At 42.8% G+C, this 135,756-nt stretch overlaps 2 protein-coding genes across 4 annotated transcripts; both read right to left on the reverse strand.

Annotated features, from left to right (window-relative positions):
• Positions 1-12,998: 12,998 nt before the first annotated feature.
• On the reverse strand, positions 12,999-44,761 carry gen1 (GEN1 Holliday junction 5' flap endonuclease). The gene is made up of 14 exons (XM_033021558.1): positions 44,610-44,761; positions 43,917-44,096; positions 40,448-40,640; positions 36,525-36,701; positions 33,722-33,832; positions 32,957-33,030; positions 32,320-32,408; positions 30,010-30,160; positions 24,986-25,022; positions 24,813-24,893; positions 23,646-23,776; positions 22,868-22,929; positions 18,093-18,245; positions 12,999-14,656 (listed from the first exon to the last, which is right to left on the reverse strand). The coding sequence occupies exons 2-14, from the start codon at positions 44,075-44,077 to the stop codon at positions 13,125-13,127; spliced, it is 2,952 nt and encodes a 983-aa protein (XP_032877449.1). The 5' UTR covers positions 44,078-44,096; positions 44,610-44,761; the 3' UTR covers positions 12,999-13,124.
• Positions 44,762-53,235: 8,474 nt separating this feature from the next.
• smc6 (structural maintenance of chromosomes 6) lies at positions 53,236-121,333 on the reverse strand. 3 transcript variants are annotated; one of them, XM_033021560.1, is made up of 27 exons: positions 121,149-121,333; positions 118,881-119,058; positions 104,686-104,803; positions 102,860-102,965; positions 100,041-100,177; positions 98,568-98,629; positions 95,184-95,264; positions 94,212-94,313; positions 93,204-93,323; positions 91,876-91,974; positions 91,329-91,475; positions 90,597-90,685; positions 83,034-83,198; positions 80,423-80,601; positions 78,449-78,650; positions 77,780-77,894; positions 74,548-74,708; positions 73,109-73,244; positions 72,956-73,036; positions 72,600-72,770; positions 72,373-72,510; positions 68,063-68,208; positions 67,243-67,368; positions 61,796-61,901; positions 57,757-57,909; positions 54,290-54,387; positions 53,236-53,833 (listed from the first exon to the last, which is right to left on the reverse strand). In XM_033021560.1, exons 2-27 carry the CDS (start codon positions 119,040-119,042, stop codon positions 53,722-53,724), a joined length of 3,312 nt encoding a protein of 1,103 aa, XP_032877451.1. In that variant the 5' UTR covers positions 119,043-119,058; positions 121,149-121,333; the 3' UTR covers positions 53,236-53,721. The 3 variants fall into 3 exon arrangements, with proteins under 3 accessions (XP_032877451.1, XP_032877452.1, XP_032877453.1); XM_033021561.1 differs by having other exon boundaries at positions 118,881-119,061; positions 121,149-121,288; XM_033021562.1 differs by lacking the exon at positions 121,149-121,333 and having other exon boundaries at positions 104,686-104,820; positions 118,881-118,968.
• Between the last annotated feature and the right edge of the window lie 14,423 nt (positions 121,334-135,756).

Genomic DNA, 135,756 nt, shown 5'->3' on the forward strand with positions numbered 1-135,756 from the left:
GCATGCTTAATTTCAGTGACTGATGAACAAGGACACCCAGATCTCGTAGTACTTCCCCTTTTCCCAACTTGCCTTCCTGTTTTTGCCACCAAAGTCGATAACCTCACATTTATCCACATTAAACTGCATCTGCCCACTCACCCACCCTGTCCAAGTCACCCTGCATCCTCATAGCATCCTCCTCACAGTTCACAGTGCCACCCAGCTTTGTGTCTCCTGCAAAATTGCTAATGTTACTTTTAATCCCTTCATCTAAATCATTGATGTATATTGTAAATAGCTGTGGCCCAGCACCAAACCTTACGGTACCCCACTAGTCATTGCCTGCCATTTTTAAATTAGTTACCCTTGAACCCGAGAGAATCCTAGGAAAAACTTCCTTTGATAAATGCAACATCTACTCTAACTCTGGGAATCTCTGGGTCATGACCACTCATACTGGACGTGTAGTAGTTAGGATAAACATTGAGAACTACTGGACCATGCATTACGTTCCCACAGAGGCCCATCTTAAATGGTAGACAGAGCTCACCACTTCACAACTACCTTCTGTTACAACCATAAAGTTGTACAACTATACTATATTATACTACACTCTACATAGAAGCATAGAAACATAGAAAATAGGTGCAGGAGTAGGCCATTCGGCCCTTTGAACCAGCACCGCCATTCAATATGATTATGGTTGATCATCCAGAATCAGTACCCTGTTCCTGCTTTCCCCCTATATAGCTTTATTCCGTTAGACCTAAGAGCTATATCTAACTCTCTCTTGAATACATCCAGTGAATTGACCTACACTGCCTTCAAGGGCAGAGAATTCCACAGTTTCACAACTCTCTAGGTGAAAAAGTTTTTCCTCATCTCAGTCCCAAATGGCCTACCCCTTATTCTTAAACTGTGACCCCTGGGTCTGGACTCCCCCAACATCGGGAACATTTTTTCTAGAGTGTATTTATGGAGTGTCGTCGTCGATTCCAAGGAACTGCCGAAGGGGAAAAGACACTGGCATTGCAGCAGAGTGTCAGAGAAAACAATTGTTGTCTTTCCCAAAGAAATCAGGCTTCCTGAAAGCACTCAATTAATTACCAAGATGCAGTTTGATCAAACAATGAGAACATGCACTCGAACTCAGTCAGTAACCGAGAAAGAATCATCATAGTGGCAGATATGGATTTTTAGCAATAAATTCCGTGATCATTTTTCATGTCAGTAGGTTTAAAGTCAACACTTGATTTGAATTAGTTGTGCATTTGTGTAGTAAATTAGTTTTAAATGTCTAGATAAATGCTTCCGTGAGTGCGAAGCAGGTGTGACTGTGAATTTACAACTAGAGAGAGTTGAAAGAAACTACAGAAACTTAAAAGCAAATGAACTTCAAAAACAACTTAATTGACCCTAATGCTTTAATTATAGTCTCTTTGTGAAACAGTTTGATTTTCTTTTGGTGTTTTTAACTCGTACTCACTTTCAAATCGAAAATGTGAGATCATGAATGAGATTTCAAATAACTAAATCCAGTGAAATGGGTAAATAAATTAATGTGGTCCCTTCAAATAAATTTAGAAAAACATTTCTATAAGGGAGACAGTAAAATAAAAATATTCTAAGGGTCTACCAAAGGAAATGTTTATTACATTTAAGCTTCACAACCATTGGATATTCATGTATATTCATAAACGTTCTCCTTTTATAATTGCCTTGAAATCACAAAACAAATTGTATGAATTAATTACTGCATATTAAAAATGATAATTTTCATCTAAATAGTTGCTTAAATGGGTGGGGAGGGGAGGCGTGGGATGGGGATTCGGGGCGGTGAGAGAGGGCAAGCAGAAATGTCCTGCTTGCATCTGACAGAAGATGCCTGTAGTCCAGCCGCATTTTGAAAATCCATTACCTTGGCCACCCAAACACCTGTTTGTACGAATGGCATGTTCTTAAGTTAGGTGTTCGAAACCAGAGGAGGACCTGTATCTAAATTTTCTTTATTGCGTAATCGTCTAAGATTGTCTGCCTTTCCAATAAATTTGCAGCCATTACTCATCATGTTAACAAATAATTTGGCTTAATATGTGACAATTCTTGAGTAAGATACACAAAGGAATTACAGTATAATTTTGTCGATTCTACTATTAGAACCAGAAATAAAAATATGTGAGGAATAGCAGCAGAGTATACGACCGCGTGGCACAATGGCTGCCTCGCCAGCAGCTGTTAGTCCTTTCACCCTTTTTGTAATTTTCAGTGTGTCTAATTGTATGTTTTAAATGTTTCTTAGGATGTCTTATGTGGGGGATGGTGGGGTGGAATAGCTGTTTTTCAGTCACTTACCTGGACGAAGATGCGGCTTTTCTCCTTGTCGCATCTTCGCCCCCCCCCCCCTCGCTGTCTACCCACTGGATTGGCGCTGGTGTTACCCGGGTACGCTGGTGTTCACCTCTCCTCATAAATGTGTGGATTGGCTGGTTGATAGACTACTGAAAAATTGTCTTGGATTTCCAGATGGGTGGTAAAATCGGGGGAAGTTGATTGGAATGGGGTAAGAATAGTTTGCAGGGAAAATTAGTTGATGAATGCAATTCCTCAATGAGTCAGACTCAATGGACTAAAGTAGCCTGTTTTTATATCATAAAGAGATTGTGTTATATGTAGCTTAGTTCACGTTTGAGATATAGTATTGTAGTGGGGGGTATTTTATCAGGACAAATCATATGTACACTCACATAATAGTGTCCCGGGGAGCCGCGCTCACGGCGGGAGTGTCCCAGGGAGCCGCGCAGGCCCGATCCACCCGCCGAACAACCGCGTTGTCGATGACCAGAACGATGACCGAAGACCTGAACGCGCCCCGGTAGTCCCGACTCACCCCACAGGCCTCCCAGGGGAGTGCGGCAAAGCCTGGTGGTGAGGCCTGTCTGGGCCGAAGGAGTTTCAAAGATGGGAGCCACAGCGGCGGCAGCGGGAGACTTGATGGTGGCAGCAGATGCCTTGGCGGCAGCACGAGCTTCAGCGGAAACGTGGACCTCGGCAGCAATGGGTGCCTCGGTGGCGGTGGGGCTTCGCAGTGGGCCTCCCGGTCAATGAGCGTGAGGGTGGAGGAGAAGACCATGGGGACCCGGTATGGGTGGACCGCTGTGAGGGACGGTGGAAGAACAAAGGGGAGCCGGTGTGGGGGAGGGGAGGGTGCGCACTCTAGTTTAGAATCCTCTACCCAGGGGATAAGTCTGTGTTCGTTGGTTTGTTCATTTGTTCCGGTGAAGGCGATGTGCACACGGCAGCCAGACAACAGTCGCTTATCTTTTCTTTTCATTTTTCACTTTTAATTTCATGTTTTTGTGCACCTTGTGTTTTGTGACTGTCGGCAGACCAATTTCCCTCCTGGGATGAATAAAGTTTATCGTATCGTAAATAAAAGTGTAAATTATCGGCTTTGATTATTATTATTTTGGATGCATTTAGGTTTGCTGCTGTTACCTGGTTGGAGCTTGTTGAGGAAATGTCAGCAGTTCTGCATGCATAAAACATCTGCTGTGCAGGTGAGGTTAAGTCCATGTGATTGGAGATAGAATATTGAACATAGAACAATGCAGCATAGGATCAGGGACTTCAGTCCACAATGTCTGTGGCAAACATGATGCCAAGTTAAACTAATCTCCTCTGCCTGCATGTGATCCATATCCCTCCATGTCTATGTGCCCATCGATAAACCTCTTAGAAGCACAATTGTATCTGAACTCCTTGCTGTGAACTTGCCATAATTTTCCAGCACATATGCTGGGGAATCTGTCTGCTGAACTTGCATCAGGCTGGACATAGTGCGGAGAGGATAGGCTGTCAGAGGCAAAGTGTTGTTAAAGTACATTATTTTGAAAAATGGGCTGATTTAATTGTTTAAAAGCATCTTCAGGTACTTTTTTAATTTGTAGTAATCTTTAAAGTTACATTTGCTTCATTGATTTTGAAGAGTTTAGTTCAGTTTAGTTTAGAGATACAGCGTGGAAACAGGCCCTTCGGCCCACCTAGTCCTCACCGACCAGCGATCCCCACACATTAACAAGCACTAGGGACAATTTACTTATACAAAGTCAAGTAACCTACAAATCTGTACGTCTTTGGAGAGTGGGAGGAAACCGAAGGTCTCGGAGAAAATCCACACGGTCACGGGGAGAACGTACAAACTCTGTACAGACAAGCACCCATAGTCGGGATCGAACCCGGGTCTCTGGCCTTGCAAGCGATGTAAGGCAGCAACTCTAATGCTGCGCCATCATGCCGTACCATTTTGAACGTTTCTAAATGTTAGGAGTGGATTTGAAACCTTGCTCATTAGTGGTTGTGGAAAATCCTAGCCCCACCCCCTGGGCTTGCAATCATTTACTATCAGGATACTACTTTCTTGCAAGTCATCACCAGCAGGCTTACAAAGTTCAGATTGTGCTTCACATGAAGGGCAGCGATGCATGCAGGCAGCACATTCCAGTCGAGTATTTTTTTAAAGCCCAAGTGATTCAAACCCATGGTTCTGAGAGGTGCCCTGGTTTGCAGAAAGAAGGTTGGTCAGGTTGTTGTTTGTAGGAGCATGTTGCAGCTTGTCAGGGTGGTTGTTTGGCAGCAACTGCAATTTAAAGGGCTATGAAACATCAAGTATAATTGAATAGATGAGTCCTTAATTTTTGCTCATGTACTTATTGAGAATCACCACAGCTTTCTTATGACTCTGAATTCCAAAGTCTCACACCACTTGAGATAAAATACTCCTCCTCATTTCAGTCTTAAATGAGTACCATCTTAGTTTGAGATGGCACCCCTTGGATTGACTCTTCCATAACAGGACCGAAGCCTGTCACTGAATTCTTGATATGACATCACATAACAGAAACAGGCTCTTTGACCCAACTAGTCTATACTAACTAAAATGTGCAATGTAAACTAGTCCCATTTTGCTGTGTATGGCTTACCCTCTAAAACCCCTGTCTCACGGTGCGAGTCGACCCACGAGTGACCCCGAGTTTAAAACAAATTAAACTTGCGGTAATCACTTACAATTAACGTAGCGGGAACGTCGGAACTCGTGGACGCAACTTAGCGACTCGTGATGCTAACGGCAGGTACCCGGGAAACTTGTTAACTTTTGAAAAGCTTTAAACATGTTTAAAGATTTCCACGAGTCAAATTTACTCTTGAAGTTAAAATTTGAAACATTTAAACTCGTTGTAAGAACGTAGTAGCCCATGAGTTTACCGTAGTGATTCGTGAGTCTACCGTGGGCACTCTTTAACTCAGCGGGCAGGCAGCATCTCTGGAGAGAAGGAATGGGTGACGGGATGCGTTTCCAAAATTCTGCTGCGTCTTTGTGTTACTCCAGCACCGTGTGTTCACTTTTTGTCAACCAGCATCTGCCCTTTCTTGTGTATGACATTATTTGTATCTGTGGCAGTTGATTGTCGCTCCCTTCAATTTCACAGGGGGTCGGGACGGAGCTGGAGTTGTGAGGGAAAGGGGGGGGGGGGGGTAGGAGGAGGGAGGGGAGGGGAGTGGAGGTGAGGGGGGGGGGAGGGTAGTTGGGGTGACTTAGTACGGGAGACAAGTGTACTGACTGTGTGGGCAGACACTTTGGTAGTGATTGCCCATGGGGTTCACTGTCGAGGACGTCATAATGCAGGGAGCACAGTGGAGCGATTAACCCTGGAAAGGGGGGTGACTTCTCTCTGAGTTCGACCCAGGAAACTGAAGCAGGAATTTTCTTGAGGTTATTAATAACAGATAAATGGATGGGAAAGGTTTAGAGGGCTATGGGCCACATGCAGACAAACAGGGCTACCCCAAGATGCCAATTTGGACGGCACGGCCAAGCTGGGCCGAAGGACCTGTTTCCGTGTTGTACAGCACCATGACTAAGGCCCATCCAGTGGGATTGACATGTTTTGTATTTTTCCTTTCTAAAGATGCGGTGAATTTTGGTGACTATTGCACACTGCAGACCAGAAGCGCCTTCAATACCCAGAGAGAAGGGATGGGCGGGTTAGGTGAGCAGGAGAGTGGGGGCAAGGGCGGTACAGTTCCCAGTCTCAGCTCCTGTTCTACCGAGCGTGTGGACGTGGATGGGAGGCTTGGTTGGCGGCTGCCCATGGTGTGGCAGAGCCTGCGTGCCCACTGACTCCCACCCCCCCCCCCCCCCCCAGTCCGTGGCCACACTGGGAGAGAGCCCCCGAGCCCCTGCCCAGGGGCGACTGGCACTGACCTGCTGGCATCACCGAAGGTGAAGACGGTGCGAAACCCCCACGCCAGGTGCAATGGGCGGGGAGCTGGAGAGGGGAGGGAAGGGGTCACACACATGGCTGGGAAGCAGAGGGGTGGGGGTGGGGGTGGTGACAAACAGGGCCAACAATGAGATGGAGAAAGACAGAAACACCGACCTGCAAAGGAGACCTACAATAGTGCATGATCTCTCTCGCGTTATGGTGGGTGATTGTCGCCTGCCCGCTGTTCCTGACGCTAAAGACTTGGGATCGTTGCCCTTCATGTTGGCGTGGAGGGAGAAGGGGGTATTGTGCTGTTTGATCGCCCCCTGCTATCCCAGGGACAGGGAGACACAGCGGCTTTTGAGACTGGTGGACAATCACTTCCAAAGTGTCTGCCCACACAGTCAGTACACCTCTCCTACACTTGTCTCCCATACAAAGTCACCCCAACCCCTACCCCCCTCCTCTCCACACTCCCCTCCCCCCATCCCCCCCCCCCCCCCCCCATCTTTCCCTCCCAACTCCAGTCCCGTCCCGACCCCCTGGGAAACTGAAGGGAGCGACAATCAACTGCCACGGATACAAATGTCATACACAAGAATGGGCAGATGCTGGTTGACAAAAAGTGAACACAGTGCTGGAGTAACACAAAGACGCAGCAGAATTTTGGAAACGTCATCCCGTTACCCATTCCTTCTCTCCAGAGATGCTGCCTGTCCCGCTGAGTGACCACTGAGGGAATTCCCACGTATATGAAGCAGAGAGAAACGCTCTGGCACTGGACGGTGCGCATTTTCCCTTTGTAGGTCATATCAATAGATGCAGCCGCGCTGAATTCTATCTTTAACTCAAAGCTGCAGGATCGAGCTGTCTTCTTTAACACTGTTGCTTCGCTGCCACCGCCTCCTTGCTGCACAATGGCAACGAGTGCGGGGCCGAGATCCTGCCTAGTTTTTTTAAGTTCTGAAATTGAATAACTTTCAATACTGAATCAGAATATACTTACTGTATGAGATGTTGTCCAGCTCCTCTGTTTGATACTTAAAACAGGCCTTCATTCACGGTTGGCTCAAGAGTAACTCAGGAGAGGAACTTGGTAACTCGGGAGAGGAACTTGATACATCGCAGAAATGAGAAGTAAACGGCAAACTTAGACATACACGTGGGAACTCGTGAACATAAACTTTGAATCTCGTAAACAACCACGAGTGTGATTTTTTCTTTCACTCGGGATCACTCGTGGGTGGACTCGCACCGTGAGACAGGGCCATAAATCTTTCCTAATCATGTACCTGTCCCAAGTGTTTTTTAAATGCTGTAAATGTATTTTAGTCTTCCTGATTAGCACTGTGCTGGCTTTATACCAGAAAGTACCTTTGTGTTGCAGCCTTCTGTAGCTGTCCTTCATTTAAATAACCTGCAAACTACTTTACATTTAACCACATTTCATCCCATTTTCCAATTCACGTCCTATCAATATCACCGTAAACCTTTTTTTATGCTCCTCACAGCTTGATTTTCCACTTACGTTTGGACCATCTACAAATCTGTACCTTTGCTTCCTTCTGCTAAATATTGTAAACTGCACTAATCCTGCAGCACTAATCCCTGCAAAACAGGTTGCCTAATGATATTTACCTGCTAATTCCTACACACTATTTCTGCTAGCGTGCCAACCCTCTATCCATTCGTATTTTGAACATCACAAAGTTATCTTACAAAGTAACCAAGTGGGGCAGCTTCACAAATACTATATCTCCATCTATTCTGATGGATGTCTCCTCAAAGAACCTGAATTAAATTTACCAGGTACGATTCACTTTATGAAGCCACGCTGACTCTGCTTGACCAGTTTATGACTTTGCAAATGTTGTTATTGTCTGCTTAATAATTGATTTATACATTTTTCCAATAGTAAACTTTAGGTTGGACATCCTACTTTTGCACTTTCAACCTCCTGCCCGTTCTGAACAAGAATATTACATCAGCAGTCTTCCAGCTAAGATATTTTGCCATAATTCTATGTGGCCATATTTTTAGGATCAGAGTGCAAAAGAACAGGTCCTGCAACTTATCAGCCTTTACCTTATTAGTTTGCCTACTATTAATTCTCTAGTAATAATAGTGTTTAATTCTTTCCCAAATTTTTGGATACAAACAATAACTTCAACATCAGAAATATTGACTAGATGTGTTTAGCATGTCTTTCAAGGAATATTTACACTGAAACAAACTAAATGTGTGATTTTATTGGTTGTATGCCTGCATGAGGCACATCACTCAATGCATTTTAACAGCAGAGTGGTGCATCTTGGATGGGTTGTCTTGGGCCTTATCTGCACATTTACACACAGGACTAGCAGTGTCGCTGTTGTTTTGAATATTTCTACTAATTAAGGGTGCAAAAATAATTTAAGCATTTAATGTTTTTAGATGTGATTATTTGTGCTGGATTCTTTCTTTCCAAAGTGCTAGAAGGAAGTCAGGCATTATCTGTGAAGGTAAATGGACAGACAACGCTTTGGGTTCAGGCCCTTCTTCAGAGTAAGAATTCTGACCCAAAGCGTCCTCTATCCATTTCCCTCCACAGATGCTGTTTGATCCGCGGAGGGCCTCCAGCACTGTTTTCTGAGTTTAAAAAAAGCTTGTTTTAAAGCTCAAGAACTTTGGTATCTATTCCCAAAACAGATCTAGACTAATTGTATTTATGAGGCCAATATTGGTGTTGCTTGCTGTATCTCCATACTCAGATCTATACTATGCTGAAATATATACCTGGATTACCTTTGATACGTATTCAAGTAAAAGGTAAAAGCAAAATTGATAAGCAAAAGGTTTGTTGAGTCAACAATTTTTTCACACCTTTATTAACATTATATGTAGAACCTTCATAAAGCAATTATTTATGAGATTTCAGTGAAAATAATTCATTTCCTTTCAGTTCACTTTCCACCATTTTATAGTTCCGATGATTGCATTTTAAAGCATTAGAGAACTGAGAGAATTTTTATTTAACTTGTTACTTTAATTGATCATTTAATTGATGTTGTTTTCAAATAAGCATTACTTCACCAAATAAACACTAACATTTTTTCCATCTTTGTAGAACCTTTTTGAAGTACATAGAGCAATTTAAACCATGAAAGATCAAAGTAAGCTTTCCCCAGGGGTTCAGGAGATCTATCAGGTCACCAGCTTATCCAAGACCTTTCACAAATGAGTGTGAATGACACACATGAGTCTTTGCTGTCATTTAGTCATGCAAAATTGTGGGACACTTACATGCGATGCTCTTTTCTCAGTAGGTAACTCTGTAATTTGGCTATTAAATTAAGTAGTACAATCAATCCGTGTAACAGACAGACACAAGAAGGGGCAGAGCAAAGTGGGGTTTGGCCATGGGCAGGCAGATAAGGTTCATGGTCCTCGCACAGATGGTGGGCTGAAGGGAACTCTTCCTGTGCTATATTGTTTTATATTCTGAATCGATTTATTTAATTAGTCATCTCACTACCCAATGCCTCATCCAGCTGTTCCACTTTGCTGGTATATCTCAAAGAAAATATTGATTTTACTTTGGAGTCACGTGAGTGGCTACGTGAAGAACCCCGCCAGGACGCATGCGTGTCATATCGCTACACGCATTGCGAAACAGTCAGGCAGGGTGGAACGACGTTTACCCCGCAGCGGCAGTTTAAAAGCCGGAACCTGCAGGTAAGAGTTACTCTGCGGTCTTTTTGTGTTTTCCCATACTGATTTACAGGTGGGGAGCATGGACAAGTCGAAGAAAACAACGAGGGCTGCGACAAAGCTGGTGGGGGAGGACCGCGGAGTAGCGGGCAGCCAGCAGCGGCACAAGAATCACCTATAATGGGATCAGCTGTGCCCGATGTCATCTCCGCACCGGCCAGATCCACTCCGTGGCTGGGCGGTAAGGCGAAACAAAAAACCAACAAAGCCGTGGACTCAGATGAGTCCGACTTTGAGCAGCTGCGAGCGGCCAGCGACCGTGAGCGCTGGAGCCGGATGGAGCGGTGTGTGGAGCATTTGCTCCAACAGGCTCCGGGAGATGGAGTCTAGTCACTGTGGGCACTATGTAAAACCCACAGCAGCACCTCTTGTAGGGCTGCACAGTGCATCTCCCTCGTCAGAGGGGAGTACTGGGGGTCAGTTCTGGGCTGTTTGCAGAAGAGAAATCAATTTTGCAGGGGGTGCAGGAACGTGAAAATCTACTGGACATGGTGTCCAACTTCATACAGCCAGACCAGACTGGCCAAAATCTGGAACAAAAACTAGCTGCCAGTATAGATTATATGTCCTTTAACCAGCTACAGGAACAGGCTGTATTGGACACCACGGCAAGACACTTGGCACCGGGTAACTGTATATCCCTGAATGTTCCTGTTGTAAACAATTGCATATGGAAACATATCGGAGTAGGAGTTAGAGGCATGGATGTCAAACTCCAAAAGGTATTAAAGCTCCTAACAGCGGGGATAACAGCTTTCACCCTTACAGTAGATGAGAAGGACATGTCGCAGGACCAACAGGATGCACTGGCACTGCTTTGCAACACATAATATGAAATAAACAGCATGTCTTTCTCTCTGTCATGGTGGAGACCTTGACCACACCTCATACATTTCCCACACCTCTATTTTCAGCATTATTCCTCCCAGACAGAGATCTGTCATCTTTACCTTCCACTCTAATAACTCTGCATTCAATAGATTCGCAATCTCTACCATCTCTGACAAGGCTCCACCACCAAATTTACATCCATCTCTTCAGTATTTCAAAGGGATAATTCCTTTTTGGGTAGATAAAAATGCAGGAGAAACTCAGCGGGTGAGGCAGCATCTATGGAGCGAAGGAAATAGGCAACGTTTCGAGCCGAAACCCTTCTTCAGACTGATGTCGGAGGGAGGAGAACTTCTTCAAAGTAGGCATACCTTGAGGAGATTTTGCAGTGGAATAGACAAAATGTTTAAGAAGGAACTGCAGATGCTGGAAAATCGAAGGTAGACAAAAATGCTGGAGAAACTCAGTGGGCGAGGCTGCATCAATGGAGCGAAGGAATGGGTGACGTTTCGGGTCAAGACCTCTCCGCAGACTAGTTCTTTCTTAAACATTCCAATGCCACCAGAGCAGATTCACCAACTATCCCTTCATCTCTTTCCTACTGGCTTTACCTTGCACTGAACTTCATTCCCTTATCACGTATCTATACACCATAAATGGATCGGTTGTAATCATGTATTGTATTTCTGCTGACTGGTTAGCACGTAATAAAAAGCTTTTCACTGTACCTCAGTATACGTGACAATAAACTAAACTGATCTGCTGTCTTTCAAAATGAAGCAGCAATTCCAATATAGTGTGCTGCATTTGATGCGCACAATGGTAGATGGTCACTTCATGGAACACCTGCATTTAGTCCACAGCAGTGAACCTGAGCTTTTGGTAGCCTGTCACTTTAATTCCTACCCCACACCCAGACTGATCTTTCTGTAGGTGACCTGCATTATTACAACAAAACTCAATGCAAGCCTGAGAAACATGTTACTGCACAATGGCACAGCTGGTAGAGCTTCTGCCTCAATGTGAGATCCAGATTCAGTCCTGACTTCACGTGCTATGTGGAATTTGTGCGTTCTCCTTGTGTCTGTGCGGATTTCCTGGTTTCTTCCCTCATCCCAAAGGTGTATGGGTTTGAAGGTTAATTGACCTCTGTAAATAGCCCCCAGTGTGCAAGGAGTGGATAATGTGATAACATGGAACCTGTGTGAACGGATGATCGATGGCTGGCGTGTTCAGTGGGCTGAAGTGCCTGTTTCTAAACTAAATATATCATCAGTCTTCAAGATTCATTATTTAATGTTTCTGCCGTCACCATATCAGCCCATTTATCCTTTTCTTATTTGTATAGTCTGGCCAGCTGGGTGTGATCCACAACCATGCTATTAGAAATACATTACACAGGTAAAAGCACAATCTGATCCTAACTGCAATTCCCATTGCTACAACTCATATGGTCACACACAATCAGAGATATTCCCTTTGTCCCACCCATCCCTCTCCCACATCCTTTGCTACGGAAAACTTATCTTTTTTTAAAGTTTCTGAAATGCTATTATTCTTCCGCTGATGCATCCTAACCATTTCCAACATTTTCTTTTATTTGTTTTAAATAATCTAATTTGCATTATACTGATGTTCTCTATATATCAGATAGATTACAGCCTCACAACTGATTTATGGTTTCTTTTACTTCTATCTGCTCCGATTCATTTCATATTACTAGATTAAATACTAAATCTTCCCTTGGGCTTTCTACTTATTCCATAAACTCTGTACTCATGTCTCCATTATTTCCTCTTTGGACCAATTAACACCAGGGTGATTGGAATCCCCAGGATTATTATTCCTTTTTGTTAATGCACTTTCTAACTTGTCTGCATGCATCATCCTCCACATCTTTTCTTATCTGTAGACCAAACTAATTAATGTGATTGATCCTTTATTATCATTTATCTCAATACAAAATAATTTTATTTTTACCTTCAGAGAAACAGAATAATGAATGGGAAGAGGGGTTGAGAGGTTAAAATGTTCCCAATGCAAGTGAAATAGTTAAACTATACTAAAAAAGATTTATATTTAAAACTCACCTTTATAAATGAATTTAGAATGTGCTAGTAACAGAATAAGGTGGAAAGTGATAAGGAAAATTAATTAAGAATAATAAAAAAATTTAAATATACTCTTGGGAACATTTAAAATGACTGCCAGTTTTCAGTGCAGGAAATTCAACGTGAGCAAATAGAGGGTCAGACTGTACTCAAATTTCTGCAACTGAGTGAAATAATTCAACTGGAGTTAAAGCTTTAGTCTTTCAGAAAGTGGAAGGGGACTGTCACTTATTACTATAATGGAATCGTCATTATCACCAGGGTTTTTCTGATTTTCCACACTGCTCAAAGGCAATTTCAGCAGAATGCTGTCACTGCCACAAGTATTTTTCTGGGAGATGACACGGTTGCTCTTAACTTTGTTGTACTTGGGCATTGATTGTGTTTGGTCATTATTCCTTAAAACAGTAGCATTATCTACTTCACACCGACTATTGGTATTACAAATTCTATCAATGGTAGGCCTGCATTTATTCTGCTGAACATGAGGTTGATTGTGTTGTGCAGTGCAGAATGGGATTACTGTGTTCTCTCCAGCTCTTAAATGGATGCCTTGCTTTTGGTTCACATTTTTTGAAATCTCTGAATCACTATCTTCGCTAGATGAATATATGGTGTAATACACACCTTTTGGTGCAATTGTTGCTCTACATCCATTCGCTGTTTTCGTTCTGATCGGTTTGCATGATTTTTTTTCCTCCACTGCAGATGTGATGCACTCTGGATTTAAAATTTGGTACGAATACAATACTGGGTCACAAGTTCCAAAAACGTTTTCCCTTGAATCTTTTATCACCTTCTTTTTGGGTACAGTCCATGGTTTGGAATGATGACCTGCAATTTTCTTAGAAATGTATATTTCCTTTCCCTCTTGCTGAGCATGTCGAGTTTCTGAGAATGAATCCCTGGCGAGTTTCTCTTTATTGGAATTACTTGCGAGTTTGGCCTCAATAAGAGACTTAGAATCTGCTTCAGCAGATGGTATATCACTTTTAATGGAAGCAGAACCTGGCAAATTGTTGTTTTCACTTGAATTAGAGTTTGCCCGAGGCAGAGATAAAACCTGGCATGAATTCTTCAATAGAATTCTCTCTTTTAAAGGCAGGTGATTAAAATCCTGCAGCATGGGCGTATCCTCATAAAATAATTCCATATTTTTTCTAACACATTCTTGAGAAGGCACTACAGGATTTTTCTTCCAGGCATCATCCTCCATTGATTTGATGGAAGAGCTAATGGGAACACAATTCCCATTATTCACTAACTGAGCTTGTTCAGTTTGTATTACCGGAGAACGCCCTGAATGTGGTGTACTAAATGATTGACTCCAGTCTATATCACTTAAGTGCATCTCTGCAACCAATAAAGACGCTGATGGAGAAACAGTAGAGGGACTCATCCCATTTTCTGATGCTTTGAGAAATAACGACTCACTATCAAATTTTTCTTCTTCTGCACTGTGATGTTTTGCAGATTGTGAAATGTCAATTGTGGATTCCCTCCAGAAATCTTTGGGCAACACAGAATATTCAGTAGAAAAGCCAATAGAAGTAGTCAGATGTGTCCCGTTGGAAGGATTTGTTTGTTGATCTGCATTCTTTAGATCAAGTTGCCTTTTTGCATCCAAACTTTGATCAACAGGTTGTAAACTCATTGTCGACATTAGTTGAGTAATTTCATCAGGCACTGGTGTGGTCTTGTCTTTTTTCTTACTTTTACCTGAAGTAAAACACAAGAAAGGAGATCCATTTTAACAGTTAAAAACCTATGGTAATTTCCGTTTCAGGGATTGCGGCACTTTGCTCAATGAACTTTGAGATAGTCAAAAGTAGTTTAATTGATTGGAAAGAGACAAGGAGGTTTTTAAATTACGAGAATAATATGAGTCCAGACATACATCAGATGTCTTAAAAGCCATTAAAACACCATTTTAGAACATTGCCCCTGAAATTCATTCTATTAAAAGAAAATTGACATTTCAGGGAGAGTAGAACATGCTGATTATGCTAGATAACATTGTTGGAATTACTCAGTAGATAAGATGGTATCTGTGGAGAGAGAAACTGTTAATATTTCAGACTGTTGCGAGTGATCAAACATCATTAACCTGAAACATTACCTCTTCTCTCTCCTCAGATGCTATTTGACCTGCAATTTATAGAAACATAGAAAATAGGTGCAGGAGGATGCCATTCGGCCCTTCGAGCCAGCACCGCCATTCATTGTGATCATGGCTGATCGTCCCCCATCAATAATCCGTGCCTGCCTTCTTAGATACATAGAAAATAGGTGCAGGAGTAGGCCATTCGGCCCTTCGAGCCTGCACCGCCATTCAATCTGATCATGGCTGATCATCCAACACAGTATCCCGTACCTGCCTTCTCTCCATACCCCCTGATCCCATTAGCCACAAGGGCCACATCTAACTCCCTCTTAAATATAGCCAATAAACTGGCCTCAACTACCCTCTGTGGCAGAGAGTTCCAGAGATTCACCACTCTCTGTGTGAAAAATGTTTTTCTCATCTCGGTCTTAAAGGATTTCCCCCTTATCCTTAAGCTGTGACCCCTTGTCCTGGACTTCCCCAACATCGGGAACAATCTTCCTGCATCTAGCCTGTCCAACCCCTTAAGAATTTTGTAAGTTTCTATAAGATTCCCCCTCAATCTCCTAAATTCTAGCGAGTATAGGCCGAGTCTATCCAGTCTTTCTTCATATGAAAGTCCTGACATCCCAGGACTTCTCCCCATATCCCTTGACTCCACTAGCCCCTAGAGCTCCATCTAACTCTCTCTTAAATCCATCCAGTGATTTGGTCTCCACTGCCCTCTGTGGCAGGGAATTCCATAAATTCACAACTCTCTGGGAGAAATAGTTTTTTCTCACCTCAGTCGTAAATGACCTCCCCTTTATTCTAAGACTGTGGCCTCTGGTTCTGGACTCGCCCAACATAGAGAACATTTTTCCTGCATCTAGCTTGTCTAGTCCATTTATAATTTGATATGTTTCTATAAGATTCCCCCTCATCCTTCTAAACTCCAGTGAATACAAGCCTAGTCTTTTCAATCTTTCCTCATATGACAGTCCCGCCATCCCAGGGATCAATCTCGTGAACCTACGCTGCACTGCCTCAATCACAAGGATGTCCTTCCTCAAATTAGGAGACTAAAACTGTACACAATACTCCAGATGTGGTCTCACTAGAGCCCTATACAACTGCAGAAGAACCTCTCTACTCCTATACTGAAATCCTCTTGTTATGAAGGCCAACATTCCATTAGCTTTCTTCACTGCCTGCTGTACTTGCACGCCAACTTTCAGTGACCGGTGTACAAGGACGCTCAGGTCTCGCTGTACCTCCCCCTTACCTAACCTAACCCAGTTGAGATAATAATCTGCCCCCTTGTTTTTTCCGCCAAAGTGGATAACCTCACATTTATCTATATTATACTGCATCTGCCAGGCATCTGCCCACTCACTCAACCTGTCCAGGTCACCCTGCAACCTCTTAACATCCTCTTTATAGTTCACACTGCCACCCAGCTTTGTGTCATCCGCAAACTTGCGAATATTTTCAACAATTTCTGTTATCCCATAATGGGCAGCAGCTGTAGTTATTTAGATTTTTTTATGTTAATTCTACTGCAAGTCTCTTTAGCTATGTTATATCAAATAGGGGTGAATTTCTAAGCAGAGATGCTACATAGTGTTACCAATAATCGTTGTAAATTACTATTCTTGGTAATGAATCAATACTCCAAATTGCTCATTAATTAAAATTAAATTGTGTTTAAAAAAAAAAGGTATTTCTCCGCCCTCTGCTACAATTTGGATAGAGGTCTGGAATGCCACCCTTGCTAAACTAAGAACCCCATCTCTCTTGTAATTTTCCTTAATCAGTGCAAATATTATACTAACTACAACAGCAGTTGTTAACAAACCCCAAAACAATGACAGTGTCACTTCGCCCAACAACTCCGCTCAGTTCGCAATAACCAACCTGATCTACCGGTGGCTCAGCACCTCAACTCCCCCTCCCATTCCGAATCCGACCTCTCTGTCCTGGGCCTCTTCCATGGCCAGAGTGAGGCCCACCGTAAATTGGAGGAGCAGCATCTAATATTTTGCTTGGGTCGTTTACACCACAGCGGTATGAACATTGACTTCTCCAATTTCAGGTAGTCCCTGCTTTCTCCTCCCCTTCTCAGCTCAGATGGGTGGAACAAAGGGAATATCTCCCTCAGCCCACTGTCCCCCCCCTCTTCCCTTCTTCTCCCCCCCCCCCCCCTCACATCAGTCTGAAGAAGGGTCTCGACCCGAAACATTGCCTATTTCCTTCGCTCCATAGATGCTGCCTCACCCGCTGAGTTTCTCCAGCATTTTTGTCTACCACAACAATGACTTATTACTTTAGTTTCTGGAGAAGCCAGAGGCTGGCGAAGTGACTTGGAACATGAACAGCAGTCTGAAATTGGTTTCCTTCAACACTTGAAATTTAGTTTTTTCTTTCTCCCCAGATCCAAACCCTCATTCATTTGAAGTCTGGAACCACAGCAATAAATAAACACAATCATCTTCACTCTTTTCCTCTCCGCTATAAAGGGAAAAATAAAACATGAACCGTGAAACAGATTCTCAAATTGTTCATGCCATCATGTCCTAGTCAGTTAAAAAATAGCCACCTAACCGAACACAGTCGTTTAGCACTTAATCCACAGTCCTGCAGGTCATGGTTTTTCAAATATACATTTTAATTGTTGTTTAAGTGTAGTGAGCTTACCCTTTATAGCAGTAAGTTCCAGACACCTTTAACCTTTAACCTTTAACCAGTAAGTTCCAGACACCTTTAACCTTTAAATAAAAGCATTTTTTCTCATTTCCTCTAAATCTATGTTCCAGGCTTTTGATCCTACTGCTGTGGGAAATTAATCTGTCCTATTTACCCTATCTAGGTCATTCTCAATTCCCACCACTGCTACTGTCACCAAGCAATATTATTTTGTTGGGCTTACCATTTACGATTAGGATCTTCAAATGACATAACATTGGCAGATCTGGAAAGGTTAGGTGCACACATGTCAATGGCTTGCTCACATCAGTCTTACCCAATAATCCCTACACAGATCTTAACCATTCCTAATGGCAGGCAACTTACCTTTTTTATGCTTCTTCTCCTTCTCTTCAGCTTTCTCTCTGTGAAATTGAGCAGTAATATCTGTGTACGTTGCTTCAAACAAATGTTGCTCCTCTAGGGTTGTCACAGTACACTGAGAATCTTCAGGCTGTTCATCCGAGTAAACATAATTTTCTAGGAAAGTCATAAAATTTGTTTCCATAGGTGCTCAGCTCAGTCTTTTCTAGATGTTAAACAAATGCTAGAACTAATTTGTTTATTAAGAAATAGGTTTTCAGCATTATAATCTGCACCATAATTTGGCTGAGTGTCCTGCTATTTCCCCATTACATAATGCTTGGATCAAAGGCCCATCATTTATTTATTTTCCTCTGTACTCCACTATTTGAAATTTGTAATAGGAAAAAATCACATGTGGTTAAACTGCACATTGTTAGATTTTAATAAAGGCCATTTTTATACATTTTGGTTTCACCATGTAGAAATTACAGCAGAGTTTATACATAGTCCCCCTATTTCAGGGGACTATAATGTTTGGGACACAGCAATATCATAGAAATGAAAGTAGTCATGTTTAGTATTTTGTTGCACATCATTTTCATGCAGTGACTGCTTGAAGTCTGCGATTCAGACACCACCAGTTGCTGGGTGTCTTCTCTGGTGATGCTCTGCCAGGCCTGTATTGCTGCCATCTTTAGCTTATGCTTGTTTTGGGGGCTAGTCCCCTTCACCTTTCTCTTCAGCATATAAAGGGAATGCTCAATTGGCCTCAGATCGGGCAATTGGCCACTCAAGAATCAACCATTTTTTAGCTTTGAAAAACTCCTTTTTGCTTTAGCAGTATGTTTGGGATCATTGTCTTGCTGTAGAATGAACTGGCCAGCCAATGAGTTTTAAGGCATTTGTTTGAACTTGAGCTGATGGGATGTGTATACACTTCAGAATTCATTATGCTACTACCATCAGCAGTTGTATCATCAATGAAGATAAGTGAGCCAGTACCATCAGCAGCCAAACATGCCCAGGCCATAACACCCCCACCACCGTGTTTCACACATGAGGTGGTATGCTTTGGATCTTGGGCAGTTCCTTCTCTCCTCCATACTTTGCTCTTGCCATCACTCTGATATAAGTTAATCTTCATCTCATCTGTTCACAAGACCTTTTTCCAGAACTGTGGTTGCTCTTTTAAGTACTTCTTGGCAAACTGTAATCTGGCCATCCTATTTTTGCGGCTAACCAGTGGTTTGCATCTTGCAGTGTAGCCTCTGAATTAGTGTTCATGAAGTCTTCTGCAGACAGTGGTCATTGACAAATCCACGCCTGACTCCTGAAGAGTGTTTCTGATCTGTCGGACAGGTGTTTGGGGATTTTTTCGTTATTATAGAGAGAATTCTTCTGTCATCAGCTGTGGAGGTCTTCGTTTGCCTGCCAGTCCCTTTGTGATTAGTAAGCTCCCCAGTGCTCTCTTTCTTCTTAATTATGTTCCAAACAGTTGATTTTGGTGACCCTAAGGTTTGGTTGATGTCTTTAACAGTTTTATTTTTGTTTCTCGGTCACATAATGGCTTCTAGGACTCTCATTGGCACAACATTGGTCCTCGTGTTGATAAACAGCAATAAAAGATTCCAAAGGTGATGGAAAGACTAGGTGCTGAGAGCTCTCTTATACCTGCATTAAGGAGGCGTTTAAACACACCTGAGCCAATTACAAACACCTGTGAAGCCATGTGTCCCAAACATTATGGTGCCCTGAAATGGGGGGGGGGGGGGATATCAATAAATTGCTTCCTTGGCAGAATTACTCTATAGGTCCAAACTGAAACAAACATGTCAAACAGTCAAATACCACAAATATAAATAGATCAAATGGCAGACAATTCCAATTAAATCTATATGCCGTTGAGTTGACATGATCTGCCATTTTCCACCACCTCCAACGGGATCCCACTACTGGCCACATCTTCCCAACTCCACCCCTTTCCGCTTTCCCCAGAGACCATCCCTTCCGCAACTCCCTGGTCAACTTGTCCCTTCCCACCCAAACCAAAACCTCTCCAGGTACTTTCCCCTGCAACTGCAGGAGATGCAACACATTGTCCCTATACCTTCCCCCTCGACTCCGTCCAAGGACCCCGACAGTCTTTTCAGGTGAGGCAGAGGTTCACTTGCACCTCCTCCAGCCTCATTTACTGTATCCGCTGTTCAAGGTGTGGACTCCTGTATATCGGCGAGATCAAATGCAGGCTTGGCGATCGTTTGGCAGAACAACTCCGCTCAGTCCGCCCAAATCTACCTGATCTCCTGGTTGCTCAACACTTTAACTCCCCCTCCCATTCCCGCACTGACCTTTCTGTCCTGGGCCTCCTCCATTGTCACTGTGAGGCCCAGCGCAAATTGGAGGAACAGCACCTCATATTCCGCTTGGGTAGCTTACACTCCAGCGATATGAACATTGACTTCTCTAACTTCAAGTAGCCCTTGCTTTCACTCTCTCCATCCTTTCCCCCTTCCCAGTTCTACCAGTCTTACTGTCTCCGACTGCATTTTATCTTTGTCCCGACCCGAAACGTTACCCATTCCTTCTCTCCAGAGATGCTGCCTGACCCGCTGAGTTACTCCAGCATTTTGTGTCTACCTTTGAGTGGACATGAGTTTAGTTTATTTTCACGTGTACCGAGATACAAGAAAAGCAGTGAAGCCTATTGAAAACGAACTCTAACGGTGGAAGTAGATTTCATTTCTAAAAAAAATAAAATATTTTGCAATTTTTGAAACATCTCAATTACTGTTTCTTGAATGTATCTGAAATGGCCGATTTGATTTTGCTTGTCTTCAAACAGAAGCATACATGGCTTGCAACACAAATTTAACCAAGAGAATTTGCATGGAAACAAAGATCAATCCAATGAGCAGCATTGCACAATAAATGCTTGCAGCCATCTTTGGATATTTTAGAGTTATATGGGCTATGCTCTTATGTGGGCTACGTTCTTTTCTATCCATTTTTGTTACAGCAAGTCAAGCCTACGATTCCAGGCTGTCTTTACAATAAGCGAGTTCGGTATTTCAACTGCGCATGCCTAGGTCATAGGTCACTCGAGATAAACATTCTCGGCAGCTGAGCTGCTGCGTGTATACAGACCTGCGTTTCATCCGTAGTCAAGCTCGAACCCGGGTCTCCGGCGCTGCAAGCGCTGTTGAATTGCTACTGGAGTAAGCGACACTATTTCTCCCTTCTCCACTGGTCCATGCAGAAATCTCAGCAGTGACAATCTAATGTGCACAAACTGCGTGTGACAAAAATGTGCGTGAGAGGGCCAATTTCTCAGCATTAAGATCGGAGTTTGGGCGGAGGTGATGACATGCCAGATGGTGGGGACTATTCACAGGAAGAGAAAGGCCTTAGGGTACAAACCAGAACCAAGGGCCTGTTTCCGTGCTGTGTCCCAAAACCAAATTAATCTAACTATGTAAAGATAAGTCATCGGAGGACGCAGGGAGGGTGGACACGGGAATAGGTGGGGTTGAAGTGAGGAAAGAAAGTTGTCTGGGACTAAAAAGAACTAGGGGGCTTAGGTGTGAGGGGAAAGATTTAATAAGAACCTGATGTTCAACTTTTTTTCACACAGTGGGTGGTGGGGAAGTTACTAAGGCAGGTATAATGATAACATTTTGAAAGACATTTGGACATGTGCATGGATAAGAACCCTCGCTCTCTCTCTCTGTCCACCCTGCCTCCTATTCCCTATTGTTCCAACAGATGAATCCCCCTCAGTCTGGCTGTATGAGTTCCATTCTCACTCAGGCTGCCCTCCCGGGTTATACAGGGATATTATACAGGGGCGAACCACGCACCTATCTCCTGCATAACCGCAGGAGGCAGATTTGTGAGCGGAGTCTCACTACCGTCCCCGTCCCCCTCCTGAGTGTCCCATCCCTATCCGGTGGCGGCCGAAAATGTCCGGGGTGACCCTGGAGTGACGGAACACTGGCCCGGAGCAGTGGTGGCCCCAGGCTTACAGCCAGCACGGAGATGAAGCACTAACTGCAGCTCAGCTCTACTTCAACTCCCGAGGAACCCGTTCCCCAAGGGGCCGGGGACAGTCAGCTGCATCTCTCACCTTATCTAGTGGCTGTCGGTTAACCCCCTCGGTGCCGGCGAAAGCCGAACACCAGTCATCATCGGGAATACACACAAAATGCTGCAGTAACTCAGCGAGTCCGGCTACATCTCTGGAAAAAGGTCTGGACCCGAAACGTCACCTATTCCTTTTCTCCAAAGATGCTGCCTGTCCCGCTGAGTTACTCGAGCACGTTGAGTCTACCATCGGTGTAAACCAGCATCTGCAGTTCCTTCCTACACGATAATTAACGGGGTATTGATTACCCTACCAAATATTGATTAAACGAGAGAGAGAGAGAGTGAGAGAGAGAGAGGGAAAGGGAGAGGGAGAGAGAAAGGGAGGGGGAGGGGGAGGGGGAGAGAGTGTGTGTGTGTCCTCCAACGCTGCCGGGAGAGGTTCTGCGTAATTCCAGAGGATGGGTTTGTGAACTGAGATAGAAATAAGATCGAATTAATGTTCATAAAAGAGTGACGCCTGTCCTCTGTTGAGTTGACAGAATTAAAAAATTAATTGGTAGAATAGTTAACAATTTATACAGTTTAAACACCCAGCGCTTTGTTCGCTTTTTCTTTATCACGAATGACCTCTGACAAATCCCATGAATACCATGCGTTTTTCGGAATACCGAACTCGCTTATTCAAAGTTGTCAAAAAATTTTAAGTGATTTACCTGGTTTTACCCATAGGATTTCATAGAATGGAATCCCATTTCGAATTCTTGTTTTGATGATACTTAGAGAAAGAAAGAAAAGTATTAGAAATCCCAAAAGAAACAAATAATTTTAGAAGTGTCCGTTCTTCACTTCTCCCTCTCTCCCAGGTTGCTGGGCAAGAATGTGGTTCAGATATTTGTTGTATACCATTATTTCCACAACACCGCAAATACATACAAATGCTTGTGCGTCCACACACTATTTATATTCAAACATCAACATTAAGCAAGCTGCCTTCAGTTTCATTGATTATAAATAATTTAAAAATTTCAATTACAATTTTTAAAACATAAGTGCAAGTAGCAATAAATAATTTGGTCCAACGGCATGCTGAAATAAAATCTAAATGCAATCTTAAATTAAAATTAAGTATTGGAAATACTCAGAGTCAAGCAGCACCTGATGAGTGAGAAAGAGTTAACATTTCAGGTTTGATTACCTTTTAGAATTGGAATAAGTGAGAAATAATAATGTTAATGTTATAGGGGGAAAAGTAGGGAAGAGCAAAAGGAAAAATCTGCACTCGGTTACAGACAAGAGAGACAGGCGCGGAGACAGGAGACAGAGAGGAGAGAGAGACGATACAGAGAGTGGTAACAAGAAGAGACAGAGAGAGGAGAGACGAGACAGAGGCAAGACAGATGAAAGGCTATCAACATGAAATGTTAACTCTGCCTTTCTTACTATAAATCCCTTCAAACCAATTGAGTATTTTGATTTTCAATCAATACTTACCTCACAGGCTGTAAATGCCATGGATTCCTTTTACCCATTCTTTTCTCCATCATATCGTGATGTGAAAGTAATGGCAGGACTTTTTCACATGTGTAGTGCCTACGCCACTCCATTTTATTCAAAGCAAAATTCTAAAGATGTGAAAAAGAATCTATTAATGTTGTATGACTTTGAGATCTTAATTTTTATTAAATTTTATTCTCCTAGTCTCATGATAGTAACATTTTTTATTTCAGTTCAAAATATTTATCTGCCATGAAACTTGAACCCAGCCTAATTTTATTTGCTGTAAATCTGGTGGCATCAGCAGATTTATCAAGCAGAAAATCTTGCCTCCGTTTCCTTGAAGATGCATATGCCATAGATTCCTTATCCAGGTAAAGAGATTCAAAGATGTAATCACTTTCATGTTTATCCAAATATGAATCTTTTGAAAATGCGAAAAATGTTCTAAACTTGAGTAAACCCTCGTTATAACAGACCATGGGTGGGGGGGAAAGATTGGTGTCAATTATTGCCGATTGCCCGCTATAACCGAGTAAAGGATTATCATTGTATAAATGATAATATAAACACACTAGAGATTTACAATTATACCAAGCCAATTAGCCTACAAACCTGAACGACTTTGGAATGTGGGAGGAAATCAGAGATCCCAGAGAAAACCCACGCAGGTCACGGGGAGAATGTACAAACTCCATACAGACGAACATCCGTAGTCAGGATCAAACCCGGGTAAGGCACCACCGTGCCGCCCTCTGAAGAAGTTTGCACAAGGTACTAAAACTAAAGGGAGAAGAAAAACCTCACAAGCAGAAGGATGTTAGTGGATTTGATACCCCTGAACTATTTCAAAATTGGGTGAAAAATTTGGTATTCCATCAGTGTAATCATCAGCTCTATTTATTCTTGTTTGCAGTCATTTTAGATACGTCAAATTTAAGTACAAATCTGGTTGCTAGTCTGAAAAGGTGTTCATTGTAATGCACTACTGATCTTCTGTCAACATCAGATAATTCAATGAAAACTAAGGATCAAACGTGGCTGATTATCACATTTCTTAGTTCACATAACATCTGACGTTGAAAGTTCTGGCATTAAGTTTTCCAATTAGGTGTACTATAGTGAGATTTGGAGTGACCTTCCTTACAAAACTGTACTCCATACCTGAAGTAATAGTAGATTTGGGCGCCTCCATTGAGCTTTTTGAATTGGATGGTCCTTACTGATAAGAAATTCCCTGATCACCTGATACACAGAAAATAAGAGATTATTAAGTATGCCTTGCTACATATCTACCTCACAAGATGCTAACATGTTAAAATTAGTTTTGTTTTTACCTCTTTGAATGGGAAATGTTCACAAGCTTTTGCTTTTCTGAAAAACAGAGCATTTAGATTACAAAGAGCAAACTCTCATTTATATTTTTAAGAGACCACTTTCAAATCAATTATTAATTTTGTTGTTATGCAATCAAATGTGCCAGGAGCAAGTGAATGATCAGGTAATGTGGTCTTTGAGCCGGGTTTGCCATTTAATATAATCTACACCTCTACCACATTCTCGGCAGCTCAAGTCCCTTTTTAAATCTTTTCTCTTTACCTCTGCCCTCTGGTTTTACATTCTCTTACGTTGTGGCTATTCACTTTATCAATGCTCCTCATGATTTTATACTTCTATAATGACCCAGTCTTCTGCGCTGTTCAGGAAATAGTCCCAGCCTTCCTCAGAACTTAAACCGTCCAGGGCTGGTAACATCCTCAATCTGTTTTGCATTCTTTCCAGTTTAATGATATCCTTTCCACGATGGGCAACCAGAACTGCACACAATTTTCCTAATTTACCAATGTCTTGTACAGTTGAAACATGTCTATTCAATAAGGTCACAAAAGACTGCAGTTGCTGGAGGAACTCAGCTGGTTAGGCTGCATCTACGGAGGGAATGGACAGATGATGTTTCGAGCCCTGGGAGAGATGTGTGGAAGGGGATGGGGGGTGGGGAAAGAGGAAGATTAAATAAAAATGGGGGACTTGGAGATGGGAGAGGTGTGAGATGAGCGTACTATGGAGGATGGGATAGGAGCAGGATGTCTGGGGTGCGGAGAGAAATGTGTGATCCGGGGTGGAGGTGGAGTAGGAGCGGGAATGAAAGTGAGGTGAGGTGCGGATATTACTTGAAATGAGAGAATTCAATGGTCCTATTGCTGGGTTGTACGCTACCCAAGCAGAATATGAGGTGTTGTTGTATGCAACCTCTCCGGCAGTGGAGGTGGCCCAGGTCAGAAACATTGTTATTGATCTGAACAATGTGCACACACATTTCTCCCACCACCTATATCACTCTGTTCTTTTCCCCCTCCTCCTTATGCTCATCTCCCATTGCGTTCCCCATTTGCCATTTATCCCCCCTTTTTCCCTCTTGCCTGAACCCTCCACCCAGAATCCTCCCTCGGCTTCAGATTTCATTCCTCCTTTTCGCTCCTTATCTGACACCCTTTTGTCTCCTTTTCACCTTTAGCCTTTGTCACGACCTCCAACCATCTGCCAATCAATTTCCCACACCGGTATCACGTGCCAGACTTTGCCCCACCCCACTTCTCTTTTCCAGCTTTCGTCCACTACCCCATCAGTCTGAAGAGCAGTCCTGATCCGAAACGGTGGCTGTCCACCCTCGCCACAGATGCTGCCTCACCCACCAGCAGCTTGTTGTTTGCCCGTGTACTCAATACCTGAATGGGGAAGGCAAGTGAAAAAACACTTTCTTTACCACTCCATCTACCCCTGTTGCCACATTCACAGAATTATATACTTGCACCCCCTGACCCTTCTCATCTACAACACATCCCAGTGCCCTACTGCCCTGGGACACCACACATTTATCTGAATTAAACTCCATATGCCACTCGGAAGATAGACACAAAATGCTGGAGTAAGTCAGTTGGACAGTCAGCATCTCTGGAGAGAAGGAATGGGTAACATTTAAGGTCGAGACCCATCTTCAGACTGTCAGGGGAAAGGGAAATGAGAGATATAGATGGTGATGTAGGGAGATATAGAACAAATGAATGAATGACATGCAAAATAGTAATGATGATAAAGGAAACAGGCCATTATTAGCTGTTTCCTAGGTGAAAACGAGAAGCTAGTGCGACTTGGGTGGTGGGAGGTATGGAGAGAGAGGAAATGCAGGAGTTACTTGACGTCAGAGAAATCAATATTCATGTCACTGGATTGTAAGCTGCCCAAGCGAAATATGAGATGCTGTTCCTCCAATTTACATCTAGCCTCACTCTGACAATGGAGGAGGCCTAAGACAGAAAGGTCAGTGTGGGAATAGTTATGGTGTTTGACAACTGGGAGATCAGGTAGGTCCAGGCGGACTGAGCGAAGGTGTTCAGCGGAATGGTCCTTCTGAGTTACTCCAGCATTTTGTCTCTATCTTTGCTTTAAACCAGCATCTGCAGTTCCCTCCTACACTTTTCATCTGCCACACTCCTCAGTCCAATCAAAATCCCATTGCAATCTTAGATAACCTTCTTTCTAAGAGTAGATTGATTGAGAAGGTCAAAGCACATGGGATTGATGGAGATGGAATTAAAATATTGTTTTAAACCTGAAATGTTGTTAAAAGGATGTAGAACGTTTAGAGAGAAAAATGAAAATCCAAACAAATCTGTGTTGCACTTTAGCTGGTAAAATGCAAGAGGAAAGTATTCAATAAATGGTAGGATGCGTATGGAGCACCAATGTAGAGTTATCTTGGTGTGAAAGTCCATAGCTCCTCGGAAGTGGCAACACAAGTGGAAAGGGTAGTAAAGAAGGCATATGGCATGCCTGCCTTCATCAGTTGGGGCAATGACTAGAATAATTGAGAAGTCAGGTTGCAGCGGTAGAAAACATTGGTTAGGCACGAATTTCTGGTCACCTCATCACAGGAGTAGATGTGAAGGGTTTAGAGAACACAGAAGATTCACCAGAATTCTGCCTAGGTTTGAGAGTATCAGCTATTAGGAGAGGTGGACAAGCTTTGCTTGCTTTCTCTGGTGCATCAGAAGCTGACTATGTGGAAATATATAAAATTATGAGAGGGATAGATACTGTAGATAGAATCTTTCTCCCAGGATGCAAATGTCAATACCAGTGGGCATTGATTTAAGATAAGAGGAGGAAAATTTAAAGAAGATTTGTTTTGTTTAAATGGAGTAGTAAGCAAGGGGAAGTGATGGAAGCAAAAACGATAGCAATGTTTAGAGGTATTTAGAAAGGTACATGAAGAGGCAAGGAATGGAGGGATATAGATCATGTGCAGGCAGGTCTGCAGTTTAAATTGGTATCATGGTCAACATAGACATCGCGGGCTGAAGGGCCTGTTCCTGTATTGTGTGGTTCTACGTTCTGAATTACTGTCACAACATATTTCATAAAGAAATGCATGCAAATTAACCCATTCTCGGAATTGACAGGTGAACACTAGTTAACAACTGCGCCCTTTATACAATGCAAAAGCATAAAATCAAATGCAAAAACAAGTTGAAACATTCTGGCCCAGCCTTATATGACTGACGACTGTAATTTTGCATGTTTTGAATTTGTCACAATTAGTTTGCATAGTGGTTACATTAGCAGCACCAAGCATTCGTAAGGCATCAAAGCATCTATTTCCCGAGGAAATTTGGCATGTTTCCAATGACAAAAACAACTTCTACAGATGCACCATAGAAAGCAAACTGTTGGTTTACATTGGATCGGTTTGAGAACAGCTATGCCCTAGACTGCGAGAAAATGTGAAGAGTCGTAGATGTAGCCAAGTCCATCACACAGACCAGATTTACTACCATTGACTTCATCTAAATCGCCTCGGAAAAGCAGCCAATATAATCAAAGACTTGTCCTACACCAGTCATTCCTTTTCCATGCTCCTGTCTGGCAGATGGTACTGAACCTTGAAAGCACACACCACCAGAGTCAGAAAATGTTTATTGCCTTTGTTATGAGGTTTCTCAATGGTTCTTCCCTAAGCTAGGGGACAATCTGATTCAGTTCTACCTCATTAGACTTTGTCTAGGGAACTGATGCGTGCTGAGATGCTGAAACTATATTCTTCACTCTGTATCTTCCCCTTCACTCTATCTGTTTGCATAGCACGCAAAACAAAACTTTTCACTGTACCTCTGTACAAATTACAATAACGAGGAAAGTCTATAATGGGATAGCATGTTTCACTATTTCACTGAAACCATCATTTAGATATTCATTCAACATGGTTTCTAAAGGAGGAGAATTCAGTGTCGTATAACAATTACAGCACGGAAAACATGCCCTCGGCCCTACAAGTCCGTGCCGAACAACTTTTTTCCCATGTCACCTTACAATACTAAAGTTTCTGAATTCCATCAGCCTCTTGGCAAAATCTATTTCTGATGTTAATGATACACAGCACCCAGCTTTATAAAAGGGTGAAATTCCAAGTAAACAGTCGTCTCGTTATTTTCTGTAATGTGAAACTCCTTTCTCACCTACTGAATCCCATGTTATACATGCTGATGCACTTGTGTGGGAAGTATTTATCTCAATAGTAATGCCCCTGAGAGAATGCAGGCATTTGGCAAGGGAATCTAATTACATTGTCGGGGGAAGATAAAGTTCCGCAGATGTTGCTTTAATTAACCAGAAATAGATGTGACAGTACAGTATAAGTATTAAAGAGATTGCTTTGTCAGTTTCCAAAGCACATCTCTAACACCCCCCCCCCCAACACTGTTCAATTATTTGTACACATTTGTTTATTTATATATTTTTGATAAATCCAATAAGAGTGCAGTTTTATTTTCTGTTTTAAGCTTTATTCTACTTCATATGACATAGGAATAAATATATAAAGTGAACTGGCAAGCCTCGGGTTAGGCATATATTTACATTGGAGGGTCTCGTCAATTTCCGTGGTCCAGCACCAGTCAGGTCATATGAATACCCCATTGGAGAGTTTCAATCTGCGTATATAACTGGTACCAACAAAATATATTTACTCTCACTCCAAGAAAAACCAGGAACAACTGAACTAAGCCATTCACTTGAAGAAGTCGAATCTAATTTAGGAAATGGAGAGTCCCGGCAGTAACAAGTGGTTTTAAGAACTTTTTAAAAAATAATTTGAACAATTTAATTGATTCACATTGGGAAAACATGAGATTAATAGATAAACCCCCAAAACCTCATAACATCAGGCAGATAATCCATTGATCCACGCAATGCTGTACAACATAAATATTAACTTATCTAGGAACTGTAACATTTGAAGCTAAATTTAGATTTGAATAAATTACATAAAAAATTGACAAAGAGCTCTTAGAAAAGGGGGACTTACTTTTTGATGATATTCTCCAATGGGTTTGTTTTTCTCTTTTCCTCTGCCCGATGCCAATTACAAGGGCATTGGTAGTCACTGCTGTGTGGTAAACAGGACTGATCACTTGAACACAAATGACAACCTTTTGTTGCATGGTCACTGGCTAATCCTAAATGGAACACAGTATCAAACAAGACTAATTCATCCGCTTGCACTGCAATTGATTGAAAAATGCTTGTTTTGTTCATTCATGCATTTATCTGAACAGCTATTAATTTACAATTAGAATCAGGAATTCTTCCCAAACTATTTAATTTCTCAATTATCCTTTAAGACTCATTTTTACACATATCTTAATCAAACCTTTAGTTATCTCTATTTCCTTCTGCAGTTCCGCCTCTGCTTTCCTTTGGCTGGGTCAAAATGCCACTATATCCAACCAATTACCTGAATGAATATCACTCCAAAAATATATCTGAAGATTGTAATAACTTTAGAGAATACTCTTTACTATTATACATCTTGAAGTTACCAGTAATTTCTATTCAAATTAACACACAATGTTGCCTGATTCTTGCTGGATCATTATCGATGGGGCTCTGAATGGATTTCAAGATTGCAATTATCCATGAAATACCTCGAAAGCCCATTGTTATCACTGTAAGATCCAATTGTGTTTGCTCCATCATAGTTATTTTATAAATAGTTACAATATTTAATTCCATTCAAAACCTCATAATGATCCAACAGGAATTAGGCAACATTTAGCGTTGTGACAATAGCAACAAGTATGATATTGTTCCACATCAATGCTCGGCAAGGACGTCTTCTGCAAGGGAAGTGTCAACCAGTTCCCCGTGACATGCCATGGTATTTTCACAGTCAATTTTTCTGTAATTCTGCAACTCTATTGCAGGCAGATAGGATTAGAGTAGTTGGGGTATGTTGGTCGGTGCGGACAAGTTGGGCCGTAAGGCCTGTTTCCACCCTTTATGACTGACTCTATGACTCCAATGTGTTGGATGCAGTTGGAAGATTGGGGATTACTGCTTACCATTAACTTAAATGAAATAATCGCAGAAAAATAGCAGTTACAAATATAGGACCGAGATGGCTGTTCTCCCCACATGCTTTGCCCAGTTACAATGCTTGAGTCAGGAGAACAATCAAATGCTCTCCACTTGCCTAGATGACTGCAATTGCAAGAGCTCTAAATTGTGCACCATCCAACACACAATATCCCGCTTAATCTGAACTCCATCCACCCCGTTAACCATTCATTCTGCAGTATTTTTTTTCCACCTTGTGCACCTTGTCAAACACTTCTGAAACTTTCAAGGCACAAGAGACAAGTGTATGAATCAGCAGATCAAGCAGCATCTGTGGACAAAATGCACAACGTTTTGGGTTTTCAACTCCCCTTCCCACAATGAATTGTCTGTCCTCTGCCTTCTCCACTGCCATGGTAAAATCAAATGCAAACTTGAAGAACAGCACCTCATGTTGCACTTGAGTAATCTACAACTCAATAATAATTTGACAATTTCTGGCAATCCACACCCGCAAACATTTCTTACTCACTCCTGTTGGTGCATGTAGGGTTTCTTTCATTTTGATTACCTCTTGCATTCCTGCCATTCCACGTGTCACCCCCCCCCCCCCACCCCACCTGTTAGATTTGTTACCTTTCCATCTGCCCATCATCCACATCTATCCGCCTGAGTTTCTGTTTCCTATCCCCTCCCCAATCTGGTTCCATCTGTCCTTATCTTCTAGCCTGTCTCTACTTTCACTCCACCTACTGTTTCAAAACTCCCCGCTCCCCAATTTGATCTGGTTCCACCTGTCGCTTACCAGCCTCTGTCTAACCTCTCCCTTTCCATTGTACAATGGCTACCTTGTTTGTACAATCAGTCCTTATGCAGGGTCTTGACTTGAAACATTGACCATCCCTTGGTCTCCATACATGCTACTTGATCGACCGAGTTCCTCCAGCAGTTTGTTTATATCTGGAAGCTTCAAGTCTTAGTACTTTGAAAGACATGCAGAACAAGCACACAAATCATCACCACCTCCAAATTTTCCTTAGATTTACCACTAGCCTGACATAGATATAACATTGCTTTTTCTTATATCACTGCTGACACGAATACTAAAATGCATTCCTCACAACACTGTCAAAGTTCCTTCACCATACAGATTGCAGCTGTTCAGGAAACTAGCTCACCAATGCCCTCTCAAGGACAATTAGGGTTGGGTAATAAGTGTTGCACTACCAGCAATACTTACATCAGATGAAAGAAACAAATTAAATCAAAAGCTGGTTACCTGGGTGTCGGCACACCGAGCAGTGTACTTTTTTAACAATTGAATCACGAGTACTAATTTCATCAAACTCTCCTTTCCACAGTTTAAACCTAGAAAGGTTAAGAACAGTCAGCCCTTCACATTTTAAAACAAACGCTGCACTCAAAATCATTATACAAAATGTCTCATTTTTTATAACATTCATAATAGTCTGTTAAATATTGGGTGTAATACCTACTGTACAATTTATTTTTACTATGTCGATAAATACTTTGAAAATTATAGTCTCCATGCCCATTGTTCCCGAATCACCTTCAAATGGAGTGAAAGAATGAAGTAGAAAGTAAAGTTTCTTGAGATAAAAGGGAACTGTGCCACTGCAGGTAGATTTGAATAAGTTAAACGTAAGAGAAAGAATGTGCAAGCGAAAATAGTAATATGTCAGTATGAAGGAAGTTAAAATATTCACGTCTGCTAAGCTCTAATTTCTCCATTCCATAGTTTGGAATTATCAGTGCAGTTATTGAAGTTCGGGTAGCCTTTACAGTCTTACTGTTATTTCAGCACATTAGTTTGTAAATCTAAAAAAAAAATATGATCGTCTCCAGAAGACAAGAGCTCCTTTAGAACCTTCCAACTAAACAAAGGTACAATTCACCTTTGAAGTAGACTCTGCCCATTTAATGTCTCAACCAGCCTTAAAGCCAGTTCCTTCCCAACTCCTGGAACCCCCTGGAGACGGGAAAACAAAAACAATATAGACACAGAAGGTTAAAAGAAAACATCAAAGTACAAAATAATTAGCTGGATAGAAAAACTGTGGGATTACAAGAAATAAACGGAACCAATGAACTCAGATTGTGCACCACAATTATTGCCGAGCCCCTGGTCAAAAATTTAAGTTTCCATGTAGGAATGAATTGAATACTGTGCAATCATTGGAACATCCCAATTTCAAGCCTTTGGATGGAAGATACTAATGAAGCTGGACGTAATACACTGCTCGCATCAACCAAAATTTGCATTTGAAGCTCGATGTTTTTACCCGAAAATATCTCCATAGATGGTTTTACCTAAAATAGCACAGAAAACAGTTTTATACTGATTCTCAGTCACATGACAATAATAAACCCATAATAATACCAGTTAAGAAATTTATTTGAACTAAATTTGCTCTTTTGATATATTTAACCAGATTTCCTATTATGCGGGTCTGTCATAAAAAATTACGAGTATTCTCTGACACTAACACTACCCATTTAATCTAAAATATTTAAATTATTCCACAAAACACTACATGTAATCCAAACATATCTTTAATTTAAACTTAATTGCATTTTTTCAGAATATATTAATCCAAGTAGGAGCTAATACGTCTTACAATTTAGTGTGGGTGCAATTGGAACTTTAAATGGAGCCATACCTTTGGTAGGTAATCACATCCAAGCAGAATGGCTAAACCAACTAGCGCATCTCGGTCAAGCCCTAATTTGGATTTTATGGCTGACATTCTGTAGCAGTCCACATGTGGATCCTATTTAAATGGAGAATAACATAATCAATGGTCTGTCCCCGTGACTCAGGACAACAAATTGAGTCTTCCAAAATCTGGCATGGGCCTTGTAGAAAATGGAAATGAAATAGTGTTCATACTCCACACAGTATGGTTATGATATACCCCAGATCACTTTTAATAATTGCTCCACACCCAAAGGTCATTGTTACAGATAATTACAAAACAATCTACTGGATAGAAACAGCACTGAAATAATTATGTTCTCCTAGTGCACTGTGTATGTTGGTATGGGGAAAAAGGGTACAGCCACATTCCATATGAACACAATCAGCGATCTACCAAGTGGTAGGTAGATAAAGATGTTGGAGAAACTCAGTGGGTGAGGCAGCATCTATGGAGCGAAGGAATATGTGACGTTTCGGGCCGAGACCCTTCTTCAGACATTTCTGATGCTGTCTCACACGCTCAGTTTCTCCAGCATCTTTATCTACCTTTGATTTTTCCAGCATCCGCAGTTCCTTCTTAAACATGCCACAAGTGGTAGGTTATTTTAAGATGCCCTCTTCCCTGATATATTGTGGATTTAACACTGCAGGAAGCAAATTTTAGCATTATTATCCCTCGTGGGTAATAGACGCCAAAACGAGGAAATTTTTACATATTTCAGTAGAGATTTTCCTTGTGATTTTAGAAACCCACTCCTCTATAAATTTGGTCAATTGTTTCCCCGACCTTTTTTTATTAAAATTGTTGACCAATCTGATCTTTTTTTTCAATCTGACCGCTACCCAGCTGCTGACGTTCAATAATGGTGAAATTTTAACATATTCTGGTAGTAATTTAACTTGATTTCAAAAAACCACTCCTCTGTAAATCTGGTTAATTATTGCACGAGCTATTAACTAAAAATTTTCACCAAACTGACATTTAAAAAAAAAATATAAAGCCTGCCCAGCTGCTGACTTCACAATGCCTTTCCTCGTGGCCCACCTGCCTCCTGCCACCACCCCCCCCCCCGGATTAATGCAGCTGTTGTCAACGCGCATGCGCAGTTTTCCACGAGGTCGTTAGACCACCCCCCCCACTTCAAAAGGCGCAGAAAGATCGAGAAAGTTCTGCAGCAAAGATCCTGCAGCTCTGCTATTGGATCTTTGTTCTGCAGAACCCGAGGTCAGAGGTGCTCACGCGCTGAAGAAGTTTCTCCTCGCTGCCGGCGCAGCATGTGAAGCCACGCCCCTCTCCCGCCCGCCCGCTCAGCTGCGGGTTTCTAGAGGGTCAGGCCGGTTCTGTCTTTCTCAGCTTTTCACAGCCTACTCACTCGCCCGGCTCCCCTCCACCTCCCCCCCCCTCCCCACCTCTTCTCACCTCCCTCCCTCGTCTCTACCCGTCACAGGGGACGTCCTCCTCTCACTGTCCGCGGCCTGATTGTCTGCAACGCTGGGGGAAGCCACGATCGGCAGGTCCTCCACTGCTTTTGGCAGCTTGCTGTAGGATCTTAGGTCCTCAGATCGCTCCGGGCCACTGTACGCTGCCGCACCGCCCCACTCCTCTCTCTCTCTCCCCCCCTCCTCTCTCTTTCTCCCCCCCCTCTCTCTTTCTCCCCCCCTCCTCTCTCTCCCCCTCCCCCACCCTCCCTCCCCTAAACCATCTTCTCCCCTCCCCTCCACACCCTCCCCCATCCCTTCCTCCCCCCCACCTCTCCCTCTCCTCCCATCTCTCTCCCTCCCCTCCCATCTCTCTCTCTCTCCTCCCATCTCTCTCTCTCTCCTCCCATCTCTCTCTCTCTCCCCTCCTCCCCCACCCTCCCTCTCCTCCTCCCCTCCACCCCCCTCTCCCTCTGTCTCTTGCCCTTTTTGTCTCTGCCCTTCTCTCTCTAGGGCGGTTATGGGGTAAAGGAGCAAATTAATAATATTAATACAATATCAAGGTGGGTAGTTAGCGTGTGTGCGGGGGGGGGGGGAAGGGTGGTTAGTGTGTGTGTGGGGGTGGTTAGTGTGTGACGCCGCATGCAGCCCTCCCCCCACCCCCGCAACCGCACGTTGGGGGAATAGACCCAACGGGTCTGCACTTGGTCCAGTATACTTATAAAACTCTGATCTGATCTTTTGTTTGTTCACTTGTGAATCACATCTTCTTCAAAACCCGACGCGCTAATGGTGAAATTTTTTACTTATTCCGGTAGAGATTTACCTCATGATGTCGAATATTGTCTCATCTGAAAATTTGATTTGAGTTTTTTAACTAAAATTGTTCACCAATCTGAGATCTTTTTAAAATCTAACGTGCTGAAGCGAGCTGGATGACGTCACAATGCCTCTGCTCCTCGCGGCAAGCTGCGTAGAATTTTCAACGCGCTGCCTGCTGGGCACTGTTTTCCAGGAGTGACGTCACCAACCTCTCCCTCCCTCACCCCCCCGGTTCTTCAAAAGATGTAGAAAGAACGAGCAAGTGGGCTCTGTTCTGCAGATCCCAAGGTCTTCCGAGGTCACGCTTTGGTAATTTCATATAAATGATTGGAATTATTTTGAACTTGAACTTTCTTTATCCAATAGGTTTATTTTTGCCATTGCTTCCTGTTGAGCTAATTAAAAGATGGAGACAGGAAATACATTTCAGAAAGAGCACACACATATTTAATGTGCTACAAATTTTAAGAAAGAAAATGTAACGATATTCCTAATGTTACCACAATGTGTAAACTCTGAGGTACCTTTGTGTTTATAGTCAAGTTTCTGTACACAGTCTGTGCTCCATATAAAAAAGCATCACCATCATTGGTGACACATCCATCGACGTATCCATTTTCATTTAGATAGGCACACATAGCTTCAGCCTCACCAGCTGCACAAACCCATGGGTTACCCAAATAATCCAAAAATTCACAGCACTGAAAAAGAACAAAATAACCAAATTTCAATTCACTCAATACTTAAAGGGTACTTTTTTTTTGCAGATATTTACATATTACAAAGATAGAGAAATCAAATTTGCAGAAAAATGTACAATATTTCCTCAAACCACCATTGCACACCAATTTAAAAACTTCAATATAAAAATTGGCTTTAAGCCAAAACAAAATAATTAATATTAGTTGTGCTATTAGAACATTTCACTGAACTAAAACTCAGTTCCATTTATGAAGCAAACGAAACACTAAACATGTTTCACTTACAAGCTCCCAGTAAGAGTCCAGAACTAATGTTCTGAAAACAAAGTAAATTGCTAATTTTTTTCTAATTCAATTTGTTAAAAGGATAGTCACCTTTTCCTTATGAATAGTATTTAAATGCATTTGTCATAAAGAACATAGAACAGTAGACAGCCTCTCTGGAAAACATGTATAGGTATTCCTTATATTAACATAATTTGGCCCACAATGCCTGTGCTGAACATGATGTAAAGACCAACTCTTCCCAATCTGCACATGATCTACATTCTTCCCCCCCCCCCCCCTATCATATTTATAGCAATATCAAAAATGCTGTCATATTTCCCTCCACCACCATCCTCGGCAGCTCGTTCCAGGCATTCACCAACATCTGTATAAACATTTGTTCCGCACATCTCTAAACTTTGTACTTCTCTTCTTTAAGCTATAAAGATCAAACAAAACTACAGAAGTTAAAAAAGATCCATGTCTAATTTGCATGCCTAAATACAACTAAAAATAACTTTTAATTTAGACATTTAGAAGGTATAAAGTACATTGTCCAGGTGCAGATTAGGTGTTGCTAGTGGATCAATAATTTTACTAATATCTAGTGCAATATCCCAGTTAACATTTAAGGTAGACAAAAATGCTGGAGAAACTCAGCGGGTGAGGCAGCATCTATGGATAGTGCAATATCCCAGTTAACATTTAGATAAGTAGATGCAATAAACTGGCTTTCATTGTCCGAATTGCAGAGTTGACTATAACTCTGATAGTCATAAAGTCATAGACTGATAGTGTGGCAACAGGCCCAACTTGCCCACAATAGGCAACAGGTCCCAGCTACACTAGTCCCACCTGCCTGCGCATGGCCCATATCCCTCTAAACATGTCCTTTCCATGCACCTGTCTAATTGTTTCTTAGACGTTGGGATAGTCCCAGCCTCAAATACCTCCTCTGGCAGCTTGTTCCATACACCCACCACCCTTTGTATGAAAAAGTTACCCCTCAGATTCCTATTAAATCTTTGCCTCTTCACCTTGAACTTATGTCTTCTATTCCTCTCATGATTTTATACACTTCTATAAGATCTCCCCTCATCTTCTTGCACTCCAAGGAATAGAGACCCAGCCTACTCAACTTCTCCCTATAACTCAGACCCTCTAGTCCTGGCAACATCCTCGTAAATCTTCTCTGAACCCTTTCAAGCTTGACAATATCTATTCTATAACATGGTGCCCAGAACCGAACACAATACTCTAAATGCGGTCTCACCAACGTCTTATACAACTGCAACATGACCTCCCAACTTCTATACTCAATACTGACTGATGAAGGCCAATGTGCCAAATGCCTTTTTGACCACCTTATCTACCTGCGACTCGACCTTCAAGGAACCATGCACCTGCACTCCTAGATCCCTCTGGGAATAGGAATAGGAATACTTTGTCACATGTGACTAGGCAGTGAGCTTCTTTGCTTGCATACCCAATGTATACAAATAGCAGCCACCTACGGCGCTGACAAAGTTACAAAGCACGCCGGCTACCCCTTTTGTCCCCCCTCGCCCACACCACAGCGGTTCCCCCACGCTGGGTCCCCATTGTCCTACAACACTCCCCAGAGGCCTACCATTCACTGTGTAGGTCCTGCCCTTGTTAAACGTCCGAAAAATGCAACATCTCACACTTCTCTGTATTAAATTCCATCAACCATTCCTCAGCCCACCTGGCCAATCAATCCAGGTCGTCCTGCAATCTTTCACAACGGGCCCAGCACCGATCCGCGAGTCACACCACGAGTCACAGGCCTCCAGTCCGAGAATAGACAATAGGTGCAGAAGTAGGCCATTCGGCCCTTCGAGTCAGCACCGCCATTCAATGTGACCATGGTTGATCATGCCCAATCAATACCCCGTTCCTACCTTCTCCCCATATCCCCTGACTCCGCTATCTTTAAGAGCCCTATCTAGCTCTCTCTTGAAAGTATCCAGAGAACCGGCCTCCACCGCCCTATGAGGCAGTGAATTCCAAAGACTCACAACTCTCTGTGAGAAAAAGTGTTTCCTCATCTCTGTTCTAAATGGCTTACCCCTTATTCTTAAACTGTGGCCCCTGGTTCTCGACTCCCCCAACATCGAGAACATGTTTCCTGCCTCTAGCGTGTCCAAACCCTTAACAATTTTATTTGTTTCAAAAAGGTTCCCCTCTCATCCTTCTAAACTCCAGAGTGTACAAGCCCAGCCGCTCCATTCTCTCAGCATATGACAGTCCCGCCATCCCGGGAATTAACCTTGTAAACCTACGCTGCACTCCTTCAATAGCAAGAATGTCCTTCCTTAAATTAGTGGACCAAAACTGCACACAATACTCCAGATGTGGTCTCACTAGGGCTCTGTACAACAGAAGAAGGACCTCTTTGCTCCTATACTCGAATCCTCTCGTTATAAAGACTAACATGCCATTCGCTTTCTTCACTGCCTGCTGTACCTGCATGCTTACTTTCATAGACTGATGAACAAGGACCCCCAGATCCCGTTGTACTTCCCCTTTTCCCAACAACGCCATTTAGATAGTAATCTACCTTCCTGTTTTTGATACCAAAGTGGATAACCTCACATTTATCCACATTAAACTTCACCTGCCATGCATCTGCCCACTCCCCCAACCTGTCCAAGTCACCCTGCATTCTCATAGAATCCTCCTCACAGTTCACACTGCCACCCAGCTTTGTGTCATCTGCAAATTTGCAAACGTTACTTTGAATCCCTTCATCCAAATCATTGATGTGTATTGTAAATAGCTGCGGTCCAAGTGCCGAGTCTTGCAGTACCCCACTAGTCACTGCCTGCCATTCTGAAAGGGACCCATTAATCTCTACTCTTTGTTTCGTGTCCGCCAACCAATTTTCTAAGCATGTCAGCACTCTACCCCCAATACCATGTGCCCTAATTTTGCCCACTAATCTCCTATGTGGGACCTTATCAAATGCTTTCTGAAAGTGCAAGTATACTACATCCACTGGCTTCTCCCTTGTCCATTTTCATAGTTACATCCTCAGAAAATGTCCCCTTCGTAAATCCATGCTGACTCAGACCGATCCTGTTACTGCTATCCAAATGTGCGGCTATTTCATCTTTTATAATTGACTCCAGCATCTTCCCCACCACCGATGTCAGGTTAACTGGTCTATAATTCCGTTTTCGCTCTCTGGCCTTTCTTAAAAAGTGGGATAACATTAGCTACCCTCCAATCCGCAGGAACTGATCCCGAGTCGAAAGAATATTGGAAACCTTCCACCATCCATGAAGCTAATTTTCTATCCATTCCACAATCTCACCTTGGATCCCAGGCAATCTAACCTTCCAGAGCAGCCTTCCATGTGGAACCTTGTCGAATGCCTTGCTGATGATAACAAAAGGGATAACACTCATGGATCCACAGGTCATGGTGCCAAAATGTACCTCTCAGATAACACTAACCTCTTTAAGAACAGATTTAAAATGAGATCTTCCTGTCCGAACAATACAACTCCCTGGCTTTCTGGACCCGCCACGTCGTATCTCATTTCTTTTACTCATCGTGTCAGCCTTCAATTTTGGTGCGGCACCTTCTGTTACAAAGATAAGTCTCACATCCATCAAAGTGAGATATGAAGTACGGAAAAATAAATTTCTAAAATTAAAGCAAAAAATTAATTAGCAATGAATTACAACATAACAATGGGAACATTTGTAAATATTGGCTTTCTAATATCAGAAATATGCCTTTAGATATTAGAGATACATCGTGGAAACAGGCCCTTTGTCACACTGAGTCCACGTCAACTAGCAAATACCCTGCACACTAACACTATCTGACACACTATGGGCAATTTTTACAATTTACATTAGCCAATTAACCTACAAACCTGTACATCTTTGGAGTGTGGGAGGCATCGGAACACCCGGAGAAAACCCACACGGTCACAGGGAGAACGTACAAACTACGTACGCAACACCCATAGTCAGAATCAAACTCGAGTCTCTGGCGCTGTATGGCAGCAACTCTATCGCTGCTCGACTATGCCAATGAGAGATTAAATGGGATTAAATACAGGTACCCAATCTACACACTTAAGTGGTTTGCTTCATCATCTTCATTATTATGCTTACAAGCAGAATTGCCTACCATATGAATTTATCATCAGAAAATAACAGGCATAAACTGCATAAGTAATGTTCTGAAATGACTTTGAATAGTGTACCAGTTAAATACTGCATTGAGAGAAGAAAAATACATTTCTATGAGCATTCTTTGTGTTTTTTTTTACACACATTATCTTCAATGTATTTAGTATCATTGTTTTCATTCCACAGATTCGGATTCAGATCCATGTCACTGTTCCTTATCCAACCAAACAATACAAGTCTAATTTTGATTCAATATCTTGATTCAATATTTGGAATCCCTTCCAAATAGAAGACTGACACATTGTTTTTCTTTTCATGTTATTAATAATTAAGGGAACAAGATTTAAAGAGATGTCTTTCAGTGTGTTAATGTCGATCCTGTAACAGCCACTGGCACGGTGGCGTAGCAGTAGAGTGACTGCCAGGGACCCGGTTTTGATCCCGACTACGGAAGCTTGTCTATACGGAGTTTATACATTCTCCCCGTGACCTGCATGGGTTTCCTCCGAGATCTTTGTGTTCCTCCCACACGCCAAAGACATACAGGTTTGTAGGTTAATTGGCTTGGTATAGTGTGTGTAGGGTAGTGTTAATGTGCAGTGATTGCTGGTCGGTGCAGACTCGGTGGGTCGAAGGGCTTGTTTCAGTGCTGTATCTCTAAACAAAACAAAAATTAATATGTTCTACCGAACGTATTCCGAACAAAAATTAATAAATTAATAAGTCCTACGACCTTATTTCCACATACCTCGACTCCATCCTATCCCCCCTGGTTAAATCCCTCCCAACCTATGTCCAAGACAGAACACACGCTCTTCGTCTACTCCAGGACTTCTGTTTTCTAGGCCCCAGTTCCCTCATCTTCACCATGGATGTCCAGTCACTCTACACCTCCATCCCCCACCAGGAGGGTCTCAAAGCACTCTGTTTCTTCCTCGACCACAGAACCAACCAATCCCTGTCTACTGATACTCTCCTCTGCCTAGCAGAGCTGGTCCTTACTCTTAATAACTTTGTTTTCGACTCCTCCCATTTCCTCCAAATACAAGGCGTAGCTATGGGCACGCGCATGGGCCCTAGCTATGCCTGCCTCTTTGTAGGGTGCGTCGAACAATCCTTGTTCGAGGCGTACCAGGGCCCCATCCCAGAACTCTACCTCCGCTACATCGACGACTGCATTGGTGCTACCTCCTGCACCCACACACAACTCACTGACTTCATCCATTTCTCCACTAACTTCCATCCGACAATCAAATACACCTGGACCATTTCCGACAATTCCCTACTATTTCTTGACCTCACTATCTCCATCGCAGGTGATAGACTACTGACCGACATCTACTATAAACCCTTGACTCCCATGGCTATCTGGACTACACTTCTTCCCACCCTGCTTCCTGTAAGGACTCCATCCCCTACTCCCAATTCCTCCGTCTACGCCGCATCTACAGTTAAATTATTCAGTTTAAAATTAAAACAGTTTAATTATTCATGTGTGTATATATTTATGCAAAGGTATATGGACACGCTGATCTGTTCAGTATTCGTGCCTACTATGTTCTGGTGTGCTAAAGCAAAGCAGGAATTTCATTGTCCTATCAGGGACACGTGACAATAAAACTCTCTTGAACTCTTGATCTGCACCCAGCATGAGGTGTTCCACACCAGGGCATCGGAGATGTCCTCATTCTTCAGGGAACTGGGGTTCCCCTCTTCTACTATAGATGAGGCTCTCACCAGGGTCTCTTTTATACCCCGTGACCGATCTCACTCCCCGACCATACCCCGACTCGTAACAGAGTCCCCCTTGTCCTCACCTTCCACCCTACCAGTCGTCACATACAACAAATAATCCTCCGACATTTTCGCCACCTCTAACATGATCCCACCACTTGCCACATCTTCCCATCTCCTCCCCTGTCTGCTTCCGCAGAGACCGCTCCCTCCGTAACTCCCTGGTCAATTCACCCCCTCAACCACCCCCTCTACGGGCACCTTCGCTTGCAACCGCAGGAAATGCTACACTTGTTGCTTTACCTCCCCCCTTGACTCCATTCAAAGACCCAAGCAGTCTTTCCAGGTGCGGCAGAGGTTCACCTGCACCTTCTCCAACCTCATCTATTGCATCCGCTGCTCTAGATGTCAGCTGCTCTACATCGGTGAGACCAAGCGTAGGCTTGGCGATCGCTTCGCCCAAAACCTCCTCTCGGTTCACAATAACCAACCTGATCTCCCAGTGGCTCAGCACTTCAATCCCCACTCCCATTCCGAATCCGACCTTTCTGGCCTGGGCCTTCTCCATGGCCAGAGTGAGGACCACCATAAATTGGAGGAGCAGCACCTCATATTCCGCTTGGGCAGTTTGCAACTCAGCGGTATGAACATTGACTTCTCTAATTTCAGGTATTCCCTACTTTCTCCTCCCCTTCTCAGCTCTCAATCAGCCCACTGTCTCCACCTCTTCCTTTCTTCTTCCTGCCCCCCACCCTCACATCAGTTTGAAGGGTCTCGACCCGAAACATTGCCTATTTCCTTCGCTCCATAGATGCTGCCTCACCTGCTGAGTTTCTCCAGCATTTTTGTCTACCAAAAATTAATAAAGCATTACTCTCCTCTCATATATAGCAGTTGGTCTGTCCAGTAGCATAATATCAAAACGTATTCAAGGGAATATTTTTGATGACACAGGTGGGTCAATATTTTATTAGACATGATTTCAATCAAAATCCATAAACGAGTGTTGCTATGAATCATTTAATAATTATGGATGTTATGTTACCTGAGATGAGGCTTGATAACTGTTCCCATCATGCCTTTTACTGTCTGAGCCTCACAGACCCACAAGCTCATATCCACAGCTAATGTTTTCCCTTTCAGATTGTGCAATGGAACATTTTCTTTCACAGGCTCCAAAATCTGCCACAAGTCGTGAACGCCCATGATTCCAGCTGTTCAGAAACTAAAAGACAAATATAGTATTTATAATGTGCATAACCAGATACTGTTGATTGTGTTTTTTTAATGCAGAAAGTCCCTAATTGACAACACTCTCATCTCAATAAGCAAAGATCAAATTGGGTGCCAATATAACAATGACTACATTTCAGAAGAAAGTCAATGGATAAAGAAAAAATGAAATAGAACAAAAAATAACCCTGAAATCCCAGATAAATCAGGATGCTATGCTCAGGTCATATGCAGCAATTTTGGAGGTTTAATGGAAAAAGCATTTCATTCCCAGGAACAAGTGTAGGTGGGTGAGGAGAGGAGCTTGGCAAGAAGGAGGGTTTTCGTTGATTGGTCTTGGGGGCACCATTACCCCGCCTGAGAGCCGACGTCTCTGCAAGCTCCTCCTGAGCAAAGATTATAGTGGAGCTATAATCCTCTATAATCTTTGCTCCTGAGCTCCGTTCTTCTCCCGGCCTATCCTATGCATGCATCCCCTGCTGGGCTCCGCTGCGGGTGCATTTACCTCTCCCAACGTCTATGCAATGTACCGTTCCCGCTCTCTTAGTGAAGGCGGATGGTGACAGACGCGAGCAAAGATCCAATAGCTACAGGATCTTTGGACTCGAGGATCGAGGATCGAGGATCGAGCACCAGCCGCCGCCGCCGCCGCCGTTCCGTTCAAATTCCGCATCCGCGATGCGGCGCGTGCGCAGTGTTCACCGGCTCCCCGACGCTCGGCGGAGCCCGAGACTGGGCATGCGCACCGCTACAGCACGGCCGAAGGTGACGTCAGAGCCCGCCGAGGGGCCAACCGTCGAGTGACGGGGCGCTCGGCCAGGGGCATCAGCGCGCATGCGCCGGCTGCCAAGAGCAGGCGAGCTCCAAAGCTGCTATAAGATCTTTGCTCCAAAGTGGTTCACAACGTCCTGCAGCAACTGCACTTGATGCAGACAGGTGGCGCTTCTTCATGTGCAGCAAAGATACAAGAGGAGCTGTATTTTTGCTGCAGATGCTGGTTTAAACCGAAGATAAACATAAAATGCTGGAGTAACTCAGTGGGACAGGTAGCATCTCTGGAGAGAAAGAATGGGTGACGTTTCGGGTCGAGACCCTTCTTCAGACTGAGAGTCAGGGGAAAGGGAAACGAGAGATATATTCAATTCAACTTTAATGTCATTGCACAAATACTGAGTATGGGTACAACGAAATGCAGTTTTGCGTCAGTCCGTAGTAGTAGTGCATATAGAAATTTAAAAAAAAAGAAGATACAGAATAATCAAAAATACAGAATAATTAAACAATGGGGACGGAGGGACCGGAGAAATCTATCGGCGGGACTCCGAGTTCAGCAATGTGATGGTATAATTGTAGAAGCTGTTCCTCATCCTACTGGTACGAGACCTGAGGCTCCTGTACCGCCTCCCTGATGGGAGGAGGGCAAACAGTCCATGGTTGGGGTGGGAGGGGTCTTTAATGATCTTCCCAGCCCGTCTCAGACACCGCTTTCGGTGGAGGGCATCCATGGCAGGGAGCGGGGCACCGATGATGTGCTGCGCGGTTTTCACCACCCGTTGTAGTGCCTTCCTGTCCGCAACAGTGCAGCTGCTGTACCATACCGTGAAGCAGGTGGTCAGGATGCTCTCGATGGTACAGCGGTAGAAGTTGGTCAGGATCTGGGGGGACAGGTGGGCTTTCTTGAGCCTCAGGAAGTAAAGGCGCTGCTGTGCCTTTTTGATCAGCTTGGAGGTGTTGAGGGACCAGGACAAATCCTCCGAGATATGTACCCCGAGGAATTTGTAGCTGGAGACGCGCTCCACCTCAGTCCCGTTTATATGGATGGGGGTATGACTGCCTCCTCTGACCTTCCTGAAGTCGACAATAATTTCCTTCGTCTTCTTGGAGTTGAGGACGAGGTTATTGTTGGCACACCAGGTTGTCAGGTGCTGGACCTCCTCTCTGTAGGCTGACTCATCGTTGTCACTGATCAGTCCTACCACCGTGGTGTCGTCAGCAAACTTAATGATGGCGTTGGATCCGTACTTAGGGATGCAGTCGTGGGTGAAGAGGGAGTAGAGGAGAGGGCTGAGCACACAGCCCTGTGGCACTGTGTTCAGTGTTATAGTGGAGGAGGTGAGGTTGTTGACCCTGACAGACTGTGGTCTGTTGGTGAGGAAATCCAGTGTCCAGTTGCAGAGGGAGGTGAAGATGCCAAGTTCGCTGAGTTTGGTGATCAAGCTGGCGGGGATGACAGTGTTAAAGGCAGAGCTGAAATCAATGAACAGCAACCTGATGTAGGAGTTGTTGTTGTCCAGGTGGGTCAGGGCAGAGTGTAGGGCCGCCGATATGGCGTCCTCTGTAGACCTGTTGGCCCGGTAGGCAAACTGATGGGGGTCCAGTGTGGGGGGGAGGCTGACATTGAGGTGAGCCAAGATCAGCCGCTCAAAGCACTTAGCAATGACAGGGGTGAGTGCCACTGGGCGGAAATCGTTGAGACTCCCTGTGGCTGACTGTTTGGGCACTGGCACAATGGTTGATGTCTTGAGGCAAGTGGGGACAACACCCTGGGCCAGTGAGAGATTGAAAATGTCAGTGAAGACTGGGGATAGTTGTCCAGCACATGCCCTAAGAACCCGGCCAGGGATGCCATCGGGGCCGGCAGCTTTGCGCTCATTCACCTTGCTCAGTGCATCTTGTACAGCAGAGGTGGAGAGACTGAGGGGTTGTTCATTCGGGGGTGGAGCAACTTTGATGGCTGGGGTTTTGTTGTCCCGGTCAAAGCGAGCATAGAAATGGTTTAGCTCGTCAGGAAGGGTGGCGTTGTCTGGGGGAGGGGTGTTAACTTTATGGTAATCGGCAAGGGATTTGATTCCTTGCCACATGCGCCTGGGGTCAGAGTTGTTTTGGAAGTGCTCCTCAATCCGCCGTTTGTGATTGAGTTTGGCATTCCTAATTCCCATTTTCAGATTGGCCCTGGATGAGCTGTATCCCTCAGCGTTGCCAGATCTGAAAGCGACATCGCGAGCCTTCAGTAGGAGTCTGACCTCCCTGCTCATCCACGGCTTCTGGTTAGGGAAGGTCTTTATCTCTTTGTGGGTAGTGACATTATCGGTGCAAATTTTATATAGTCCATAACTGTTGAGGTGTATGAGTTGATGTCCACTTGTGAATTGAAGGTGGACTGAGTAGCAAACAGACTCCAGTCTGTCTGCTGAAACTGCTGCTGTAAAACAGAGACAGCCCCCTCAGGCCAAACCTTCACTGTCCTCATGGTAGGTTTCACACGTCTGATCAGAGGTGTGTATTTGGGGAGCAGGAACAGCGAGAGGTGGTCAGACTGACCAAGGTGGGGGAGGGGGAGGGCTTTGTAGGCTTCAGTAATATTAGTATAAACTAAGTCCAGAATATTGTTTCCTCCGGTTGGGCAGGAAACATGCTGATGGAACCTGGGGAGTACAGTTTTAAGGTCTGAGTGGTTGAAATCACCCACAACAATAAATGCCCCCTCTGGGTGAGCAGATAGATGTTTGCTGATAGCAGCTTGCAGCTCTTCCATTGCTAGCCTGGCATTAGCGTCCGGGGGTACATAGACTGCAGTGATAACAGTCGATGTGAATTCTCTGGGCAAATAGAAGGGCCTGCATATAGGGGGGGGGGGGGGGTTGCACGTAAGGTCATCGGGTCAATGGGCAATGACGCACGGAGCAGTTCAATCCGTCTGGAGGACATGGCAGCCTCCGGCATACTGTTAACACACGAAACGGGTACTTTCATACCTGTTAAATAAAACGCTGAATTCGTCAATTTTTGCGCTGTAAATAATTGTGGAGGGTGACTGAGCGCTCTGAACCAAATGGTCTAGTATCTTTGCTCTGAACCCAAGCACCAAGGTGTAAGCGGCCGAAGGCGCGCATCCCTCGGGACAGCCCCCACTCCCCCCCGGGGTCAGCGCTGTCCGGCCACAGACGCTCTCGGCCGCACTGTCACGGGCTTTGGGTCGGCAGCCCGCACACACGGGGCCGGGTGGTGCGGGACTGCGCCTCCAGGCAGTGGACACACGGGGACGAAAACCCAGTAACGTCCCCGTCAGCTGCAGCAGAGTTGGGGACAGTCTCGTCCCTCTGCCCACCCAGTCACTGGCCGCGCTGCACCAGCACCCCCCCCCGGACTACCCAGCAACGTCCCCGTCAGCTGCAGCAGAATTGAGGACGGTCTTGTCCCTCCACCCACCCAGAGTCACTGACCTACTCCTTCCCCCTACCCCCCCACCCCCGGCCGTAGGGATAGACAGCCCGGGGTCCGCGAGAGTGGAACCAGTCAGACTGGAGTCCGGATGCTGGGACAGAAGAAGGGCCGGCTGTGCTGGCAGCCATAGTCAGTGCTTACCTGCAGTTCACCGCGTGTACGCCAGTTGGCGTTGCGTGGCAACAGTACGGGTCACGGGTCGTGACCTCGACTGCCGTGCAACCTCCCTATAGACGATGATGTAGAGAGATATACAACAAATCAATGAAAGATATGCAAAAATAAGTAACAATGATAAAGAAAACAGGTTATTGTGAGCTGTTTGCTAGGTGAGAGCGAGAAGCTGGTGTATCAGGTGGGGGAGGGATGGAGGGAGAGGGAATGCAGGGGTTACTTGAAGTTGGAGAAATCAATATACCAATGGGATGTAAGGTGCCCAAGCGAAATATGAGATGCTGTTCCTCCAATTTGCGTTTAGCCTCACTGACAATGAAGGAGTGGGAATTAAAGGTCAGTGTGGGAATGTGAAGGGGAATTAAAGTGTTTAACATCTGGGAGATCAGGTTGGCTGCTTGTGGTGGGGGATAAAAAAGTTGGAAAAAGGGGTTCCAACTTTCCCCCTTGATCCCACCTAGACTTGAATTCCACAATACGTTTCTCATCTCCTTTCTAAAGGTACATCCTTTTATTCTGAGGCTAATTCCTCTGGTCCTAGACTCTTCCCACGTGGAAACATCCTCTCCCATTCACTCTATCCAGGCTTTTCATTATTTGCTAAGTTTCAATGAGGTCTCTCCCTTATCCTTTTAAACCCAAGGGAGGACAGGCCCAATGCTGTCAAACGCTCATAGTATGCTAAACCAATCATCCCTGGATCATTCTCATAAACCTCTGGACTCTCTCCAATGCCATCACAGCCCATCCTCAGATATGGGGTCCAAACAGTACATAATACTCAAAATGCGCTCTGACCAGTGCCTTATAAAGCCTCAGCATTACATCCCTGTTTTTATACTCTAGTCCTCACAAGAGCCTTGCATTTGCCCCCACCGATTCAACTTGCAAATGAACTTTTTGGGAATCCTGCACCAGTCCCTTTACACCTCCGATTACTGAATGCTCTGCCAATTTAGAAAAGAGTCTACTCCTTTAATCCTACTACCAAAATACATGACTCCACACTTTGCTACACTATATTTCATCTGCCACTTCTCTGCCCACTCTCCCAACCTGTTCAAGTCTTCTGCAGGGTCCCTGCTTTCTCTACACTACCTGTCCCTCCACCCATCTTTGTATCATTTGCTTGGCCCTAAAGCCTTCAATTCCCTCATCCAAGCCAATGATTTATAACGTGATGAGTAGTGGCTCCAAACCGACCTCTGCGGAACACTGCTAGTCACTGGCAGCCAACCAGAAAAAGGCTCCTTTATTCACACTCTTTGCCTTCTGCCATTCAACCAACCTTCTATCCATACTAGTATCTTCCCTCTGATACCATGGGGTCTCATCTTCTTCAGCAGCCTCAGGTGCTGCGCTTTATCAAAGGCCTTCTGAAAATCCAGGTAAACATCCACAGGCTCTTCTTTGTCTTTCCTGCCATTTACTTCCTCAAAGAATTCTAACAAATTTGTCAGGCAAGATCTCCCCTTCACAAAACCATGCTGAACGGCCTATTTTAACATGTGCTTCGAAATACTCAAAAATCTCATCTTTTATAATGGATTCTAAAATCTTCCCAAGCACTGAAGTCCGCCTATAGTTTCCCTTCATTAATTTCACTCCCTTCTTGAACAGTTGAGTAACATTTGTAATTTTCCAAATGCTCTGCAACTAATCCTGACTCTAGTGATTCTTGTAAGATCACCACTAATGCCTCCATAATCTCTAATAGTGCATCTGGTACAAGTGACTTATCGACCTTCGGACCTTTCAGCTTTCCAAGCACCTCCTCCTTCAGGGGCCAGCAACCTACGTCCCCTGGGCTGAATGCGGTCCGTAAACCGAAATCATCCGGCCTGCAGGCAGATTTCCCCCCCCCCCCGTAATCATCCAGCCCGCCGAGCAGCAGTGCCCCGAGCAGCGACCGAGCTCTGGCTGTACCACATCCTGCGCACCTTCTGTGAACACGTTTAAGAAAGAATTCCAGTTGCTGGAAAAATCGATGGTAGACAAAAATACTCGAGAAACTCAGCGGGCGAGACACGCAAGGATTGCATGAGGCTGCTTGCCCGCTGAGTTTCTCCAGCATTTTTGTCTACCTTCTGTGAACACATGATTTGATGCCTGCCATCTGGGGCCTATGCAGAACAATATTTAAAGTTAATTAATTGGTAGGAGTCGTTAAAGAAAGTTGAGGAACAATATTTTTATCTGAGGATGATATTGAATTAGAACCTGCTGCCTGAAAGGGTGGGAGAGGCAGAAACTCTCATTATATTTAAATCGTATTAAGATGTGTCTGAGAAGAACATGACCTGCACAGTGCTAGCTCTAATGCTGGAATTAGGATGAATAACATTTTTGGCCAGGGGCCTCCTTTTGAATCAGATACTTTTTTAAAAAAACGATTTCTATGCACACACGCAAAATAGAATACCCAAGTAATAATACATGTGATATGTGTTATTAAATGCTGAGGATATGTAGATGAGAAGATATAGCTTGAGATGAACTGCAGCGTCCTCATCAGTACACCTCAGCTATCACTTTTTGACCACCCCATGTTGAGAAGGCAGCATTGCCACCATTTAATTGAGACAAGTATACATCTTTGTCTCTTAATGTCAGACTCATGGTTAGAGTCACCAACATAGAGGCCGGCTCTTTGCTTCACTATATCCAAGCTGACCATCAAGTACCCATCCTATACATCCCATTTACCAGGACATGGTCTGTTGCCTACTAGGCCTTGTCGATTCCAGTGGTCAAACACATGCTTATTAAATATTGTGAAAATACCTTCCTCGCTATCTCCAATACTTCAAACAGTGCATTTCAGATGGCAAGCACAATGTGTGTGAAAATCTTTCAAATGCCTTAAAAATATGCCTGCTGGTCTTAGACATCTCTGCCATAGGGAGTAATTTCTTATATCTACCAAGTCTAGGCCTTTCCATATCTTGTATACTTTCAGATTTTCCCTCCGCTTCCTATACTCAAATGCATATCAATACGCAAAGCATATGAAATTACAGCTCAAGAACAGGCCTTTCGCCCCACAATGTCTGTGCTGAACAGGATGCTTAACAGGAGACCAACGCTTATCCTGCTTGCACATGATCTATATCCGTCCATTATCTGTATGTGTCTCCCCAAAAGTCTCTTGAGTGCCATTATCATATTTGCCTCATCCACCACCCCCAGCAACATGTTCCAGGCATTCACAATCATCTGTATGGAAAAACTTGCCCCTCTCACCTTAAAGCTGTGCCCTCTGGTATTTGATTTTCCATCCTGGGTAAAAGGTTCTGATTGTCTAACCTATCTATGCCTCACAAAACAAACCGAGTCTCTCCTCATAACTTAAAAAATCCAGCATGTAGTCTAGTTTAGAGATACAGCGCAGAAACAAGCTCTTTGGCCCACCAAGTCCGTGCCGACCATCTACCCCCGCACACGTCTGCATCAATGTCCAGGGCTACAGAAGATTCCTTAACCCTTCAGCTTGTTACCAAACAATCTTCAAATTATACAGTGCCACAATATAAACACTGCTGTAATTTCTACATGGTGACACCAAAATGTATAAAAATGGCCTTTATTAAAATCTGACAATGTGCACTTTAACCACATGTGATTTTTTCTATTACAAATCTCAAATTGTGGAGTACAGAGGCAAATAAATAAATGATGGATCTTTGTCCCAAACATTATGGAGGGCACTGTCATTGTATGATCGTTTTTTTTTGGTCTATTTGAAGGATCCAACTTCAAAGATTCTTGCAAATAAGAACTGCAAGTGGTACAATCCCAAACAACAGAAAATGCCAGAAAGACTCAGCAGGTCAGGATGTATTTAAGGAGAGCAATGAGGTGATGATGATGATGAGATGTAGATTATTTTACTGATCCTGCTGGTTTGCCTCAGACAGAATTTAATTGTTTCGCTTCGGAGCATATGACAATAAAACACTCTCGACTCTAGAACCTGTTGGACAGGTACTTCCTCCAGGGCTCTACAGGCTCAGTCAGTGATTGTCCTACCAAGTCACACTTGTGATGAACATTGAAGCCCCCACCCAGACTACATTGCGGTTCTACTTCAGTGTTTTCCAAACATTCAAGATACAGGGGCATGGTTTCATCAGCTGAGGGTTGACATCAGGTGGTAATCGGGTGTTTCTTTGTCCATATTGACCAGATGCTGCAGGATCCGCAGTCAATGCTGAAGACCAAAGGATATTCCCATCAGTTGTTCTACCACTGCCTGGTGGGCCTGTCCTGCCTAGCATACTCAGTAACTACGGTAGAGAACACAAGACCATTATCTGAAAAGTATTACTCAATTAGTAATATTCCATCAGCCTGCCACTTGTTTGGTCTGTGGGAAAGTTCTCCCAATTTAGACACTCGTCCCCAGATATTTGTGAGGAGGAATGTTGCAAATTCCTCTTAACATTAAAATCCAACATATTCTCAAACTGTGGTGGCTAATAATGCACACGGGTCTAACCCAGTATTTTAGTCAATTAATCAATATGTCTCTTTAATAACCTTCTCGACTAATCCTGCCAGACACATGTGTGTACCATCCCAAAGTCGCTGTCTTTGCACCTATAAAATGTTGGCATTTTGTTTGCACCGCCTCTTAAAATGCACATCATTTTAATTGCTACCCCTTTCCATTTCACCATTTTAATTTAAAACAATTTTGCATTCAAAATTATTTCATACATAGAAGTCAGAACTATAAAAATGGCAAATATTTTTAATTGTACATTTGATATGAAAGGATTGAAACTGAGAAATATATTTTTACACAACTGACCCATTGTATTAGTTTATCTGTTCAGTGAAAGATAATAAAACTCACCAAACTGTTCCCCTCCCATAGGCAATGTAAATAAAAAAAGCTGGTAAGAATCTTTGGTGAAGTACCTATAATACCGATAAAGGTTGTATGAAAGAATACACAGGTGATCAATATATTCTGAACTAAATGGAATTATAAACATACACTGGTATAATTTAAGTAAAATTGGGCTGTCAAGTAAAAGAACGATAGGGACATAATTTAATACAAAAATCATTCTGGTAATATTTATCCACCCCCAACATATATCAGTCAATTTAAAAGCACCCACATACGCGCGCACACACGCAAACACCCATTTCACTTAAACACTTCATACACATGTAACTCAGTGCTTCTGATATATCTTGTTAACAGCTGTTTATTCATCAGAGTCTTCAGCTTGATCCAGTGGACGAAAAGGTAATGTGGTCTGTCCTCGTTCAGGGTCATGCATGCGAAGAATTCTAATTAGCCTACTGGAAGGCAAAGAACTGAAACAAAGCATGAAAAAAAGAATTCCAGTCAGAAATGTTCTCTGTGAAAACTTTAAATTATAGATATGCAGCATAACATATAATTTAAAACTGCACAACACAAATACATCGACATTCTTTGGGTTTTGAGAAAATATTTTTTGAGATGGAAAGCTTCCCTATTTGCAGGACATACAGTTAGTGTAGTCAAAGGAAATCTGACTGAAATAAAAGCGGCACATTATCCATCCACCCTCCTTTGACATTCCATTTTCCTTTCAATTTGAAAGACCTGTCAACTATCTTATTACACACCAATTTTTTCTGTGCAAAATAATATTTTACATTGTCACAGAGAAATGCTAAGATTCTAAAAAGATCCTAAATCTACAAGAAAATACTTCACTGATTGAAATAAGCGTGTTTGTGATATAGAAAGTCACAGATGTATACACAAAATAATGGAATACATGCCTCATGCTCTGTGGGGTAAGAAAGATGAACTGACGATAACGTTGGGAATCTGCTACCTTCAGCATCATGTCCATTGAAATCCTACGATTGACCATATCCTACAATTGAAGAAAAAACTTTACAGTTACTAATTTCATACAAAAATAAGTCTGGGTTAGTGGAGTCCCTTTGCATACAGAAATCAAATGAATGACTAAGATTTAAGCTTATTATAACACAGCATTTAAAAAATTAATTTAGTAGGATATTTAAAATATTGATTCTTCTTTTATTTTGCTTTCTTGGCCAAACATACCATTGCGAAATTAGTAATCAGCCTGCATGAAATAATGTACTTGAAGTACCTAATCTTAAAAGATTGGGGTACATTTGTCAAATGGTATGTCAAAAGTTTACAAAGCTTCTAAACTTGTGTATGGAGGCCAAGTAACAAATAATGTTTACACGTGCTGATTTTTACCAAGAGTCAATGCAATTTATAGTACCTCCAATGTACTTGCACATAAGGTAAAATAAAACACGTGGTTAAGTTCAAACCAAACAAACAACCTCAGGGGTTTCCTCTTGGCATCTTTATCAATCTTAAACTTCAATTAAATTTATTCAAGTTATGAAAATAATGCACAATTTAATAAGCATGTAAGACAATGCAAATGTTAAGGAAGCAGGCTTTGTATCAGACTCAATGCTTTACTGATTGATCCCAAAACTGCCATATGCACTATTTTCACAACAGTATGCAGATAGATTGATACAGAAGGCCAAAACCATAACCCAAATGGCCCGTATGTCCAAGATTCCTTGCAAGACTTCAGGTCCAGAGGGATTGCGTCAAATTGTGGTGTTGTGCAGCAATTTGTATTTCATTCACCTTGACAAACAACATGATCAGCTATTTTAGACTATGAAACAACATGCAGAGATTATAATCCCCACTATATTGTGCCCCAAGACTGCCTCATCTTCCATCAAATCGAAAACTATTTAAGGGGAAAGAGGTGCAGTTTGGGAAGAAAAAAAAAAGATTGTTTATATTTTATCTAGACTATCAGTGCAATGCATGACAGGGAAATTAAAAAGTTATTTGATAAATGTTGGTATTCCATTAAATCAACAGCTAGAAGATATGATGACAATATTTTTGAAATTATGTCCTAATAAAAGTTGCTCATTTAGCACAAGTATGTCATTAATTTAACTGTTTTCTGGATGAATCCAAAGCAATCGCAGGATGGGCAACGAGCAAGACAGGTAGAAAAGGGAACGGAGTCTGGCCGACCGCGCCCTCAAGGTCAGCTGCGGGAGGCATCCCCGGGGTACAAAGGTGGATGGGTGTGGAGAGAACGTTCGTTCACACATTGATCCACACATTCAAGAAGGCGGCGGCTGCAGGCCCGCAGCAGCCTGGAGCTTGTAACAATTTGAGTGCGAACTGGACTTTGAAAATGGCACCAAAACTCTTGCACGCGGGATCAGTAGACTATTCCTGTAGAATTAGCTAATTGGGGATGTGCTTAGGAATGGCAATACACTACTGGACTGATGGTAAGAAAATAATTTCACTGTGTTTTACACTTCGCACATGTGACAATAAAACCATTCAAAACATTGCACCATTCAATATCATTACCCATCCAAACTCATCAAACATCAATTCGTGGAACTTGGCGTCAGCACTCACCTCTGCAACTGGATCCTCGACTTCCTGACCAAAAGACAACAGTGAGGATATGTGACAAATCATCCTCAATGATAATCCTCAACACTGATGCCCCACAAGAATGCATTCTCAGCCCCTTTTTATCAAATAACAATGAGACTGAGTACAGGAAGGAGAACCTTGTAAACTAGTGCAAAAACTACAACCTTTCCGTCAACCCTAAAGAAGATTATGATCGACTTCAGGTAGAAGTCGATCACAAGTAGTGATGTTTGAAAGCTTCAAGTTCTTTGGAGTAAATATCACCAGCAACTTGTCCTGGACCTGCCATATCAAAGCAATGGTCAAGAAAGCAACACCAACTACTTCCTTAGGTTCGGCATTTCCCCAACTCTCATCAACTTCTATAGATGCACTGTAGAATGCATTTTAATCTGAATGCATCACAGCATGGTTTGGGAAAAGCTCCAAGACCACAAGAAAGTGCCTCAAGTTGCAGACATAGCCCAGACCATCGCGCAAACCAACCTCCCTTCCATTGACTCCATCTGCACTTCATGGTGCCTCGGCAAGGCCACCAGCATAATCAAGGACGAGTCTCACCCTGGTCTCTCCCTCTTCTCCCCTCATGCAAGAGGCACAGAAGGGTAAAAATGCATACCTCTGGATTCAGGGACAACTTCTTCCTAGCTGTTATCAGGAAACTGAATCATCCTATCACCAGCTAGAGAACAGTCCTGACCTACCATTTGCCTCTTTGGAGACCCTCGGACTATCTTTAATCAGACTTTACATTGCACTAAAAGTTAATTCTTTATCCAGTATCTGTACACTGTGGACGGCTTGATTGTAATCATGTACATTCTTTTGGGTGATTGAATCGCACACAAAACAAAAACTTTCCGTTGTACCTCTGTCCTTATGACAATAATAAACTAATCTCTTGTTTCACTTTCTATTTGAATATATTTTCCAATAATTTCTGAAAATAAGCCAGTATTAAAGCTGAGAAAAACCATTGACTGGATTAATAAATTTATGAACTGAAAACTATTTAGATTATGTCTCTTGACGTCTAAACTCAGTCTACCAGAATGGACTTGAAACGCAAAAACTGCAGATGCTGAAAACCCAACATAAAAACAGAAAATGTTGGAAACACTCACCTGGTCAGGCAGACAACAAAAGTCCAAAGCATTGAAACAAATAATTAACTGTTGAATATGAAAATATACAATTTAATCGGGGGCTCCAATAATTGCCTGAAATAATTGCAAGCAAGGAACAGACAAGCTCCAGTATTTTACGCTGTTTGTCAAGACAAGGAGTAAGTTAACATTTAGTAACCGTGCAGTTAATCGAACCCATCGAACCTGGATAGAATGGAGCTGCTGGGCTTGTAAACTCTGGAATTTAGAAGGATAGGGGATCTTTTTGAAACATATAAGATTATTAAGGGATTGGACACACTAGAGGCATCAAACATGTTGGGGGAGTCCAGAACCAGGGGCCATTTAAGAATACAGTGTAGGCCATTTAGAACGGAGATGAGGAAAAACCTTTGCACACAGAGAGTTGTGAATCCGTGGAATTCGCTGCCTCAGAAGGCAGTGGAGGCCAATTCTCTGGATGCTTTCAAGAGAATTAGATAGAGCTCTTAAAGATAACAGAGTCAGGGGATATGGTGAGAAGGCAGGAACGGGGTAGTGATTGTGGATGATCAGCCATGAACACAGTGAATGGCGGTGCTGGCTCGAAGGACCGAATGGCCTACTCCTGCACCTATTGTCTATTGACATATTCATACCATATAAACATCAAACTCATCCAGACAACGGAAGGGCGACTCCATGGTGTCCCAAAGGGAAAGGATGAAGCATACAGTTGAAAATGAGCGTTCACCTCCCGAAAGAGAGCGCATGTCACTGAGTGCCGCTTTGTCTCCCTCACCAGGTTGAACCTTTAATAAAGAGATATCCATTAATATGAAGATAGTCAAAATAAAAACTAAACACTATCTTAAATAACACTATTTCAAAATATAATATAAAGATGTTGGAAATTCAAATTAAAAACAAAATGCTGGAAATTCTCAGGTCAGGTGTTATCCAAGGAGACAGAAACATGTTTCAAATTGATACCTTTCATCAGCTGCAGCCTGACCTTCTTATATTTCCAGCTTTGCCTGTTTCATTATTACAAAGTAATTATTAAAATGTAAATTAGCTAGAAACAAAGAAAAAATACTGAGTAAAATTAAATACTTGTGCAAAGCTATTTAAACTCGCATAGGAGAAAACATAGAAAATAGGTGTAGGAGTAGGACATTCGACCCTTCGAGCCAGCACCACCTTTCAATATGATCATGGCTGATCATCCAAAAATCAGTACCCCATTCCGGCTTTTTCCCCCCTATCCCTTGATTCCCTAAGCACTAAGAGCTAAATCTAACTCTCTCTTGAAAACATCCAGTGAATTGGCCCCACTGCTTTCTGTGGCAGAGAGTTGCAGATTCACAATTCTGAGTGAAAAAGTTTCTCCTCATCTCAGTCCTAAATAGCCTACCCTTATTCTTAAAATGTGATCCCCTGGTTCTGGACTACCCCAATATCGGGAACATTTTTCCTGCATCTACCCTGTCCAATCCTCTAAGAATTGTATATGTTTCTATAAGATCCCCGCTCATCCTTCTAAATTCCAGCAAATACAAACCAAGTCGACCCATTCTTTCATCATACGTCAGTCCTGCCATCCTGGGAATTAACCTGGTGAACCTACGCTGCACTCCCACAATAGCAATGATGTCCTTCCTAACCAAAATTGCACACAATACTCCAGGTGCGGTCTCACCAGGGCCCTGCACAATTGTAGTAGGAACTTCTTGCTCCTGAACTCAAATCGCAATGAATTGGCTTTTCATAGGTCATCTCATTTAACAATGTAAATATAAATATGAAGAATTTTGGAGATCATGCTGCAACTGAAAGTTAGTCTGAAGTTAGACAAATATTTTGCTTCAAAATAGCAGATTCATGCTCTGTAATTTTGATTATTCCCAATTGGCTTCTAGTATTTTCTTTACATAAGGTTCAAAATAATTTTACAGAATGGCTTTACATTTACATTTGGATGTTCAATGCATTGCACAATTATTGTCATTTTATTATACATTGTGTAAGAGGGATCCATTAATAAGCATCTATCTCAGTTCAGCTTTCAGCCCATGTGATTTTTATTTTCTAAGTTTACTTCCAACTTCCCGAGAGCTTGTTTGATTTTCACAGATATTTTTAAATGCCACGAATCTTTTCTGTAAATTATGATCAACATTAATTTCTTGCATCACTTTAGTGGTTGGAAGAAGGTAGAACCTATAAATTTTGCTGAGCCATTTTTATGGGTGTAAAAGGTGTTTGGAATTTCCCTCTGGTATAAACTTCCACATCAACAGGCATAGCAAGCACAGACAATTAGTTTTCACATAATTGATATTTATATACACTCCTTACATGCTCTCAAAGCAAATGAGCAAAATCTTCTTTTTAAAGGGCATTACTTTACTGAAATTCAGTGATAAGAAAATGAAATATTTAAAGTGCAATTACTTGGAACACACATTTGTCGCATCTTAGCATTGAAGAAAATGTAAAGCTTTGTTTACTAATCACCCTGAGAGAATCAATAGTAAAGCAAAAAGCTTCAACACAAGTCAAAACGCATCAATTCAAATAGTATAACTTGCTTTGGCGTCCCTCAAATGTATTCAATTCATCTTCTTCAAACATTAGTGTTACAATCAAAAACACATTTTATATCTGCAGTGGTCACTCTTCCAAACTTAAAGGCAATAAAGGGGACAAATCACCTTGGGAAGCAGGCAAAACAATCTCTTAAGATCTCCAGCATGCTTCTACTCCAGAGTGTTAAGTACTTGACGAGTCATCATTATTAGAATGTGGCAATAAAGCACCAGCCAATTCTGCACAGCCAGTCACACAGTATGGTATATGAAAAAAAACTGCAGATGCTGGTTTAAATCAAAGATTTAATGCTGGAGTAACTCAGCAGGTCAGGCAGCATCTCTGGAGAGAAGGAATGGGTGACGTTTCGGGTCAAGACCCTTTTTCAGGCTGATGGCATTCACATGAAGTCACAGTATGGTAGTTTATATAACTCATTTAGTCTTATTGCTGGGATATTAGCAGGGAACTCACTGCACGTTGAATATACTTGATTAAGTGCGTGTGAACTTGAAGGGTACAAGAAGGCACCTGAAACATGGCAACTTGTGCACAGCCTCCGTGTAATCCATTATTCTTACACTTTGGTACTTACGTATGACCGTGCTTATGCACAGAAAGATTTTTATGCAAAAAAGAAATTTCACTGTACATATGACTATAAAGTACCATTGAATCAGTGAAATGTGAAGGAGTTAAAATGCTTAGCAGCCAGGAGATCCAGCAGCCTTAGGTGGACCCGAGCGCTTGTGTTCAGTGAAATGGTTGCCTAGTCTACGCTTGGTCTTGTGGATGTATAGGAGTTCATATTGGAAGCACCCAATGCAATAGATGAAGTTAGAGGAAGTACATGTCAACCTCTGTGTCACATGGAAGAGCTGCTGGGCTCCCTTGAAGAGGTGTTTGGACAGCATTTCTGTTTCTGGTCCTGACTCTTATCTGTCAGCATTTGCCAAACCTTCATACCCCTAGTGCTCAACCACCATCACAATGCTTATTCAGCATCTATTACTACATAAGGAGGAATATTCTTTACAGGTCCTCCTCAGGCTACTAATGCCCTCCTTATGTAAAGCCCATACTTATGGACCATCATTTGGGAGATCAAGCAGATGGATTGGCTGGTCACTGCGGGGCAAAGCCACGATCTTCAGTTCTCACTAGTAATTAATACATCTACTTTCGCGGCAACAGTCGATTGTTTGAAAACTTGACGTCACATTCAAACCAGAGATGTGTTTCCAGATACATATCCATACTTTATCTTTATCTCACACTGTATCTTCAGTAAACCCACGGTTGTCAGTGCTTGCACCCATTGTTTTCAATGGGTTCCAGTTATGCATACCTCGATTTCAACATCTAATTTCTGCTTCACCTCCTTTCATAACCTTGTTTTTCCCCCAACTGTAACATACTGCAGCCTTACAACACTCTTCCCCTTCTCAGAGATAGAGGTTCCTCCTGTTTTGAACTGCTTGGAATTCTTAACATTATTTGGCCCAACATTGGGAGATATGACTTTAGCTCTGGAATCTCCTCCTGAAATCTGTCTGCTTCTCCAACTGTCAACTTCTATTAAGATACCCTTTAAAATCTACCTGTTTGTATATGGTTCTGCTTTAAATTTTATTTGAGAAACATTACGATAGAAAAATACCTTATTGTTAAAATAGCATTTATTTTCCCCATATAAAAGTCTTCAGTGTTTAATGTACTTTCTTAGTATAGAGATTCAATGCTACTCCATTCTTCTTTGTAATTATACGCTCACAATTTAGCTGCAGAATCATCCTGCTTAACATCTAATTCCTTGATTACATCCAGAAGCTGTCATCACACTTAACCAACTAATTGCAAGACCAAGTTTAAATATAAGCTTTCTATATGAAGAAGGGCCAAGACCCATAATGTCACCCATTCCTTCTCTCCAGAGATACTGCCTGTCCCGCCCACAATTGATCTGTATCTACCTAAATTTACCAATCCTCGTACTCCAGCTCTTTTGTGTCTATATCCTATTTCAACATTTTGCATTTGTTCTGAAATTGTGGAGCCAACTTCTTTGTACATATATAAAATTCAAAAAAAGTGCAAGTAACTCACCGCAATAGAAAGAGTTGCATTTTTATGATCAAAGCTCATTTTCCCATGGTAGCCTCGTTGAGATAGCATGGAATCAAAATAATACTTGCAGCGAAGAGAAATGTATCTAATTAAGTATTAAAAAATATATCAATATATAATAATATCAATATATAATATCAACACATCTACAACTTTCACTTATTCCTATAAGCGGCACATTATCTGATCGCTGAGGACTGCCAAATCAAATTTGTATGTAGGATGTGGAATGGGTAGAATAACAAGCCGTCAGCATACAAGCCATTCAGTTCCTGAGAACTTGCTTCGCAATGTCCTTGGGAAGAGATGTAGAACTATTATAAGGTTAATGTGATTCCATTGAGTAACGTCCTTTGAAGATTTCACATGTGAGATTGATAGACCGTTTGCATGTAATAATCAGATAAAGAATGAAGATCAGTAAATTCAGGTAGATACAGATCAATCGTGATCCAAGTGAGAGCAGCTTAATATCTGTTTGGGCAAGATGCCAGCTAGTTATTGAGAGAAGCTTAAAGCAATTAAACCAAATTAATACGGTTTTATAAGGAGTAAATCATGATTACAAAATTTGCTGGAGTACACTGAGGATGTAACAAGCAGAATTAATAAAGGGGAACCTGGAGATGCAGTACACTTGGAATTATGGAAGCTATTGACAAGGTGACACGTAAAATGAGCACTAAGATTAGAGCTCATGGTATAAGGGGGTGCATTAGCATTGATTGAACAGGCCATAGGATACAGTTGGGGGGGAAAAATATATTTTTTAGACTGTGAATGCAGCAAGGAGCTCACCATACGTTAACCCAATCAACCCTGGGAGCATTCTCGTAAACCTCCTCTGGACCCTCTCCAATGCCAGCAGTTATATCTGGACTTTCAGAAGGCTTTCAGCAGTGTTATATCTGGACTTTCAGAAGGCTTTCGACAAGGTCCCACATAAGAGATTAGTATACAAACTTAAAGCACATGGTATTGGGGGTTCAGTATTGATGTGGATAGAGAACTGGCTGGCAGACAGGAAGCAAAGAGTGGAAGTAAACGGGTCCTTTTCAGAATGGCAGGCAGTGACTAGTGGGGTACCGCAAGGCTCAGTGCTGGGACCCCAGCTATTTACAATATATATTAATGATCTGGTTGAGGGAATTGAATGCAACATCTACAAGTTTGCGGATGACACGAAGCTGGGGGGCAGTGTTAGCTGTGAGGAGGATGCTAGGAGGCTGCAAGGTGACTTGGATAGGTTGGGTGAGTGGGCAAATGCATGGCAGATGCAGTATAATGTGGATAAATGTGAGGTTATCCACTTTGGTGGCAAAAACAGGAAAGTAGACTATTATCTGAATGGTGGCCGATTAGGAAAAGGGGAGATGCAACGAGACCTGGGTGTCATGGTACACCAGTCATTGAAAGTAGGAATGCAGGTGCAGCAGGCAGTGAAGAAAGCAAATGGTATGTTAGCATTCATAGCAAAAGGATTTGAGTATAAGAGCAGGGAGGTTCTACTGCAGTTGTACAGGGTCTTGGTGAGACCACACCTGGAGTATTGCGTACAGTTTTGGTCTCCTAATCTGAGGAAAGACATTCTTGCCATAGAGGGAGTACAGAGAAGGTTCACCAGACTGATTCCTGGGATGGCAGGACTTTCATATGAAGAAAGACTGGATAGACTCGGCTTGTACACGCTGGAATTCAGAAGATTGAGGGGGGATCTTATAGAAACTTACAAAATTCTTAAGGGGTTGGACAGGCTAGATGCAGGAAGATTATTCCCGATGTTGGGGAAGTCCAGAACTAGGGGTCACAGTTTAAGGATAAGAGGGAAGTCTTTTAGGACCGAGATGAGAAAATCATTTTTTACACAGAGTGGTGAATCTGTGGAATTCTCTGCCACAGAAGGTAGTTGAGGCCAGTTCATTGGCTATATTTAAGAGGGCATTAGATGTGGCCCTTGTGGCTAAAGGGATCAGGGGGTATGGAGAGAAGGCAGGGATGGGATACTGAGTTGGATGATCAGCCATGCTCATATTGAATGGCGGTGCAGGCTCGAAGGGCCGAATGGCCTACTCCTGCACCTATTTTCTATGTTTCCATATCCTTCCTCAGATATGGGGCCCAACACTGTTCACAACACTTCAAATGCGGACTGACCGCATTCTAGTTGGTTAAGTGTGCCTTACAAAGCCTTGCATCCCTATTTTTATATTCTAATCTTTTCCAAATAAATGCTACCATTGTTGTTGCCTTCCTTAAGGGCCTGTCCCACTTGGACAACCTAATCCACGAGTTTTGAAGACCTAGACGAGTTGAAAAAAATGTAATGGTCGTGTTGGCTCGCAGAAGTAAAAGACCTCCTACCACTATGTCTACGACCTCCTGCGACTATGTCTACGACCTCCTATGAATCCTCCCTCGACCTCAGTCTTCCACACCTAAGACCAACTACGACTAGCTACGAGTAGAAATGATCACATGATAAAATGATGTCATGTTCGCATTTTTTTCTCTCGGGCCAGTTACCGACCTACGGCTACCTACGACTACCTTCACGAACTACTGCGACATACCTACGAGTAAAAAGTATCAATTTTTTCTATGCCGACTTTTTTTAAACTCGTGGACATTTTTTATCAGGCTGGGAAAAAACGCCGCGACCTTGAGGCCACGAGTACGCGGAGACCACTCACGAGCACGAGGAAGAGTTACGAAGACCTCCTACGACCTTGTGGCAACCATGCTATGAGTATAAGTCAAGGGCAAACTCGGCAGAGGTCGCCAATTATGTCGTGAAAGTGGGACAGGGCCTTTACTACCGATTCAACTCTCCTGCATTCAAGTCCATTTGCATCTCCAATTTCTGAATCTCCTCTCCATTTAGAAAAAAGTCCATGCCTGTATTCCTACTACCAAACTGTATTATCACTACACACTTTGCCACGCTGCATTCCATCTGCCACTTCTTTGCCCACTCCCCCAATCTTCTGCAGACTCCCTGTGTCCTCAATGCTACCTGCCCCTCCACCCATCTTCATACCATCCGCAAACCTGGCCACAAAGCCTTTAATTCTCTCATCCAAATCATTGATATTCAACGTGGAGTATCGGCCCAAACACAGACTCCTGTGGAACACCACTCGTGACTGGGAGTCAACCAGAAATGGCCCCTTTTATTCCGACTTTGCTTTCTACAATTCAGCCAACCTTATATCTTCCCTCTAATATCCTGGGTTCTCATCTTATTTAGCAGACTCACGTGTGGCACCTTATCAATGGCTTGCTGAAAATCCAGGTAAACAACATCCACCAACTCTCCTTTGCCTATTCTGCTATTTATTTCCTCATTGAATTTCAACAAATTTGTCAGGCAAAATCTCTCCTTCACAAAACCATGCTGACCTATTTTATCATGAGCTTCTTAGTACTTCGAAACCTTATCCTTTATAATGAGCTCTACAATCTTACCAACCACCAACGTCAGGCTAACCGGCCTATAGTTTTCCCTTTTGCTTCGCTTGCTTCTTGAACAGCAGAGTAACTTTTGTAATTTTCCAGTCCTCTGGGACCACTCCCGACTCCAGTGATTCTTGAAAGATCACCAATAATGCCTCCACAATTTCTACCCTTTTCAGAATCCTGGGTGTAATCCATCTGATCCAGGTGACTTATCCACCTTCAGACCTTTCAGCTTCTCAAGCATCTTCCCCTTAGTAATAGCGACTGCACTCACTTCTGCCTCGACTCTTTCATTTCCTTGCACATTGCTCAGGTCTTCCACTGTGAAGATTGACGGAAAAAACATTCATCTGTCATTTCTTTATAACCAATTATTACTTCTCCAGTGTCATTTTCCAGCAGTCCAATGTCCACTCTTGCCTCTCTCTTGGTCTTTATATATCCTCTTTTATATATCGGTGAGCTTACCTTCATATTTCATCTTTTCTGCCTATATTGCCTTTTCAGTTACCTTCTGTTAGTTTTAAAAGCTTCTCAATCCTCTAGCTTCCCACACATCTTTGTAATAGTATATGCCTTCTCTTTCAATTTTATGCTGTCTTTGATTTCCTTTGTCAGCTAGTCACCTCATTCTCCCCTCAGAATTTCTCTTCCTCTTTCGGATGAAAAGATCCTGGGTCTTTCGAATTATTCCAAGAAACTCCTGCCATTGCTGCTCTACTGTCATTCCTGCTAGGGTCCCTTTCCAATCAACTTTAACCAGCTCCTCCCTCGTTCCTCTGTGGTTACCTTTACTCAACAGCAATACAGATACATCTGATTTCATCTTCGTCTCAAACTGCAAGCTGAATTTTATCATATTATGGTCACTACCTCCTTGGGGTTCCTTTACCTTGTGCTCCCCTATCAAATCCAGTTCTTCACACAACATCAAATTCAGAATTGTCTTTTCCCTAGTCGGCTCGACTGCAAGCTGCTTTATGAAGCCATCTCATAGGCACTCGACAAATTCCTTTTCTTGGGATCCAGTACCAACCCGATTTTCCCCAGTCTACCTGCATATTGAATTATCCAATGACCACCATAACATTGCCTTTCTTGCATGCAGACTATATTTCCTGATGTAATGTTTACACTACATCTTGGCTACTGTGGCCTGTAATAACTTCCATCAAGGTTGTTTTACCCTTGCAGTTTCTTAGCTCTCCCCACAAGAATTCTACATCTTCTGACCCTATATCACCCCGTGCTAAGGACCAAATTTAATTCCTTACCAGCAGAGCTACCCCCACCTCTCTGCCCACCTGTCTTTCTTTTCGATAGGATGTGTAACCTGAGAATTGATGAGAGGTTTCATTAGTCAAACCAAGAAAACGCACACCTCCAGATTCAGGGACAGTTTCCTTCCAGTTGCTATTAGGCTATTGAAACCTTTGAATCATCCTACCACAACTACAGGGTAGACCTGAACTATTATCTACCTCATAGGTGACCCTCAGATTATCTTTGATCGGACTTTACTGGCTATACCTTGCGCTGTACGTTATTCCCTTATCATGTATCTATACTCAGTAAATAGCTTGATTGTAATCCTGTATTGTCTTTCCGCTGAATGGGTTAGCATGCAACAAATGATTTTCACTGTACCTCGGCATACGTAACAATAACCTGAACTCTCTTGGTTCCACATCTCTAGACATTTATAACTCCATCACAGAAATATACATGAATTAATTGATGCTCAAAATAATTGAGACTTTAGAGATACAACATAAATACGGGCCCTTTAGCCCACCAAGTCCGCACCGACCGGCAATCTCCCTGCACGTCAACACTATCCTACATATTATGGACAATTATTCAAATTACCGAAGCCAATTAACCGACAAACCCGTATGTCTTTGGAATGTGAGAGGAAATTGGGGCACCCGGAGGAAACCCAATTGTACCAAATTAAATAAATCAATCACCTTCTAAATATTTTATATGCTTTGTGCCTTTCCTCCATTATTTTATCAAGCAGCTGCATAAATCTCTTCAAGTTCTTGATCTGGCTTTTGACATTCTTGTATGTTTCCAAAACATCATAGTACTGCCTGTACAAAAAGCAAATGAAAAGTTAAACAAAGCCTAACAATATGCAGAGGCCAAAGAAGCATTCACTTGGACAATATTTTGTCCACAATAATCAATTCAATGGTCCATTTTAGTATTAAAATCATACACTTGTATGAGAGCATGTTGCCATTTCAAGTAATGAATACACACATTTGTTTCTGTCTCATAATTATAATGTTGCAGTATAGGATTCAATATTTTACAATATTTCGTTTAATTCTGTTTGCAGAAATATTGTCTTCATGAACTCTGTTGGTATTAGTATTACACGATCTATTAAACCTCCTCCTGAAAACATATTTTGTCAAAGTGCTCAATTATCCCATTTTCTTCCAATTCCAAATCTTTACCAATTTATTTACGAAGATAACTAGCAGACTCAAGGATGTTTTTAAAGGGAAATTTAATAGGGCATGCCCATCAATTTTTCTTTGATAGTCATTCAAAAAACTCCATGATTAAAAATAAACTGGAGCATAATTCTAAGAGAAAGAATGTTGAGAATATTCAATTGAGGAGTATAATTAGAAATTAGCGTTAACATTTTAGGTTAGCAACAAATGATAAAAGGTTCCTGGCTATTAAATGCATGGGTCATCCTTGGATCAAATAAAAAACACATGCTCTTCCCTTCTATGCAAGCCTATATTTGGGATGGGACTTTACAAATACCTTGTTATTTCTTCCTTATTCCCATGACGTTCTTGTTCTCTGTTGATCCTCTCTCTCAGACGATTGATCTCCATGTCAATACTTTTGGGAGTCCTGGTGACTTCTATCCGTTCTGCAAAAATCTGCTTGGCTTTAGCAGTATTCTCCTGCAATAACCAGACGCATAAAGTAGGTATGTTACAAAACTTATCTTCAGCGGCGCTGTAATTCTGCCACTGGCCGTGTGCGCAATTTTGGCGCGTTTGAGAGGGGGGGGGGGGGGGCGGGGTTAAAACGGGGTTCTTTCCCGACCTGGTCCTGAATTATATTTGTTGGAGTGCAAGATTTTGCTAAAGAATCGTTCCTACAGCCGTTCTGTGTGTTTTTAAAATAAATTCACCCGACAAGTTAATCGCTGGAATTATTTTAAAAGCAGCTTCTGAAGCCGTCAATGCAGACAACTGGGACGGATTTTATGCAGGACCAGGTAAAAGAAAGTAGTTTATTTTTATGTATAAAAGTGTTGCTTAAGATGTATTTAATTCACATTTTACGTTGCGAAACGGTGATTTTCCCCCCCGAAGAACCGGCAGTGTATTTGCTGCAGATATGGGGGTATAAATTCACCGCAACGTTCTAAATGGTCCCGTTCCAGTAAAACCCACTCGCAAGCTGATTTAAAAGGCCATTAATTTACAGGTATTAAACATTAAATTCCTTCCATTTGGCCTATAAACCCATGACAATGAGATTTAAAAATTATGTTATATTCTGAATTATTGTGTGAATGTTATTTGGACACTTAGACTAAAAATGTTAATCTATTCTTAAGAAATGGATAGATGTTTAGATCTAGTAATTGAATTTTGTAATTAGCTACAATTAGGTAACTAACTAATTATATGCTTTAATTTCAAGTCATCTAAGTAAGATTGTTTCATAATGCTTCAATCTATAATAACTGAAAATTTCTTTCAGTTCTCTTAAATTTTAAGAAAGTTATTGGCCTTTAAATGTTCTAGATCACAGCTTTTGTGTTAAGTCAATGAAAAAGCAATAGGGAACAAGATGCCAATTTCCGAGTATGAAAATGGCCATAACTTTTTTAATACTGAAGATATGAAAGTGAATTAGGTGTCAAATTAAACTTATTTTTATGCTTTATCTGATGGGATAAATTAAAGACTTGATTTTTTAAATCTGAAAATTTTGTAACATTGCTACATAAAGCAGCTGAGGAATGTGATGAAACTACTGGACACATCAAACTACCAATGAAATTCAGACAGAAGTAATTCTAATTTCTGTTAATACACATTCACTCTTCCCATTTGCAACCAGATGCAGGGGGGATTACAGTGCCCTCCATAGTGTTTGGAACAAAGAACCATCATTTATTTATTTGCCTCTGTACTCCACAATTTGAGATTTGTAATAGAAAAAAAATCACACGTGGTTAAGTGCACATTGTCAGATTTTAATAAAGGGCATTTTTATACATTGTGATTTCACCATGTAGAAATTACAGCAGTGTTTATACATAGTTCCCCATTTCAGGGCATCATAATGTTTGGGACACAGCAATGTCATGTAAATGAAAGTAGTCATGTTTAGTATTTTGTTGCCTATCCTTTGCATGCAATGACTGCTTGAAGTCTGCGATTCATGGACATCACCAGTTGCTGGGTGTCTTCTCTGGTGATGCTCTGCCAGCCCTGTATTGCAGCCATCTTTAGCTTATGCTTGTTATGGGAGCTAGAACCCTTTCATATTTCTCTTCAGCATATAAAAGGCATGCTCAATTGGGTTCAGATCGGATGATTGACTTGGCCACTCAAGAATTAACCATTCTTTAGCTTTGAAAAACTCCTTTGTTGCTTTAGCAGTATGTTTGGGATCATTGTCTTGCTGTAGAATGAACCGCAGGCCAATGAGTTTTGAGGCATTTGTTTGAACTTGAGCAGATAATAATAATAATAATAATAAATTTTATTTAATGGGCGCCTTTCATACAAAATCTCAAGGACACCTTACATAGTAATCGGAATAAAAACATATAATCGGAGTAAAACAAGTAATTAAAGACATCACAATGACACAAATTAAAAACAGAATTCAATCCAAAAACAGAAAATCAAAAACACAGTGTGAAGAGGGAGCAGCGGCAGCCAAAGCGCGCCAGCGTCCACTCTCTCTTCACGGCAGCCATCTTGGACACAGACCTACAAGACTACAGTTAGACAAAAAAAATCATCCCCCCACAGTGGGTAGCACTGTGGAGGAAGGCACAATGTCCAGTCCCCACCCCATGTTCACCCCAAAGTCAGGCCTATTGAGGCCACCGCAATTGCCTCTACGGAGGCCCAATGTCCCTGGCCGTTCTCACCGGGTGGTCTTGCCCCGGCGTCGGGAGAGTCCTTTCGGCGGCTGGGCCACCTGGAACGGCCGCTTCCTGGTTGGAGACCGCGGCTGCCGAAGCCGACAAGGCCGCGCCGGTTTGGAGCTCCCAGGCTCCTGATGAAAAAGTCGGCGCCCGCTCTCCTCACTGCCGCCTTGCCGCCTCTACGCACGCCGTCTCTCCGCACGCCGCCTCTACACACGCCGTCTCTCCGCACGCCGCCTCTCCGCTCCGCAAACCCGCAGCCCGGAGATGTTGCTTGACCCAGGCAAGGCATCGCCCGCTCCGCTCCAATGCAGTGCCGCCACGCAGGCCGAGGTGCTGGGTGGTTCCCGCCAAGAAACGGCGCTCCAAGCCCGCTGGTAGGCCACGACGACGGGTCGACGGGCAGCCCGGAAAAAAGGCTGCCACACCGACCAGGTAGGGACCTATAAATAAAGTAACACCTACCCCCCACATTAAAAGACCATATCCCCTACAAATAAAAAAAAAAAAAAAAACAGGACTCACTAAAAACTAAAAAAAAAAACGAATTTAAGACGGACGGCTGCTGCTAGCAGCCGTTCACCAAGATGGCTCCTCCTCCTCATAATTAGGATATGGATGTGTCTATACACTTCAGAATTCATTATGCTACTACCATCAGCAGTTGTATCATCAATGAAGATAAGTGAGCCAGTACCTTCAGCAGCCATACATGCCCAGGTCATAACACCCCCACCACCGTGTTTCACAGATGAGGTGGTATGCTTTGGATCTTGGGTAGTTCCTTCTCTCCTCCATATTTTGCTCTTGCCATCACTCTGATATGTTAATCTTCGTCTCATCTGTCCACGACCTTTTTCCAGAATGGCGGTTGCACTTTTAAGTACTTCTTGGCAAACTGTAACCTGACCATCCAATTTTTGCGGCTAACCAGTGGTTTGCATCTTGCAGCGTAGCCTCTGTATATCTATTCATAAAGTCTTTAGCGGACAGTGGTCATTGATAAATCCACACCAGGCTCCTGAAAAGTGCTTCTGATCTGTCGGACAGGTGCTTGGGGATTTTTCTTTAATAGAGATAATTCTTCTGTCATCAGCTGTGGAAGTCTTCTTTGGCCTGCCAGTCCCTTTGTGATTAGTAAGCTCATGATGTTCCAAACAGTTGATTTTGGTAAGCCTAAGATTTGGCTTATGTTTCTAAGTTTTAATCAAACAAGTGCCTCAAAACTCATTGGCCAGCAGTTCATTCTACAGCAAGACAATGATCTCAAACATTCTACTAAACCAACAAAGGAGTTTTTCAAAGCTAAAGAATGGTCAATTCTGGTGGCCAAGTCAATCACCCGATCTGAACCCAATTGAGCATGCCTTTTATATGATGAAGATAAATCTGAAGGGTACTAGCCCCCATAACAAGTATAAGCTAAAGATGGCTGCAATACAGGCCTGGCAGAGCATCACTAGAGAAGACACCCAGCAAATGGTGATGTCCATGAATCGCAGACTTCAAGCAGTCATTGCATGCAAAGGATATGCAACAAAATACCAAACATGACTACTTTCATTTACGTGACATTGCTGTGGCCCAAACATTATGGTGCCCTGAAATGGTGGACTATGTATAAACACTGCTGTCATTTCTACATGGTGAAACCAAAATGTATAAAAATGGCCTTTATTAAAATCTGACAATGTGCACTTTAACCACATGATCTTTTCTATTACAGATCTCAAATTGTGGAGTACAGAGGCAAATAAATAAGTGATGGGTTTGTCCCAAACATTATGGAGGGCACTGTACATAACATTGACTATGCCTCAAGCATTGAGAATGATTAAGTGATAACCAGATACCAGCTAAAACCTTTGAAGTTAGCATTTCAAGGTTACAACTTCCTTATTTGCAGGCGCATGACAGTGCTTCAGCAGCTGATAACAACAAATGTTACCTCTAAAATAGTTTCTTTATTTTTCAAATTTTCTTTTAACTTATCTATCCCATCCACGTGTTCTCTTTTTTTCTCTTCGTAATGTCTTTTATGATGTTTACATTTTCCAACCTCTGCGTCGATCTTATTTAATTCATCCTGGTAAGAGATAACGCAGAATATTATTATAACTGCAAAATTGCAACAAATTTAAAAAAGCTGGAAAACTTTCCACCATCAATAAACACCTTTATTGGATCTGCATCTTCAGCTATAACATTTATCTTTTCCTTCATCTCTTTATATTTCTGTTCAGCCTCATCCAGTATTTTTCGGTGTACATCCATTTTCTTTCTGGCTTGCTCTAACTTCTCCTTGTGTGACTCTATTCTTTGGCATATGTCTTGCATTTCTTCTTCCTAAATTTTGGTTTGTGATGAGAATTAAAAGTCAAGATGAAGGAAGTCAGTTTTAATTCCTATCTAACCTTATTGGTCAATCTCAACATTTAACAGATGAAAATAAAATTCATTGGTTTTTTTCAGAATATTTGTTATTGCCACATACAGGTTTGACATAATTTGTATATAGACCAGACACTTACTAGTGTGGAAATATCCACAGATTGAGGTTCGTCCACATTCTCTAAATCCGTGATTTCTAGCTTTATTTTTGTCACACTCCCCTAAAAAAGAAAAATGTATGAAATTTCTGCTTTTTATGGAAAAATTAAGGTCACATTTAACTTGTTACAAACCTGGATTTTTCTGATTTGCATTTGTTTTGTTTTCATATGAGTCTCGTTTATTTTGATTTCTTCCTCCACTGAATGCAATTGTTGCTGAAAATGTGATACTTGAGCCATTTTATTGTTCACTTCCAATTCCAGCTGACTGCAACACAAAGAACCTCAATGGCAGTTTTTATTTTTAAAACAGTATTGTTAAAGCATTTTGCCATACACCACTTTATTTAACTACAATAAACCGCAGTTAACCTCCCGTTAATCAGAGTCTATATTATCTTTAGAGGCAAATCTACAGATTAGAATTATATATTACATTACACCAACAATTGGGCGGCAGTGGAGCAGCTGGTAGATTTCCTGACTCACAGCTCCAGAGACCCATATTCGATCCTGACCTCAGGTGTTGTGTGTGTGGAGTTTGCACATTCACCACAGTGTGGGTTTCCACCGGATGTTCCTGTTTCCTCCCACATACCAAAGACATGTGGGTCTGTAGGTTAATTGGCCTCTGTAAAAATTGCCCCTCATGTGTAGGCAGTGGATAAAAAAGTGGGATAATATAGAACCAGTGAACGGTCGGCGAATGGCTCATTTCCATGCTGTATATCCAAACTTAGCTAAATTTGAAGCAGTACTCAGTCCCTCAGCTCTATTCTGTCATTCAACACGATCATGGCTAAGTTCATCTATACCAATCTATATACTTATATCTATTGAATGGCATAGAAATATAGCAGTTGCTGGTTCCAAGCACCCAGGTTCCGTCCTGACCTTCTGTGGTGTCAGTATGGAGTTTAAACGTTACCCCTACCCCTGTGATCACAAACATTTCCCTCAGGTTCTTCGGTTTCCTTCCACATCACTAAGGCATTCTGATAAGCTAACTGGCTAATGCTAATTGAAGCATTAGCAATTGAATTCTTCTACTACTTGCCAACTAATGTTGGCAAGTAGTAGAAGAATTGGAGCAGGGCAAGGACTAAAGATGGGCATGAGGAAAGCTGACAACTAAAGAAGTGATGAAATGGAATAACCAACAACCTCAATTCAACAACGTATTATGTTTGACAAAAAAATGCGGTACAATTAACGAATAGGAATTAAGAGCCAGGCAACCCAAGTTACATACAAGACTAATAAGGTAATCAAGGATGTTATAATATAAGCACAGACATTTCATGAAAAACAGCAGTCATAACAGGAAACCCTCACTCAAAATACCGGTGTGTTGATATGACATTTGTGGTTCATCAACTACAGCACTAACCACACTGCAAGACGCTCAGATACACTTCTCACTGGACCAAATGTGGAATGATCTATTAGCTTAAGATTTAAAAAAACAATTGTCACATCTGCTGCTTTTAAATATCAGCACTTACCCACTATCCCCCCCCCCCCCACCACACACACAGGATGGAATACCACAATATTACATATTTACAAACCTGATCTCCGCTTCGACATCACTACCCAAGTATCTTGCCCTGTCCATTTCAGAAGAGTAATAGCGATTGGCAAAAACCTGGTCACCTGCAGCAGTGAAAGCTTCTCTGCAGTTTACGGGTGCTCTTTGCTGCTGCATAACTTCACGAGCTTTGCTGTTGTTCTAGAAATGGGAAAATAAATTGCAAACATTTAAGTTTCGAATGTCATCTATAAATTTGCAATAAATTCATCTGGACATCTATGATTTGCAAGCATTAGCTTAGCAGGAAAATATGTACACAAGATGTGTATAGATAATGGAATTTGTGCATACTATCTACGTAATGTAAATATCATACATTGTACCTGGAATTGTGCATAGAAAATTAACTTAAGAACTAGGGTATGTTTGTCACAATATTGATTTACAAGTGCATTTGTTTTATTTTTAAAGTTCAAATGTTATTTAATATTTCTATTCTAATTTATTTACTCATTTACTGAGGTGATAACCAGTGTCTGGAGGATGCAAATTTCCCAGGAGAGGTACAGAAGCAATTTGTGAGCCTCTTGCACATTTGTTTAGTTTAGAGATACAGTATAGAAACAGGCCCTTTCACTTTCTGAATCCAAGCAAACCATCAATCACCCGCTCACACTAGTTCTATGTTAACCACTTTCTGATCCACTCCCTACACACAAGAGGCAATTTAGAGGCCACTTAACCTACAAATCCACACATCTTTGGGATGTGGAAGGAACAGGCACTTTTGATAGTCTTGCTCAAGATTTGCTGCAAAGATTGAAAGATTAGGAAACAGTTCTTCAGAAATGTTCAGAAAGAAAATTACACAAAATAGGTATATGCTGCCTCACAGACCGTTACTGGGAAATGGACCTATATGCACCAGCAGATCAATGACTACTGGTCATATCAATACAGAAGCAATGAATATCAGTGATGACTTTAGAAATGGAAGGATGCAAACAGAAAAAAAAAATATGCTGGAGTAACTCAGCAGATTAGGCAGCATCTCGAGAGGGCAGATAGCAATTGTATCTGGTCGGAACTCTTCTTCATTCTAATTCTTGTTGGGGATAGAACAAAGCCAGGCTAGTAATAGGTGGATATTGTTGAGGGGAGTTGGTTTGGTAGATGGGTGGAAAAAGGCTTGAGATGAAAAAAAAAAAGAAAAAGGTTGTGAGATAGGGAGAGAAATGGTCTGAAATGCGAAGCAAGCAGAAGTGGATATAGGTAGAAGGGGATTTGGGGCATTTGAGGGAAGAGGGTGATAAAGGGAGCAGGATAGTGGGAGAAATGGGTGTGCATCCAGATGGGACACCGGGAAAAGAGGGGGGAAGGAAAGAGCAGTTTGTTACTTGATCACCTGAAATTAAAATATTTAATAGAAGTTTGATTCTGCTCTCACCTTACATCCCATAAAACATTGTGGGCAGACGACAGGTGAACACGAGAAGTTGCTTTTACAAAAATAGACGGGGAATTTAATTTGTTAATCAAATGATTGTTCATAGTGAATTGAAAGATATGCTGAGTGATTAAAAGAGAACTGGCTATTTTGTTTTCCAACTGTATGGCAACTAAGGAAATACATTTCACATCTTGACTCAAATCAAGCAAGCTGTGCTTCCGGAAGGAAAAAAAAAACTGGTGGCGTGCTGCTTTCTTTTACCATTATAGAGTGTGGGCATGGAGAGTCAGTATTTATTGCCCATCCCTTATTGCCTTGAATAGGGGCTTCCCCTCTCCCCCTCCCCCCCCCCCCCCCCCTCTCCCTCCCCCCTCTCTCTCTCTCTCTCTCTCTCTCGTCCCATCTCTCTCCCCTCCTCCCCCACCCTCCCCTCCCTCTGTCTCTTGCCCTTTTGTCTCTGCCGCCCTCTCTCTGTTTCTCCCCATTCTCTCTGCCCTCACTCTCCACCCCCCCTCCCCCTCCCTCTCTAGACGCGCCTGCAAGTTGGGGGCTATGCGTCAGCGGATAGGGCGGTTATGGGACAAAAGGAACAAATTAATAATATTAATATAATATCAAGGGGGGGTAGTTAGCGTGTGAGCGGGGGGGGGGGAGGGTAGTTAGTGTGTGTGGGGCTGGTTAGTGCGTGTGACGCCGCATGCCCCCCCACAAACGCGCGTTGGTCTAGTATTATTATAAAACTCTGATCTTGGATGTTTGCTTGCTTGTTTGCTTTCCTGAACTTTTTTATTTGATTCACATCTCCTCAAAAACCCTACGTGGTAACGGTGAAATTTTTACATATTCCGGTAGATATTTACCTCATGATTTCAAAAATCCCCTCATCTGATTCATTATTTCCCAAGTTTTGTTCCTAAAATTGTTCACCAATCTAGCATCTTTTTAAAATATAACGTGCTGAAGCGAGCTGGATGACGTCAGAATGCCTTTCCTCCTCGTGGCAAGCTGCTCAAAATTTTCAATGCACTACCTGCTGGGCACTGTTTTCCAGGAGTGACGTCACCACCCTCTTCCCCCCCCCCCTCCCGTTCTTCAAAAGACAAAAATGAAACGAGCATTGGCTCTGTTCTGCAGATCCCAACGGCTTCCTAAGGCGCTTCCTAGACTTTCCGAGCGCTTCAGTGGTAAACGCTCGCTTGCCTCAGCTCTGCTTTCCCGAGAGCTGCCGAGAACTTTTTACCGGAGTCGGGCCCTGTATAGGGCTCTCTCTCTCTGCTTTTCGCAGCACCCTCGCTCACCTGGCTCCCCTCCTCCTCTCCCCCCCTCCACCTCTCACCCCCCTCCCCACTGCCACCCCCTCCCTCCCCACTACCGCCCCTCCCCCTCCTTCACCCCCTCCCCATCCACCACCTCCCTTTCCTCCTCTCCCCCACACTCCTCTCTCCCCTCTCCCCCTCTGCCCCATCCCTTTCCCCTCCCCTCCCCCTCTCCCTCCCCCTCAATCCCCCCCCCCCCCCCTTTCCCCTCCTCTCCACTTCTCTCCTCTCCCCCCTCCCTCTCTCCCCCAAAAAGTTTTGAATGAGTACATAAATGATATTCCACACATTCCATTTGATCCACAACTTTCAACCTTAGATTACTTGTGCCATGCCTTATATATTTTTGTCCACTGGGCCTAAAAGTATGGAAAATATAAAAACAGCAGGTTTTTTTTAATCTTCTACATTGCGTAGTCTGGTATTTAAAAAAAAAATCTAAACTTTTAAACCACCACATTTACAATTGTAATTTTGGAACAGAGACAAAAAGGCAGACTTACACTGATCAACAGAACTTTTTCAATACCTCTCATGTCAACCAAACAGTTAGCCACCACTGGATTGTCTATTTCCAAGACATCAAGCACTGTCTGGAAGTCACGATGATATGCAGCTCTGCAATGACAAAAATATTATATGTTCAAAATTCAATTATAGTTTCCTAATGAAGATTTATAAATAAAAAATAAGAAAACTGTCAATTTTTACCCAACAATACAGGAGCAAACTACACCTAAATTAGAGGCAATACAATTATTATTTTTCTTTAAATTCACAAAATCAAACCCTGACTATTTGTAGTCATTTCAACAGTTATCCCCAAAATAACACGCTTTCTGTGGAAACAACAACTTAATTGATGTTGTACTCCCTTGAGTAGAATGAATAATTCCGTAATAACTAGTCTTGTTTCAATTAGCAGGCTGAATTTATCTGACACAAACATCAAGCAGCAAACACTGCTGTACAGTAAAATTGTACATTATATTGTATAATGTACAACTGTTATTGTACAGTACATTATTATTACAGAATCCCAAATAGTCCTTAAGTTTAAAAAATATATACATATATGGCACAAAGTACACAAAGGTGGTCACTTAGTACAAGGTGTATTGGGTTACAACATGCTGTGTGACAATCAAAAATGAGCAAACTTGAAAACATACCTGTCTTTTACGTTGTACACCTGATTTGAAAATTCACATACATTAATTTGGGGTCGTTTTCCTGAGTTGAAGTATCGAGACATCAAAGCCTGCAGTACCTGCTCATCTCTGTAATTATCACAGCAAAATGAAAGCGGTAGCGATTTTAAACAACTTTCAACTGCCAAAGCATATTCAGGATTTTTTAGTCTGAGACAAGCACCTGCAAAGAAAAGAACATGTATTCATATAGCAATTACCATTCAACATTTAAATCATTTGTTAATCTCAAAACAATGAGAAATCCTAAATACACTCATGCCTACTGCAACAATTTTCATTACCACTACTACACTGCCTAATAGACAAAAAGCATTGGGTATTTTAACTGAAGATCCTGTGGGACTGCACTTGGATGGTTAGAACTCCTTAATGGCTCCACGATTTAAGATGCACGACATTAAACTACAAGATTTCAAGTAAATATTGGTCTGCATCGAATTTGCTCTTGAAAGAGGCAGTAGAGACACAATAGACACAAAAAGCTGGAGTAACTCAGCAGGACAGGCACCATCTCCAGAGAAAAGGAATGAGTGATGTTTCGGGTCAAGACCTTTCTTCGGACTGGTTAGGGAAGAGGGAAACAAGAGAAAGACAATGATGTAGAGAGATAAAGAACAACGAATGGAAGAAATGGAAAAGAGACACAATATCCTAGGTCATTGAGGGAAATAAAAATATAATCAGGGGTCTTTTAAAAGTGTATCCGAGGACCAGAGAGTAACATGCATGGATGAGAAAAACATTTTTCACACAGAGTGGTGAATCTCTGGAATTGTCTGCCACAGAAGGTAGTTGAGGCCAGTTCATTGGCTATATTTAAGAGGGAGATAGATGTGGCCCTTGTGGCTAAATGTATCAGGGGGTATAGAGAGAAGGCAGGTACAGGATACTGAGTTGGATGATCAGCCATGATCATATTGAATGGCGGTGCAGGCTCGAAGGACCGAATGGCCTACTCCTGCACCTATTTTCTATGTTTCTATGAAAAGTGGGTGAAAGGAGGGTCAGATTTACTGACAATATTTCCAACAGCAAATGGTTTACACAAGGTCTTAAGTTGACTTAAATAGATACTTGAACATCACCAGTTAGTGCGTGCAGCAATATATAAGTGTATCAATCAATGCCTTAAAAAAAAATTAATGCCATAACTATAACAGGGATTGCTGTTGTATGTACACTTACTAACCGTGATTAGTTATATATAGATTAAGTTATTGCTTATAACTGAAAATTCAAACTTTGCATTGAAAAATTGTATTGCAAATTTATTGGCAAATGTTTATATTTGTTCAAAATGATAAAGCAGAAGCAATGTACTACGGCCAAGCTGTGTGGTAAAGAAACAAATTACTAACTGTGTTCCCTGTTTTCACCATTTTTTAATGATCGAGGAGGGTTCAGACCAAATTTGTTTCTTCCTTAAATTCATCATGAATATATCGCTGAAAACTAAACTGCTGTTTTTAGATGCATTAAATCCAAGTGTGTTGCACTCGCCCTATCCTGGAGGTTAGCCCCGTTCATAAGATGCTGAAGATCAATCATTTTCTTACAAATTCTTCCAGTATTTGCAAATATGAATTATTAGCTAAACACTTGTCACCAGGTATTAATTACATGACTTAACTATTTTTTTAGCATGTTTTACAATACCATTCCTTAACATATTTAAGTCCCAACTCACTGCCTTCTATTTACTCTTGAATACTTAATACATGGTTTAAAAATAACAGCCAGTTAATTGGCTCATTTCCTAATTTCCCACTGTTTCTAAAGTGCAAGAGTCAAGCGTGGTTTATTGTCATGTCGTGAAATGGAATAATGAAGTTCTTACTTGCAGAGGCACATATCTCGATTCATCACACAATACATGTCCCACACGAATGCATCTGAATTAAATTAGAGCAAGGCAAAAGGTTTGGAATTTACCTAACGGGCCGATTGGTTTCTTCTTGAAACGACCCTGTCGATGTGCTTCTTCTATTGCTTCCAGTAATGCTGGAATACTCTCTCCAAATCTTTTCAACTGGTTTGTTCTGCTGGCTCTCAAGTTGTTCAGCTGCTTCTTTCTGGATTCAACAGAATTTTTTGCATCCTGTTCTTCTCGTCTATGAATATACAATCACAATTATAACATGCATAAGTTCAAATACTTCTATATAAAATCAGTTGTGTCAAGGTGAGCCTATTATAAGATAAATTTATCTTCTGCCAAACCACTGCGCTTAGACCAGCCTCCCAGTTCCAACATGATTTTAGATGTTGGCTTTACACTGGAAGGTTGACATCAAGCTCATTGGCATCAAGCATTGGGTCTTTGGCTGCAGTGGCCATTTGTATTACCAGGGTGGCTTTGTCACTTGGCAAGCTCCTGCTCCATACTGTTTAAAATAATTACTTGTGAATGTATTTGACATCAAAAATTCACATATACACAGGGTATTAAAAATGGGATATTTTAAAATACGTTTAAAATGAAATTGATTCAAATAAATAGGTCTACTTGCTACTTTCTTGGCAGTAGAGTTTTCCATTTGATTGATATGGGGCCACTTGCACTTGCAATGTCTTAGATTATAGATGAATTGCCAAGGAGAAGGTATTGAAGGTTTATGTGCACTGAGGTTGGCAATTCCCCAGGGCCTAACCAAGTGTAGCCTCAGAACTGGGAAAAGTTCAGGAGGCTCTTGCAGCGAAATCTGCATCGACTTTAGCCATTAATCACACTGTGTTTTTGATTTTCTGTTTTTGGATTGAATTCTGTTTTTAATTTGTGTCATTGTGATGTCTTTAATTACTTGTTTTACTCCGATTATATGTTTTTATTTTCCGAATTATGTAAGGTGTCCTTGAGATTTTGTATGAAAGGCGCCCATTAAATATAAAATTTATTATTATTATTATTATGTAGCTCTGGAAGACAGGAAGGTGGCCAGTGTTGTACTGTTATTCAACTGGGGCAGCAAGAGTAAGGCAAGGAACTGGAGGCCGGTGAATCTGATGTCAGTGGAGATAAATTGTTGGCAGGGATTCTTAGGAACAGAATCTACTAGCATTTGGATAGGCACGGATTGTTTAGAGATAATCAGCAAGGCTTTGTGTGTGGGAAGTCATGTGTCACAAATCTGCCTGAGTTGTTTTTTGAAAGAGGTGACCAGAGTAGAGGTCTAAAACCAGAATCTGAAAGCTTAAGGCTAGAGGGGAGGGATTTAAGAGGGACCTCAAGACATTTTATTGAGGGTAGTCAGTACCTGGTGTAAGTGCCAGGGGAACATAGGACATCAAACAATACACAAGAATATGCCCTCTGACCCACAATTCCTATGCCAAACAAGACACGAGGACCACCTCTATTCTACCTGCACATAATCCATATCCCTCCATTCCCTGCACTTCCATGTAACTAACCAAAAGTCTCTTAATGCCACTGTGGTATTTGACTCAACCACCATCCCAAACAGCACGTTCTAGGCACTCACCACCCAAAAAACGTCATGCACATCTCCTTAAACCTATGTTCTCTAGTATTTGATTGTTTCCATCCTGGGAAAAAGGTTCAGACTGTCTGGACTATATATGCCTCTCATAATTTCATATCACTCTAACAGGTCGTCTCCCTGCAACCTCTTTTATTCCAGAGAAATCAATCCAAGTCTGTCCAACCCTGTAGCTAATACTCCGTAATCCAGGAAGCTAACAAAGGGGACACAATTATGGCCTTAAAAATACATTTGGCCAGATATATCGATTGGAAGGGATCAGAGGGCTATGGGCCAAATACAGGGAAAGCGGATTGGATCAGTATGCCAACTTGATCAGCATGGACACAATGGACCAAAGGGCCCGTTTTGGTGCCATATACCTCTATGACTCCAAGTTGTGGGTGGAAATATGAACCATGAATATGTCTATTGTCTAATATGGGCTGAATATATGGACCAATTTATTCTCTTAATACAATGGTTGCTGTATTATTTTACATATGGCCTGCTGAGTATTTCCAACATTTTCTATTCTTAGTTATTATTTTCAGCATTAACATCATTTTACTTTGGAACCTCATGTTACACAGAAATAAAGTTCTGATAAAAATCTAACTCTAAACAATACATTTTGTTCCAACATGTCAGTAGTCAACAACATTTTATTTTGTTAAACTCTTAATTTAAACCTCATGGATTGTACCTTAGATAGAAAATGTTATAATCACTTAATAATAAAGTGTTCACAATGACAGGTGGATTATACCAGACTAAATCAATGCAAGACAGCAAATATTGTGGAAAGCTTGCACTTCAACATGGTATAGCAAATTCTACCATAAAGTCACATAATTTGTACCCTTTCTGACTGGATCACATGACAATGTTTAGATTGAGTTTTCATTTAAATTGTTAAAAGGTCACAAAAGAAACTGGGAGGCTTATAATACAAATGTCATGTAACAAGCAGTTGACCATTTTATCATGAATAACGATGGTAAAAGAGCCCCATAACACGAGTTGCCATGTACATTTGTGACATCAATAAAATTACCAACCCAAGTTTATAATGTTCATCTTTTGATTTGTTGATTGCATGCTGAAACTGTTCCAACTGCTGTATGGTACTGGTCTCTCGTGCTTCCAGTGTTTTCAATTGGTCTTGCAGGTTGTTAATTCTTTCTTGTCGCTTTCTAAGATCAGCCTCAGAACTCTGGTTGACACTATTTTGAATGTATAGCTCATGATTAGTACGAGACAAAGAATTGTTACAACAGCGTTTCATGCTAAGTGCGTAAGACTAAAGGGCCTGTCCCACTATATGAGTTTATCCAAGAGCTCTCCCGAGTTTAAAAAAAAATCAAACTCGTGGTAAGTACGTAGAATGTGCACAATCAAGATTTTTATCTGTTTCATTTTTTTGAAAGTAATTGTATAACACATTCTTTCTTTCTTTTTCTAAGGCACTTTACAAGAAGGAGATGCAATATAAATCTAATAAACCGGGATGACCACCCAACTCCTAAAATTCTGAGGTATTTGGTTGCACCATATGATTCAGGAATATTACCTTGATTTACAATGCAAGACGATAGACAAATAAAGAATGGAGGAATTGCCCAACTAAAATCGTTGAAAAGCGACATAATGTTTTTACAGGAGACACACATGAAACAACAAACACAAATGAGATTAAAGGTGAATTGGATAGGCCAAACATACTACTCCTCATTTACTTCTAAATCTAGGGGTACAGCTATTCTTATTAGAAAAGGTATTCCTTTTAAATTAAAGAATACTATATCAGATAAAGAGGGAAGGTATATTATAGTTTCGGGTGAAATTTATGCAACCCCACTAACTTTGATAAATATTTATGCTCCGAATTTTGATAACCCCCAATTTTTTGATAAAATTATTGACATAATATCAGTTTAATTACCAAAATGTGATAATAGGGGGGGGGACTTTAACTGTGTTTTAGATTCATATCTAGATAAATCAGCAAAACAAAAGAAGAGTAATTTAAAATCTAAGACTAGCGAACTTCTAAATACATACTAGACTAAGTGGGACCCGTTGGGTCCCAGCATCACACAGGAGGGCTGGTCATCCAACGCAATATTCCACCTCTCCACCAATTCTAATATTGGTGGCCAGTTGGGGGGGGGGGGGGGGATTTCTGGAGCGCTAGTATGTGTGTTATGGGCTGAAGGGACTGGTTTCCAGAGGGCTAGTATGCAAATTGTGCGCCAAATGGATTCTTGGGCTGGCGTCTCAGTCAATCAAGCCTGTTGTGCTGGCAACTCACTCACTCACGGCTGGTGGGCTGGTAGTTGACTCACGGCTAATCCTTGAAATTCTACTTCAAGCAGGGTATAAGGCCACCAAATTCAAATGCAGTTTCTTACCACTTCTAGCAGGGTGCAAGGCCACCAAATTCAAGTGCAGTTTCATACCATTTGAAGTAGGGTGCAAAGCCACTAAAGACAGCGAGTCGTGACCTCTCCCTCCTCCATCTTGCAGAGACTGAGCCACACCCACATTTCCAGGTTTTATAACCCCTCCCCCCCCCACTGGAAAAGGTGTGGCTTTCATGGAGTGATTGACAGGAGAGAGATTCTCAACATTTAAAAAAAAACTAATAACACTTTTATTTTTCATTGATGGGAAGAATTCTCTGCTCAGCGGAGGGGGACTGAGTAAGATGGCCAAAAATCACAGCCGTAAGTGGTAGCGTTTTATCTCAAATCAATATACAGTGCAAACAGGAAGCAAGTGCATTTACAGTAGTGCCTTTTAACTTCAAGCCAAAGCACCCAAGCCACCATTTGCAGTAAGTACTGCCTTTCAACTTCATGCCACCATTTGCAGTAAGTGGTATCTTTCAACTTCAAGCCACACCCAAGCCACCATTTGCAGTAAGTTGTGCCTTTCAACTTCATACCACCATTTGCAGTAAGTAATGCCTTTCAACTTCAAGCCATTGCATCCAAGCCACCATTTGCAGTAAGTAGTGGCTTTCAACTTCAAGCCACACCCAATCCATCATTTGCAGTAAGTAGTGCCTTTCAACTTCAAGCCAAAGCAACCAAGCCACCATTTGCAGTAAGTAGTGCCTTTCAACTTCAAGCCAAAGCAACCAAGCCACCATTTGCAGTAAGTAGTGCCTTTCAACTTCATGCCACCATTTGCAGTAAGTAGTGCCTTTCAATTTCAAGACACACCCAAGCCAAGCCAACCAGGGGAGGGGGGGGGGGGGGAGGGGCTTTCTGGAGCGCTAGTATGAATCATTTTAGAACCAATAGACATTTTTTTTGCAAGCTTTAGAACCAATAGTCATTTTTTTTGCAAGCTTTAGAACCAATAGACACTTTTTGCAAGCTTTAGAACCAATAGACATTTTTTTGCAAGCTTTAGAACCAATAGACATTTTTTGCAAGCTTTAGAACCAATAGACGTTTTTTTGCAAACTTTAGAACCAATAGATACACTTTTTGCAAGCTTTAGAACCAATAGACATTTTTTGCAAGCTTTAGAACCAATAGATACACTTTTTGCAAGCTTTAGAACCAATAGACACTTTTTTTGCGCAAGTTTTAGAACAAATAGACATTTTATGCAAGCTTTAGAACCAATAGAGGCATTTTTTGCAAGCTTTAGAACCAATAGACATTTTTTTGCAAGCTTTAGAACCAATAGACACATTCTGCAAGCATTTTTAAACCACTAAGGGCACTTACATTTGAGTAGACATGTGTTCAGTGTTATTCACAGCTCAGAGAAACGTGACCCTCTGCCTTCCTCCATCTTGAAGAGCGAGTGAGGCACACCACTTCCTGGTTTTATAGTCCCTCCCCCCTGCCGCCAGCGGGGGCAGCAGAGAGAATGGGGAATTTTGTAAAAACATTAATATCTTTGTCATTTTTAATCGTCGGGAAAAATCCTCGGCACACATGCGGCAGAAGGGGGCTCTGAGCAAGGTGGCCAAAAATGATGGCCGTAGGTGGCGGCGTTCTCTCGGAAATCGCAGCACAGATGGCCAAAACCGGTCAAGAACAGACTTTTAGTAATATAGATATAAAAAATACTAATATAATAGATGTATGGAGATCTGCTAATCCAGTTGGAAGGGAATACTCGTTTTACTCTTCGGTACATATAACTTATTCAAGAATTGATTATTTTTTAGTGGATATGAAATTAATGCCATATACAAACAACCCAACATACCACATTAGTAGTATCTCAGATCACTCTCCGTTGACATTTTCAGTAAAATTTGAGGGAATGCCGGGTAAATTTTTTTTTTTAATACACATATTTTAAATGACGTGCAAGGCTATCAATATTTAAAACAACAAATGAAACTTTTTTTGGATACAAATGATATACCAGGTACTTTGCCTTCTTTATTATGGGAAACTTTTAAGGCATTTATGAGAGGAATTATAATTTCATATCAAAGTTTTCAAAATAAAAAGAATAAGACAGAACAATTGTTGTTAGAACAAGAAATCAGACAGTTAGAATTGGATAATGCCAAAGATTCCACGACAGATAAACACAATAAGATAATATTACTGAATTTAAACTTAATCGAATTTTATCGGCAAGAGTAATAAGACTATTCCAAATTACAAACAGGAACATTTTGAGTTTGGTGACAAACCACATAAGCTTTTAGCTCGCCAATTGAAAATACAAGAAAAGGAAAATACTATAACCAAAATTAAATCAGAGAAAGGTGAATTACTAATACTACCTAAAGATATTAATAATAGATTTGCCCAATTTTACCAAAACTTATATACATCTAAAATTAAAATAGAAGATAGTAAAATAAAAAATTTCTAGATAACTGTAATCTTCCAATACTGGACCTTTTGGAACAAGAGGAACTAGGAGCTCAAATTACAATCAAAGAAATAGGTGAAACAATAAAATCGCTGAAAAATGGTAAGACACCGGGACCAGATGGTTTTAATAATGAATTTTATAAAAAAATTCATGAGATAACGACCCCTTATTTATTTAATTTATACTCCCATGCTTTTAAAGAAAACAAACTACCTGAAACACTAACAGAATCAACTATTACGCTTATTCCAAAAAAAGATAAAGATTTAGAAGATCCGGGCTCGTACAGAGCTATATCACTTTTAAATACAGATCAGAAAATTTTAGCAAAGATTTTAGCAAGAAGATTATCAGTAAATTGATAAACCCTGATCAAACGGGGTTTATACCCAAAAGATACTCATTTAATAATCTGAGACGCCTGTTTAATATAATGTACTCGCATAAAGTAGAGGAAGAAGATATATCAATTATTTATTTGGATGCAGAGAAAGCATTTGATCAGGTAGAGTGGCAATACTTATATAAAGTACTACAAAAATTTAATATGGGAGAGAATTTTATAACATGGGTAAAATTATTATATGATAAACCGATGGCAAGAATTTTAACTAATAACATGTTATCTCAAAAATTTCAACTATCAAGGGGTAATAGGCAGGGATGTGCACTATCACCCCTGCTATTTGCCCTTATGATAGAACCCCTGGCTGAAAGTATAAGAATTCATCCGAATATTCAGGGCTATAATACCAGGGACTCAAAGAATAAAATCTCATTATATGCAGACGATATACTTTTATATATTACAAAGTCACAAACGAGCATACCAAATTTATTAAACTTAATAGAGGAATTTGGGTCTTTTTCTGGATATAGAATAAACTGGAATAAAAGTGAAATCATGACATTAAAACCTCAAGAACCTACACACTTATTGAAGTTCCCCTTTAAAATCGCAACAGAAAAATTTAAATGTTTGGGTATTCAGATTACTAGAAAATATAAAGCATTATTCAACGCGAATTTCATACCTTTATTAAATAAACTTAATACGCTGATTAAATTTTGGAAAACACTTCCCTTATCATTATTAGGTAGAATAAATGCAATAAAAATGATCTTCCTACCACAATTACTATACCTATTTCAGTCTATATATACCAAAATATTTTTTTTTTAAATTACTCTAATATTACTAATTATATTTGGGACTATAGATCACATAGAATCACAAAAAAACACTTGTGTAAACCAAAAGAGGTCGGGGGACTTTCACTTCCGAATTTTATGTATTATTACTGGGCAGTGCATATTAAGAATATGATTTATTGGTTGGATAGTTCTACCCAACAGACAGAATGGATAAAAATGGAGAAGGAGGATTGCCATCCTTGTAATATAGGAACGATCCTCTTCTCCCCCAAAAAACTGAATAACACAATATATAAGAAGAACCCAATTATATATGGTACAATAAGAATTTGGAAACAAATAAAATTATCTTTAAAATTAAGAAATCTATCACTGTTAATGCCAATAGCGAATAACCCTTTATTTAAACCATCTCTTATTGATAAGACATATAACCAATGGGAAAGTCTCGGAATTAGAAGGATCGGGGATATGTACGAAATGGGAAACCTACTATCATTCCAACAACTACAATTAAAATTTAAATTGAAAAACAACCAATATTTTAAATATCTTCAGATCTGCGATTTCATGAAAAAATATATACAAGGATATCAAAAAGTAACTCCTGACTTATTGGAAGAAGCAATGAATATTGAAGCTGACTCACAAAAATTAATATCATATTTATATAATAGTATTCTAAATATAGACCTACCATCGACAGAGGTACTTAGAGAAGAGTGGGAACGGGAACTAATGATAAAAATTACGAAGGTTAAATGGGAAAAATACTTGATATATATTCACAAATGTTCAATTAATGTAAGACATAATCTAATTCAATTTAAAATTGTACATAGATTATATTATTCAAAAACAAGATTGAACAAATTTTATCCAAATATATCCGCCACTTGTGATAAATATCTAGCCCAAAAGGCAACTATAACACACTCCTTAGTTTCCTTTATAGATTTTGGAATGATATTTTTGAAATATTTACAAAATTATTCAAGACAAGAATGGAACCTAATACTGAAATGATTATATTTGGCGTAATGGAAGATGGGAATAAATTGAACACATCTCAAAATCTATTCCTTAACTATGGTTTAATAATAGCAAAAAAATTAATACTTAAATTATGGAAGGGTACATCAATACCAACGCTTAAAATGTGGATTGCAAGTATGTTGGACACAGCTCATCTTGAGGAAATGCGATTCCTCCTAATGGATAAATCAGACCAATTCATAACGAGTTGGTCTCCATTCGTCGTTTTTTTGGAATCATATGGTGCAACACAATTGTAAAAGAAATGTTTCAGGACTGGACGAGGGTTGGTCAAGATTATAAATAATGATCTCCTTTTCTTTTTTATTTTATTTTCTTTTCTATTTTCTCTCTCAACTTTCTTCATTTACTCGTTTTCTTTCTTCACACACTATATATTTCACATCTTTCTATCCTTTACTATCTAACTTCTTTTTCTTATTCTAATCTTTTTTCAATGTAACAAAAAAAAAAAAAAGTACGTAGAATGTACGTAGCGGGTACGTCGGAGCTCGGGACATCTCTTAGCAGCTCGTAATGCTAACGGCAGGTACTCGGGAAACGCGGTAAGCTCTTGAAGATTTTTCAACAGTGTGAAAAATGTTCACGAGAGCCCCGAATACCTACAAACGGTTATTACTGTAATTCTCCGAGTACGAATTAGGGGAAACTCGGGAGAACTCTTGAATTACCTCGTACAGTGGGACAGTCCCTTTACATATACGATTTTTAGCTTCACATCTCCTAATAAAACACAACTGACCTAAACCATTTTACAGCGGCTTTGGCAGACTAAATGTGATACAATTGTACAAAATAATGAGATTGTGAGAGGGTCACAACTTTGCTGTAATGCAAAAGCATTAACCCATAAAATTCACTTCATTTCCCTCTCCATAAATGATACTGGACAAGTGGTGAATTGCAACCTAATAATTTTTCACAAGATTTTCAAGATTTGGAGTATTTTGCTTATGAACACCTTTTAGGGTAGGGGTTTAGTGAAGTTCAGGGGTCAAAGGCATGGATAAAGATTCCAAATAAAGAGACAGATACAGGCAAGCAATGTCATGGAAGTGTAGAGAACTAGGAAACGCTGGAAAAAGCAAGCCAGGCACAATCTGTATACGAGAAAATAAAAACTGTCCCACTTCAAATATTTTTAACATTCTCAATTTTTGATTTCAGCTTTTCATTTGATATATTTTGCCTCGGTAGACATTCGGGCGAGCAGGCGGGGGTGACCCGCAAGCGCTGCCAAACCGTCACTGGCAGTCCCCGGTTTCCCCCCCTCCACTCAAGTGTGCCATCCTCGCCCGGGGGGGCGGCCGGAGACATCCGGACCAACAGGACACCGGCCCCCAGGCCCAGCACGGAGAAGCGCCAACCCCAGCTCAGCTCTGCCTCTCCCTGCTGTTGAGTTGCTGCTGGGGCCAATCCGGCACGACAGGCAGATGCACCACCACCGTTGCCAAGACTGCTTTATAGCTAGTAGACGTATGACCTGGGCATGCAATGTCAGAATACCGAATTTGCTTATTCCACTAAGACCATAAAAGTAGTGTTCTGACCTATTTCGCAGTTCATTAATACGCCTTTGTAACTGATCATGGTCTTTCTCAAGTTGTTTCAGCTGTGTCCTGTAGCGATGGAATGTTGCCTGTGCAGAAAACATGCAAATAAAATTGGTTTTGGAAAATATCATTGCATATCAGTATCATAAGCTTGATTTTCTTTACTGAGTTGTTTAGTTTATTGGCACGTGTACTGAGGTACAGTGAAAAACTCTGCTGCATGCTATCCAGTCAGTGGAAATACAATACATGATTACAATCGAGCCAGTGTACGTCCAGTGTACAGATACAGGATGAATGGAATAACGTTCAGTGCAAGATAAAGTTCAGTAAAGGCCGACTAAACATAGTCGAAGGGTCTCCAATGAGATAAATGGTAGCTCAGGAGCACTCTCTAGCCGGTGATACTATGTTTTCTAGCACTGTATTCCCTGTAAGTGCGATCCTCCACATGGTTGGATTCTCCATTGCTGTCTGTAAATTGCAACAGCACTAATCCATTTAAATGGACCAGCAACTTGTCATTTGCAGCACTGATTCGTGCGGTTTCTTTTATCTGTGAAAATTCAGAACTCTTATATTGGATTCTGTTTTATTGTACTTTTTGCAAAATGCTGCTGCAGTAGTGCCATTTTTTCAGCAACAACCAATATTCAGAGAATTGAGTACAAAGTTCTAGTATATGTACACTTCTAAAAATCTGCAGTTCACATCATTAAATCTATTAACCTCGGATTCTTTGCACGTTTTATTATTTCCTTGCACATCTTCTTTTAATGTTGTACACTGTGGTCGCAATATTTGAACTTCCTCTGTTATTTTCAGTAATTGATTCTGGGTTGCCTCAAAATTTTCTTCCGTCTCATTCACCTTGATCTATGACAAGAAAAAAAAAAGAGGCTTACTTTCATTTTTCAGATACTTAAATGTCAATTAAAAATTCATAAATTTTCACAAATCACCTTGCAGAAACTTACAAGATAAAATTCATAGGAAACTATAGTACAGAAGATCTTCAGTTAGCTAATTATGTTGAAAGCATCTCCATTAGTATATTAAAATGAGACAGTTTGTCAAAGGCTATCAAATGTGTGTCTTCAAGAATTAAATGTCCCCATTAAAACTAATCCAAGCACTGCGTAAGTCTGTAACAAGTTATCATGTTTTGCCAGTTACTTAGAAATGTGGATCAACTTTAAACATTATTAAAAGATACCACTTCCGATAATCAACATTTGCATTTGTTAACACAGGAAAGGATAGAAAAGTAACTCACCTGCCATTCCTCTATTTTCTGATCATATTTGATAGTACGACTTTCCTCAACTTTAATATGATCCTTTATTGGCTGCATTTGCTTTTCAATTTCAATGACCTTGCAATGTAAGATTTTAAAATATCAGCTTTTCCCAATATTACTCTAAATAAATTCCTCACGTCACATTTATCACTATGCAGAGAACATTAGGCTAAAATGCATTTTTAAATAAATACAGGGAAGAGAAGGGGAGAAGGCAGGGGGTGTTTTGTAGCTGAGTTACCTAAAATTGAAGAATTCAATAGTCCCATCTTCTCGCCCCCACCCCCTTTCCACAGAGACCCCTCCCTCCACAACTCCTTGGTTTACTCATTCCTTTCCACTCAAAACCACATCCCCAATACTTTACCCTGCACCTGCAGAAGATGCAGCACCAGTCCCCATACCTCCTCTCCTCCATCTATGGATCCTTCCAGATACAATATGTCCTCCTTTATATCAGTGAGACCAAGCGTAGACTAGATAACCATTTCACCAAACACTTGCACTCAGTCCATCAAGGAACGGCCAGTTGTTAACCATTCCTGTTTCCATAATGACCTTTGTCTTGGACCTACTTCATTGCCAGAGTGAGGACACATGCAAATGTGGTATCATACAACCCATCAGTATGAACATTAAGTGTATGAAGGATCTTCAGATGCTGGTTTACACCGACGATAGACACAAAATGCAAAAGTAACTCTGGTTCAGGCCGCATCTCTGGAGAAAAGGAATAGGTGACGTTTTGGGTCGAGATCCTTCTTCAGATAGTCAGGGGAGAGGGAAACTAGAAGTATTACTGAGAGCCAGGGGACCCCCTTCCCTCCTGTGCCCCACCTGGATTTGTAGTTATGTTTCCTTTCCCCTTCCTCTTCTACCTATATTCCTTCCCCTGGCTTCACATTTTCAGCATTTTCTATCCTTAACTCATCTCACACATTTTGCATTTTCATCTCTGACCTTTGTTCAACCATCAGCCAATCAAAAATGTCCCTCATCTGGTATCCATCTATCATTTGCCAAACTTTGTTCCCCCCCCCCCCCCACCTACTACGAAGACGTGTCCCGACTCAAAACGCCACCTCTCCATGTTCTCCAGAGATGTTGCCTGACCTCCTGAATTACTCTAGCACTTTGTGTCATTAGATATTGATCAGGTTCGGAGTGGGGAAACATTTTTACTAATTCACAACCAAGAACATTATCACCTGTCATCTGTTGACACATCAATGCAGCAATCCTTCATACAATTAGAAACCCTTTCAATGAAAATTTACAGATAAAATCGTGCTTCAAATGCTCACCAAAGCCCAGGCCATTTGATTCTTAAGTTGCTCCAGTTTTTCCAATAATTCATTCAGTGAAGAAAGGCTTTTATAACGCTCCTCCTTTTCCTTAACCTGATCCTTTAACTCCGATAGATTCTTTTAAAAAAAGATTGAAATCATAGAAAACACAAGTTTCAGAAACTAACTAAAGGTTTGGCAATTTTAATTTCAGTTCAAATTCATGTTGGTAGAATCTTGGTGCATGCTCTAAAGTGTTATTTAATAAGTCTAGTAAAATATACAGAATTCATGAGCTAATTAGTTACTTCGGGAGGGGGGGGATCGCATCCAAGGAGTCTCCAAGCGAGTTTGGCCGCCCGGCAAAGCCTCTCCGCCGGTTTCGACCTTCCGATATAGTCTCCAGCGGTTCCGCGCTGAACAAGCTCCGGCGGGTTCAGCCATCCGCCAAGACCTCAGGGCATCGTGACCACGGCATCTCGATAAAGGCCTCTGGCCAGGTTCCCGGTTCGCAGCCGGACCCCGGCGTAAAGGCTTCTGCCGCGAGGCCCATTGGGAAGGAACCTCATCAAGTTATTTACCCAACAAGTAGTTGAATCTCTTTCATTTCAGATTTTCATTTAGTAATTAAGCAGTGATGGCACGTCAGAAACCCAGGTTCAGTTCTAACCTTGTATCTATTCACGGGAATTTTAGATGTTCTCACTGTAATGGTCTGGATTTACTGTGGGTGATTTGGTTTCTTTCCATGGGTCAAACCCAGCAAGTTATGTAGTAATTTGCTGATGATTGACAGCAGAGGGTGGAAGGTGATTGGGAAAGGTGGTGGAAATAATGAGTTGGGTCAAATGGGAATAGTTTGACCAAGTACTTGATGGCGAGGATAGACATTCTGTGCCAAAGGGCTATTTCCATGCCCTATGGCCATCTATATAATCCAACAATCATGAGAATCATTCAGATTTAAAGACAAAAGCAGTACATTTAAATGCTAATTAAACAAAATTAAAATTTAATTTTCCTTACTTCATCCTGTTTTTCAATTTTCTCATTTGTTAAGGCCTTTTTTCGCATGATGTAGGAATAATCATCTCTCATTTGTTCCAATTGAGTGGCTTTCATGAAAAACTTAACAGAAACATGTTTGAGTTTATTCACATTACAATTCTTGCTGAGTGAATGCAGAAAGCAATAACCTATCTATCTATACATAGCAAAAACTCTGATCTTGTGCTCTACGGTTTGCGCGTTTTTTTATTTGCGTGAAAACGGTACGTGATAGCGCTCCGTGTCTGCGCCGCCCGCTTGCCGAGTTCAAGTCCGCCCTCACTCTCTCTTCCCCCCCCCCACCTTCCCCCTCCGCCCTCCCCACCACCTTCCCCTCGCCCTCCCCACCACCTTCCCCTCACCCTCTCCATCCCCCCTCTCCCTCACTCTCTTTCTCTGCCCCCTCTCTCTACCCCCCCCCCCCCTCTAGACGCGCCTGCGAGGTTGGGGCTATGTGTCAGTGAATAGGGCGGGGATGGGGTAAAAGGAGGCAATTAATAATATTAATACAATATCAAGGGGGTAGCTAGTGTGTGTGTGTGTGTGTGTGTATGTGTGTTTGGGGTGTGTGTGTGCGTGTGTTTGGGGTGTGTGTGTGCGTGTGTTTGGGGTGTGTGTGTGCGTGTGTCCCTTGGTCTAATAAATTTTAATCACAGAATAACGGCATATTTACATTACAGGAGACCTTTCAGCCCATTGTGTCAAAGCTGACTCTCAACAAGAGATGTTCCATCCATCCATCCATCCCCCACCCATGAAGTCTTCTCCATAGACTTGCAATTCTTTTAATGAAATATTTATCAAATTCCCTTGTGAAATTCTGAATTGAACCAGCTTCTACAACATCAGGAGGTTGTGCATTCCAGATTCCAACCACATTGTGTAAAAAAATTATTCCTCATGGTGCTCTAAATCTCTAGACCGTGCAACTTTTCAGACATAACAACTTACCTTATATTTATCTGCTTCACTTTTGGACTGCAAGAAATGTTTACTCATTTCCTGTGTTAAAATTGACACTGGGTTATCTACCTACACAGAAATAAAAATGCATCAATAAATACTATGAACTATTTAATTCCACATAGTCTGATTAATTCCCCAGAATACACCATTAGTCCTCACCTAACACAGCACAAATTATAAACCATTACAAAATATATGTTGTTGTTGAAAAGACCATCCAGAAGACTGCTCCAGTAACGAGAAGTACTAAAAAAATCTACATTTTACTCTTACAAAAATGATCACATTGGTTGACACTAATTTAAATATTGATAAACTTTCAATGCAATCCTTTGTTGTGATAGACATGCAAGAGGAGAGGGGTTAAGAATCAAATTGGCACTCCTACAGTGTGAAACGTGGTACGGGCGAGATGCGGCAATAATTAGGAAGCTTTGAATGAAACCATTCAACTCATCTGGGACAGTCATTAACTATTGCAGGTAACAGGGCACATCTGTGGTGCATCCTCACACATTTTAAAGTTAATTAATTAAACAAATTACTACAAGTTCTAAAGTGATTAGCAGTACATTGAATTATTTCTGTGCACTTAACCAGTATTTGTTTTTAAAAATTGTCTGCCAAATTTTTACTTTGATATAACTGTTTGAGGCTGCAAAATTGTCTGTTTCATAATGCAAAGGCAATTTTAAAGCAGTAGAACATTGGAGAATGCAGCAAATTAGTCACCAAAGGATATTCATATATTTTTTGGACTACAGCATTTACAAACGACAGGAAACATTTTGTACTTGCTGTTTGGTGGGAATAACAAAAGAGAACTATAATGGAATTAAGTTCCCACGAGTGGAGAATTTGAATTAGTCTGAAGAGCCCTAAACTGAAACATTATCTGTCCATTCCTTCCACACTTGCTGTCTGACCCATCACGCCTCTACTTTAAATCTCATCACATTCTACTTTAATGTGTTAACTATTTGATAAGGAAATATTAGCTCGGGAGTCAAACGATTGATGAAAAAGGAACATTTTAAATGTTCACTGTCAAACTTGCTATATTTTATTTATTATATTTTATTATTATATATTATTTGCTAATATTGAGAGAGAAACATGCAAAATCACAGATGGGTGACCCACAGCTAACTCTGACACACACTCTGACCTCTCTGTGGCCCAATATAAGCATCGCACCTTCTATCTGGGCACAATGCAACCACTTGGACTTAACATCAAACTCAAAAGCTTCAGGTAACTTGGTTTCTCCGTTTACATCTGTATCAGCCATCCATCCATCCATCTCTAATCTTGTTTCAGGTCTTTCCCTCTCCACAAGAACGACCGGACTTGCTTGGTATTTCATATATTTAAAAGCTCTACCCAATTTCCCTTATCATTAATGCAGATGACCTCAACAGTTTATCTCCTTGACAACACTGACATCAACCCTATTAGAGGTGTTCTCTTTGGTCTGCATATCTCTGCAATTTGCAACTAGTTTGATCTCTCCAGCTCTGATGAAGCATCTTGCACCCAAAATGTTAATTATTTTCAGGATGCCACCGAATCCACAAAGTATTTCCAGCATTTTCTGATTTATTTCAAATGTTTAGCATTTGCAGATATTTTGATTTCCACTGAAAGGATTTACATAAAGAAGATCTAGACACCACAAATCAGGTGAAAATTAAACTCTAAACCTATCCTGTCAAGCTCATCAAGTAGTTTCTACATTTCAATGAGATTACTCAATTTTCTAAATAATATGTTGAAATCCTGTCGCATTTCCTCTATTGCAGGAACAAACGCCACAATATTCCAAGTGCAGTGTCACCTGGGCTCTGTCCAACGTGGGCAAGATGCATCTACTCAAATCATGTTGCAATGAAGGCCAACATTCAGCTTGCTCACTACAACTGCTTGTCAACATATAATGAATCATGCCCAGTGAATAGTGGATATAAACCAATGGACAAATTCATTGGGTTGAACTTCTCATGAAACCTAACCGGCACGATAAACTAAGATAGGCACAAAATGCTAGAGTAACTCAGCGGGTTTAGGCAGCATCTCTGGAAAATAATCGGTCAACTGGGTTTGTAGTAATTCACTCTGAACACCAACACTTAAATCTTTCTATGTTTAAAAAATTTACTTTCCACTTCTAAAATTTTTCACAATATCAACAGCCATGTTCTTTCCCATTCATACAGCGTATCTACATCTCCTGAAGCCGCTCTGCATCCTCCTTTCTATCATTGGCAAATTCAGATATTTTACACTCGATCCCCTCATCCAATTAAGTTATATAGATTATGAACACCTGGAGTACTGCCACTGATTAAAATGTGTTTAGGGCTGGAACTGGAAGAGTTCAGAGATCTTAAGGGCACAGTATTAGAAAGAAAACAATCGCTCCAATTAATGATAAGAATTAGGGAAAATCAAAGGTATGCAAAAATGCTGGAGAAACTCAGCGAGTACGGCAGAATCTATGGAACGAAGGAATAGGTGACGTTTCGGGTCGAGACTTAAGCATTAGGGAAATGGTAGTTTTGGATGCCGTTTTTTGGATGATGGGAAAAGGTGAACTGAGGACGACAGCAACAGTCAGATTTAGAAGCAACAAAAAGCACAGGTAAGTGTTTTAAAGACGAGCTAAGACAGTCAGAATTATAGCTCAGATCAAATTTATCAGTCTTCACAATGAGCAGATGAATGGTCAGAATGTCATTTCAGTGCAAGAGACAATCATACAAGGCAGAAAGAGTTCCTACTGGATGGCATAAACCAAGAACACCAATTTACAATAACTGCTCCAACACCTTTTTGAACCATTTCCAATATTCCCATAAATTTCCCTCTGATTTTATCATTCTCCGGCATACTAAGGACAATTTACAGTGGCCAATTTGCTTAGCAACCTGCTTTTCCTAGAGGTGTGGAGGAAACCAGAGCATCGCAGGGAAACCCAGTCACAGAAACAAAAATGCAATCTTGAAACAGACATCACAGTAGATCAAAAACTGAACAAGGGGTTGTTGGAGCTGTAAGGCAGCAGCTCTATTAACTGTGCTGGTATGCTGCCGAAATCGTGTTTGCTATATCAACGAATGGAGGTGATAGCTAAGAAATACAATTGGTGACTTCTGCCTTTGCAACATTCTGATATAGAGTAAATTTCTGCTCATTTAGAGCTGGTGTCAGACATACAGATTAATGAATCAGTGTTCTGGAGGATTGCAAAGAACTGGGAAAGTTGCAGAGCTGTGTGGTTTTGATAGTAAATGGGATCATACATTTCTGGACCAGTATGAAAAAGCAACGAGACTTCACTGACATGAATCTTGAGGGAACAAAACCTACCTGGATATTGAATTGGTCCAATATTGTATTGAGTTCTTCTTTCTTTGTGGAAACTAAGTGACCTACAGAAAAAGAAATAACCCTAAGAGTAAAATTGGTGGCCAAACCTTTCAGTGAAAGCAAATAGAATGTTCGTATTTTACACTACTTTCCCATTCTCCATATTCAAAAATCCTGGTTAACTCCTCCAACTAAAGTTTACGAGGGGTGACCAAAGCTTCCTTAAACTAATACTGTACTCAACATTCTCTACTGACCTATTGTTCAATTTCAGTTTTGTTGTTCAGGTTTTTTCTCTGCATCTACTTTTGTGCAGGGAAAAATTAAAATCTGTTTGATTTGCCCCTCATTTGGTTATTCCCCAATATAACTTATTTCTTAGATCATGAGATCCAAATATATTTTTGCTATTATTATTCCTTTTGTACATATTTGCAGAAGCCTCTAGGTAATCTACTTTTGTTTTTCACAAGATCACTCTAATATCCCATTTCAAATTTCCTTATCCATTTCTTGATTCTGAAATTTTCCCGATCCTCAAACTTACTACAGGTACTCTTTTTGCAAAAATTGTAAGCCGTCTTCTTTGATTCAATACTTTTAAAATTTCTTAACAAAGTTTGGCCACTTCTCTTGTGGGGCTATTGTGCTTTAAAAAAGGTATATATAAAAGGTATAAAATATGCATTAATTCTGCAAACAACAGATATCGCAGGTCTTCTGCAATGCATAGTGTACTTTCTGAATATATCATAGTTAACCCTCAACTTAAAACAACCAACTTATTTGGCATCTATCCACCACTGGTATACACCATAACCATAGTACGCCCTTTAAAACAAAGCGCCATTGTTACTCATCTGGGCTAATCAATAGGCAATAGTGCTTATTGTCACATGTGCAAAACACAGTGTAATTATTTTTGAGTCATTTCTCTTCTCGCCCGGCCACCTTTGTGTCCTGGGGGCACCTCCCGCAACGAACATCGAAGACACGGGAGGTAAAACCTCAGTTCACTTTCACCGGTTCCTCTTCTTCCCCTCTACAGGCCGCAGCCCGCCTTGTCTTCCTGCGCCCGGTCCGGCTGGGTCTACCGTCTGCGGCGGGCGAGCCAGGCCTGCCATGTATAGCTGCTCCTTGCTGGGATTCTCCAGCCACCCGGCTTCCCGGGATCCTTAATCAAACAGTACAGCACCGGTGACCCCTACCACCAAGACCAGCAGGCACATGCAAACACCACCACAAGCAGGCTCCTCGTCAAGTTAAACAACATTCTGACATAGAAACACATAGCCTTAACAACACTGTGACAAATACAGGAATTTGCTACCCAACAGCACATGGACTATTGTCACTACAAGGCTTGCAGCAGATCTGGAAGGTGGATCAACAGCATTTTCAAAGATAATTACAGATGGGCAATAATGATGTCCACAAACCAATAAATGACTTGAAATCAAAAATGAGGTTTACCTGATTGACTTTTCAATTTGTAATGCCTTATTCCATCCCCAGAAATATGTTGCTCCACAATGACAACCTCCCCATATTTATCAGGTTTAAAAGCATCGGGTCCTCTGTTTCTTAATGTTATCGAAATATCTGCAGAACTGGAAATTTAAAAAAGTTGGAAATTAAAGTTAATTTTTGCAACCTTTTTGAGTTAACCATTCAAATAAATTAGAGGTTTCAATGGGGTCCTTGAACACAATAATAAAATTGCAAACATATCAAGTAGTGCACTCCAACCGAAGCAAACCAAGAGTACTGCAAGCATTTTTATGTTGTTACATTTAAATTTTGAACCAATAACTTAAAAATAATCATTAACCCAAGCATTCTAAAAACTTTGCTGTAGATGTTGAGGAAGAAACATTTAATTTATTTTTTTAAGCTGCATAACTGTCTCTCTCTCTCCCCTATAAGGTGCTAGTAACAAAAATAATTTTGTTTAACGCACATCAAGATGAAGGATCAAACTTCCTTGAATTGCACTGCACTGCAGGTTGAAGCGATCACTCCATATTCCACAATTGTATAAATAAATTGTCTTGATGAACCTTGATTAGTATGGGTGCCAGGGGTTATGGGGAAAAGGCAGGAAGGAGAATGGGGTTAGGAGGGAGAGATAGATAAGATATGATCGAATAGCAGAGTACACATGATGGGCCGAATCGCCTAATTCTGCTCCTATAATAATAATAATATTTTGTTTATAGGGACAGTGCATATTAATTAACATTTGCATGTAAATATGCGAGATTGTAGCCAATCAGTAGCTAATTTCCGTCTCTAGTCCCAGGCAAAGGTAGGTGAAGTGTCTTGCCCAAGGACACAACGACAGTACACACTCCAAGCAGGATTCGAACCGGCCACCTTCAGGCTGCCAGCCGAACACTTAGCCCATTGTGCCATCTGTCGTCCTTATGAACTATCACTTATGAACATCAATCTTGGACATGTATATGTTGCTACAGAACTGATCATTATTTTAAGTGTTGAGAAACATAGAGAAATAGGAGCAGGAGTAGGCCATTTGTCCCTTTGAGCCAGCACTGCCAATCAATATGATCATTGTTGATCTAATATCAGTATCCCGTTCCTGTTTTTCTCCCATACCCCTTGATTCCTTTAGCCCCAAGAGCTAAATCTAACTCTCTTGATCAGAGTGATTCTCATCTTATTGATCAAACAGAAAATGCCAAAGATGTAAAATATTTGATGAACACATTTAAGAGATACTTGACCGAGTGCAGACCCGTTGGGTCTGCTCCCCCAATGCAAGATTCCACCACTTGCCCGTTCCCCCAACGCAATATTGCACCACTCACGCATAGCCCCCAACTGCGCAGATGCGGCTCATTTCTCCTCATCCCCCAGCACTCCCTCGTTCTCCTCTTCACCCTCCCTCTTCAATCCCTAGCTTAAAAGGGAGGGGGGTAGAGAGTGAGAGGAGGGGGGTATAAAGTGGGAAGGGGTAGAGAGGAAGGGGGGAGCAGAGAGGGAGATGGGTAGAGGGAGAGGGTACGGGGAGGGAGAGGAGGGGGGCGGGGAGGGGGCCGAGAGGGTGGGGGGGCGAGAGGGAGGGGGCGAAAGGGAGGGGGGGGGGCCGAGAGTGAGGGGGCAGAGAGGGAGGTGGTGAGGGTAGATAGGGAGGGGGAATCTCCCTCCTCCATCCCTCTCCATCTCCCTCCTCCATACCCCCCCCATCTCCCTCTACCACCCCACTCCCCACCTCACTCCTCCTCATTTCCAGAGCTGCCAAGTTTTGTCAGAGCATTTCAGTATTCTAGAACCTGAAAATCAGTATATTGCTGAGGAAATCAGTGTTTTACGCGGAGTAATTTTGCTGTCATTTTTGTGCGGTCATACCCATGTAAGAGTACAAGAATGCACAAATTTGCTACCAATTGACAACTCTTCTACGCACCTTATTTGACAGTGCATTCTTTGCCATCTCTTTCTATACTGCTGTTTGAACGGCTGCTTCCTGCTTTTAGCACTAGATGATGATGTAGAAGCCATTTTGGAAGCCCCCCTCTCCCTCCCTCTCTCTCCTCCTTCCTTTTTTTCTCCCTCTTATTCATTCCCTCCCTCTCTCCCTCCTTCTCCCTCCACCTCTCCCTCTCTCCCCCTTGAGCCCACCGTCCATTCTATAAAATCAAGGCCAATCCCAATGTAACTGCAATCCCACTGGTAACCTTTCACCACTAGGCTTATCCAGAATTCTACCACTGCCTGAAAAATAATCAAAGGCTCAAAGAGAATTCTAAAGACTCATTGTTATGCGAGAATTTTCCAGAACAGTTTGTGACCAATAGCGCTGTGGCCATAGCGCTATGTTTAAAGCCCATAGCACTCCAGCCGGTTGCACTATATTTAGAACCCACAGCACTATAGCCGACAGCTCTTTGTTTAAATTCCTGCCGCCATTCCTCGTTCACCGCGAGCGCTGGAATGCCCCTCCCTCCCAGAGTGTCCTGTCCTGCCTTGCGAATGCATTGTGAAGTCACTTTTTTCCCCCGAAATATGGGTTTTCGGGCCGTTTTTAAAATTTTAAACGATTAATAACTTTGGAAATATAGGTGAGAATGCAACGGGAAGATGTTTATCACCTCCACGGGAAAAATGCGAGTAGAATATGTGAAAATGGGAAGGCTGTGGCCTAGCGTTTGGAGGAAAATAGGAATAAATCAGATAGACACACACAGACACAAACAAGACAAAGCGTTTTAGTTATATATATATAAGAAAGATAAAATTGATTTAAAAATATAATAATTAAACCTTACTTTTGACCACTTTTTACAAATCCTTTTATGGAATATCCTCTATTTGTGGCAGTTGCTTTCCCACCAAGCCCCACTATGAGGGCTGTTAGCACGGCACTCTTCCCACCTGATGGCAGAGGAGAACAAAGTTTTAAAAGATTCTATGTCAAGATTCAAGATAGTTTATTGTCATGTGTCCCAGATAGGACAACAACATTCTTGCTTTGCTTCAGCACAACAGAATACAGTAGGCATAAATACAGAACAGATCAGTGTGTCCATGTACCATTGAATATATAGATACACACATAAATAAATAAACAAATAAAGTGCATTGAGCTATTAATGTTCAGAGTTTTGTTGAGTTGAGTTTAATAGCCTGATGGCTGTGGGGAAGAGCTATTCCTGAACCTGGATGTTGCAGATTTCAGTCTCCTGTACCGTCTACCTGAAGGTAGCGGGGAGATGAGAGTGTGGCCAGGATGGTGTGGGTCCTTGATGATGCTGCCAGCCTTTTTGAGGCAGCGACTGCGGTAGATCCCCTCGATGGTAGGGAGGTCAGAGCCGATGATGGACTGGGCAGTGTTTACAACTTTTTGTAGTCTTTTCCGCTCCTGGGCGCTCAAGTTGCCGAACCAAGCCACGATGCAACCGGTCAGCATGCTCTCTACTGTGCTCCTGTAGAAGTTCGAGAGAGTCCTCTTGACATACCGACTCTCCGTAATCGTCTCAGGAAGTAGAGGCGCTGATGTGCTTTCTTTATAATTGCATCAGTGTTCTCGGACCAGGAGAGATCTTTGCCAGGACTGTTGACTTGTTATTACAAAGTAAAAAGGTAATCCATATGAGCTGTAGACCAGATACTTAGTCAGAAGATAGAGTGGTAGAGCACAATCTGAAGTAGGATCTCGACCCAAAACCTCACCCAATCCTTTTCTCCAAAGATGCTGCCTGTCCCGTTGAGTTAGTCCAGCTTTTTGTGTCTACTTTCAGTTTAAACCTGCATCTGTAGTTCCTTCTTACACAATGTCACCTACCCTCTTTGGTATTCCTTATGGTATATGTAAGCTATGAAGCATAGAAGTCTAGATACCACACAAAGTAAAGCAATGAGGAATGAATGCACATGCACGTACACACATAACCATAGTATTGCAGTAAACAATATCAAACAGTTTGCTTTGAACAGGAACAGCGGGGAAGAATTATTGTAATTAACTCTGCTGCTCTGCATTTATTTTTCATATTTTATATGTCAACAGCAACAGTGCATCCAAGTGGCTTGGTTTTCGAATGAACTGTTCAACAGATTGACAACCACACATGAATAGCTTTCCAAAGGGAATTAAATAAATAATTGCAGTAAAAAGGATTGTTATCTCTTGTGGAAGACCACGGGAGTGGGGCTAATAGGCAAGCTCTTTCAGGGTTGTACAGACTAGATAGATCCAAATGGCATCCTCCTGAATATGGTAAACTAACAGAAATGATTGAGCATTGGAGCTTCTTCACGATACAGGCTCAGGAATTGAACAATTAAATATAGCTGCCACCAAAATATAAAGCAGAAAAAACAGCGAATAGTGTCACTTAATGTCATAAAAAAGGATATTTGAATATGGAAAATCTTCTCAAAAATATAACAACAGCAATTCGGACTATGTGTACAGGAAGCATAAGTATAGTCTATTTTAAACATTTCTGTTAATTAGTATTTATCTATATAATTAACAAAAACTCTCAGGGTAACCTACAGAACTCTGCTTGAAGATGCAAACGACATGTGTGTAGTTGCGAAGAAAACATACCAAATTCAGCAACAAGAGTTAACAACTGATATCACTTACTTCCATTGTTTCCAACCACAAAATTTACATTTGGTCCAAACTTAAAAGGTCCAAGGCAAGCATGGCACATGAAATTTTTCAATGAAATACTTTCGATTATTCCTACTTCACCTTCATTCTGAAAAAAGGGAATTTCTGGGTGAGATATAAACAAACAGTACAAACGGAATGAAAGAATAAAATATATCCAATATGCTTTCCATCAAACCCATTATTTTGCTGTGAAAAATAGAATATTAGAAAGGAACAGGATCACATGGATATACGCGATAGTTTTGGACCATATCAGCACAAGTGTTGATGTCACACTCAAGCCTGCTCCTGTCTGACCGCTTAGTTATTCTCAATGGTGACGCCACTGGCAGTCGCTACGCAAACGTGTAGTACGCTCATGGGCGGATTCATGGGCGATTTTATGACTCATTTTAGCAACCTGCCCCCGCCATCTTGTTCCGCCATTTTGCTCCGCCCTCTTGCTTCCGGCAAAAGATTGGATCCGCAGCGGGGAGAAGGAGTACGGGGCCCGGGGCAGCGGGGAGAGAGAGTGCGGGGCAGCAGGGAGAAGGAGTACGGGGCCCGGGGCAGCGGGGAGAGAGAGTGCTGGGCAGCGGGGAGAAGGAGTACGGGGCCCGGGGCAGCGGGGAGAAGGAGTACGGGGCCCGGGGCAGCGGAGAGAGAGAGAGTGCGGGGCAGCGGGGAGAAGGAGTACGGGGCCCGGGGCAGAGGGGAAAGAGAGTGCGGGGCAGCGGGGAGAAGGAGTACGGGGCTCGGGGCAGCGGGGAGAGAGAGTGCGGGGCAGCGGGGAGAAGGAGTGCGGGGCCCGGGGCAGCGGGGAAAGAGAGTGCGGGGTAGCGGGGAGAAGGAGTACGGGGCTCGGGGCAGCGGGGAGAGAGAGTGCGGGGCAGCGGGGAGAAGGAGTGCGGGGCCCGGGGCAGCGAGGAGAGAGAGTGCGGGGCCCGGGGCAGCGGGGAGAGAGAGTGCGGGGCAGCGGGGAGAGGGAGTGTGGGGCCTGGGGCAGCGGGAGAGGGAGTGTGGGGCCCGGGGCAGCAGGGAGAAGGAGTGCGGGGCCCGGGGCAGCGGGGAGAGAGAGTGCGGGGCAGCGGGGAGAGAGAGTGCGGGGCAGCGGGGAGAGGGAGTGTGGGGCCCGGGGCAGCGGGGAGAGAGAGTGTGGGGCATGGGGCAATGGGAGAGGGAGAGGGGCATAGGAGGGGGGGAGACATTGTAGTGAGGGGGCAGGCGAGGGAGTGCCGGGGGGATAAGGCCTAGTGTGTGTGAAGTTGCGGGGAGGTTTACAATGTTTCTTATTTACAATGTTTCTTATTTAATGTCCCTTGTTTAGTCTGAAATAAAGTTCATTATTGGATCAGAAGAAATATAATTGTGTGTGTTATATGATTATATACATTTATATAATTTTCATGTATGTGTGTTTATAAACATTTTATTCTTTAACAAGAATTAACAGAATTATGAATCTAACCCTATATCACACACCAAAAGTTCCGCAATGTCAATCACCCTGCGAGTCGGGTCGGTTCCGGTTACTACAAAATCAACTCAAACACTGCTTGTGAACCATTTAAAAAGAAATGATTTAAAAAACATTAAAAAAGACAATTACCAGAATCAAATGTTATTGTTGACAAGAAGTATGAACTGACAGATTTATGAATCTAACCCACACAAACTGTTGCCCCACAACATTGATTACACTGCGAGTCGGGTCGGGTCAGGTAGGCTCAGGTTACTAAAATGGGCGTGGAAAAATGCCCATGATCCCCTCCATAGCGTACTACACGTCAGTCCATTGCATTTCGCAGGAGTAGCCTATCTTAGCTATAAGATCTTTGGTCGCTGCCCCGCTAACAGTCTGTCTGTCCTTTCTTCTTTTTGGTATTTTTAATGTGTGTTAAAAAGTATGTTTTAGTGTTCCTCGGTTTGTTTTATGTGGTGGGGGGAAGGGGGGGGGGGGGTTTGGTAGAAACTTTTTTTCAATCACTTACCTCGACGGACCGAGATGAGGAAAACATTTTTCACACAGAGAGTGGTGAATCTCTGGAATTCTCTGCCACGGAAGGTAGTTGAGGCCAGTTCACTGGCTATATTTAAGAGGGAGTTAGATGTGGCCCTTGTGGCTAATGGGATCAGGGGGTATGCAGAGAAGGCAGGTACAGGATACTGAGCTGGATGATCAGCCATGATCATATTGAATGGCGGTGCAGGCACGAAGGGCCGAATGGCCTACTCCTGCACCTATTTTCTATGTTTCTATGAAGGGAATAACATTTAGTGCAAGATGAAGTCCAGAAAAGTTCAATCAAAGATAGTCCGAGGGTCTCCAATAGTAGGCTAGGGCCACTCTCTAGTTAGTGGTCGAAAGGGTCAATTGCCTGATAACAGCTGGGAAGAATCTGTCCCCGAATATGGAGGAATGCGTGACAGACAATAGACAATAGGTGCAGGAGTAGGCCATTCGGCCCTTCGAGCCAGCACCGCCATTCAATGTGATCATGGCTGATCATTCACAATCAGTACCCCGTTCCTGCCTTCTCCTCATATCCCGACTCTGCTATATTTAAGAGCTCTATCTAATTCTTTCTTGAAAGCATCCAGAGAACTGACCGACACCGCCTTCTGAGGCAAAGAATTACACACACTCACAACTCTCTGTGCGAAAAAGTTTTTCCTCATCTCCATTCTAAATGGCTTACCCCTTATTCTTAAACTGTGCCCCCTGGTTCTGGATTACCCCAACATCGGGAACATGTTTCCTGCCGCTAGCATGTCCAAACCCTTAACAATCTTATATGTTTCAATAAGATCCCCTCTCAGCCTTCTAAATTCCAGAGTATACAAGCCCAGCTGCTCCATTCTATCAACATATGACAGTCCTGCCATCCCGGGATTTAACCGGATGAAGCTACGCTGCACGCCCTCAATGGCAAGAATATCCTTCCTCAAATTTGGAGACCAAAGCTGCACACAATACTCCAGGTGTGGTCTCACAAGGGCCCTGTACAACTGCAGAAGGCAGGTACAGGATACTGAGTTGGATGATCAGCCATGATCATATTGAATGGCGGTGCAGGCTCGAAGGGCCGAATGGCCTACTCCTGCACCTAATTTCTATGTTTCTATCTCTCCCTACTTGGACCGATCCTGCTACTGCTATATAAATGTGCTACTATTTTATCTTTTATAATTGACTCCAGCATCTTCCCCAGCACCGATGTCAGGCTAACTGGTCTACAATTCCCTGTTTTCTCTCTCCCGCCTTTCATAAAAAGTGGGATAACGTTAGCTACCCTCCAATCCACAGGAACTGATCCTAAATCTACAGAACATTGGAAAATGATCACCAATGCGTCCACGATTTCCAGCTCCACTTCCTTAAGTACCCTCGGATGCAGACCATCAGGCCCTGGGGATTTATCAGTATTCAGTCCAATCATTCTACCCAACACCATTTCCTGCCTAATGTGCATTTCCTTCAGTTCCTCCGTCACCCTAGATCCTCTGGCCACAAGTACATCAGGGCGATTGTTTGAGTCCTCCTTAATTAAGACGGATTCAAAGTACCTCCTGCACCTATTTTCTATGTTTCTATGTTTACCTGTTCAACTCCTCTGCCATTTCCTTGTTCCCCATAATAAATTCACCTTTTTTAATCTTCAATGGTCCAACTTTGGTCTTAACTATTTTTTTCCTCTTCACATACCTAAAGAAGCTTTTACTGTCCTCCTTTATATTCTTGACTAGCTTACCTTCGTACCTCATCTTTTCTTCCCGTTTTTCCTTTTTAGTTATATTCTGTTGCTCTTTAAAAGTTACCCAATCATCTGGCTTCCCGCTCACCTTTGCTACGTTATACTTCTTCTCGTTATTTTTATACTGCTCCTGACTTCCCTTGCCAGTCACGGTCACCCATTACTCCCCTTGAAATCTTTCTTCGTCTTTGGAATGAACTGATCCTGCACCCTCTGTATTATTCCCAGAAATACCTATCATTGTTGTTTACACTGTCATCCCTGCTAGGATATCTTTCCAGTCAACTTTGGCCAGTTCCTAGCTCATGGCTCCATAGCTCCCTTTGTTCAACTGTAATGACACCTCAATTTACCCTTCTCCCTCTCAGATTGTAGTTTGAGAGGGAGAAGGGTAAATCTAAGAATGGTCTAACCAAAAACAGGACAAGTTTGAGTTTTCAATCCTATCCCTTGAGAAATACACCTTTGTGCCTGGGTTGCCTTCTAAAAGCATACTTATCCTGGTGGCAAAAATCAGCAAATGTTGACATGTTTGTACTCCCAAATCATCTTAACCGTCCACAGCACCAAGACAGGCACATTCCAAAAATTAAGTGACGTCTCTATTCTTCCTGCTAAAATGTTTATCTTCACAACTATTTGTCTTTCAGTATTTTTATAATTTACTTTTTATAATTCACTGACCTCTTCAGTTTCACTACCCTCACCTTCGACTCCCCAATTTGATATAACATATACACAATTTAAATATTGCAGTTTTGATTCTGGACTTTAACTTGTTAAAGTTAAGGGTAAACAGGAGGGATCCACACACAAATCCTGTTAGAACACTATTAAATACCTTCTTTCACTGCAAACTATCTCACTTGCCTTACTCACATAAAATAGGTTAACAATTATTTCTGCTTCATGTCCAAACCCCACATTTTCTGGCCTCATTCATTCAATGTGAAATTTCATTGTGGGCCTTTTATAAAATATAGATAAATCGTACCCATTACACTACCATCAGGGCCGGCCTTAGGAGGTGTGGGGCCCAATTGGGAACAATTTTGGTGAGCCCCAGGTTCCCAGCCAAGGTCTGTAGAATCATAGAAATACAAATAAAGTCTATTATAGACTTTATATCTCAATGGTAGAATGGAAAGTAATCAAAATGTGCGCTTAAAAAGTGCCTGCAAGTTAATGGACCAAACAGATCTAAGCTACATCTATCTATCATATAATATATAAAACTCTCGCCCCAGATTCCAAAACGGAACTCCGTCCGTCCGGCACCCTGGCCCACTCCCTTTGCTGGCGCGCTCCCTGTGATTCTCCGCAACTCCGAAACCGGACTCAGGACCGCCCGCGTCTTTTCGACTTCGGAAGAGATTTCGCTTTTCTTTCTAAGTATGCGCTTCTCATTCCATTCCGTCGTGTTTAAGCGCACGTTTTAAATCAAAACCTTACACACCCCCCCCCCCCCCCCCCAAAAATCTCAAAACTAAACTGGCTTCTCACCCACACAAGCCTCACCAGCACCAGCCCCTGCTGAACATTCCATCGTGTGATGTCACAATGCCCAATGCTCACAGATGACCAATCGGAATGGACCCATTTACATATGCCTATGCAGGAGCCCCAGCCAATGGTGAACGTTCCATCGTGTGATGTCACAATGCCCAGTGCTCATAGACATCGTTGCCATAGTGACAGTACAGAGAGTCAGATGAGGGCCGAGGAGCCTTCAAGACAACATGAGATGTTCCCATATTGTGTGTGAAAATATTTACGTCATTCACCCCTGAACCATCGATAAGAACACCACCTGCACATCTTAATTAAATTAGAGAAAAACGGAAAAGAGGTCGGGCATTTACACTTTTAAGGCTCTGTGTGTGTCGAAGCTTCGTGTGTGTGATGCCGCACCGCAAACCCCCCCACCACCCCCCCCACGCGTTGCCGAGACGGACCCGACTTCGACGACTTCAAGATACGCTATTTTAAGACGGCAGGGACCCGACTTCGACGACCAAATCTCCCCTGGGGGCTACAGGTAGGGAACGGTCTTTATGCACTTTTCCAACTCTGTGTGTGGGGGTGGTTAGTGTGTGTGAGGCCCCCCCCCCCCCCCCATTGGGGGCTATTGGGGGCCGCAGGACCGCCCACGTCTTTTCCACTTCGTCAGAGATTTCGCTTTTCTTTCTAAGTATGCGCTTCTCATTTCATTCCGTCGTGTTTAAGCGCACGTTTTTAATGGATAACATACCCCCCCCCCCCCCCAATACTTCAAAACTAAACTGGCTTATCACCCACACAAGCCCAGATGCTCAAAGACATCGTTGCCATAGTTACCGTACAGAGAATAGCCTGTGAGCCGAGGAGCTTTCAAAACAACATGAGATGTTCACATATTGTGTAAAAATATTAACGTGTTTCAAACCCCTGAAACTCGATATGAACAACACATGCACAACTTAATTAAATTAGAGAAGAACGAACAATATGTCGAGATTTTAATATTCCAATCAATGCACGTTTGACATTGAGTTGTCTGCCAGTTGGCCAATCACGCGCTTTGTTTCAGGCCAGCACACAAAATGGCTGAGAGGGCTTCACAGATGCCTGTTTTACTGGAGATTCAAATGTGTTGTTCTGTGGAATAAATGTCATGGAAACTTGCAGCAGCTTCATTGTATTTAGTGCAAAAAACATAAAAAACGACAGAAGAAAGTGCTGCGAAGTGGATAAAAATGCAAGAGAACAAGGTCCATGCTGATGTGCTGGAACACAAATGAACCCATGAATCACCTACCTGAAAGGAAAGACTAAAGGCCGGAATTTATGAACATCTAACTGTATGGACTTTAATTAATCTAATTGCACCCTTTATAACGTTAATAGATTCATTCATTCATTCATTCATTCCTTATTCATTCACTCACTCACTCACTTACTCAGACGTTCATTCATGAAATTGAGGGCCTGAACTATAACGCGGTGAATTGAACATTGTCACTAATGCCAGCCTGTTGTACAGTTATTAGTCTATAACAGATAATCTCGGAGCTTCATGCGAAAACATGCAGGGACAAAATGCTCCGATCGCGTAACTTACGAACTCGCGGCAAATAGCAATCAATTTCACTCCCTTTTTCTCCCGTTATCATGGTCCGAAAACGAGCAAACTAGAAATACTGACGACCACCCCCCCCCCCCCCCCCCCCCCCCCCCTGCCCGGCAACAGATATGATCCTCGCCTCCACGATCGCCAATCGGCCTCTGATTAATTGAGACCGCTTCTTCACTTTACCGCGAGTACCGGTAGGTTTTCACAGGAAGGACCGAGCTTATTTCTTAACGACTAATTACTCTACAACACGCTGGCATTAGTGACACTGTTTACTTTACTGCAATAGCTTAGACCCCCACACCCCTCTCCACCTCCGATCCAACACCCCCCCTCCCTCCACACTCTTCCCCCTCTCCCTCCTCATCTTTGTGTGTGACGACCAACGCACCACCCCTCCCCCTCTCCCTCCTCATCTTTGTGTGTGACGACAAACGCACCACCCCCCCCCCCCCCCCCCTTTGGTGCAGGAGGCGCGCGCACAGCATCTTGAACGCTCAGCAAATGTTTGAATTCTTCACTAACCGTCATTCTGACTTTGCTTGTGAAGACAGGAGTCGTGGATTGCATTTGTCTGACAATAATAATCAGCTTTATTTTTATTGGATAGAATTTATTTGTTTCACATCAACCTGATCATTATATAAATCTTAAAAAGTCAATTTAATTTACAAGCTTATTTTTAAAAAAAAAACATTTTATTGCATTTCATTGTTATTTTCTTTATTTTTATCAATTTGAATTTACTAATTTAACTGTTCATTATAAATCTTCAGGAGTGCATTTCATTTTTAACATTAACATTTTATTGTTAAATTCAATATTTGTATTTCATTGAATTGATTTATTTCTCACTTAACATTACTTTTAAAGACTAATAATTTCAACACCGCTCCCTCCCCCTCACCCCTCTCCACCTCCGATCCCACACCACCCCTCCCTCCACACTTTTCCCCCTCTCCCTCCTCATCTTTGTGTGTGACGACAAACGCACCACCCCCCCCCCCCCCCTTTGGTGCAGGAGGCGCGCACACATCATCTTGAACGCTCAGCGATTGTTTGAATTCTTCACTAACCGTCATTCTTACTTTGCTTGTGAAGACAGGAGTCGTGGATTGCATTTGTCTGACGATAAAAATCAGCTTTATTTTTATTGGATTGAATTTATTTGTATCACATCAACCTGCTCATTATATAAATCTTAAAAATTCCATTTAATTTACAAGCTTATTTTTTAAAGAATAACATTTTATTGCATTTCATTGTAATTTTCTTTATTTTTATCAATTTGAATTTACTAATTTAACTGTTCATTATAAATCTGTGTGTGGGGGTGGTTAGTGTGTGTGATGCCGCCCCCCCCCCCCCCAGTGGGGGCTACGGGTAGGGTACGGCTGCGTTGGGGGATCAGACCCAACGGGTTTGCCATTGGTCGTCGTGTTTAAGTACACGTTTTTAATCAAATCCTTCACCCCCCCCCCCAATATTTCAATAATAAACTGGCTTCTCACCCATAGAAGCATCACCAGCCCCAGCCCCTGGTGAACGTTCCATCGTGTGATGTCACAATGCCCGATGCTCACAGATGTCCAATCGGAATGGATTCATTTACATATGCCTTTGCAGGAGCACAAGCACTTGGTGAACGTTCCATTGTGTGATGTCACAATGCCCAATGTTCAAATACATTGTTGCCATAGAGGGAGTACAGAGAAGGTTCACCAGACTGATTTCTGGGATGTCAGGACTTTCATATGACGAAAGACTGGATAGACTCGGCTTGTACATGCAAGAATTTAGAAGATTGAGGGGGTATCTTATAGAAACTTACAAAATTCTTAAGGGGTTCAACAGGCTAGATGCAGGAAGATTGTTCCAGATGTTGGGGAAGTCCAGAACAAGGGGTCACAGTTTAAGGATAAGGGGTAAATCTTTTAGGCCCGAGATGAGAAAAACATTTTTCACACAGAGAGTGGTGAATCTCTGGAATTCACTGGCACAGAAGGTAGTTGAGGCCTGTTCATTGGCTGTATTTAAGAGGGAGTTAGATGTGGTCCTTGTGACTAAAGGGATCAGGGGGTATGGAGAGAAGGCAGGTACAGGATACTGAGTTGGATGATCAGCCACGATCATATTGAATGGTGGTGCAGGCTCGAAGGGCCGAATGGCCTACTCCTGCACTTAATTTCAATGGTTCTATGTTTCCCTCTCCGCACCCCTCTCCCACCCATCCCTCTCTCCCCCACCCCCCTTCCCTCTCTACGCCACCCCCTTCCTCCTACCCCTCTGTCCCTCTTCCATCACTCCCCCTACCCCTCTCCACCTCCCTCCCCACTCTTCCACCTCTCCCCCTTCCCCCTCCACTCTCCCTCCCCACTCTTTCCCCTCTCTCCCCCACCCCTCTCCCCCTCCCTCCCTCCTCCCCTACCTCCACATCCTCCCCCTCCCCCACATATCTCTTCCCATCCCCCTCTCTCACCCCCTACCCCGCTCTCCTTTCCCTCCCAAATCTGTCCCATTTCCTCCACCTCCTCTCCCCTCCCTCCCCTCTTCACATCCCCCCCCCCCCCTCCCCCCACCTGTGTGTTTGGGGGTTGGTTAATATGAGTTTGATGCCGCAGCCCCCCCTCCCCCCCCCCTGCAAAACGCCGTTGGGGAAACAGACCCAACGGGTCTGCACTTGGTCTAGTTAATATATAAAACTCTCGCCCCAGATTCCAAACGGAACTCCGTCCGTCCGGCACCCTGGCCCACTCCCTTGCTGGCGCGCTCCCTGTGATTCTCCGCAACTCCGAAACCGGACGCAGGACCGCCCGCGTCTTTTCGACTTCGGAAGAGATTTCGCTTTTCTTTCAAGTATGCGCTTCTCATTCCATTCCGTCGTGTTTAAGCGCACGTTTTAAATCAAAACCTTACCCACCCCCCCCCCCCCCCCCCAAAAATCCTCACAACTAAACTGGCTTCTCACCCACACAAGCCTCACCAGCACCAGCCCCTGCTGAACATTCCATCGTGTGATGTCACAATGCCCGATGCTCACAGATGCCCAATCGGAATGGACCCATTTACATATGCCTATGCAGGAGCCCCAGCCAATGGTGAACGTTCCATCGTGTGATGTCACAATGCCCAGTGCTCATAGACATCGTTGCCATAGTGACAGTACAGAGAGTCAGATGTGGGCCGAGGAGCCTTCAAGACAACATGAGATGTTCCCATATTGTGTGAAAATATTTACGTCATTCACCCCTGAACCTCGATAAGAACACCACCTGCACATCTTAATTAAATTAGAGAAAAACGGAAAAGAGGTCGGGCATTTACACTTTTAAGGCTCTGTGTGTGTCGAAGCTTCGTGTGTGTGATGCCGCACCGCGAACCCCCCCACCACCCCCCCCACGCGTTGCCGAGACGGACCCGACTTCGACGACTTCAAGATACGCTATTTTAAGACGGCAGGGACCCGACTTCGACGACCAAATCTCCCCTGGGGGCTACAGGTAGGGAACGGTCTTTATGCACTTTTCAAACTCTGTGTGTGGGGGTGGTTAGTGTGTGTGAGGCCCCCCCCCCCATTGGGGGCTATTGGGGGCCGCAGGACCGCCCACGTCTTTTCCACTTCGTCAGAGATTTCGCTTTTCTTTCTAAGTATGCGCTCCTCATTACATTCCGTCGTGTTTAAGTACATGTTTTTAATCAAATCCTTCCCCCCCCCCCCCCAATATTTCAAAACTAAACTGACTTCTCACTCATAGATTCAGCTTCAGCCCCTGCTGAACGTTCCATCGTGTGATGTCACAATGCCCAATGCTCAAAGTCATCGTTGCCATAGAGAGAGTACAGAGAAGGTTCACCAGGCTGATTCCTGGAAATGTCAGAACTTTCATATGAAGAAAGACTGGATAGACTCGCCTTGTACTCGCTAGATTTTAGAAGATTGAGGGGGTATCTTATAGAAACGTTTAAAATTCTTAATGGGTTGGACAGGCTAGATGCAGGATGATTGTTCCGGATGTTGGTGAAGACCAGAACAAGGGGTCAAAGTTTAAGGATAAGGGGTAAAGCAGAATCGCCGACATCTTTTCCATTTCGGTAGAGATTTCACTTTTCTTTCAAAGTATCCACTCCTTATTACATTTTGTCGTGTTTACGTATACGTTTTTAATCAAATCCATCCCCCCCCCCCCAATATTTCAAAACTAAACTGGCTTCACACCCACAGAAGCTTCACCAGCCCCAGCCCCTGCTGAACGTTCCAACGTGTGATGTCACAATGCCCAATGCTCACATACGCAAAAGTGTAATGCCTTCTCCCCCCCCCCCCCCCAGTTTTTCAAATACAAACTGGCTTCTCCCCCATACAAGCAGCCATTTCGGTAGACATTTCACTTTCCCTTCCAGCTATCCACTCCTCATTACATTTCGTTATGTTTATGTCCATTTTTTTCATTAAAACCTTCTCCACCCCTCCCCCCCCCTCCCCCTCACTCATTTTGTCGCCTCCTGCTGGCCAGCGACCATAACGGCTGCTGGCGCCCGCAGCACAACTTCAAGCGACGCCATTTAAAAACGGCCTTTCGGTGACGGCTCTACTTCGAGGACCACGTCTCCCGTGGGGGCTACGGGTAGGCAACGGCTGTGTTGGGGCATTACACTTTTAAGGCTCTGTGTGTGGGGATGCTTCGTGTGTGTGATGCCGCCCCGCCACACCCCCCCCCCCCCCCAGCGTTGCCGAGACGGACCCGACTTCGACGACTTCAAGATACGCTATTTTAAGACGGCCGGAACCCGACTTCGACGACCACGTCTCCCCTGGGGGCTACAGGTAGGGAACGGTCTTTATACACTTTTCCAACTCTGTGTGTGGGGGTGGTTAGTGTGTGTGATGCCGCCCCCCACCCCCCCCCCAGTGGGGGCTACGGGTAGGGAACGGCTGCGTTGGGGGATCAGACCCAACGGGTTTGCCATTGGTCGTCGTGTTTAAGTACACGTTTTTAATCAAATCCTAACCCACACCCCCCCCCAATATTTCAAAACTAAACTGGCTTCACACCCACAGAAGCTTCACCAGCCCCAGCCCCTGGTGAACGTTCCATCGTGTGATGTCACAATGCCCAATGTTCAAATACATTGTTGCCATAGAGGGAGTACAGAGAAGGTTCACCAGGCTGATTCCTGGGATGTCAGGACTTTCATATGACGAAAGACTGGATAGACTCGGCTTGTACATGCTAGAATTTAGAAGATTGAGGGGGTATCTTATAGAAACTTACAAAATTCTTAAGGGGTTGGACAGGCTAGATGCAGGAAGATTGTTCCAGATGTTGGGGAAGTCCAGAACAAGGGGTCACAGTTTAAGGATAAGGGGTAAATCTTTTAGGACCGAGATGAGAAAAACATTTTTCACACAGAGAGTGGTGAATCTCTGGAATTCACTGGCACAGAAGGTAGTTGAGGCCTGTTCATTGGCTGTATTTAAGAGGGAGTTAGATGTGGTCCTTGTGGCTAAAGGGATCAGGGGGTATGGAGAGAAGGCAGGTACAGGATACTGAGTTGGATGATCAGCCACGATCATATTGAATGGTGGTGCAGGCTCGAAGGGCCGAATGGCCTACTCCTGCACTTAATTTCAATGGTTCTATGTTTCCCTCTCTGCACCCCTCTCCCACCCATCCCTCTCTCCCCCACCCCCCTTCCCTCTCTACGCCACCCCCTTCCTCCTACCCCTCTGTCCCTCTTCCATCACTCCCCCTACCCCTCTCCACCTCCCTCCCCACTCTTTCCCCTCTCTCCCCCACCCCTCTCCCCCTCCCTCCCTCCTTCCCTACCTCCCCATCCTCCCCCTCCACCACATCTCTCTCCCCATCCCCCTCTCTCACCCCCTACCCCGCTCTCTTTTCCCTCCCAAATCTGTCCCATTTCCTCCACCTCCTCTCCCCTCCCTCCCCTCCTCACATCCCCCCCCCCCCCACCTGTGTGTTTGGGGGTTGGTTAATATGAGTTTGATGCCGCAGCCCCCCCTCCCCCCCCCCCCCTGCAAAACGCCGTTGGGGAAACAGACCCAACGGGTCTGCACTTGGTCTAGTTTTAATATAAAATTGCATACATGTAAGCCTACAAGTAACAAATAAAATGTGTAGATCACCTCTGAAAAGTACATATTTACAATACCACTTGTTTTAGTGACTGTGAAATGAAAAAAAAAATTTAATTAACTAGATCCTTTGGGCTTCTACCCCATCTAAACTTAGGGTGTTTGTGTGTGTGTGTGTGCGCGTCTAAATTGTGTGTATGTTAGTTGTCTGTGCATGATGTGTGTGTGTTAGTTGTCTGTGCGTTGTGTGTGTGTGTGTGTGTGTGTGTGTGTGTGTGTGTGTGTGTGTGTGTGTGTGTGTGTGTGAGAGAGAGAGAAGGGAGGGAAGGGGAGAAGGGAGGAAGACGAGAATGGAGGGAGGGAGAGAAGGGAGGAAGAGAGAGAAGGGAGGGAGGGAGAGAAGGGAGGGAGGGAGAGAAGGGAGGGAGGGAGAGAAGGGAGGGAGGGAGAGAAGGGAGGGAGGGAAGTAGAGAAAGAAGGTAGGGAAGGAGAGAAAGAAGGGAGGGAGGGAAAGAGAGAAAGAAGGGAAGGAGAGAAGGGAAAAGAAAGAGAGGAAGGAGAGAAAGAAGGGAGGGAGGGAAGGAGAGAAGGGAAGAGGGAGGGAAGGAGAGAAGGGAGGGAGGAAAGAAGGGAACGGAGGGAGGGAAGGAGAGAAGGGAGAGAGAGGGCCGGCGGCGGGAGCGGATGCCGGACGGGTGTGAGCTGAGGCCGAGGTTCATGAACATTGCTCCAACCCCCGGCCCGGCCCTACCTGTATTGTTCACCGCGTCTCCCTGGGGAGAGAGAGGGGTGGAGCCGGGGCCGTGTGCGTGAAGCATGGCGACTGGAGGGACGGGAGCGCTGCCCCGGGACCCTGAGCGAACGACCCACCTCCCCATTCTCAATTCCCCCTCACACCCCCTCCCCGTCTACCCCTTTCTTCCCCCTCCACCCCTCTACTCTCTCTCCACCCCTCTCTACCCCCTCCACCCGGGGTAGATCTACTCGAGCCAAGAGTAGATTACTCCAAAGATCCCAGAGCGGAGCTCTGGGGTCTTTTGATTACTCTAGCACGGGGCCCCCTTAGGCGCGGGGCCCAATTGGGAGCAATCGGTCCAATCGGCTTAAGGCCAGCCCTGACTATCATTGTCCAATCTCTCATTTATTGCATCAAAGAAAATCAACAAGATTTCTTAAGCAAGGTTTTCTCTTGAAATCTATGTTCATATCTATAGTAACTTACCAAGAGTGAACTTGGAAGACAGTCACCACTTTGTCCATTATGCGCTGCAACTTTCCAATTACCTCCGTTGGCTTCATCTGGATCATTTTCCTTCACAACTTCAGTTTTGATTCTTTTTGTGGGTAACATTCCATCAGAAACATTTTCTTTTCGTTTTGACATATTAAATAGCTAGAACCTACAAATAAAAAAACCAATTCAAATCATTAATAATATGACCTTACACTTCTCTACAAGAGTATTGATTTCAAACCGATTCCAATGTTCTATAGATTGAGGATCAGTTCCTGTGGATTGGAGGATAGCTAATGTTTCCCACTTTTTAAAGAAAGGCAGGAGAGAGAAAACAGAGAATTATAGACGAGTTAGCCCGACATCGATGGTGGGGAAGATGCTGGAGTCAATTATAAAAGATTAAATAGCGGCACATAACTAGGAAAATGGACAAGGGAGAGCCAGTGGATGTAGGGTACCTGGACTTTCAGAAAGCATTTGATAAGGTCCCACATAGGACTACATGTATGCTGATAACAAAGCACCATGCAGGGGTCTAAGCTCGGTTAATTTAGCATCAATTGATTGGATCAAAACTGACCGATTCAAATAGATCTCATCATGATTGATGATGGATAAATTATAAGAAACCATCATTTCATTAACATTACCTTCAATAGCAATTAGTGCAAAAACAAACCTGAAGATGGCAACTAGTCGGAGAATGATTCATCTCAATATCCTCAGGGTATTTACCTTCATTTATTCATTGATAAGGGGTTGATGGCTATGCTCAGTTAACCTGCCCTGGGCCCAGAACATAGATTTAATCACAAAGAAGGCACGCTAGCTCCTCTACTTTCTCAGATTTGGCATGTTTTGATTCCCACAGGAAAGCCTGCCCTTCAGCCCATCGAGTCAATGCCGATCAACGATCATCCTTTCGCACTAGTTCTTTGTTATGCCACATTCGCATCCACTCCTTACATAATAAGGCCAATTTACAGAGGTCAATTAAGCTACAAATCTGCATGTCTTTGGGAAGAAACTAGAGAACACAGAGAAAACCCACGACATCACTGGGAGAACATGCAAACATCACAGACAACACACAAGGTCAGTATCAAACCCAGGTCTGTGTGAGGCAGCAACTCCACCAGCTATAGGGGGGGTTGCACGTAAGGTCACTGGGTCATAGGGCTTGACGTACGGAGCCACTCAATCCATCTGGAGGACATCCGTCACTTCCGGTATATGTTATTAATGCAATAATTGTAATTTATAGCCAAGTATATTTTACAATATACGAGGAATTTGATTTGCCATACAGTCATACCAAAAAAGCAACAAGACACACAACTACATAAAACATTGACACAAAGTGGATGTTTGTGTCAATGTTTTATGTAGTTGTGTGTCTTGTTGCTTTTTTTGGTTTGACTGTATGGCAAATCAAATTCCTCGTATATTGTAAAACATACTTGGCTATAAATTACAATTATTATGATTATGAGCAAACAAATCTAGAACCAGAGGACATAGATTTTTACGGTGGGGGAGGGGAAGAGATTTAATAGGAACCCGAGGAGTGACTTTATTTTACACAAAGGGTGGTAGGTGTATGGAACGAGCTGTCAGAGGCGGGACTTGAGGCTCGGACTATCGTAACATTTAAAAGAAAACTTTAGGCAGTTACATGGATAGGATAGGTTTAGAGGGAATGGGCCAAACACAGGCAGATGGGACTAATGTCGATGGGACATGTTGGTCGGTGTGGGCCGAAGAGCCTGTTTCCGTGCTGTGTGACTAATCCCCGAAAGGCCTGTTCTTGTGCTCTTCTGTGTTCTCATGTGACCCGACTTCAGGTGCATGTTTTTTGCAAAGTAGGGGCCGTCATTTAAGTGACAGCCGCCAGTAGTTCGCGCGGGTAGATCACCGAGAGGCAACTCCCTCCCACCGGGACATCGACCGTCCACCTGGGCCGCAGTAATCGGGGACCGTTCGTCCAGCCGGGGCCGAAGAGCATCGCTCGCCCGCCTGCCCGGGCCCACGGTAACCGAGCATCTCCAGCCCGGGCCCACGGTAACCGAGCATCTCCAGCCCGGGCCCACGGTAACCGAGCATCGCCAATCCAGCCCACGGTAACCGAGCATCTCCAGCCCGGGCCCACGGTAACCGAGATCGCCCGCCTGCCCGGGCCCACGGTAACCGAGCATCTCCTGCCCGCCCAATAAACGCCTGCCCGGCCTATGGCAAACAGTGGAATGAACTTACTTGTTTGATTGTGTGTGTGTGTGTTCACCTGGTACCGGCGGCGGCGGCGACGACAACAACAACAACACTCACTCGCTCGCCCGCTCGCAGCGACGGCTTCCCCCCGTTTCCGCCGAAATCCTGTTTAAAATTTCCCCGACGGATACGCGCGTGCGCACTCCCGCCCGGCCGCCGTGAACCGCTTTGGCCGGCGGCGCATGCGCGCTTCTGCCGCGGGCTGAACCAGGAGCAAGATAGACCACGCCCACAAGATCCAATGGACTGACGTGTGGTACGCAACGGAACGTCACTAGAGGGGTTAAATCCACGTCAGTCCAATGGATTTTGCAGGAGTTTATCTTGGTCTATCTTTGCCTTCTATGATAGACCATTAGATCTTTGTTTATAATAAATAATTTGCTTTTTTTCAATTTATAAAAGGAAATTGCGTATAAAATGAGCGACAATGCGCAATGGAAGGTCTCTGGACCATATGCATTCTATGATCTTTGGTTTAATCAGTGTTGTGGGGGAACGGTATGTGTGTGAGAATAGAGATAATAGATTTCAAAGGTACACAAAAATGCTGGAGAAACTCAGCGGGTGCAGCAGCATCTATGGAGCGAAGGAAATAGGCGACGTTTTGGGCCGAAACCCTTCTTCAGACCAAAGATCTTATAGCGGAGCACTATAAGATCTTTGCTTCAGACTGATGGGGGATGGGGGGGAGAAGGAAGGAAAAAAGGAGGAGGAGGAGCCAGAGGGCGGGGGGATGGGAGGAGACAGCTCGAGGGTTAAGGAAGGGGAGGAGACAGCAAGGGCTAGCAAAATTGGGAGAATTCAATGTTCATGCCAACCGGACGCAAGCAACCCAGGCAGAATATGAGGTGCTGTTCCTCCAATTTCCGGTGTTGCTCACTCTGGCAATGGAGGAGACCCAGGACAGAGAGGTCGGATTGGGAATGGGAGGGGGAGTTGAAGTGCTGAGCCACCGGGAGTTCAGGTAGGTTATTGCGGACTGAGCGGAGGTGTTCGGCGAAACGATCGCCCAACCTCCGCTAGTCTCACCGATGTAAATCAGCTGACATCTAGAGCAGCGGATGCAGTAGATGAGGTTGGAGGAGATACAGGTGAACCTTTGTCACACCTGGAACGACTGCTTGGGTCCTTGAATGGAGTCGAGGGGGGAGGTGAAGGGACAGGTGTTGCATTTCTTGCGGTTGCAACGGAAAGTGCCCGGGGAGGGGGTGGTACGGGAGGGAAGGGAAGAATTGACTTCAAAGTTCAAAGTTCCCTCATGGATCAGAAGCAACTTTGCTTTAAAGCAATTAATAATGTACATGAGCCATTCTCATGATGTACATAAGCCATAAATGCAATTATATTTGCCTTTATTTTTTTTGCCTATAGGGAGGCAGTCGGGTCACAACCTATGACCTGTACTGTTGCTACGCTACGCCAACTGGAGTACACGTGATGAACTGCAGGTAAGCACTGACCATTGTTTCCAGCGTAGCAAGCCCGTTAAAACACACCGAAATTGTCAATTTTTGCGCTGTAAATAATAATGGAAATCGGGATAAGCGTGAGAGACATTTAGCCTACTTAAGGATTCCAAAAGTGAGGAGAAATTATGGTAGATGGAAGCGAGAGCTGAGGGGACAACAACAACCAAAGTGCTTGGCGAACATTTGCCGTTTGCTCACTGCATTTCATCAACAGTAAGGCATTATTTGTGTTTTTCCTTGATTCCTTTGGCATCTAAAAAGTTTCAGAAGTGATAAATCTGGCTCTAAAACTTTAAAATCGCCCATGGTTCTCAAGTGGGTTTTTACATACAAAAAGAAAACGACTCTGAAGCAAAATTTACAGCCAGATTTATCACTTCTGAGACATTTTAGATACCAAAGGAATCAAGAAAAAACACAAATAATGCCTTGCTGTTGATGAAATGCAGTGAGCAAATGCAATAATTCCCAATATTTTCAATTTCGATATCTGCACGGCCAATATTCGCCAAGCACTTTAGCTGTTGTTGTCCCTTCAGCTCTCGCTTCTCTTTACCTTCATTTCGCTTCACTTTTGGAATTCTGAAGTTGAGTACATGTCTCTCTCGCTTACCCCAACTTCCACAATTTTTCACAGTGCAAAAATTCAACATTTTGGCGGTTTTTAACAGGCAGGAAAGTAGGTACAAGCTGCGATGTCCTCCAGATGGATTGAGCGGCTCCGTGCGTCAAGCCCTATGACCCAGTGACCTTATGTGCAATCCCCCTATAAGATATGAGGAACAATAGACAATAGGTGCAGGAGTACGCCATTCGGCCCTTCGAGCCAGCACCGCCATTCAATGTCATCATGGCTGATCATCCCCAATCAGTACCCTGTTCCTGTCTTCTCCCCATATCCCCTGACTCTGCTATTTTTAAGAGCCCTATCTAGCTCTCTTGAAAGCATCCAGAGAACCTGCTTCCACCGCCCTCTGAGGCAGAGAATTCCACACTCACCACTCTCTGTGAGAAAAAGCGTTTCCTCGTCTCCGTTCTAAATGGCTTACTCCTTATTCTTAAACTGTGGCCCCTGTTTCTGGACTCCCCCAACATCGGGAACATGTTTCCTGCCTCTAGCGTGTCCAAACCCTTAACAATCTTATATGTTGCAATGAGATATCATCCTTACGATGAGTGTACAAGCCCAACTGCTCCATTCTCTCAGCATATGATCGTCCCGCCATCCCGGGAATTAACCTTGTAAACCTACGCTGCACTCCCTCAATAGCAAGAATGTCCTTCCTTAAATTAGGGGACCAGAAATGCACACAATACTCCAGGTGTGGTCTCACTAGGGCTCTGTACAACTGCAGAAGGACCTCTTTGCTCTTATATTCGATTCCTCTTGTTATAAAGACCAACATGCCATTCGCTTTCTTCACTGCCTGCTGTACCTGCATGCTTACTTTCATAGACTGATGTACAAGGACCCCCAGATCCCGTTGTACTTCACCATTTCCCAACTTGACTTAGATAGTAATCTGCCTTCCTGTTTTTGCTACCAAAGTGGATAACCTCACATTTATCCGCATTAAACTTCATCTGCCATGCATCTGCCCACTCCACCAACCTGTCCAAGTCACCCTACATTTTCATAGCATCCTCCTCACGGTTCACACTGCCACCCAGCTTTGTGTCATCTGCAAATTTGCTAATGTTACTTTGAATCCCTTCATCCAAATCATTGATGTATATTGTAAATAGCTGCGGTCGCAGCACCGAGCCTTGCGGTACCCCACAAGTCACTGCCTGCCTTTCAGAAATGGTCCCGTTAATCCCTACTCTTTGTTTCCTGTCTGCCAACCACTTCTCTATCCATGTCCAGAATATTAGTCAAACATGATTTCCCCTTCGTAAATCCATGCTGACTCGGACCGATCCTGTTATTGCTATCCCAATGTTCGGCTATCTCATCTTTAATAATTGACACCAACATCTTCCCCACCACCGAATTCAGGCTAACGTCTATAATTCCCTATTTTCTCTCCCGCCTTTCTTAAAAAGTGGGATAACATTAGCTACCCTCCAATCCACAGGAACTGATCCTGAGTCTATAGAACATTGGAAAACTATCACCAATGCATCCACGATTTCTAGAGCCACTTCCTTATGTACCCTGGGATGCAGACCATCAGGCCCTCGGAATTTATCAGCCTTCAGTCCCATCAGTCTATCCAACACCATTTCCTGCCTAATGTGGATTTCATTCAGTTCCTCTGTCACCCCAGATCCTCTGGCCACTACTATATCAGGAAGATTGTTTGTGTCCTCCTTAGTGAAGACAGGTCTAAAGTACCTGTTCAACTCATCTGCCATTTCCTTGTTCCCCATAATAAATTCACTTTTTTCGGTCTTCAAGGGTCCAACTTTGGTCTTAACTAATTTTTTCCTCTTCACATACCTAAAGAAGCTTTTACTATCCTGCTTTATATTCTTGGCTAGCTTACCTTCGTACCTCATCTTTTCTTCCCGTATTGTCTTTTTGGTTATCTTCTGTTGTTCTTTAAACAATACCCAATCCTCTTGCTTCCCGCTCATCTTTGCTACGTTGTACTTCTTCGCTTTAATTTTTATACTGTCCCTGATGTCCCTTGTCAGCCATGGTCGTCCCTTTCTCCCCTTAGAATCTTTCTTACTCCTAGGAATGAACTGATCCTGCACCTTCTGTATTATTACTAGAAATACCTGCCATTTTTGTTCCACTGTCATCCCTGCTAGTGTATCTTTCCAGTCAATTTTGGCCAGTTCCTCCCTCATGGCTCCATAGTCCCCTTTATTCAACTCTAACACCTCCGATCTACCCTTCTCCCTCTCCAATTGTAGATTAAACCTGACCATGCTATGGTCACTGCCTCCTAATGGCTCATTAACCTTGAGGTCCTTTATCAAATCCGGTTCATTACATAACACTAAATCCAGAATTGCCTTCTCCCTGGCAGGCTCCAATACAAGCTGTTCAAAGAATCCATCACGAAGGCACTCTACAAAGTCCGTTTCTTGGGGTCCAGTACCAACCTGATTTTCCCAGTCTACCAGCAGGTTGAAATCTCCCATAACAACCACAGCATTACTTTTACTACATGCCAATTTTAACTCCTGATTCAACTTGCGCTCTATGTCTAGGCTACTGTTTGGGGGCCTGTAGATTAGTCCCATTAGCATATTTTTACCCTTACAATTCCTTAGTTCTATCCATACTGACTCCACATCTCCTGTTTCAATATCACCCCTTGCAAGGGACTGAATTTCATTCCTCACCAACCAGGCAACCCCACCCCTTCTGCCCATCTGTCTGTCTTTTCGATAGGAGGTATACCCTTGAATATTCAGTTCCCAGCCCTGGCCCTCTTGCAGCCATGTCTCAGTAATTCCCACAACATCATACTTGCCAGTTTCTAACTGAGCCTCAAGCTCGTCTACTTTATTCCTTATACTTCGCGCATTCATATACCCATGAAGGCAATGAAGCCATTCATATAGTCATGAAGGCAAATATATTTGCCTATATTGATATATTATAAGCACGTATATATATATTATATATATATGATACACCCATGTATATAAATGTGACATTGATGTATATAATTATATAACACATATACATATTTCTCTAGTTTCTTATGCTCTGGTGCTCAAGTTGGCATCCTGCCAGAGCACTTGTTCAGAAAGACTGGTCTTGCCTTACTGAACACAAATGTACACACATATATTCATTATATATATATATATATATATATATGATGCGTATATATGTGTGATATATATGTATATAAATATATAACACACACATATATATATTTCTCTAGTTTATTTCTTGTGATCTCTAATTTTGTTGAACCTTTTTTCTTTCTTTCATTCACCCTCTCTCTCTCTCTCTCTCTCTCTAAAATCCTAATATTGTGAATAAAATATCAATGAACACACGCCAATATATTTTTCATTCTATATAAGTGTAATTAAATGTAGTGTATACATACCTACATTGATGCAGAAGTGTGAGCTAATACTGAGGTCATACTCTGGACATACATTGAAGCCTGTGGGACAGGCAAAGGGGAATGTCAAAGTAGGTAAGAAAGAATATAGGGTTGTCTTTCAAATAGTGAGAGGGAATATGAAACTCATATGTGGGAAACTAACGTGTGAAAAGTTAGGGCTGCTTGTGTGAAAGGAGGCGGTTGATGGCGTGAGTGAGAGCCCATCATACACTGAGAAGATCATTGAGGAAAACCGCAAGATTTTCCAAGGGCTGGGTAGGCTAAAAAAACATGAGTACAACATAGTGCTGCAAGAGAACGTGCAACCTAAGCAAAACCCGCCCCGCACTATCCCCTATAAGATCAGGGATAAGGTCAAAGCCGAATTAGAGCACATGGAAAGCTTGGGAGTCATAAAGCCTGTGAGCGAACCGACAGACTGGGTGAATTCAATGACTGTTGTTAGCAAGCCTAATGGTGAAGTCCGCATATGCCTTGACCCACTTGACCTTAATGCGGCCATTCGCAGGGAGCATTTCCCGATGCCGACGTTCGAGAACATTGCAGCCCACATGCCAAATGCAGAATGGGTCTCGAAATTTGACGCTACATGTGGGTACTGGCAGTTCCCACTGAGCGAGAGAATCTCAACATTTTTTAAACATTAATAAGTCTTTTATTTTTAATCGATGGGAAAAAATCCTCTTGCCCTGGCAGCTGGAGGGGGACTCTGAGTAAGATGGCCAAAAATCACAGCCGTAAGTGGTAGCGTTTTTTTAAATCAATATACAGTGCAAACAGGAAGTGGTCAAGTTTAGACTTTTAATTATTTAGATATACTAGACCAAGGGGACGGGACCCAACGAGTCCCCCTTGGTCCAGTATATATAGAATAAGTTAAATTTGTGCATAGTGTGTGTTAAAGCAATATATGGGAAACTGCACAAAGGAGGGCGCTGGGGAGGAAGGACGGGAGGGTAATGGACAGAAACAGATAGATTAAGCAGGGGGAAAACATTTATAAAACTAAAATATGTGAATTGATAGACGAGTTATATCACACACATACTGTTCCCCTACAACACTGATTACACTGCAAGAGGCATAACGGAAGTCGCGTTTTGCATTCCAAGATGGCGGCCGTTATGCTCCATACACCTCAGTGCTACACCTCAGTGCAGGAGTGAATTATCTTGCTACGCTCTATGATCTTTGGTTTGAACGGAGTGGCGGCAGGAGCACGGCGGCTGCTGAATCCTCGCACCCCATCCTCGCTGCTCCATCCTTGCTGCTCCATCCTCGCTGCCCCATCCTCGCTGCTGTCCCCAACCGCACCTCCGATGGTTCAGACCAGCTGCAAATACCGGAGTTACTGAGAGCAGAAAAGAGTGGAGGGAAAAGATGCAATATGTAGATGCATCTACAGGTAAAGGTAAATTCCTTAAATCGAATCCCAAATTTCCTGGAATTTAATGGTATTTCCAGAAATATCCTAACTGCGCATGTGCGCCTGCCTCCCCAACTGCGCACGCATGGATACCGGACCCACTGCACACGTGCGAGGCGATGGGATCATTTTGCATCCCTACCTCGTCACCGGTGCCATTTTCAATTGTGACGGGGCTGAAGGGCCTCCCCAAACTAAGCATGTGCGACTGTCGCCCCAACTGCGCACGCGCAGATACAGGGTCCACTGCGCATGGGTGAGGAGATGGCGTCATTTTGCGTCCATATCGCATCACCGGCGCCATTTTCAATTGTAACGCGGCTGACGGACCTCCCACAACTGCGCAGGCGCGGATGGTCGTAAATATACTTTTCCCCCCCAAATCATCCCACGGGCCGGATTGGACCCCTTCGCAGGCCGGATGTGGAAATTTCCTGAAATTATTTCACTTTCCTAAAATTACCCAGAGACAACCAGAATTTCCTGAATTTCAGGTAATTTCCTTCAAAGTGGAAACACAGCCCGAACTAGTGCTCAGCAGGAGAAGGGGGATGATGATGATACTTTATTGATACTACGTTGACAACTGTATCGGTGCTACCTCCTGCACCCATACAGAGCTCATGGACTTAATTAACTTCATCACCAATTTCCATCCTGCACTCACACTTGGACCATCTCCGACACCTCCCTCCCTTTCCTGATCTCGTCGTCTCCATCACAGGAGATAGACTATCTATTGACTGACATCTATTACAAACCCACTGACTATCTCATCTACACTTCTTCCCAGCCTGCTTCCTGTAAAGACTATCCCATACTCCCAATTCCTCAGTTTACGCCACATCTGCACCCAAGATGAAGTGTTCCATACCAGGACATCTGAGATGTCCTCATTCGTTAGGGAACGGGGGTTTCCCTCATCTATCATAGATGAGGCCCTCACATATGTCTCCTCAATGCTCTGTCCTTGTTCCCCCTCCCCCTTGTCGCAACAGGGATAGAGCCCCGAGTCTTTGCCTTTCATCCCATCAGCTGTTGCATACCACACATGATCCCACATTTTTGCCACGTCCGCATCTGACGTGGCGAAAATGTTTCTGTTTCTATTCATTACCCTCCCGTCCTTCCTCCCCAGCCTCCTCCTTTGTGCAGTTTCCCATATATTGCTTTAACACACACTTGGCAGTGGTGGGGACTCGGCAGCAGTGAGAGTACCTCAGAGAACTGAGAGACTGCTGCATGCAGAGACATGAGGCTGCAGTGAGGTCGTGGCGGCGATGGGACGTTGGCGGCAGCGGTGGGGTCTCAGCGGTGGGGCCTTGGCAGTGGTGAAGCCTCGCGGCGGTGATGGGGCCTCGGCGGTGGCAATGGGGCCTAGGCGGTGGTGGATCCTCGCGGTGATGGGCCTTGGCAGTGGTGAAGCCTCGCGGCGGTGATGGGGCCTCGGCGGTGGCAATGGGGCCTAGGCGGTGGTGGATCCTCGCGGTGATGGGCCTTGGCAGTGGTGAAGCCTCGCGGCGGTGATGGGGCCTCGATGGTGGCAATGGGGCCTTGGCGGTGGTGGATCCTCGCGGTAATCGAGCCTCGGCGACGGCAGTGGGGACTCGCCGGTGGTGGAGCCTCGCGGTGATGGGGCCTCAGCGGTGGTGATGCCTCGCGGCAGCAGTGTGGAGCCTCTCAGGTCGACCAGCGGTCAGCAGTGGATGTGGCCGTGCGGGAACCGCTGTGAGGGAGGGGTGGGGAAGAACAATGAAGGGCCCAGCCTTGGGGGGGACCACCCAGGGGAAAACAAAGGGGGATCCAGCCTGGGAGGACACCTGTGGGGGAATCGCTGTGGTGGAGGGGAGGGAGAACAAAGGAGGAGCCGGCATACTTTGTAACTTTGTCAGCGCCGTAGGTGGCCGTTATTTGCATACATTGGGTATGCTAGCAAAGAATTTGACTGTACTTGTCACATGTGACAATAAGGTATTCCATTCCATGAGATATTGACTCCTCCCCCTCTAATGTTGCCCAGAGACACCATATGGTCCATTCAGTGAAGGGAGAGCCCTTGGGCTGAATGGCACAGTCCGATATATCAGGAGTGAGTCAAGTCTCTACATGCAGCAGTCTCTCAGTTCTCTAAGGTACTTTAGGGGTCAGCAGCTCCGTTGCGACATCAGTCTAGTCGGCCAGAGGCTCCAGGAGGTCGTTAGGCGCAGGTCTCATAGGTCACAGTCGGCCTGAGGGGCGATTACAGATTTAGAATAGGAAATTTTGCATGTGGGTTGGGGTCTGATCCTGGTTGGGCGCAGAGGTCCATTGTGGGGTCGGCAGCTCGAGGGGGGGGGGGGGGGGGGGCAACGGTAGAATTGGTTGGAGGTTCAGTCTACAGATCTCGATGATTACAGTAGGCCTCGTTTGTCGGGCCCACATGGTTCTAGGTGTCGGATAATCAATAAATCTGAGAGGAGATTAAGAAGAACATAGTGTAAGAAATGCTGCTGTTAAAATAATGCTTTAAAAGAGTGGAATGATTGTAATGTATAATAGAGGTTTAAGGTGAGAGAGGAAAGATTTAAAAGTGACCTGAAGGGCAAATTCTCACAGAGAGGGTGGTGCATATCTAGAACGAGTTGCCAGAGGAAGTGGTAGAGGTGAGTACCATTTCAACATTTGAAATACTCTTGGACAGGTACATAGGACAGGACAGCTTTTTAGGCAAATGGGCTGGCAAGTGGGACTAGCTTGGTTAGACAACTTGGTTGGCGTGGCAGTGTTGGGCTGATGAGCCTGTTACTGTTCTGTATAGCTGTCTGATTCTGTATAGCTGCCTGTTTGAAGTTTCCCTCTAACTACAACTCCACCGTGTGTTATTATTCTAGCAATTAGCACATCGGCATATGGTGTTTTCAGTGTAAGCTGTTCCTGAATTGGAAACGACACCAATCCTAATGGGAAAAGAAACAACCTCTTGATGCCTGGAGGCTGAGGTCCAGTTCTAAACCCATGACCTAATGAACAGATGGTACTTAGTGAGAACCCAGGAGGCTCAGTCATGACAACTGTAACATGTGTTGATACTTCTGTATTGTATAAATCGTCTATGGGCTTAACACATGAGGTCCGACTTCGCTAGCAGTCTAGAATGCAGATTAACTTATCCCAGACAGAGTACTGGATAGGACACCTTTGAAGACACCTCACCCACAACTCTATCTTTGACAGGAGCGCCCTTTACTTCAGCCCATGGACATCTCTTCTGTCTAGCATTGCAAGAGGTTTACAATATCATATTCCAATTAGAAAATAAAACAACAGCCTCGAGCAGATGGTATACCTGCCGATGCTCTTGAAAGGGCGGCACGTGGTATTGCGGTGGAGCTACTGCCTTACAGCGCTAGAGACCTGGGTTTGATCCTGACTACTGGTGCTTGTATATATGGAGTTTGTACGTTCTCCTCATGTTCACCTGCATGGGTTTTCTCAGAGATCTTTGGTTTCCTCCAACACCTCAAAGACTTACAGCTTTTGTAGGTTATTTGGCATGGAGTAAATGTAAAATTGTCCCTCTTGTGTGTAGGGTAGTGGTAATGTGCGGGGATCGCTGGTCACTGTGGACTTGGTGGGCCGAAGGGCCTGAGGATGAGAGGGGATCTTATTGAAACATATTAAGGGTTTGGACACGATAGAGACAGGAAACATGTTCCCGATGTTGGGGGAGTCCAGAACCAGGACAACAGTTTAAGAATAAGGGGTAAGCCATTTTGAACGGAGATGAGGAAACATTTTTTCACACAGAGAGTTGTGAGTCTGTGGAATTCTCTGCCTCAGAGGGTGGTGGAGGCCGGTTTTCTGGATACTTTCAAGGGAGAGCTAGATAGGGCTCTTAAAGATAGCAGAGTCAGGGGATATGGGGAGAAGGCAGGAATGGGGTACTGATTGTGGATGATCCGCCATGATCACATTGAATGGCGGTGCTGGCTCGAAGGGCCGAATGGCCTACTCCTGCACCTATTGTCTATTGTCTATTGTTTCCACGCTGTATCTCTAACCTAAATTAAATCATGCTCTGACGGACCTCATTATACTGTATGCCATTGTGAGTGCACTGTTTCTTTCACAATTTCCCAAAAAGCCTCCCGCGTCCCAGCTAGACAAAAATGCTGGAGAAACACAGCGTGTGCGGCAACATCTATGCAGCGAAGAGAATAGGCAACGTTTCGGGCCGAAACCCTTCTTCAGACTGATGCAGGGATGGGAGGGCTGGAAGAAGAAAGGAAGAGGAGGAGCCAGAGGGCTGAGGGAGAGCTGAGAAGGGGAGGAGACAGCAAGGGCTACGTCAATGTAGTCAATGTTCAAGCTGCTGGGGTGCAAACTGCCCAAGCGGAATATGAGGTGCTGCTCCTCCAATTTCCGGTGATCCTCACTCTGGCAATGAAGGAGGCCCAGGACAGAAAGGTCGGATTCAGAATGGGAGAGGGAGTTGAAGTGCTGAGCCACCAGATAGGATCAGGTTGGTTATTGTAGCAATGTTACATAATTTTGAGATTTACAAAATCAAGTCTTTAATTCATCCCATCAGATAAAGCACAAAAATAAGTTTAATTTGACACCTAATTCACTTTCATATCTTCAGTATTAAAAAAGTTATGGCCATTTTCATACTCGGAAATTGGCATCTTGTTCCCTATTGCTTTTCCATTGACTTAACACAAAAGCTGTGATCGAGAACATTTAAAGGCCGATAACTTTCTTAAAATTTAAGAGAACTGAAAGAAATTTTCAGTTATTATAGATTGAAGCATTCTGAAACAAATATGAAACAATCTTACTTAGATGAAATTAAAGCATATAATTAGTTAGTTACCTAATTGTAGCTAATTACAAAATTCAATTACTAGATCTAAACATCTATCCATTTCTTAAGAATAGATTAACATTTTTAAATAGCCTAAGTGTCCAAATAACATTCACACAATAATTCAGAATATAACATAATTTTTAAATCTCATTGTCATGGGTTTATAGGCCAAATGGAAGGAATTTAATGTTTAATACCTGTAAATTAATGGCCATTTAAATCAGCTTGCCTGTGGGATTTTCTGGAACGGGACCATTTAGAACGTTGAGGTGGCGGTGAATTTATACCCCCATATCCACTGCTGGTTCTTCGGGGGGGGAAATCACCGTTTCACAACTTAAAATGTGAATTAAATACATCTTAAGAAACACTTTCTTTTACCTGACCCCTCCATAAAATCCGTCCCAGTTGTCGGCATTGACGGCTTCAGAAGCTGCTTTTAAAATCATTCCAGCGATTAACTTGTCGGGTGTATTTTTTTTTTTTTAAACACACAAAACGGCCGTAGGAACAATTCTTTAGCAAAATCTTGCACTCCAACAAATATAATTCAGGACCAGGTCGGGAAAAAAACTCGTTTTAACCCCGCCCCTCCCCCCCCCCCCTCAAACGCGCCAAAATCGCGCACACGGCCAGTGGCAGAATTACAGTGCCGCTGAAGGTAAGTTTTGTAACATACCTAGTTATTGCGGACAGAGCGGAGGTGTTCAGCGAAACGATCCCCAAGCCTACGCTTGGTCTCACATCCCTAGACATGAACATGGCTTCACTAACCATTGGTGGTCAGCTCCATGGAGGCCACAGTAGCTGGTGAGGGAACTGCCCTCAGGTTTTGATGGCCATTCGCAGCTTTAAATTTGGCAAAGCTGGGAGATGATTGAAAGCATGAATTAATTTTTCCCTCTGATGGTGACTCTTGTTATTATGTAATTCCTAACAGTCTTGGTGATCAAATTCTAGGTTTTACCTAATGATCATGTTAGATTGGCGTCAAGTTGGGAAAAGGGGAAGTACAACTGGATCTGGGGGTCCTTGTTCATCAGTTTATGAAAGTAAGCATGCAGGTACAGCAGGCAGTGAAGAAAGTGAATGGCATGTTGGCCTTTATAACAAGAGGAATCGAATATAGGAGCAAAGAGGTCCTTCTGCAGTTGTACAGTACCCTAGTGAGTATTGTGTGCAGGTTTGGTCCCCTAATTTGAGGAAGGACATTCTTGCTATTGAGGAAGTGCAGCGTAGGTTTACAAGGTTAATTCCCGGGATGGCGGGACTGTCATATGCTGAGAGAATGGAGCAGCTCGGCTTGTACACTCTGGGGTTTAGAAGGATGATAGGCGATCTCATTGAAACATGTAAGATTGTTAAGGGTTTGGACATGCTAGAGGCAGGAAACATGTTCCCGATGTTGGGGGAGTCCAGAACCAGACGCCACAATTTAAGAATAAGGAGTAAGCCATTTAGAACGGAGAGGAGGAAACACTTTTTCTCACAGAGAGTGGTGAGTGTTGAATTCTTTGCCTCAGAGGGCGGTGGAGGCAGGTTCTTTGGATGCTTTCAAGAGAGAGCTAGATAGGGCTCTTAAAAATAGCGGAGTCAGGGGATATGGGGAGAAGGCAGGAACGGGGTACTGATTGGGGATGATCAGCCATGATCGCATTGAATGACCTATTCCTGCACCTATTGTCTATTGTCTATTGATTGAAACCTTACATAACTGGCAGGATTTCCATTTGCCAGCAAGGCTGCCTTTCATTGGGCATTACCTAGCTCTCTTACCCCATCCTATTAAATATCAGGAGCTAACAGCAATTAACATCCAAATTCTAGTTGGTTTGTTGTTACCCCAAAATTGAACATAAATAATCAAAGAAAGACCATAAGTGACTTTCCTGCCGAATGATTTTTGTTCCATGAATTCAATTTGTGGGATCTTGCCATGATTGAATCTCCCACAATCCCCAGTATTAAACTTTTTATTCCCACCGTCCCATCGAGGCATCACCCTTCCTTCCCAGTCTTGTTCGTTCGCAGGGACTCATTGGGAAAAGCACCCCTCCTTCCCATCTTGTCTATTCCCAGAGTCCTATTTGCATCCCTCTGAATGCAGGCAGTTTGTCAAACACCCCACAATATCCATCCATTTTGATTTGCCATTTCCTGTTTGAGATTTCTTCAGTCTGATTGACTATACAGGTGACATAATGGCATTATTGTTCCTGGAGATTCCCAAGAGCTGACGTCACTCTGAAAGTTGCATCATGGGGGAACTATGCACTAAATCTTTGTGGGTATCAAGTTGTGCACAATTGTGCACACTTCACCATGGCATGAACATGGATCGTCTGCCTTAATGCCTTATTAAAATGAAGACCAGTAATGCCCAGGTATCAGGCAGGAATGTTTGTGAAGAGAATGAACAAACACTGAAAGGTAATGGAAGTGCTGCAAAGTTTCCATGGAGGAAGGGTTTAAGAAGGAACTGCAGCTGCTGGAAAAATCGAAGGTAGACAAAAATGCTGGAGAAACTCAGCGGGTAAGGCAGCATCTATGGAGCGAAGGAATAGGTGACGTTTCGGTTCGAGGCCCTTCTTCAAACGTCACCTATTCCCTCGCTCCATAAATGCTGCCTCACCAGCTGAGTTTCTCCAGCATTTTTGTCTACCATGGAGGAAGGACACAGTTTAAGACTATCCCAACATTGGTGAGCTGGATTGTTGAACACCCCTTGTTTGCACAAGAAATGCGGGCAAAGGAAAATGCAATACCATGCTGATGTACAGTAGTGGATATCTTGTAAGTTAGT

This window comes from Amblyraja radiata, chromosome 5 (assembly GCF_010909765.2).
Source record: "Amblyraja radiata isolate CabotCenter1 chromosome 5, sAmbRad1.1.pri, whole genome shotgun sequence".
In the NCBI taxonomy this organism is placed as follows: domain Eukaryota; kingdom Metazoa; phylum Chordata; class Chondrichthyes; order Rajiformes; family Rajidae; genus Amblyraja; species Amblyraja radiata.

Excerpts from the sequence above, each read along its gene's own strand:
- gen1 (XM_033021558.1), bottom strand. The coding sequence starts at position 44,077 with ATGGGCGTTCACGACTTGTGGCAGATTTTGGAGCCTGTGAAAGAAAAT. Across the intron at positions 33,833-36,524 it reads ACTTGACTATAAACACAAAG|GATCCACATGTGGACTGCTA; the intron begins GTACCTCAGAGT and ends CCATTTAAATAG. Across the intron at positions 32,409-32,956 it reads GGGCAGAGTCTACTTCAAAG|GTTTAAACTGTGGAAAGGAG; the intron begins GTGAATTGTACC and ends TAACCTTTCTAG.
- smc6 (XM_033021560.1), bottom strand. The coding sequence starts at position 119,042 with ATGTCAAAACGAAAAGAAAATGTTTCTGATGGAATGTTACCCACAAAA. Across the intron at positions 95,265-98,567 it reads TGGACCAATTCAATATCCAG|GTAGATAACCCAGTGTCAAT; the intron begins GTAGGTTTTGTT and ends ATTTCTGTGTAG. Across the intron at positions 91,975-93,203 it reads ATCAAATGGCCTGGGCTTTG|GTCATTGAAATTGAAAAGCA; the intron begins GTGAGCATTTGA and ends TTACATTGCAAG.